The following is a 144,179-nucleotide window of genomic DNA, read 5'->3' as shown; positions in this document are numbered from 1 at the left end:
TGGCACTAGAAGTTTTCCATCAATTATAGCATCTGCTGTGTACTCAACACCACAGATATCAGTTTAAGTCATCAAAATCCACTGGTAATGCTGTTATGCTACTCTCCAAATAGAGAAGTATGGTACCTTTGGTGTCTTTTCAAACCAATGTGTGCAAATTCACTTATATACCTGCATAAGTTTCCGACGAGTAGGAAAAAGGTAATACTTTGGAAAAGGAAGCAAGAGGCCTGCATGCCTGAAAAGAACAATTATTTCTACATTAACAGCAATTGTCTGTAAGGAACAGTCAGTAAAGAAAGGCCACATTTCTCAGAAGGATACCTCCATAGAGCACAAATATGGGTGGATGATAGCCAGACCAATAAACAAATGTGACACTAATGGGTAGCTGCTGCCCTGCTGGCATAGGTAAGGAGGAATAGCAAGTATGTTCATTCACTTGCAAACGTATGACTACAATTGGGATGCAAATAGACTGTAACAAAACTAACAAAAAAATCAATTAAAGATTCAATTATAGTCTACAAATTTGTATCTTTCAGAAACTTTTAACCCTTTCTGAATTTTTGGTGTTTGCATAGACAGACTGAGGATTCCAAGATGGAAAGTTGTATTAGAAGACACTTAAAATTGTAATCTAACAAAAGGACGTGTACTTTTCATTCTTTTTGTTCCCATCGCTTCACTGAGATGCACAGTTAATTTTTTGAGGCCTACAAGCAAGAAACACACATGTGCACTGCACCACAGGAACCTACGTTTCTCTAAAGCAGAGCAAGAGAAGAAAGTCCCTCAGCTCACGTGCTCTTCTCTGTGAAAAGAGACTGACTACATTACACACTGAAGGAAGCCAGAGAATGATCAGAATGATGTAACAAAGGTATATGAACTCTCCTAAAGAGGAGGGCACGTGTGGGTCAGAATTGCTGGAGAGTGAAATATTCATGGAAACTGTGTAAGAAGCTGCCGGGTAGTGGGAGACTGACTCTGGCAAGGAAAAGTAAATTAGAAGAGTGTAATTGGCACCGGTAAAGTAGCTGTGCTTGAAAGTATGGTTAGTCAGACCAGCTCCTGGGGCAAGTTCATGTGAATAATTCGACCCTTTCGGCTTATTAAGAAGCAAAATGCAAGGCAGAGAACAACTGAGATGTTGAATAAGACTGCTCATTACTGCCAGAAGTTAAAGCAGGGTGAGGAGCTGGAATGTATTCCAGAGGAGTGACAAAAAAAAAAAGGAAAGAGAATGAGAGCCGATGTGCTAGGCTCTTGCCTCCCTCATAGTGCAAAATACATATATTCACACAAACAGAAAGAAATGTGGAAGTGGAACAGACTGGGATGGTCTGAGATGATTCTCTGCTCTCAGCTGGGCAAGAGTTGCTGACAGTAATTGCTGTATGTTAAGAGGGCCTTGATGCAGTCACATATGGCAGATGGCCAAAGGGCATGAAAGTTGCTACCCTAGTAGCTAAGCATTATATCATCTTTGATATACTACTTCTTATTGATTTGGATCCACAAAACTTGACTGCTGGAGCCAGAGCCTCAAATCCATACACAGAAGTTAGGAAATGAGTTTCCACCCTTTTTCCCAGTCAAATCAAGTCCACTCTTTAGTGGGATGAAGGTTCGTGTTGCTTCTTGTTCTTGCTTTTTTGTTTTCTGGTTTCCCTGCCCTAGAAATCTTCTTTGCTGCATGCTGGTCCAGACTGAAGTATCCTTTTTTTTCATATGTTCTTTACTGCCAGTGTCCTGCTAGTCAGGTATGTGAATACTGCTAGAGTAGAAGGGCTATTTACACTGGACAGCTTGTCCAAAACAGAGACTTGAATAAATTTGCACATGTCCTACTCTGCTACCCTAGCAGCTGAATTGCAGAAACCACTTATCTAGAAATGTCCTAAACATTTGAGAAGCCGACCTAACTCCGGCAAAACTTATACTGACTTTAGTGCACCACCTTGTACAAAGATACAATTCATATTTAAATCAGGGTTTTTTTAAGAGTATATCTCTGGAATTCTAATATTTTTAAAAGGTCTTTTTTTTAAACCTGGTAGCCAGAACAGTTGAAATATTGCTACAGAAGAAAAATGAAACATTATTTAAATAAAGTCATGAAATGCCATTGTCATAAAAACATTATCCAGTGAGTGAATCTTTCTGTATTAATGCATATTGGATTTTTTAATAGCTATGTCATGACATATGCTCTACCCTCTGCTTGGAAGGAAACAACCCTGCTGTGTACAATTATTTCTTTATTTAAGGAAGACTCCTAGTAATAAAATCATCTGGATAACATTTCACAAAGAAGTAACTGTTTCTATAGTCAATTTTCTGTCCCGATTGTAGAAACTGAATTTGTTAAGTAAGTGCTCAGAAAAGTGACAGGGGAAAAATTAAAGGCACACAGTATGCAGGCAAGACAAAAAGAAAGGGCTAAGATATTTTTACTTCAAGCTAAGTCTGTCAGATTCTAAGGGTTCCATTACCAAACTGTCCTGACTAGACACAACATTTCTCAGCATGGCAAACATGGGAGATTTGGGTTTTTAATAATATTCACACTAAACCACAACAGACCTTGGGAAAACTTTCTCCAATCCCACCCACCCTGGGCTATAGCAGCAGAAGCTTTTGTCAGAATTAAGCAACCCTTTGGGACATGTAAGAGTAGCGTCTTTATGTGTGAAGAGTAGCCACTGTATTTATCATGGATGGTGAATTAATCCCTTTCCCACAGTCACCATCTATAATAATGTTACTTTAGAAGGATTCCTTTAGTTTCCTGTTGCTTTCAACCAGCATCGTTTGTGTTTGTTAGTGACAGAGGCTGTACAACATGCAAAATCCTGCAGAAAGAAAAGGAGTCCTTGAAGGTCCTTGGTTTTCATCTCTTTCAGATTCCCTTGGCAGGCCTGGCTGATAGTTTTCTTTCCATTTCCCTGTGCAAGAAAGTGTGGTGGCTTGACTTTGTGATCCATGGTTCACAGATATTGCCAGCCGCAAGCAGTGCTGTACTAATGTGCTGGGACAACTTCCTCATCCAGTGGGGAGGATGTTTCTTCCTGCCTTTGTGGGGGGTGCCTTGGAGATTTTTGGACTAAAAGACCAGATCAGGAAGGAATAAGTGACAAGGGAACTTCAGAGCAATTCAGAGAGCACAGCCTCACACACAGAAGAGTGAGTTAACTTGCCATAGAGAGAAATCTGCCTGTTGCAGCTGTGGCAGACACTTCTCCTTGCAAGCAGGCATACTTACTTCTCCTCCCTGATAGGAACATCCTGTCCTACCAGGGTCACCCTTAATAAAGCTGATTATCAGCATCGCTTCTTGCAGAGTAAGGTTAGTTTTGACATCATCAAAGCTGAAAGGTTTGTTTTCTGCAGCAATAGCATGGCCTATTTGTTATACATTATGCTACAGACTGTTCTCAGGTACATCTGTACCACCGTTTTTGCATCCCTTTCTGTCACTCAAAGGTCTAAAATACCAAGAGAAGAGAAAATTATACCAAGCTTTCACAATACTGCAGGCCATTGTTCTGAACGACGTGCAATTTAAGAGCACTGGACAGTCATCCAGACTGTTTTGAATGGAGAATACTCCTTCCCTACTGATCAAAGAAATATCCTGTTTAGTTTTGGTTTTACCCTGTAGTGTAATTGTAGAAACAATTCTTCTTTCTCAGTAGGTGAAAAGCAATTCTAGTCCTGCAGAAGTAGTTTATCAGCATTCATATGATCAGAAATACCTGGTGAAAGCAACACAGAGGAGAAAGATTTTCAGGAAGAGTCCTTTTAGCATAGAAGAAAAGAGAGATTATTCTATGTGACCAGCAGGCAAGGCTTTGCATCACCAAGTTACCAACATAATGTTGGCAGCTTTTCTGCACAGGGGTGGTAGAATTGATGTAATAATACCTACCAACATTATTGAAATAAACTGTTTTTTATGGCGGGCAACTCTATGTGGGTGGCTTTACTGTAGCTCTTTCTTTTATACATATCTATAATGGCAAATTGTCATGAAAGATTTTTAGATGAAGCTGTATTTATTTTTGTTTAGGCCTGTCATTAAGCATCTGCTGCCCTAATTGCACTAAGGTATAATTCCCCAGTATAAAATGAGACTTTTCCTGTGCACAGCTTGTAATTTTTACTGCCTTTTATAACTCCGGCACTGACTTAATGTCTATCTTTTTGATAATTCCAATCAGAAATTAACAATCTCATAGTTAATAAATAACCCCCTTTTTTTTCTTTTCCTTTTTTTGCCCCTTTTTTTTAAAAGTAGAACCCTTTCCAGTTTCTTTGGTCCATCAGGCTGCTTATCTGGGATTTGTTTTACTGGTGTCCGTTGCTAAGAGAAGAGACAGCCTTGAAATGACAGGTAAAGACACAAAAACAAGACTAACATGCAGAATACTCAGGAATATCGAGACACATTTGACACTGGCAGCCACTAACAAGACTGTCAAATGCCTGTCAAATTTCAGACGTTTCTGTTGTGAGGCTTGGTAATACCTATGAGCACTGCCAACAGAATGTTAAAAATAAGCCCAGGAACACACCCTTTCTGGGTCAAAATCTGTGAAGCTGAGTACACAGTAATTATAGTGCACTAAATGAGTTACAGCTTGAGCTAATCACACCCCACTGGACTAAAAAGCTGTAATTACACAGGGAGATAATGCGAGCTTGGCAGGATCTCCTATGGCAGCCTATGGCTTTGAGGGAATCTTCCAGTCCATTGTGCTGGTCATTGCAAACTTGGGCTCATCTGGCTCATTTTGCAGTTCAACAGGCAAACCCAAGTTTATGCTCAACAAAGAACTAAACTTAATGGTGTTTACTTAGCAAAGATGATATAAAGTTCAGTTCAATTCAAAATACAGTGTTTAAAATGAAGGATAGTTATCAAATGAACCAAAATGATACTGATTTTATGACAGCATAATGCTGTTTGAAGGGAGCTAGTATAATCTATTGATGCAACTATACAAAGAATTGGGCCCTTTGTATTTTCCTAGTGTTCCATATGTTCCTCTTATGGTGAGGCAGGAGCCTGGATGAGTTATCAGATTTAGGGCTTCAAATTTAATTCTTAATTTCCTGGTTTTCTGAAAGCTTGAGTTTTTCTTGATCTTTCTGTCAGGGTACAAAATACTGTTTAGGCAACTTGAACTATCAATTGCTGACAATTATTTCATTGTTGATTAATTCTTAATAAAGGGATGATTTTGGCTTATTTGCCATGGTCCATTTGCATCCCCTGAGGTGGAGCCAGATGGATCTGTGCTGGCTACTGATCATCATGAGGGATAAATGGAGTTGCTGAATATACAAGGAAACCAGGAACTGTAAGCACCACTCCCATTCTCCAGATTTAAGTCATTATCCTGGCTTTTTTGTCAGGAGGGTGGTTTGGGACTGAGAGACTAGTATCAGCTGGTGAGCTCACATCATTTAGCCACATGAGACAACCCGTAGAGAGAATCATGTTCAAAACCTTGTGCCAAGAGCTGAATTACTCTCCAGAACCAGCAAATTTTCTTGTCGGCACCTAGGCGCAAGAGGAAAGGGGCTTGTATGTGATTTTTATCAGCTGTTCAAAAGCAACTTTGGAGTTGAAAAGTCTGCCTTAGGCACAGAGAAGTCAACTCTCTGGAAGCACTTCTACAGGTCCTCTGCCCCTGTGTGATCACTGTCTGCCATGTTCCTGGTGAACTGTATATCAGAATGGAAAGGATTCCTCAGCTGTAAATAGTCTTGATAACTATGGAGGTTTTAATGATGCCTATTTGGAAATGTGTGCTCACAAACTCACATTCTCAGCAGAAATGTTTGGTTAGGAGTTTGATTCATTTTATTAAGGTCTTCCTTGTCTATATGTATGAAGGCAAGAGAGCCAAGCAGAAAGACCTGAGAATAAAAAGCACCATATAAACACACTATTTACATTTTGCATATTGTATTTATGTATTTATGAACCTTGTGTTTTTATTTTAAAATGAAGGCACTGCATATATGTAAATATTAAACTCTTTCCAAGGCTTATAAAGATACTTTTTTTTTGTGCTGTGAAGAGGATTGCAAATCTATGCTTTTCGTAAAGCTTTCTATTTTATTTTTTTCACATCTCCATTAAAAATATCTGGCTTCATTTTCACAGAATCAAAGAATGGTAGGGGCTGGAAGGGACCTCAACAGATCTTCTAGTCCAACTCCCTGCTAAAGCAGGTCCACCTAGATCAGGTGACACAGGAATGTGCCCAGGTGTGTTTTAAAATCCTCCAGAGAAGGAGACTCCACATCCTCCCTGGGCAGCCTGTGCCAGTGCTCCATCATCCTCACAGGAAAGTATATCCTTGTGTTTAAGTGCAATTTTTTGTGTTTCAGCTTATGTCCATTACCCCTTGTCCTGTCCCTGGACACTACAGAAAGAAGCATCTCCCTATCCTTATGATATCCATCCTTTAAGTACTTACAAGTGTTGATAAGGTCTCCCCTCCGTCTTCTCTTCTCTAGGCTAAACAGCCCCAGGTCTCATAGCCTTTTCTCATAAGGAAGATGCTCCAGTCCCCTGGTGATCTCTGTGGCCCTGTGCTGGACTCTCTCCAATGGTTCCCTGTCTCTCTTGAACTGGGGAGCCCAGAACTGGACACAGGACTCCAGATGAAGCCTCACCAGGGCAGAGTGGAGGGGAGGACAATCTCCCTCAAATTTTTATATTCTTAATTTTGTTAGCAAAAATGTCAGTGTGGGAACTGTGGTGGCTCTGCATTATGCCTGCATCTGTCTTCCTCAGGAGCAGACTCTGCCATTAACCTAAACTATAATAGCTACCAAGAGCCTCAATGCACGACGCTGACTATTGCTGGGACAGGCAACGCAGGATCAGGCTGCTCCACTCACTGCAATGCTGGGCCTTCATTGGTTTTGTGGAGACCATGGGATGTAACATGATATTCAAAGTTCTTCACTCTAGCATAAAAAGTCAGTTAGGCTACAGCCACTCAGAGGCTTTAAAAAGCTTGACTCTGAAGCTGGGTATGTGGGTAGTCAGGCACTAGAATAGGCTGTCTTGAGAGTTACAAACTCTCTGTCCTTGGAGATGTTCAAAACTTGATGGGACTCTGAGCAATCTGCTTTTTAGCCATACCTTCTGTGAGCAGGCAACTGAACTAGGTGACTCCCAGAACTCTTTTCTAGCTTGAATCATTCTATGATTTTATGATCTTGGCAGAAAGTCCTGCTTTACTGGGTCATCTAAAACATATATAGCGATTTTGATTATTTGTAAAGAGCTAATAAAAAATGCTTTTATTGCCTTATTTGTTGGAAATACATTTGGTTTCTTGTAACTGTAACCCAACAACCTATCTATTTCATCTGGCCCCACTTACAGAGGTGCCTGAGAAACAGTATTTGTATAGATTAATTTAAGCCCTGTGTTGCAAGTCACTGCAGGCTGGCGCTAGCTTTTCCAATTTTCTCTTTACTGGGGTGGGAAAGTGTTTATGTCCTAGTCTATCTGACACAAACAAGCAAAACAGCAAATGAGTTTCTGAAGAAATTCTTGGCAGTTTAACAACAGTAGTCAGACTAGAAAGGCTTTAGAGCATATAGTGAAAAGTATTTGGAGTCCAAGACCATTATGGGAATCAATGACACTGCTTTGAAAATATGTCGGGTTTTTGGACTTGCATATTTTTATGTCAGTTTGTCCTGGTTTTGTCTGGGTAGTAGCTGGTACAGGGCTGTGTTTTGGACTTCGTATGAGAATAATGTTGACAATACACTGATTTGGTAGCTGCTAATGACAATTTATCTTGAGTTATAGACTTTTTCAGTTTCCCTTGCTCTGCCAGCAAGGATGTGCACAAGAAGTTGGGAGGGAGCATGGCCAGGACAGCTGACTCAAACTAATCAAAGGGCTGTTCCATACTGCAGAGCATCATGCCCACTACATGAACTGGGGGGAGTTGGCAAGAAGAGACCAATGGCTACCTAGGCTCAGTCAGCAGGTGCTGAGCAATTGCATTGGGAAGAACTTGTCTTCTCTCAGGTTTTATTTCTCTCTCGTTTTGTTCTGGAATTTTTAAAATTACAATTATTATTATATTTCATTATTGTTGTTTTTATTTTAATTTAGTTTAGTTTAGTTGTTACACTATTCTTACCTCAGTCCATGAGTTTGGGGTTTTTTTGCCTATTCCCTTCCCCGTCTCACTGCAGGCGGGGAGTGAGTGAGCAGCTGTATGGTGCTTAGTTGCTGTCTGGGCTTAAACCATGACACAGTTTCAGTAAATATTTTCCAGATCCCTTAAATATGTGAAAGAGGAAGGTGTTTGGGGCACATTACTTCAGTGGAGTGATGTCTAGGATAACGTGGGCCATCTTTCATTGTCTACTGAGGAATATCTCAAAGCAAGACCTCAGTTAAGTATACAGAATTCATGAGCTATGTCTGCATTGTTTACAGGATTGCACTTTATTAATAAACACAATTCTGTATTTCATGGTTACTGACAATCAACATAATTACCATAACCTGGGTACATGATTGCTTCTGAGTTATAATGAAACATTTTATAGCAAAAAAATGTACTCCAAGACTTGAGATAATAGCTTTAATGGAACATTACTCTCCTCCCCATCCCCCTCAATCTCCAGTAAGCGCTTTTAAGGCAATTCACCTCAAATGTGCAATTTAGATCATAATCAGCGAAGCAGAGGACTTAAAGGCTATAATTGGTGCAGATACTACCTTTAATATACCCAAGTGTCTCTGGTTGATCCTTACTTCAGTAGCAAAAGCATTCTAAAAATACAGATAAGCCTGTGTGCGTGGTTTTGTGTATATGTGCACAAACTTATATATGTATTTATGTATACAATCATACAAAGCTTATATGTGCAATAACATGACCAAAACATGCTCTGATGCGATTGCTCAAATTGGATATGCAAGAAGAAAAAGGGAAGGAGCCTAAAGGAAAAAAAAGTGCACAATGCATAGTTTAGATGTTGTAAACAAGGTAGAGGCATCATCATGCCATTTGCCTGGAGTTTAATGTCTCTGGTTTCTTAGCAGAAACTCAGCAGCTGTGCTCCACTCAGCTGATTCCAAGTCAGCACATCATGCTCTCCTGTGCTTTGTAGATTCAAGGAAGACATCTGAAGAAATATTTGAGGGATTCCCTAGGGGAATTCTGGCTGAAAGCAAGTGGTAAAAAGACGATGCTCTACCAAAGGAGAAAATGAAGGAAAAATCTGGAAGGAAGGCACAGCACTACATGGAACAAAATCGCTGAATCCTGGCACAGAATAAAGACAAGGTTGTGTTTAGCAGCTCTGATAGATGGTACTTGCTAACTGGTGCCAGATACAAATACCTAACATCTGTGTATTCCAGTTCAGTAGAGAACAGGAAAATAAACAGGCTGGAAAGTGTTAGCTCTGAGGGTAAAACATGTAGCTGTCTCATTAGCTTAGTAGCCAGTCAACACTCAAGAAGCTTCTGAGTGAGCAAATGGAACATTCATGGAGAAGCAAAGGCCCGCCAGCAAAGTGCTGGGCTGGGTAGTCGGGATTGTGGTGGCACAGAGGTTTATGACCTGAGAATTCTGTGAAAGAAACAAATGATGAAGGAAAGGGAAAGAGAGGGAAAGGAAAGAAAAGGGGAGAGGGAAAGGAAAGAGGAAGGAAGGTCCATAGGATTGTATTGGCAGTCTCAGTCCCCTCTATTGGAGCGAACAAGGCAACAGAAGCCACCATGGAAGTCTGTCCTGGTTTAGGCCCATCAGGGAACAAAGACCACGATTAGCCTCAAGTACCGAAGAGGCTGAGAATTGCTCAAGGCCAGGGAGGGCTTAATTGCCGCTTAAGGTTCAGGACAAAACAGACCAGGCCACTCGGTTTGGGGAAGAAAACAGAAAATAATTTAATGCAACATCAACTAAAACATACCCCCAAAAAACCCAGAACATAACCAAAACGCAACAACAGAGTAATACATCAATGAAGAGTCCAACCAGCCTTTTTAAGAACACCTTCTTGCCACACCTCCCTTCTTCCCGGGCTCAGAGCCCTGATCCCGGGGTTTTTACCTTGTCCCCCCCTGAACGGTTCGGAGGGGCAGGCAGTGGAGGTCTCAGTCAGTCTGCTCCCAATAGCTTCTGCCGTCTGTCCCTCCAAAGGACGGGTGAACTCCACACCAGTCCTCCCTGCAAGTCCGTGGGGTAACTCACACACACAGCAGCCCTGCACGGGCTGCTCCGACGCGCATTTACTCCAAAGGCTGCAGCTCCTCTCTGCCTCTCGTGTGGGGCTGCTCTGCGGCGTGCAGGCTCTCCAACACGGCCTGGGCCACAGCCGTCTCCCCACACAGTCCCTCGCCCGTCCGGGCTCACTCACATGGAGCTGCTGGTAACTCTCAGTCCTGCCAGGGGTCTCCATAGATTGCAGGGGCACAGCTTGCATTCTCGCCACGGCTTGCAGAAGGGTCTCTGGTCTACTGCTCCTCCTTCCTTCCTCCTTCTCTGGCTGAAGGGTCCGCGTGGTCGCCTCCATCTTGTATCACTCTTCCACCTCCTGACTCGCATTCCAATTCCCGTCCCTAAATAGTGATGGCAGAGGCGCCAGATTGGCCCAGCCGGGCCGGAGGTGGGTGTGAACCCAGGAGCCGGGGGAGAGTCCGCAAACTCTTTACCGGGTCTTCACTGCAACCCGCTCCCCCTGTTACTAAGCCAAAAGCTGCTCCTTGCTAAACCAGAACAAAGTCTAAATGAATGGATCTCCCAGTTGATAAGGAAAAAGTATTTGAAGTGAGATACAGCTTCTCCATTCTGATTAAGCACCTTTTGAGAGGAAAACTAAAGGAACAATGACATCAAGTCCTGTATGTGAAGAAAAGTAGAGACTTGGATACTTTTAAGGTAATTCTCACCATCTGAGCATCCAGTTCAGACTCAGGGAGTCACCTTCACATCAGCAGTGACTTTACTGCTCAGACCTAAGTCCCTTCACAGAAGGCAGCTCCAGTGAAGGGAGTGCCCCAGTTGACTTCTGGACACCCCCCAATCCATTTGGACAGCGTTGTCCCTGCAGTCAGACCCTAGGCCTCCCAAAGCAGACAGCAGAGTCTCAGGTGCCAGATTCTGCTAAAAATACAATTTGAGTGGCCTAGCAGTAGAAGCAGCTCAAGCTGGGTACTTCCAAAAAGAGATCCCAAAAAAAGAAATCCCTGGGCAATTGTACCCTTACATAAGGGTTACGTACTCTTGATTCAGTGGTGATTTCAGATCTGGGACCTTCCAATGCCTTATTGATTACTTATCTATCTCCAGACAGAACACTAACTGTTCTTCTCCAGTTACAGCTTCTCCTGAGGGCTGTAGCTTCCTTATCTTCTGGTGGATGCTAGCTCTGGAGGCCTCCTTTTGCTTAACTAGGTCAAAGTTCAGGACATCTAGGTTCAAGTTCACAACTAGCAGCTAATCTATGACTGGTAGCTAATCTAGCTACTCATGCTGAGTAAGCAATGCTAAACAAACAGCATACCAAAATGCACAACATTATGCTGTAACCCCTACATCCTAATGTTAAATTATTGACTCTGAGCAATTCATTCTATTTAAAACTTACTCAAGCTAAGCAAATAGTATTTCTTAACTGCTGCTCTGCAGCAGGAGGTGCCGGTTTGTTATGATCCCAGTAAGAAATGCACTCAGACTCTGATAAGTACTGTTTAAAATGCTATTTGTTAGCATCTGTGTTATGGAGAGAGAGAGGGTAGTATAGATAATCTTATGTCCTTTCAGATGCTAGTAACACTGAATTGTGCAGCTTCAGGCACAATTCTATCGACGTAGGAGTTACAGAAAAGAAAAACTCCCTTTTCATCATTTCTACTACCAAATAGAAAAGATATTCACAGGAGAACTTATTGCTGCAGTCTTAGATAAAGGCAAGGGCATGCAGGTGGTGTAATGCTTGGAGCTGCCTGTCTCCATTACCATCAACCACCTAAGTTTACCCTGGGGCCAAAGGATCTGTGCCACAGAGCACAGGTCAGAAGGCCATCCTGCAGTGCAGTACGCCTGCTGGGGTTAACTGCTCAAATCGCTTGCACCTCAGTGTTCAGTGGTCTTCTGGTCATGAACACAGCTCCTGCTCACTGCATCTGATTTTGGTATCTCAATAGCTAGGTTTAGCATTTCTGTTACTGTTAATTCAGCAACTTTTATGAGCAAATCAGATAAAAGGTAACCACAAATTAATGCATTTGCATGTTAAACAGAGCAGGTATTTTCCTAAGTCTAACTTATAGTTCACTTGGCAGAATGATGTACTCAATATGTGTGGAGGAAGAACTTTAACTGAACCATAAAGGTTAGAGAGGTTAAACCTCTGAAACGTGGTTGCTGGCAGGTTTGGATGCTTCCCTCTGGAGACCCTTTAATAAAAAGCCTCGTATATTGGTCTACTAGTAAGTGCAGTACAGTCATAAATATGCCAAGTGAAATGCAAGCTAATTAGAGAGCACTTACTCTAGTCCTCTAGAGTGTATTAAGAAGGAGAGTTTCACTTTCAGGCTACAACTTAACTCCTTTCATATTCAGCCCCATTCTTTCCCTGTTGTATTGCTAAGATTTTCTTCTTCCCTCAGCAAGAAGGCAGTACATTTAGCAGGCTTTTCCATGTTGATTTCTTTTTGTGGTCCCTCTGAGTAGACTTCATTGTTTAGGGGGAGTCAGTCACAAAAGTCCTTGAGGAAGGGTGGCATTGGCTTCTTTGCCCATCCCATCAATTATCTCTTGCTCCCCTTTCCCTAAGCAAACATGCATGTGTCCTTGAAAGTCAGAACCCATGGAAGTGTGATACCTCCAACTGCGGCTCTGGGATGTTTTAGGTTCACGATTGAAATTAATTATCTGCTGGTGCTATATACTGCTCCCCAGTGGGATACTGCAGCTCTGACTCCCCTGTGGCAGTCTTAAGACTACCCCGTAAATTTACTTGGTGGGTTTGATGAAACAAACAGTCTAAAGAGACTAAGTACCTTTACTGAATGACAAGCGAGTTACTTGGAGATAGGATGGTGAAATTGTTCAAAACTGAACAAGCAGAGGAAGTTAAATCAAATTACATCTTGATATTCTTCGACATTTTCCTCAACTTATAGTAAAACCAACCACTTTACAGCATTATCCTTGCCTGTGATTCAGTTACTGGAGTGATACTTCACCTTTGGTTGTGACTGTTGCTTGAGCTATTCCTTACAAGTGAAGATACGGGCTGGAATTTCACTGAAAAAAATGGATTGTTTTGTACACTGATCCTTTTTTTATTTACCTATACTTATGATCAATGACCTCATCTCTCTTGGCCTTGTTTGAACACTACCAGTTAGGGAAGCAGAAGCCTAGAGTCAGGCTGGACTGTTTGAGTCTTAAACTTTAATATTTTCAAATTATGGGAACTGGAAAGAGATTCTGGTGTTTTTAGCTACTGTTGAAGGTTATCTGGCTAGAATTTGAATGCAACTGGAGCTAGAGTTGTTGGAGGTGAGATGTTGCCAGTAAGAGAGGAGAATAGCCTTTGAACTGTATGGTCTTTGGACTAGGATTTGGGAGATCACTGGGATAGGCTACTTGGATGGATTTGAGTCTCAGACTGACAGTGTGTGATGGCCTAAGTGAAGACAGTGGTTAAGTTTATTATTTCAGTTTTACATGTTGAAGGCTAAAAGGTGTGGCTGCACATAGAAATTGACAGTAAACTAAGTCTGTACTGCCTTCATTTCACTGGGCTTATGTACAGCCCTGCCTTGGTTGGCTGGGGTTGGTTTTGATACTTGACATTAGAAAACTTCTGGGTAGAGTTGGCGTACTTATGTCTTAAAATATAGGTTACAAAGAGCTCTAGTAGGAAGTTTCCCTGCCTCAAAATGGCCACTTAGGTGACAAGGGAAGGGATGAGGCCTTGGGGGAGGCATAGGAATGATATTGTAGTCACTACATTGATCATATGACTAGGCCAGGATTTGGGAACTGATGGACAAATCACCTACTCTTTTTCTAGGCTTCTGGGAATGTTGCTGCTCTTGAGTCTGACCTTGAGCAGGAAAGTAGGGGACAAATGTGGGAAAGCAAGGTCATGAATATGTCACAAAATTTGAGCCCCTTATTCTGGGTAGCCTCTATTCTAGGGGATATTTGGCAATTGCATGCCAGGAATGGGCAGAGAGAAAGGTCTGTGAATAGGCCACAATTAGAACTAGGTCAGGATGACAATCTGACAAACTTCTCAGGTTGGTGGCTGTCATATGTTGCTCACATTCCCCAGGCTAAACTGATTTGCCAGATTGGGGTTTATTTGAGGGTTAAGTTTCTCCTTCATGTCATCTTGGCAGAAGCTGAGCAGCTTTTGCTTTCCTGCAGGGCACAGTGCCGGGTCCATCTGCTAGACATTCTCCAGGGATGTTTCATCTAATGGCAGTGCATCTTGTCTGTTCTCTTTAAAGTGATGCCATGGTGTAATTTTTGAGTCTTTTTTACTAATGGTCTTGCAATTGATATGTGGTCTCAGAGACTGCTTTACGGTATGAGATCTAGGTGAGGGATACTCTGAAGATCCATCTGAGCCTAATGACAATGCCGTCACAGTGTGACTGCAGGAAACTGAATTCAAAAACCCATAAGCTCCTTTCCAGTCCCACTTTCAGCCTCACTCCTTGTGAGCTCAGAGAGATTTCGAGTCCTCCTTTCTGTCTCATTTCCCTGTTCATCTGCTGCTCTTCAATTTTCTCGTCTTTTGATATATGCTTCTGTAGCTGTTTAGGAGACAACCTAATGGTCTAAACAGAACATTTAAAAAAATAATATGGTTAATGATACTGTATGATCCTTTGAAACTGTACTATTCTAATAATTCTCACCCATATCTTTCAATTCATGCATTATCTTTGGAGTTAATATTTCCACAAAGTGCTGGAGTTGGAGATGAATGCTTCATATATCTTGAAAGCTGTGATTATGTTTTCAAATGAAACATGGCATTGTTTCAAACATAAATCACTTGAAGGCAGCAGTCATTTAAATTGGGTCAGAATCAGTGAATCAATGCAAGCAGAGAGGATGTTAGAGAAAGTAATGTGATTTTTATCTTCAAAATCTCATGAACCACTGAGCCTAGAAAACAAACTGATGTACATCTTCGCAAGGCTGGACTGGATGATTAGCCTTCTAGTGGCATGCAGTATTGATTTCTGTTATGGGTGATCCTGAGTCATCACTAGTCAATGGCTTTTCAAATCAGACAAACACACTGGCCTTTTTCTGGACAGAACACGATGTTTTCTGCATCTCAACCTCTTACTTGTCATGAACCTCTTAACTGGGTATCATCTGGCCCTGGTGAAATAAGGACTAGCCAGCAGGGATGATCAGAACTTTAAATAAATAGTTTTTGTTTTCCTAGTGTGAGAGAGTAAGAAATACAAACACAGATAGAAAAGAGGAATTGTCTGCATGAGACTCTATTTTCAAAGTCTTACATGGGGAGTGTAAAGCTGCTCTTAAATATGCACTTCTCAGGCAATGGCACTAATGGCACACTATGCACACAGTCTTCAGTTTTAATAGCAGCTGTTTGGGTAAAAAGGAGGTTCTGTTGCCTGATTTTCTAGTTCAGTATGCATTGTTTTTGGAAATAGCCTTTCTATGTAAATTCTTTTCCATTTCTGAGTGCCTGGCCTTTGTGAACACTAGAAACAGGCTAAAGCCTTGATGCTATTCTTGACATTTTCATAGTCATTTAAGCTATAAGTCAAATACTGCTTAATCACAATGAAAGAAAAGATTATGAGTAGTATTCTGCTTCAGATGAATGAGACCCCATGGCTTCCTTGTTCCCTTGTCACAGTCTGTAGGCTGTATACTGTGCGAGAAGATTTAGTACAACTTAAAAACTAAAAAGCAATGCTTTTATGCTTAACACTTAACAAAAAAAACCCCTGTTTTAAGACACGATGAGTAAGAAATGTCCCTATTCTTTCGCCAGCCATCCTTCTTTTTCTTCTTTAGTACCCTCCTTTCTTCATCTTTTACTTCCTGTTTTAATGGTTTCTTTGTCATTTTTGCTCTTTTCTTCAGAGCTTTACTGACTCATATTCTTTCTTTTCTACTCAAGAATCTTTTTCTGGTTTCTCACGGGCTCTCCACCCCCTGTAGTCCTCTCCTTCATTTTGCACCTTAAGCCTGTTCCCCTTTTTCTCAACCTTGTTATTTAAACTGCTGCCAACTTAAGACAAAGCTACTGGTAAAAGGTAGGACTTGGCTTTGCTCATCTTCACTTCAGATGAGCTCTTCAAGGAACAAACAATTTGGGAAGTCATTGGGCTTCAGTAATCTGTACTATGCCCTTGGAGCCAGTGTTGAGGTTCGTTAATGTCTAATGCAATAAGCACAAACACAGAGTGATCATGTGTCTCTGGAGCAAAAGAGACGAGAAGATTTTAATCTCAGAGCACTGACTGATGGAAATCTTAAGTAATTACATTGCTATTCATGGACTCAAAGTGTTTATGTCAGTGCTTACAAAGATACCCACTGTCCCTTTCTCTTAAAACATGACCCCTGTGAATACTGGACCTGAGGTTTTGCACCAGCAGAACTTCATGCATCTCAGTGGAGATAGGCCAAGTTTAATGATACAGATGAGACCAGGAGTAGTGAACCTAAGCCATATATTTTCTCTGAGTGCTGTCCGAAGTCTTCAGTTGTATTTTAGGAGTCTCTACATTTCCATTCGAATTAAATTATTTATGTTGACAGAACCTGCTTTGGCATTATTGTGCTTTAAAACCTGGAAACTCCTCCAAGGTATAGTGCAGAAAAAAGAAAACCCATTATTGTCCTTGAAGGGAACACTGCAAGGCTGCCAGTTCTGTTCTTTCAAGCACACTGATAGTTTTGTGTCCTATTGTGTCACTTCATGGCTGCTGAACATATTTTAAAACATCTCAATTACTTTCTGTTTTACATACATTTTTAGCAGATCTATAATCTCATGCCTCATATCCTCAGAGTGTTCTCAGTACTCTGACATTGCTAAACAATTATCAGGAGGATGTATTTTCCCTCTGACGGGTTCTAAGCTTTTCTTCCAGGGGATAGATTTTATTGCAGATTTTATGTCAGGACAGCAGAGGCTCATTGTTTCTTCTTAATTGTTCCCACTAGAAGTCAAAAATATAAATACAGAAAGAAGAGCTGGAGTGATAATCCAGGCAAGAGAGAGTAGGTTTTTATGTTCAACATCCTCATAAAAACCAGTTCATGTTCCTGCTGACCTCCTTCTTGTTGATTCATGGCAGATAAACAGAACACCTATCTCTTTCTATTTCTGTTATGACGTGTTAGAGAGGCCGGGCTCAGCTCTTACACAGCCTCTTCACTACAGAATAATCCTTTTGCATTTTGGCTGTTGTTTCTGCCCATGTGTATTGCCTTGTCCTCTTCACATACTGAAAAATTTCACTCACCATAAGTGATCTAAACCCTCCAAAAAGATCACAAATGAAAAACTATGTTAATGCCATCTCCAGAATGTGGTACTTCAGATCTGTCTGTTGTGCTCTGCATTTTCCACAGCAAAACAACACATGTTCCGAGCTTTCAGATGACAGTGTCAAATTCACTAATTAGCTTTCTAATTAATATTAAGTCTAACCTTCCATTCCAGCCTTCACTTTCTATTCTTCTTAAGATTATATTTGAAAATGAAGATCATGAAAATATACTGCGAAAAAATAGCCATTCCTGCAGTCATGGCATTAGTGGTGTTCTTAGGAGCATTGTGTGTGATGGATTTAATTCACATAGTGGGCACTTTCAAGTAGATATTTTAAGGAATATGTGTATTAATGAATTAAACAGCCAGCATAAGAAGGAATCAGGCTAGGTTTCTCAGCTTCAGTATTTAGGAGATGCCCTACCAGCTGGGTGCTGTGAAGCAGACAACTTGCCAAGACTACAGACTGTTGGCATACTTTAGGATCAAAGGAGGAGAGGGAGAATCTGGAAGACAGCAACGGTTTGAGAATTTAAATGGCAAGACTCTCACAATAGACTTTCTTAACATAATTCCAATGGGTCCTTACTCAAGTATGTAAAAGAATAGCATTAGGTTTTTCATTAAAAGGCTAATCACTGCAATGATTTTCCTGATTTTGGTAAAAAATAATTCTTGGGTTTATGTCTGCAAAAATTTCACAATTAGAGGCCATTGCTACCAAGTTTATTTCACTTATTGATTCCGTGACTCTGAATGCCTTCTGCCCTGTGCATCTGACCACTTGAAATACCCTTACAAGAAAAATGCACATAAATTATTAGAATCATAGAATGGTAGGGGTTGGAAGGGACCTTTAGAGATCATCTAGTCCAATCCCCCTGCAGAAGCAGGTCCACCTAGATCAGGTTGCATAGGAACATGTCTTGAAGACCTCCAAGGAAGGAGACTCCACAACTCCTCTGGGCAGCCTGTGCCACTGCTCCCTCACCCTCACAGTGAAATAGTTTTTTCTTATATTTAAGTGGAACTTTTTGTGTTCCACTTTTATCCCATTACCCCTTGTCCTGTTGCTAGCTACTACAGAAAAAAGGGATGTCCCAAAATCCTGACACCCACTCTTTAGATACTTATAAATGTTAATAAGATCTCCTCTCTGTCTTCTCTTCTCCAGACTAAACAGCCCCAGTTCCCACAGCCTTTCCTTGTATGAAAGATGTTCTATACCCTTGATCATCTTTGTGGCCCTGCACTGGACTCTCTCCACCACTTCCCTGTCCATTTTGAGCTGAGGAGCCCAGAACTGGACACAGGACTCCACATGAGGCGTCACCAGGGCAGAGTAGAGGGGGAGAAGAACCTCCCTTGACTTGCTGGCCACATTCTTCTTGATGCATCCCAGGCTGCCATTGGCCTTCTTGGCCACGAGGGCACATTGCTGGCTCATATTTAGCTTATTATCAATCAGGACTCCCAGGTCTCTCTCTGCAGAACTGCTCTTCAGCATTCAAGCCAGCATCCTTTTGTACAACTGTCTAATCTTCAGAAGCACCCACATTATTTTGAAGCCAAGGCAATATTTAAAGACAGCACTCAGAGGAGTGAGTGTGGAGTGAGCTCCCTCCTGAGGGGAGTGCCAGGGGCAGCAGCCTCTCTTGGAGTTACTCACAAACTCTCCCAGTCTGATGTCTGGATGGTGCAATACCTTTCTTGGGCAGGATGTAGGGTCTTTCCCAAGAGCCAGTGAAACTGGATTTATCTGCTCTGGGTGCATGGGAGAAGTTAGCCAAGTGCCTCCACTAACCAGCATTAATCTCCCCAGTAAAACATTGAGAGGCTTCATTCTTGCCAGATAACGAATTTGAAAAGGAGATAAATATTCATGGTTAATAGTAAAATATTTTACGTTTCAAATTCCCTAGGGCTTTTCCCACCCAATTTCTTGCAAGAGCCGGTAACTACCTGCTTCCCAATTCTGACAGCTGCTTGTGTATAGGAAAACCTGTCTCTTGGTATGATTGAAGCTTGCAACCATAGGTTTGAAGTGCTCAAGCCTGATGAGAGCTAGCCTTCAGGCTCAGATGACTACAGGTACATTGTGGGTCTTCCTTTCTGCATTGCTTCTTTCAAAGATCAACACCATTGCAGCTGTCTCCACTCCCTATATTTTTCATTTCTGCTCTGCCTTCTCTGTGGTTGTACCCAGAGTTTAGGACAGGAACTGAACATTTGCCAAGGGCAAATTATGAACACCGAGTGAGTTTCCAACCAAACAGCATGGTGTTTATACAACATAGCTTGTGATGAGTTGTGCTTCTGTGTGGCAACTGCATTTAAGTATCTGAAGACTCTTCATTTTCTTCTTTATACTGAGGATCTGTTTTGATTTGTTATCTCTTTCTTGTAAAACCAATATTGCAAAAATCCTTGGAGCTTGGTTCAGACGCCATCCATGACCGTGTGCGCAACTGGATCTGTGTGATCTTGACCCTGTGCTGTGTTTGCATGAAACAGCTCTGCTAATCGTGGAGATGAGAGCCTCAGGATATTATCCAGTTTCTGTCTACCAATGTAACGCTTGGTTACTCCTTCTGCCACTCAGTTGAAAGAGGGGCTCCATGCTGCACCAGAAGGATGCCCAAATTCAGGCCAGCCTGTGATGGGGTTCCCTGCACTCTGCTCCAACCCACAAAGCACTGCCTCTGCCTTCTTGACACAATAACCTACAGAGAGGCTTTTAGGTGGTTTTGTTGGGTTTAATTGTTGTTTTTTTTTTCTTTTCTTTTAATATAGTGTGAGAGGCAGAACTAAGCTTGTGATAACTAATAATTATCTGTAAGGAGCTGGCTGGTAGCTGTCACAGCAGCTAGGAAAGGCAAGGGTGACATTGCAGACCCTATTCCTCTGCATGGACTGGGAGCTATGCCTGTATGCAAGATATTCAGGCTGAAATCCCCTTGGTCTTATTAAATTGAGCCCAAAGTCTGGGCTTTTCAGTATATTTTGAAGATGATGTAGTGACCTCCAGCTTCCCTGTATGTATAATACATTGGAACAGGTTGTTCACAGAGTTTGCAGATGCCTCACTTCATGAAGTGTTCAAACACGTTGGATGGTGCTTTAAGCAACCTGATCTAGTGGAAAGTGTTGGACTAGATGATCTTTGAAGGTCCCTTCCAATCTAAATCATTCCATGATTCCTGGTCATTTAGATTCCATGTATCTGGTTTTTGGTCTGCTTCAGTAGACCACCTTAAACAGGAACAGTAGGATAATATTTGACATAAAACTTGTGAGGAAAAAGGAATCATGAACAGAGGATTTAATAGATCTGTTCAGTAAATTGGGGCCCTAAGGGCACCACTGGCCATGAGTGTTCTTGCCCACTCTCTGGGGCTCTCCACCCTGCCCACTACACGTCAGCCCCCTAGGGTCATCAGCCCTTGTACCAGAGATGCCACAGCAGTGCCAGTCTCCAGCTCTCCACAGCTCTGCCCTGCCAATGCTGTCTCCAGGTTGATGCCCGATGCTGGGTGGCCCCTTCCATGGCCCACTAGATGCTCAGGCAGCAGCAGCTCTGTTCCTTCACCTGGAGCTGTGGGAGCTGTGGAAGATGTGGGGCACAGTGCTAGGAAGAATCACCAAGTTAAAAACTGAGAGCACTAGACATGGCCGTCAGCAAAAATGAAATGATTCATAAGAAACTAAGCATATGGCTTCTAGGTCTGTATTATGTTCCATTTTACCTTTATGGAATTACTCCCTCTCCCTCTGAGACTGGCAGCGACTGGGTTAGTGTTACACAGGGGAGCTCTACACAACAGCCAGAATATTCTCAGCTGCAATACGCCAACCTGTGACTTCGCATTTGAAATTGATTATTTTTGCTGTCAGCCCCCTCCTGCTCTATTAAAATTCAATTTTATGGTGCAGTATTCCCTATGGACATGTTTTGTCATTTGTTTCCAAGACATGCTGAAAGCATGTATGTGCTCCAAGCAAATGCTGAAAAACTAAGAGAAACGGCATATCAATTAGAAGCAGTGGGCTTTAGTATAATAAACTGCTTACCTTTTTTGTTATCATATAATATGTGACCATTTGTAACAGTTTTAAAGCCCAGCTATATACTCATCTATTAAACACCATTCTGTGTGCCAAACTTTTCATTTCCACTCTACTAAAGTCCAAGTGAGCCCTTTTTTTTCCTGGTTTTTTTTGGGGGTGGGGAGGGGGACTGATAAAAATCATCAGCAGTACACGAAGCCCAAGGTGATCAAGGTCCTGATCCTGCAAGTTCCCAAGCGTTGCCACTTCCCATTACATCAAGATGTGCAGTTAGAGTGCTGTGAAATCTCTCAAGTGATGGCACTTTTGAGAAGAGCGTCTGAATCTTAAACTCAACTCAAGAGAAGTCTGTCTCATCAAGCTGGAGGAATCATCAATGCTATTTTGACTGTGTTACCTAAGCATATGAAGGGAGATAACACAGTCATTGCATTGAAAATATCTTAGCATCTAGTGACTTTTCTTTCTGAAAAGAATTGGGGAAGAGAGTTAGATCCTCCACCTGTATCTGGAATTATCTACATTGCCCGCATTTTGTGATGTTTCTGATCAGACATGGGGTTTGATTTTTGCCTGCAAGCTCAGAAAGGCAGACTTAGAACAGTGTATTTGTAGATTTCCATTCTCTCCTAACCCAGATCTTTGCATGGCAGATTAAAGCTGCGTAACGGGCTGTCAGCTTTAATGTAACAGATCAGTTCTCCTGCATTTGTTTTAAAAATGGTGCCACTGGTTCATTCTACAGCTCCTAGACTTGATTATGCTGGCTATATACCCCCCATACATTTTGATATCTCTAATGATTCCCAAGCACACCACCTAAACATGCAACTTTTTGAATCCCAGTTTTCATTTTTAAAAGAATTAAAATTTCATTACACAGCATGATGTTTAACATTTTGTACTGAATATCAGTGACACATGTTTGAGTCCGTAGTTTGGATTAGCCATTTTCATCCAAGTCTCCTGAAAGTTTGCTACATTATACTTAATTTATTATATTAAAGCCAAATTGAGGGGATTATTGCTTCATTTTGTCGCTTCAGTACTCTGGCTGTCATGGTGGACATTCTTTGGCAGGGGGGTTGGACTAGATGATCTCTAAAGGTCCCCTCCAACCCTACCATTCTATAATTCTATGATTTGAGTCTAATAATCCAACCTTAACACCACGTCCCTTGTTTCCCCAACTGTATCAATGAGTCAGTAAAACAAATTACTGCTTCCAACATATCCTGCCTAGTGAAGGGCAGATATCTGCTGGTGCTACCACCCGCCTGTTGAAGCACAGCCTAGTTGATATCAGCGCCTATGCATATTGTACTTGTCTGTGTGCTGCAGTTATTAATTCATCATAAATTCAGCAAAAGGCTCATAAGATGATAATTCATGCAACATTTCTGTTACAGTTTTGAAAGTTTATCATGAGTGGCACTGGCTTATTTTGTCTGTCCTTACTGCTCTCTACAACTACCTGAAGGGAGGTTGTGGTGAGGTGGGGGCTGATCTCTTCTTTCAACTAACAAGTGACAGGACAAGAGGAAACAGCCTCAAGTGATTTCCCAGATAAGGTTTAGATTAGATATTAGGAAAACATTTTTCACCGAAAGGGTTGTCAAGCATTGGAAGAGCCTGCCCAGAGAAACGGTGGAGTCACCATCCCTGGAGGTATTTAAAAGATATGGAGATGTGGGGCTTCAGGACATGGCTGAGTGGTGAACGTGGCACTGCTGAGTCAGCAGCTGGATTTGATGATCTCCAAGATCTTTTCCAACTGAAACAATTCAGTGATTCTTTGAATCACTGAATTAATTGAAATAATATAATTGATTAATTATAATTGAAATAATTGAAATAATATAATAACTCTGAAATACCTGCATGGCATGATTCAAGTACTTCAAACAGCCAGAGAGGTTTGTTAAGGACTGTATCCCATGCAAGGGACTCTGTGTTGGAGCAGGGAAAGAATGTGAGGAGTTGTCCTCCTCTGAGAAGACAGAAGCGACAGAGCCCATCTGTGAGAGAGTGACCATATCCCCCATTCCCTGGTCCTCTGAGCCTTTGAGAAGGAAGGAAGTAGAGATATCTGGAGCAGTGAGCTGGGCCTGGGAAGAAAGGAGGGATGGAGGAGGGAGATCTTAAAGTGCTGGTTGCATTTTTCTCATCATCCTCTTCTGTACTTGTTTCGAGTAGGTAGAAGAAAAGTAGAACTTTCCCTACTTTCCTCTCTAAGTTGAGTAGTAGAGTTTGTTTTGCCCAGAACCGTAATTGGCAGCAAGCCCTCCCGGCCCTTGTCTCAATCCACTATATCCTTGGTTATCTTTTTTTCCCTCTCATCTTGCTGGGGCCTCTGCCATCCTAAGGACTGGGGCAGGGGTGGGGGGATGGGGAGCAGTGAGTAAAAGAGTGTTGTGGTGCTTCATTGCTGGCTGGGCAAAACCATGACATTAATGAAAACAAAAAGTGAGGAGAAAAGGAAGTCTATAAAGTCAAATTCTATCATCAGTTTCAAGCTTGTTCATCTTCCCTTATGACTATGGAGCTGTTGTACAGGGTTATATCACAGCAGTTCTAGGCTTCCCCAAAGAATGAGCAAAGGCAGATGTGTCAGTAGAACAAACTGGCACATGTGGCATGTTCCTGGATATGCTAATGAAAGAGCTCTGGGGGGAAACTCAAAGGAGACTAACAGCCTCAGGTCAGTCAAAAAATATTTTAGTAAATCTATCAGACATATCCAGTCTAACATTAAGTAATAGCAACTTGGACTATAATGAGCAAAGAAAGAAGAGATGGTGCCTTGACATTGAAGATAGTGGCAAAGTCATCCACGAGTATGATACAGAATCAAGATCAGATACTCCAAACATGATGAGTGGGAAATAGAAGCACATCGTCTTAAAGGGAAAAAAGTGGGCTTAAAAAGTCAAGTTAGATAAAACCCACTCATTTCCTGTACTTTTAACTCTATGAATAGGTGTCGAATTTGTCAGCATGTGGAATTGCATCAGCAAAGGCAATCACCTGGAGAAAGAATATGATTGCTCTATGACATTCAAGGACTATACATATTTGCTGCTTATTTTGGCAGAAAAGAAATACACAATGACAAAACCAGTAAAAATTTAAGAGCAAGGGTGCTATGCTTAACAGCAGCCTGCATTTAGTGCTTCGTCTCTCTGACTGTTCAAATACTGAACAATAATTCCATTAACAAACAATATGAAAATAACAAAATGTGACTGAAAGAGGCTGTCCAGAAAGAATCGCAGAATCACACAGAATCACAGAATGGTAGGGGTTGGAAGAGACCTTTAGAGATCATCTAGTTCAACCCCCCTGCAGAAGCAGGTTCACCTAGATCAGGTCGCATAGGAACATGTCTGTCCAGGCAGGTCTTGAAGACCTCCAAAGAAGGAGACTTCACAACCCCTCTGGGCAGCCTGTGCCACTGCTCCCTCACCCTCACAGTAAAATAGGTTTTTCTTATATTTAAGTGGAGCTTTTTGTGTTCCAGCTTCACCCTATAAGCCCTTATCCTGTCTAGCTACAATAGAAAAAAGGGATATCCCAACCTCCTGACACCCACCCTTCAGATATTTATAAATACTAATAAGATCTCCCCTCAGTCTCCTCTTCTCTAGACTAAACAGCCTCACAGTCTGAAGTCCTTACTATTTTGAAATCACATTAATTAAGTCATTTAGGATTCCACAAGTATATTCTATTTATTTATCTTTAATACATTGTCTAGCATCTTGTAGTTTGTGGCTGTTCTCTATATATGCTTGTTTCATAATCATTATATTTTAATGACTTCATGAGGAAAACTCCCTACATTTAATCTAGTATAGAGATTTGAGGTCCAGCTAATCTGTGGCAAAAGGCTTGCTTTAAATGAAATGTGACATCTTTTGTCACTGCAAGGGCATTTTCACCTTCTAGTGGCCAAACTGAGAGTTTGTTCACCCTGGAAAAGTGGAGGGGAATAGCACAGATGTATTATTTTTCTGTTGTCTCCTGCCAAACACCATCATTGGGCCTTTTTTAAGAGTAGCAGCAGCCTCCTGGAGTGTTTCCAAGGGAGCAAGAGTCTGTGTAGTGAAAGAGCAGACTCCCTTAGGCAGATTCATTCTGTTCCATACTAACAGTCCTGCAAAACACTTAGCATCTGCAGAACAGAGGACAATATTGCAGCTTGCTGTTCCAACAGAAGCAGTTGGACCCCAATAGATTTACTCAGGAGGCATGGGGAAGAAGGTGGCTTTCCCTATTAGTACCTTTGTCCATGCTGTGTACCCTCCAGGGTACCATGGCTGAGAGAGCACCGAGACGCTGTTTCAGTTGAGATTTTTCCAACTATTTTTTCTCTGTTCTAGGAGGATTGCTGATACTGTATGGTATCTAAAACTGCCTGCTGTGATATACAGTGGTATTTGAGAAATTATTGGCAGGGTATAGTTACTGTGTCTGCGTTTTCTCTCATCACAGCTGTGTAAATCAAGAGGACTAGTACTTGCTATAAAACTGGTGTGAGAGCACTGTCAGGGTCTCTGACGTGATCCACAGAAACAAACTGCCTAACGTAGCCACTATATGACTATTCCTCTTCACTGGCTGTGCAGAGGAGCCTGATTGTGCTTGGAAGCGAGGCAAATCACATCACCTGCTGCTCTCTTGTACCAACAGTGCTGACTGACACAACAGCAGCGGCACATTACACAGTCAGGCAGTTGAGTTGCTGTTGTCCCCATCCTGACAGATACTGCCTTTCCCCAGTAACAACATCCCATCCCCTCATTAATCCTCTCCTGAATCTCCATGGCTTCCAGCCTAGGATGCTGAAGACTCACAATACCTTGGAAGAGAGGGATGAAGCCTCCAGTGGTTCAGGATCTGACCCACAGCAAGATCTGACCGCTCCACCTCCCAAACAGTAAGCCCTCTCAAGAGAGTGATGCATTTGCTTTGAAAGTGTTTTCAGATGGATTACATTTTTAAAGACAAATTCCATGGAGGTGCTTGGGCAGAACGATGCAAAATAAACTGTCTCCAATTTCCCACCAATTGCAGTTTTCACTGAGGAGAAATGACTTGAACTGTCCTTATACAAACTGGTTCTAGTTTGACTTTAGGCATCATCCCCTGTTCACCACAGGAGGAGAGCTGTTTGTCATTAAATATTTTTTTTCTAAGTTGTTAAACTACATTTTGGAGCCTTTCTTAGTCATAAGAAGGTATGAAAAGGTTCTTCCCCCCTCCTCTTCTCTGCCCTGGTGAGGCTTCATCTGGAGTGCTGTGACCAGTTCTGGACTTCCCAGCTCAAGAGGGACAGGGAACTTCTGGAGAGAGTCCAGCCCTGGGCCACCAAGATGACCAGGAGAATGGAACATCTTCCTTATGAGGAAAGGCTGCGGGAACTGAGGCTGTTTAGTCTGGAAGAGATTGAGGGGGGAATCTCATTTATATTTACAAATATCTAAATGGTGGATGTGAGGAGGCTGGGGCATCACTGTTCTCTGTTGTATCCAGTGACAAGACACAAGCTAATGAAAAAAAAAAAAGCTGGAACACAAAAAGTTTGGCTTAAACATAAGCAAAAACTGTTTCACTGTTCAGGTGAGGGAGCCCTGGCACAGGCTGCCCCGGGACGTTGTGGTCTCTCCTCTGGAGGTTTTCAAGAGCCACCTCGATGTGTTCCTGTGTGACCTGATCTAGGTGAACCTGCTTCTGCATGGGAGGTTGGACTGGATGATCTCTAAAAGTCCTTTCCAACCCCTACCATTCTGTGATTCTGTGAAAAGAAACCCAGTAACAGAGACGTAATTCTGTCTCAGCTACAGGCATAGGCATTAGAGACACCTCTCTTCAAAAAGAAAAATGGTCACACCAACATTGTTTTTTCTCCACAGTTTCATTCACATTGGATGGGAAAAGGGTCATAACACCTCTCCCTGTTACTGAAAAGGGCTCGCTAGTTTCACTTGATTTTTCCATCTGGTTGTTTCCTATTACACTGAGAAAAGACCTAGTGAGTTAAGAGTTTCTAAAAATGCTGAGGGCCTACAGTATGGAATTAAAATTAAATTATTGAAGCAAGTTTCACTGTCACTTTGAGGTTTGCCTTCCAATAGCCAAACCAGAAACAGGAGACACTGATGGAAGTGCAGCATATCAGGTGTGCTGTCACAGCTTTGGGAGTGAGCTTCAACCAGGCAGATGTTAGGACAATGAAAAGATGCTAGCCCACACAGAGAAGAAAATCTGCCCAGCCTGTACAGAGGCGTACATTTCTGAGTCCAATGAATGCATAAACAGTCAGGAATACAGTAAATACAGCAGTTTGCCCTGCAGAAACATGTCACAGAAATGATTTCTAGAGACAGGAGCAGGAACAGACTGGAGAGGAGGCCAATTGAGGGCTTTCAGTCACCCAAACTCATCCAAACTGTGTGTGAACTGGGTGCTCTCCACTCAGGATTGGATGCAGAGAGAATGTAGAGACTTGCACAAACCCAAGCAGAATGACAGGTTTTATACGTTTGTTTCAGTACACATCATCAGAGAGATACAGGTCTTGTCCCACACAGGAAACACAGGGCTCAAGCAGTACATTCAGGAGAAAACACAGTGTAGATGGTAATAAAGATAACCACCCACAGCTCCTCTCAGAACAAGAATACCATATGGGATCTCCAGTTCTTTTTGCCCCTGACATTGAAGCTAGTTTTATTTTGGGTGACTGTGCAAGGGCAAATTTCAGAGAGGGCCAAGTATGGTGGGAAATCCATCTCATGATCTACTAATTAGATTAGGATTAATGAAAAATAGGTATGAAAAGTGAAAGACAAACACAGCTCCTCCAAAGATATTTATTCCTGCAGGGTATTTTTGTCTTAGCACCTGTTTTTGTACTAAGACATGCCAATATTTTCACCTTAAGTTTTGGCCTGCCTTGAGTGCAAATACTTAGCCTTAATTGCAAGGCTTTAATATTTTACCTTTGCAACCTTTTAATTGTGAAATTAAGTCTTGTTTAATCACATTTGTAGTTGTTTGCAATGGTTACACAGTAATACAAGACCACTACTGAGACATGTATGTTAAACGTTTTTTGTTTCTCTGTCACATTTCACAGTTCAGTGGAAAACAGGAGCTAAAATAGCTACACAGTCATCCCTAGTACTGAACCATGTGTTTGGATGTGTATTCTATAAATATGACTCCTCTCTGCCTAAGGGCTGGGTTTTTTTCCTAATAGTTTGTTAGAAAAAGTAACATTTGTGCTGCAGAATAAACATAAACCTTTGTGCTATTTGCTTAAGCTGTGTTTTTGCTTACCTGAAAACTAACGGGTGTCCAGAACCTCATGCCCTTTTTCACAGTGGCTAATCTAAAGCAAAACTAAGGGAAGGAAATCTGTGTGTCTGTGGTATTGGTGAAATTGTGTTTTCCTTTTTTTTAGACTGGAATCTAAAATCATTTTCCAGTGCATGCAATGTTTAGCCAATAATATAGATGTGTCTCTGTTGCATTGCAACAGACCACTGCATAAGACCTCTTTGGTCAACATGGAAAACACTTCACACGTCAGCTATTGACAACCCAGCACAACCAGGCAGAAGAGCATTTTCTGCCATCGATCAACAGTAATTCCTGGCATTTACAAGGCATCTTTAATCTGAAAGCCTTAAATAGCTCTGCCATGATACTAAATTCTCAGAGTTTAGGTGACATAGTATTTGATTTACAATGAGAAAAGCAAATCACAGAGGAGGAAGGCAATTGCTCAAGGTCAGATAGTGAATTCTTGTCAGAGTCCAGAAAAACATCTAACCTCAGAGGCTTTTAGTTTAGTGGAAAATAGGTGTCACCTTTGTTATGGAAGCACAGTGTTAAGTTTGTATCCGCCATTTGCTTACTCTGCCCGGATGTTAACCTGTCTGTAATGACAACATAAGACAGTGAAGAACCACGTTTCCAAGCAATCGAGTTACAGATTAGGAGGGGAAGAGGAATACTTCAAATGTGGGGAAATTTTTGAACTTCTGAGTCACTGGTAGCTTTTGAATGAAGAGCTGTAATGCAGACAGATTAGCACATTCCCGTATTCTGGTTCTGCTGTTACTAGGGGGTGAAAGGAAGGCTGGGTTCTGAAGAAGGGTATAATAGGCTGCACATGAACTACACAGACGGGGCCTCAAGTCTAATGGCAAAATTTCTCTGTGCAGACATCTCCGAGAACAGAAGCAGTTTCAAAATGTGTAGACTTGTGAAGAACAAGAGTATAAATACCCTCAGATGTCAAAGTATGCATCTAAAATCCAGTTCAGGGCCAAGGGTGAAGCAGATCTTCTTTAGACTTGCAAGGAAAAATCATTGGTAGCAAAAAACCTACAAAGATGTTGTGGTTTATCATACTTTTATTACAAATATGACAGAAAAACTCTTGTGGTTGATAGGATTTCTATTTCTGGGGTTTGCAGGAGGTTGAAATTCTCTTTTTCAGGCAAATCAGATGGCAAATTATATCTAAGTATATGTAATAATACACACATTTAAAAAAAGATCCTCTCTTGTATACCCCGTGTCTTGTTCTGCTCTTTTAGCATTTCAGTACTTTACAGTTTCAAGTCTCTGCTTTTAGACCTGCTTCACACCCCCAGTTTCTAAATCTTACGTCATTCTTCTTCTTGACAATTTTAAGTATATTTATACTGCTAAAAGATATTTATGGTTTAACATTTTAATAATGCTGTAGTCAGATTTCATTACTGCTTCTCTGTTACATTTTGTATGAGATAGAAAACTGTAATGAAGAGAATATGATTGTGGGGTTTTAGGCTTATGAGCTTAATGTACTATGATATGACAAAATATATTATCTAAAGGTCCCTTTCTCATAAAGGCAAATGAGAGCACCAGAGATAAGAGAACATAAAGCAGCAGCCAAACCAGCGATAACATTCTATAACTGCAGAAACATTTTGTAATAAAAACGTAATTTATATAAAAAGAGTTTGAAATAAAAGACCTTTACGATTCCTAATCTTGGCTGCATGCATGTTACACAGCTTGTAAGAACAGAAACGACAAACTGAACAGAATCAAACCTATCTTCCTGCACGATGGAATTTAACTCCTGAACCTGTTGCAGTTAGCTCTGCCACCTGGACAGCGTGGGTGACAGGGTGTGAGAAATCACCGGTTTGCTTGGGTGCAAACAGTTGGAAGGAACTGCTTCCAGATATCCTAAAAACCGTTATGGGGTTTCAAACGTTCTTGCAGCTGAGGGTGCAAACCTTATCAAAACTCGACTGCTTCCCATATGCTCTCTTTACTACCTAGTAAGCATGAAGATAATTTCCAAAGAGAACTGGACAAACATTACTTAGTCTGGAATCACATAAATATTAAATGTACAGGGGAGCTCTCCTTTTGCTCTCATTCCAAATTAAAACGAACTTAATTAAGTTGAATTATGTCCTAAAACTTAAATTATACTAAAAATTCATGTCAGGACATTTCCAAGAGGTAATGTGATTTTCCAAAGTTTCCAGCAAAACCCATGCGTTTCCCTCGTTTGGCAGCTGGCTGCCTAAGCGCGGCCGTGCTGGGCGCTGACAAGTCCGCAAGTCCCCGCCTGACGGGGCCGGGGCCGTGCCGGGCCGGGCTCCCGGGCACACGCGAGCACTGTCCGGCCGTGCGAAGGCCAGCCGACAAACGCACCGAGTAACAAAGCTCTCTCCCTCTCAGACCCGGCACACCAGCCCTAAGGGAGCGGAGGGCGGCGGCCGCCGGCCCCGCCCCGCCGCGCCAGCCAGCCCCAGCCACCTGCGGGCCTCTGCTTTGAAATCCGCCAGCGGACCCATCCTCAGGCTGTTGCTTGCCCCCTTGGGCTCGTTAGTGGACGCAGGTCCCCCGTACAGCCGCCGGGGAAGCCGTCGGGGCCCGGCTCCTGCCGCCCGCCGTTCCCCCCAGCGGGGCCGGAGCCTCCCGGCGGGCGGGGCGCGAGGAGGAGGGGGGGGGGGGTGCTCGGCGCGCCGGGGGCTCGCGCATTACCCGGCATGCAGCGGGCGGCGGGCTCGCACCAAGATGGCGGCGCCGCTGGAAGAGTACGAGAAAGAAGCGGGCTGCGTCCCCATCCTGCACCCGGAGGTGAGCGCGCCCCGCGGGCAGCGGCGGCGGCGTGCCGGGTGTGGGCGAGGCCGGGGCGGCGGCCCGTCGCGGGACGGGGAGGCCCGCCGCGTGCGAGGCGGGCGGGTGCGGTGCGCGGAGGGCGAGAGGTGCGCCGCCGCCCCCCGCCGCCGGCCTGGGTGTGCGCGGCGGCGGGCCGGGGTGGGCAGGGCCGGGCCGGGCCGCGGCAGGGCGGTGGCCGAGGCGGGGAGGAGGATGCGGGTGCCGGCGGCCGGGCGGAGGGCAGGGTCTGCCCCGAGCCCTCTGGTGGCGTCCTTCCCGGTGGCGCGGGCCGGAGGCGAGGCAGCGGTGGCGTCCGCCTGACCCCCGGCCCGCTGCGACCCCGCCGCGCCGCCCCCGGAGTGCCGCGGCATCGGCGCCCCTCGGCAGAGGCAGCAGTAGCTCGGTGCCCAGCTGGGCTTGGCATCCATCCCCACCACCCCAGGGGGACTGCGGCCCTGCAGCCCGGAGGGAAGCGGCTCGGAGAAGGAGAAATAAATATTTCCCTCTGCTTTTTGCTGGCGCTGGTCTGCGGGTCGGGCCTGGTCCGATGCAGCCCAGCGCTCTCTGGGTGGCATGGGTTTTGATTTGAAAGCAAAGGATCTGTTTTTTCCCCAACGTGTGGGCCAACCGGTGGGAGGAATGTTTAGAGGTAACACGTAGAGGTCGTTTCATGTCATATTTTTGTTTTTATTTCGTGCCGCCCACTGTTGTCAGCGGCATACATGCAGTCTGGAGGACTAGTGTGATTGTTTTGAAACGTATCTTAAACAGTTTAGAAAATCTTTTACATCTGAACTTGTCACCTGATACATTAAGAATTGCAAGAACTGATTTTTCAGCCTATGAGAAGGATTAGTGCATATGCCAGGCTCTAGTTTTTTGCCGAACAGATGGCACTCATTTTCCTAAAACAACATCTTAAAGATACTTTTAGTTTTCTTAAAGACTGAAGAGTTTCTATAGGTATCTTATGTGTATCTTACCTGTCCTTCCCTACGGTACTCACTTACGGCTGTAAAATAGGACCCCCTTCTTGAAGACCAAGTAGTGAAGCAATACACCTCAAATCAGTGTCTTGATTAATTTTTAAAGTAGCATGTGAAGATTGATGCATGTGTTTTGTTAGGCTGAGGAAGTACCCTCATTTGCATTGTCTGATGTTTTGTCAGGAATGAAGAGTTTTCAGTAGCAATCCAGACTGTTGGGTGTTGATGTTCATTCAAATACAATGTCCTTAACTGTGGAAACTTTTGATGAGCAGTCTAAAACTATAAAATGGAGTAGAAGGCACATTAGAAAACTGTTTTGTTTTAAAAACTGAAGATTAGTATGTCTTCAAGTAATTACTATGTAGTAAGCAAAAATTTCTCAATGTAAATTGATGATTTTCACTAGTTAAGCAGTCTGGTAGAATTTTGTGCTGTTCTTTTGGTGTATAAAGTTGAGCATCTATAAAAGAGATGGGGGAAGAAGATATATATTTTGTACTGTAACGCCAACCTGAATCTTTCAATGTGCAATCAATATCACTTGCCTAACTAGTCGTGAGGCTTTTTAATTTGATTTTTCTGAAAGTGCTGAGTTATCTGACTAATTCTTTGTTCACATGAGTTGCAGTGGGTGTTCCTTTAGTCCTTAAAATCCCTTTGTGCAGAAACACATTGAAAGAGAAAGGTATTTTAATGTTGGTGGTGAGACTGGTTGTTAAGAGAGCATTTCTGGAAGGTCTGTTAAAAGCTTGAGGATTCTGTACCATAACAGAGCTGTATTGTCAGAGATGTGTCCACTGAACAATGTGGTGCATGTGTATTCCGTTGTTTTTGAAGGTCAGGGGCCTTAATCCTCAGTGATTTCCATTTTTTAAAGAAAATAGCACCATGTCCTTATGTAAGTAGTGACGTTGGAGCATATAATCAGTTCTTACATTTGTATACGTATAAAACTGATGCTTTTTATAGGACTGTCAAAATCTTTCCCAGTTTCTTATTTTTTTCATGCTACTGTTATCTGTGTCATGCATCTTTTTCGGATACTTTTTCTGTGAGTCTTTTCAAGTGAGAGTTCTGCTTCTTACTCTCTTTTTGTTTTGACTATTTTGGATTGCTTTCAAAGGTTTTTAGGAGTCTTCTTTGGAAGGGAAGTGGGGTTTTTTTGTGTGGGCACTGGCTTTGCACTTTGACTATAACATGAGATGTTAGGAACATAGTATTGATGTTGTATGTAAGATGTTCTTGGCAATAGTGGGAAAAATTACTTCAGTACTGGAGTGCTGGTAGATCTGTTTGTTTGTGAAAGGCTTAGCTTAAAGTGATTCAATTAATTTTGGTAAGAAGCAGAGAACCACAGAAAACATGAAAACGTTAGGAAACTAACAGTGAGACTGTTTTTGGCGGGTTTTGTGTGGGATCTTGCTGACTGAATACGTGGGACTGCTTCTGTCCTTGTGTGAAAGCAGGCCAGACTTACGTAATACTCATGTTTCAAAGGGTATTTATTCATTCTTCTCATCACAGGTTCAGCTTGGTATGACAGCATAGACCCCACTGTGTTCTACCAACATTACTCTAAGACTAGTAGTGGAACAGCAAAGCATGTAACTATCATTATAGTGGCGAAGTACAACAATTGCACATGTATTACTCATAGAACGATTTTATGTGATAAATGGATGGAGAGCTATTGGCTAACTCAAAAGTAGCTGTGAGAGAATTATTCTTGGATGTCTTTGTTTCTGAAAGTCTTAGAGGAGTTCATCTACCAGATTTGAGACTTTTTTTATAAATTATTTGGAAGTAATAACAAAATTGCCACAAGAAAACTTGCAGGTGAACAAGATTGATGAGTGCTAAGCAAGGAGGACAGAACAACTGTCCAAACCATCTAGAATTCATGTGAAGTTATGCTAGTGAAACGAAGTTCACCTTATTGTAGCCATTTTTAAAGTAATGCATTGAAGGTAAGGTACATAGACATGGGACTGTATCTGGGAATTTATTGATTGGTAGGATATAAATATAAACGAGCAGCTCAGCAGAAGCTCCCAGTATAATGCTTTGATTGAAAAAGATATAATCCTTGATTTATTGATTTATTTTTTTAAACTTTGTTTACTGATGAGGAGCAGGAAGATAATTTTTGGCTGAGTGTGTGGTAATGCTAATGTTTTTGTTTTAAAAGTCATTGTTAAACAATGAGGAGTGTGGAAAAAGAGTTAATAATGCTTTATGGTGAAAAACATGGGAAAAAACTCTATTCACATTTTCAGAAATAGTGAGAAGAACTTTCTTTTTCCCCCATGAGTACTTTCTTACTGAGGTGCAGTGATTTCTTTGGTTTATACTTAAGATCCAGTGTCTGGACAGGGAAGTTGAATGGGATCAAATAGAAGGCACAAGTGGTAAATGGAGAGGCTGAGTAATCATTGTAACGAAGGAAGGGAGACAGTGGTGGATTAATCAGTTCTCAATTTGTTCAGCTTGATTTTGGATGTCTTTTTAGAGGACAAATGCAAGCTTTTGATTTCTGCAGGTGGATGACTGATGTTTCAAACCTGTGAGTACAGGAGCATGGACTGTGTTGGGGTGACTGAGTCTGTGAATGATGTACCACCTCTTTCATATAGGTGAATTCTTCATCAGGATGGTGAAGTTCATGGATAAACTAAGAAAGAAAGTCCTCTGAGTATAGGTCTTAGGGTGGTTGGGGTGTTGGCTGCCCTACTGTGTGATATGGTAGCTTGATTTGAAGAGATGCAGAGCACTCAGTGATGGCACAGTTACACTGGCCTGTGTAGTCTGTGCTAGTTTCCTTATTCTCTCAGTGTTCAGGTGTCTGGTGACAGTTACAATGGCAAGCTCTGCTTTCACTTATTCAGTGTAGTGTGGGAGTGCTACTCAGTTTGTATTTGTTGTCCTTCAGCTAAATGGTTTTAGTAGTCCTTCTGGCTTTAAATTACTTGAATCTGCTAAACCAGAACAATAGCTCTGTAGTAGGTGATGACAGGCTTGGATGTTTTATTTCAAAATCCAAGAACGGGGGGGGGTAGGAATCTTTAGTAAATTATTTTGTTTATATTTCTTTTTTTGGTTTGGAAAATATTCTTGATTTGTGGCCAGAATATGGCCTGAACTGCCAAAGGTATTCAGGGCTGCATGTCTTCCTAAATGGTAAGAACTAATACTGGGGAGGGAGAATCTGTTTTGTTACTGCTGGGTGGTGCATGCAGCGGTGTTGGTAGGTTGTGTGGGATGTTTTGAGAGAAATTGAAGTTGTTGGTTATTACAGATCTTCTTTGGCATTTGAAAAGACTTGGCTGTGAGGGTTGGTTGGTGGATTTTGGGTTTTTTTGTCTCACACTGAAGTCAGAAAAATCTTTCTCCAAAGTTGGAAGGAAATTTTAAGAGTTACGGGCTGTGGTAGGAATTATCCTAGCTGGAAGCCTTTGCTTTTATCTTTGTATCTCATCCTGTCATTCAATTTTTAACTACCTAGGAACCAAGAAGCACAGTATCTTCTTGTGCATTCCTTGTTGGCAGTGTGAAGAAAATAGATAAACTTAGTGTAGTTGGCTTTATTTCCGATTTCTTTGGTTTATAGTATCAGTGAAAGACCTGATTTTTCAAGTCTGACTGTTCCCTGTGGGAGTCTGTTGATATTGTTTGGATTGTCCTGGGATGCAAACTGTTCTTAACTGCCTTATAAAGGTACATGACTTACTGTGTGGTTTAGTCAGGACCAGTCCAGGGACTAAGCTTACATTTGTGAGCTCATTCAAATATTGGTTATTGTTCTTTATTTTGCTTAAAAAAGAAGACAGAACCAAGAGGTCTTAGATAAATTAATGTGCTTAATGTTGAAAGTTGAGTCTTGCTGTGTGTATCATGGTTAGCTTCACAGTTTGAGGCCAGAGGGGTCTGCAGAACTAAGCCAACTTGTTCCCATAGGTGTTGAGGGTTTTTTCTAAGAATTAATTCTTTTTTTAGTCAGCATACTTTTTTTTAAAAAAAGGCAAAATCCTACATTGACAGATAATATTGTATAGCTGGGCAAGCTGCCCCAAAACTTAATCTGTTTAAGACTTAGATTAAATCTGTTTCTAGTCTCAATTTGTTTTTGCTCATTACATCTTGAGAGATGCATACCAAATATAGGTCTGTCTACATACATTTAAGATGCCAATGATTATCAGATTCCTACGCTGGAGTTATGGTCTGCAATCCTACCAACTCTTTTACATCTCCTAAGACATGCTTTTTTCTTCTCTCTTTTTTTCCTGGCATTGCTCTGAGTGCAGTAGCTGTTGGAGTAGTGAACCTGAACAGACCACTGTTCTAATAGTCATACCAGGGCCGATTGCTCTAATAAAGTAAAATTGCACTTTCTTTGTTGGTGTTCTGTTTTTTCAGGCAATTGTACTGGTCTTGTTATAAACTGCATCACACTGGAAGCTTTAGTCCAGGTGGTTATCCATCTTCAAGTGTCTTTGGTGCTTTCTGGAGAGTGTCCTAGATGAGTCTTCATTTTAGATGTTTAAAAAGCTTTGTCTTGGCTTCATCCAGTCTTCTCCAAGTAATGTAAGCTATATTGTATCAGAAAGATGGTATTATTATTTTCCCCTTTCTTCCCTCACTGTAAAACTTCCCTCTAACTGTTGTTTACCATGATACAGGGTGAGGCCAAAATACAAGCTCTGCAGGATGCTTAATGTCTTCTCAGTAGTGTTTTGATATTGACACTCGGCTGAGATTTTAAAACTGTGAGCTACTGAGAAGAGTAAGATTCTTTTTTGGTGGCCAGCATTGTACTTAACTATGATAGTACAGTCACAAAATCATAGAATGGTGGGGTTGGAAGGGACCTTTAGAGATCATCTAGTCCAACCCCCGAAATGAATCAAAAGAATAAAGCTTGTACATATCTTGTTTTCAATACATACAAGATAGATCACAGTAACTTTATTTATATTTTCCTAATCAAAAATCAGGCAATACTCAATCGAACTCTTTGCATATTGCCTGTGTTTTACCATTATTACTTCTTTATCAGGTGGTTTATTTTTCTGTGAAGCTATAGTACATGGCATTACTAGTCTTTGCTTTTTTGTTAATATTATATCAAACGTAGAAAAGCCATTAATAAAGTGGTAACCATTTGTAATCCATGTTATCTTTTATCCAGATCACTGGAGTTTACTCAAGCTTAATGAAAAACAATATTTACATCTTTTGGGCTTTATGATTGACCTAAAGAACCTGTACTTTAAAGAAGTTTATTAGTATTTCTTGTTGTATTAGAAAGCACTGTATCAGGGCAGCAGAATGTGATGTCATTTTCTGGCTCTTTCCTCAACTGTTTTTGTTTTTCTGCACTTACTGAGCATTTGCAAATTTTGTGGTTTTTAACTTTTTTTTTCTATTGACAGTTCTATTATTGTTGTAGTCTTGACAGCTTTTGTCCATTTCTTGTGTTTTTAGAATGCTGTTTGCCCTTCTAGGGATAAGGATATCTCGTATCCTTTTGCTTGCCTTTCAAATTTTCCATATTTTTCTAATTTATCATACTCATTGTCTGTGTTTCTCTTGCTATCTTTACAAGATTTATTTTTTTTACAGTTATTCTCACTTTCCTTGTGAACTATTCAGGTTTTTGCCACTCTGGACTTTTTCTCAGTGATACTGTTGTGGCTTCTCAATAATCTAGTAAAACCTTATCAATAGCTGAAATGTATTTTTAAGTTTTTCTTCTAATTTGGGCAGTAATAGATTTTTAACTTTCTAGGACAGATCCTCTCACAGCATCAATAAGTACCTGGTTTGAACTAAACTTGTGTTGACTCGGTTTGCCTTTACTTGTTTAGCACAGACTTTATTTCTCTCACATTTCACAGAACTTTAGTCTTTGAATAACATTTGTTGCACTGTGTTATACTTCTTTGCTTAGGACAGTAATGAGACATTATAAATGTGGAAAATAGTTAAATTTTAACTTTGCAGTATACAATTTATGGAATTAGAGAAAAAGGCTTGTTGTTTCCTTGAAAATGAGATAATTACTGTCATTGATATTGACATGCGTTGATGGGAGCAATCTCAGTAATTGATATTTCAGCATAAACACTCTTCCACTTCTTTTCTAAGACCGTATGAGATAAAGATATGATGTTTATAGCATCATTGTAGTTGGGAGAAGCACTAGGGTCTTGTGCAGTTTTGTAATCTAGCGATTTCTTCCAATGCTTGTAGAATGTTCTGAAGTCTTTAGTAGTATTTCCTTGATTGCCCTGTAGGGGAGGAGGTGCCAAACATTGAGGGAATAATAGGAATGCTATATTCAGAGCCTGGTAAGCTGCTCAAGACCAGGGAAGATGACAGAACTACAGAATTGTAGGGGTTGGAAGGGACCTCTAGAAATCATCTGGTCCAACCCTCTGCTAAAGCAGGTCCACCTAGATCAACTTGCACAAGAATGCATCCAGATAGGTTTTAAAAGTCTCCAGAGAAAGAGACACCACAACCTCTCTGGACAGCCTGTTCCAGTGCTCCCTCATCCTCACAGGAAAGAAAATTCTCCTGATAGTGTAGTGGAACTTTCTGTTTTCCAGCTTGTACCTGTTACTCCTTTGCCCTTAAAATGTGTGCTATAGAAAAAGACTCATGTCATCCTTTTGATGCCCATTCTTTAGGTATTTATAAGTGTTGATGAGGTCCCACTCAGTGTTTTCCAAGCTAAAAAAACGCAGGTCTCGCAACCTTTCCTCCTGAGACATTCCCATCCCATAATCATCTTGGTGGTCCTCCACTGGACTTTCTCTAGATCTCCCTGTCTCTCTTGGGCTGGGGAGCCCAGAACTGGACACAGGACTCCAGATGAGGTCTCACTAAGGCAAAGTAGAGGGAGAGGAGAACCTCCCTTGACCTGCTGGCCACACTCTCTTGATGCATCCCAGAATATCATTGACCTTCTTGGCCACAAGGACACATTGCTGGTTTATGTTTAGTTTGTTATCAACAAGGACTCCCAGATACATCTCTGCAAAGCTACTCTCCAGCAGGTCAACTCTCAGCTTGTTCTTGTGCACAGAGTTATTCCTCCACAGGTGCAGGACTCTCTGTCTAGCTGTGTTGAACCTTATTAAGTTCTCTGCCCAGCTCTCAAGTCGATCAAGATCCCGCTGAATGGCAGCACAGCCTTCTGGTGAATCAACCAGTCCTCCCAGTTTGGTGTCATCAGCGAACTTGCTGAGGGTATACTCTGTCCTCTCATCCAGTTCATTGATGAAGATGTTCAATAAGACTTGTCCTTGAGTTCTGTGGAACTCCACTGGCTTCAAGCCTCCAACTTGACTCATCACTCTGGGTTCTGTCATTGACCCAACGCTGTATTCACCTCACTGTCCACCCATCCCTCCTACACTTCCTGAGCTACTTTTGGAGGATGTTATGGGAGACAGTGTCAAAAAGCCTTGCTGAAGTCAAGGTATAAGACATCCGCTGCTCTCCCCTCTTCTAGCCAGACAGTAAGTGCCATCATGGAAGGCTATCAGACTGGTCAAACAAGATTTCCCTATGGTGAACCCATGTTGACTCCCCTTGATAACCATCCTTTCCTTCATGTGCTTAGAGATGACATCCAGGATGAGCTGTTCCATCACCTTTCCAGGGATGGAGGTGAGGCTGAATGTCCTGTAGTTTGCCAGATCCTGCTCCTTGCACTTTTTGAAGACTGGAGTGACATAGATCTTTTTCCAGTCCCCAGACACCTCACCTGTGCTCTGCAGTCACTCAGAAATCATGGGGAGCAGCATAGCAATCACATCAGCCAGCTCCCTCAGCATTTGTGGGTGCATCCCATCAGAAGTTATGGATTTGTAGGTGTCCAGCTTGCCTAGTAGATCCCTAACACAATTCTCCTCAACCAAGGGAAGGTCTTCCTTTCTCCATACTTGTTATCCTGCATGGACTGGGCTTCCCAAGGGCTGATATTAGCACTATCAAATGAAGCAAATAAGGCGTTCAGTAGCTCTGCTTTCTCTGTATCCTCTGTCAGCAGGGCAGAGAGAAAGAGGGAGTGCAGTAGCAAGTGAGAGAATGTTAGCTTGCTTTGAAAATACTTGTATTGCTGGCTTTGAAGGATGTGATTTTTGCATCCAAGTTTAAGCTAACTGGAAGCCACTGTGAAGCCAAACCACAGTCCGTCATCCTTCCTGGTGTTAGCTCTTGCAGTTGTGTGACTAGGGTGTGAAATAGGTACTTGTTGCATTGTCAGTCTGTGACCTGCTCTGACTAAACAGTTACTGTAATATTGTTAGAACAAGTAAGAGGTAATGGAGAATGTGCAGCTAGGACTCCGAGCATGACCATCCCTTGTGGTGGCAGGGGTGTTTTAGCTTGACTTAAGCCAATTATGAAACCTACCTTTAAACACTTCCAGCTGCACACATCTGCCAGTGGTGCTTGTCATCCCAGGACAAGCCAACTCAGGGAAGTAAATTCATGGAAAATTCATCCCATTAAAAAAAGCTGTGAATAACTTTCTGCTAGTTCACTGAACCTATCCTTGTGGGATCAAGTGCACTAACAGAAGGTAGAAGGTGGGTTGGTGTGACCAGTTTGGAAGGTTAGAATTAGGTTAGACCATTCTTAACTGTCAGACTACAGACTTACTAAACTCTCTCTCATACGCTGCAGAAAATTTACTATCAGCACGACTTCATGCTTCAGCTTTCATGCACTTCCTTATTGTGGTAGATGAATCAGGCTATGTTTATTTTAAATGGGAATAAAAGTTTGCTGCTTTGGCTATAGCTTTTGAGCTCTGTTTGCTGATTCAAAGTTGTGATGGGAATGGTGAATTGAAGCTTTTCCTGAGGTCTAAGCACAATTTGTTCTAACTTTCTTTTTTTTTCTGTATGTGCCAAGGAGAAAAGAGGGTCCATAACTAGACTGACTGCTCATTCTGTCATATGCATTTACCAGAGCTCTGGTTGTGGATTAAATTTTTTCCACTTCAGAGATGTGTTAGCTGTAAACTTAATCAGCGTGCTTCACGTTTTCAGTGTGGCATTGACAAATACTTGCTGAATAAAGCAGAACCTTCAGCATACTCAAGAAGTTTGTGGTGATACCAGGTTTGAAAATTGATTGGAGAATCTTGATCTTTGAAAGAGGATTTTCAGAACATCTTTTTCTGGGAATTCTAAAAAGAATTGGTTTTGTTCTGCAAGTAGCTGAGGATCTGTGTTGAGCTAGCTATGTACTTAGTGCATTTTGAAGTTTAACTGTCTAAAAGAGTGAAGTGCATAATTGGTCTTAAGTTAATCTCATAATGAGTGACTACTAACGCTACTTCTTGGGAATATTTTGATTTTATGTTGAGTGGTTTGCACACTCATATGCTCAGAGGCTGAGACCTGTTTAAGTCACTTAAAAAAAATACAGTTTTACTTCTATTGAAATCTTGATATTTTGACTGAGAAGAAAGATGAAAAAGATGTATGTTCACATTAATGTGAGTTGCTGACTAAAGCAGAACTCCAAAGTAAGCTTTAAATAGTACTTAAAGTTTTTAATTGTAATTTTTTTTAAACCTTAACAAATGCTAGTAAATGCAGCTGTTCTAGGTAACAGTGGTGATGTTATGTGTTCAAATACGGGGTCTTCCAAAAAGCTCTCTTGTGAAGCAATTACTTGCTAAAGCACACCACTGCTTGACTTAGGAGCATCTTTAAGTAAATGACTAACAAGCAGTCAATTATTTATGAACACTTACTTTGAAGAAACAAAATGTACCCATTACCAGTTGTGCCTTAAATCGCATAATCTCTGACCTCTGTGTGGAGTGGTTGGATTAAAGGCTCTAGTTGAGCATCTCTAACTGGTTATGTAAAAAATCAGATCTGCATTGGAGTGTATGCAGGATCATTCTGTGTGAATGCTGACTATTGCTTGTGGGTGGAACTCTGTGTCAGCAAAGGGACTATTTTACCACGTTTGAGATGAGGCTTTTCTCAGTCTATTTCACTGCTTTTTAAAGGAAACATTGTCAAACTGTGTCTTGCTTAAAAAAAAAATATCAGGGTATTGAGTACAGATTTTAATTTCCCTGTTGTGAATGTGTTCTATAATGAGCTTCTCCAGGGATTTTCATAAATGATGTGCCAAGAAACTGTGCAAATGGGTCAAAAATTTAGAAGGGAATCCAAACAGACTTCAAGGAATGCTGTCAAATGTGAAAAGTAATGGAAAACAGTGACAGAATTGACATGGAATGGAAGGGAGTTTTTTTGATCCTACTAATTTTGTTTAATTTCATGCTGTAACAGGGGTCCAAGTGAGGCAAGTCTGACGTGTACTTACAAGCCAAACACAGAACTGGTTTATTTGGTGTGTAATATCACCAGTTAAGACTAAAACCAAAACAAACAAGGGGAATCACACACTTCTTTCATCAAGAATGTAATCTGATTTCGATTTAGAAATTTTCTAGCACATTATTAGCTAAACTGAAGGTGTGTATGCATCATCTCAGTTCAATCTAACAGCTCATTGATGCTGAAGGCTTTGGTACCCCAAACTGATGAACCCATACAGCCCTACAGAATTCTTTTTGTTCTTTACTTCTGGCTAGGACTTTATGTGAATATGAGAAGGATCAGACAGCTCCTGCTTGTTGACAGTCAACAGTAGTCAAATTAGCTGTTAATGGTTCTATTCTGAATCTACTGTTGTTTCTAGAGAAGAAAAAGCTACTTTCCTTATGCCTGTAAGGCAATAAATGTGATTGTCTCTGAAATTTAAGACATGATCACTTCAGCTTCTGTTTCTGTGTCTTTTTGTGCTGCAGAGTCAGGTGAAGGGGTAGTAGCAGGAAAGTTGTCATACAGAAAGATGTATTTCAATAGAAGAGCAACTTCTATTAAAAATGTTAAAATAGATACCAACAGTGTCTTTCTGAGGGATGCAGTGAATTAATTTGCTTGTACTTACTTTGTGAGCATTTTTCTATTAATGCTAGTGCATGAGTGGCTAGTATTTACGTCTACATAAACTAATGTGGGTGTTAATATGCAAATTACTATAAATAAACTTGTACAGATTCTCACACTTTTTTAGAAGTAGGAGGAAAGCTGGGAAAGCTTACTAAAAACCACTACATTATAACTAATGAAGAACAGAGAAATTGAACACACAACTACAAGGGAAGGATTTTTTTTAAATATTAACCTTCAGTAGTCCCTGTTTCAATACAACATATACGAGGGTTATTTTGTTGTTTAGCTTCCCTGAAATAGCTGCAGCCACTTCCAATTTTACCATGATTGTTTTGACTGCAGCCAGATAGAGAATTCACGTCATCAATAAAGAAATATATAGTTTCTTTTGTTTTCATTAAGAAACTGAAGCAAGAATATGCAATGTTTTATAGAAAGTAATGCTTTCATTTCTAGACTTTAGTATCAGAACTTAATAGTATTTCTTCGAAGTATCAATTACCTTGGTCACCATTCAGAATTTGAATGTCCGGTGTTGATCCTGGTACCTCCTTGCAGCAATATTGCATAACATTAAAGTAAAAGCAGTCCTAGCCATCTGTTAATGCCTACTAGAGCCATAAGTAGCAGCTGTAAGCAGCACTATTTTCCTCCCATCCTTCTGTCCAAGCAGACATATTGACTTGTTCATATCTTTCTGCTGTATATAATTGTGCGTTATGAAATTCACTGTAATCAGAACAATTCAGTCTCAGTCATCTTATTCTGTCATGTGTAACTTGTTAATTCTTTTTGTACGAATGCTATTCTCAGAATTATTCTTAACCTTAATTTATTTTGGCTTTTTTATTGAGAAAGATTACAGGATTTGAGTATTTAGAGGAAATGAGCATAACCTGCACATGTGGTTATGAGGATGACTGGTTGGGAATAGTGGTATTGTTAGGGATCATTCCTGGGAGCTGTACTAACTTTTTTTTTTTCTCCTCTCCCCAGCACTCCTCCTCTGGAGTTATTTTTCATATTTTGTGTTGGCAACTGTTTCCACATCTTAGGAGTTCTGTTTTCTAGAGGAGATTCCCTTTTTTTCTTCTGCTGTGTTGCTGCTTTTTTTTCTCTTTTCCAAAACGCATTTTTTTGGCTTTTTAGCCTTATTCTCGCTCTTCCAAGTTTCTTCATACCCTACATGACTTATACATCTGTGCAAGCAATCTGCACATTTTGTGACTAATGAGTAATGACGAACTAGTCACAGATGCTTATGGGATGCATTAGGTTACTGTCTAAGGAGAGTCACTCAAGTGGGAAGCTCAGCTTGGAGTGACTTTTGGTAGTAGTTGTGGAAACTGGATTTGTTTTAAATAAATAAGTAAAATTGTGTTTCTTGCAACATCCTAAGCCAACCAGCTTTACCACTAGAAAAAGCATTGTTTCCTTCATCCTTTCAACCTGACTTCCTTGAATATTTAAAAAATGGAGTATGTTGTTTCATGATTACTTATTCCAATTAACAATTGACAGCTATCAAAATATTTCTGCTCCCTTCTCTTTACTTTCCCTCTACCAGTGGCTCTGGAGCATGTCTTTTCTCAGGAGAAACAGCTTCAGCTTGCTGTTGGAGTAAAAAAAAAAAAAAAAAAAAAAAAATCCTGTTTTTTTTGTTTGGTTTTTTTTCCCCTTCTAAGGAATTGAGTGGGCTCACTCCAACCACAGCTCCAAGTAGCAAAGCTGGCTTGAGTTACGTAGCAGGAACACGAAGCCAAGAGCAGTGGGGGAGAGTGGGCAGAGAAGTGACCTTTTTTTTAGCAGTGGTAGACAGCTAATTTGGCTCAAGTCATCCTGTTTTGAGGAGCCATCTCCATATGTGACATCAGTGCTTGACATTTTGTGTTTTCAACCTGCTTAATGTAAATCAGTGAAATAAGGCCTCTCCTTTACTACCTTCTATTGAGTTTTCCTGGCTTTAAGTTGAGGAGCAGTCACTGTCAGTAGAGATCAAAATATATTAAAAAAAAATTGGATTTAAGTTTATCTTTTTTTTTTTAAATAGCAGTTAGTGGTGTTTAGCAGTCACTTATCGCTGTAAAATTATGTTTTCTTGGAATAAATATTTTCATCATAAAAGGAAAAATATTTTAACACTTACAGATATTGTTGAAACCATTTGTGAATGTGGTATATATTCTAGGCTCAAAATGTTATGTTGTTACTTCATTATCAATCTGACATGTTTTTAAAAAATCATACTAATTTCAAGAATTTTTACTCTTTCTCTAAGACTTGTGTGAGGATGTGTGAATTTAAAGGAGATTAAGCCTTTTCCTATTCTAGATGAGAATTTAGAAGCCAAATTATTACTTTGTTCATCTTTTTAAATGCTCGTTGCTGTTCTGTTAATAATGATGGGCAAATCCAGATCAGTACAGGGTTTTTAATGAAGCCTTACATTTGGTAGTGATGTGTTAGGGAGAGATGGTGTTTAATATCCACAATTTTTAAAGTAGTCTTCTAAATTGCTGTAGTAACTTTTCAAAATATGAAACTCGCCAAAGAAGGAGGTGGAAAGGTTAAGAGTTTTCTAATTCTTAAGCTTTTGCATAGTTTGTTCTAAGCTGGATCTTCTACATAGCTCATTATGGGTGAATACGCAGAAGCATATATAGGCTTATGAGGAGTTTTGATAACTATACAAGTTCTATTAATTGACCAAGTTGAAATCCTTTCATGTGTAGGCTTAGCTTTTTCACTTTTAAGTATTGCCTTGTTTCGGTGCTGTGTCCTTCTCTGAAATGTAATAGTTTAAATATACCTGTGCAGTGCTTAGCAGGGAGTAATTACTTACCATAATGGCATTTAAAGGTCTTGTCTACTTTTAGGTTATGTATGCAACATTGTAGTGTACTCAAATGAAGTGGTCACCTTCCTGTTTTTTTTCCAGTTCCGACTTTCCAAGTAATTGCAGAGGCACGTGGCAGAATTTGACCACTGATGGGTTAAACTTATGTTTGCTCTTATCATTTGAGTTGTAGAATCATTATAGTTGGAGAAGACTTTTAAGATCGAGTCCAACCACTAACCTAACACTGCCAGGCCAATCACTAAACTAAACCAGATCCCTCAGCACCTTATCTGAGTCTTTTGAATATCTCCAGGGATGGTGCCTCTACCACTTTCCTAGGCAGGCTGTTCCAATGCTTAATAATCCTCTGGGTGAAAAAGTTATTCTGAAAGACCAATCTAAACCTCTCCTGGTGCAACTTAAACCTAGTTCCTCATGTCCTATCATTCATTACTACAGAGACGTGATCAATCTCCACCTCAGCTCCTATTCAGGTAGTTGTGGGGAGTGATCATATCACAGAATGTTGTGAGTTGGAAGAGACCTATAAAGGTCATTTAGTATCTCCTCTCAGATTCCTTGTCTCCAGGCAAAACATTCCCAGTCCCCTCAGCTGCTCCTCATAAGATTTATTCTCTAGACCCTTCACCAGCCTCCTTCTTGTAGTGAGGGGCCCAAAACTGAACACAGTATTCAAGCTGAGGCCTCACCAGTGATGAGTACAAGGGGACAATCACTTCTTTGGCCCTGCTGATCACATTGTTTCTGATATAAGCCAGGATGCCATTGGCCTTCTTGGCCACCTGGGCACACTGCTGGCTCATATTCAGCCAGCTATTGATTAACACCCCCAGGTCTTTTTCTGCTGAGCAGCTTTCCAGTCACTCTGCCCCAAGTCTGTAGAATTTCATGAGGTTGTTGTGGCCCAACTGCAGGACCTGGCACTGGGCCTTGTTGAATCTCATCCAGTTGGCCCCATCCTATCACCCCAGCTTGTCCAGGTACCTGTGAAGAGCAACAGATGTTTTAGAAAACTTACTTGTCTGTATTGTGGTGTTAAGAGTCACGATTTTCACTTACAGACCTTTTACTCTTCTTTTTATTTTTTAAAAAAAAGGACATTTTTTTTTTTTTTCCCCCATTAGTGTAGATATAGTCTTTTAGTACTATGCCCTAGCCCTGGACAGGATTTTCAGAACCTTGACAAAAATTCTTGAGGAATTCTGTGTTCCTACCTGATGCCTCTCATACTTTGCCTTGTCAGACAAATATGGTGTTTAGCAGCATTGTTTGCAGTGACTTGATCCAAATCACCTACCACCAGGTGAATCAACTATTATCATTATTCAAAAAATCCGGTTCTCTTCAATCTTGAGTCTTGGCAGCTTTTTGACTTACAAACCCAAAAGTTAGTCCACTGGTCACAGTCATAAACTAGGCACTCACAATGCTAGGTAAGAGTTAAGGCCTGTAGAATGGCACTAATAGTAGCCAGCATACTACTGCAAGCCAGCCTGTGACTGTCAAATTGTATAGGTAACATAAAGTGATAAATTTTAACTCTAAGCTTGGGAGTCTGTGTCTGGGCTAGAAATTTTGTTGGGTGAGGATTCAGATTTGAAATGCTTTCCTGGAATGTGTCTTGAGTGAGCAGTATTTGTCTTAACTTCCAAAATGAGCAATATTTATGACTTCTTTTCAGGTAGGTCTCAACTCATCCTTTTTTTCCCACCATTCACACTGTTTAGGAGACTGTTGTGTGATGTTGGAGGCTGTGATGTTCATATATCTTTTAGGATTTTAGGGATTGTTTGAAGTGTTCTTAAATGTAAAATACAAGCTCAGTGCTCTTATTAGACTGGAAAATATAGGGTTCAATTTAAGTTTATAATTGCTGTGAGTCTTTCTGTTAAACAAACGGATTCTAACTGCGAAAGTATGTACTGGCAGCTAAGTCCTTAGTAAAAAGAGTAGAAAAGCTGTAGGAAGGGCTAAAGAATATTATCTCTCACTTTTTTGATTTCATATGGTTATATATGTGGTAGATAATACTTAAGATTTTCCCATAAACCTTTTTATGATAGCATTAGTATCATAAGGCTGTGATTTCATGGTTGTTTCAGGCTGACATAAACTTGCACTGCTTGTAAATGGGCTACTCTTGACTGGCTAGTGCCAGCTCAAGGGAACAGAAGCCTTGTTTGTGTGTTTGATGTGATCAGAAAAATGCAGCTTAAAAGAAATAGCATTCCCTGGTAAATTAACATCTGTCTGAGAAATAACAGGTTTCTCAGTTTGTGTTTAATAATTGTTAGATGATGAGGGCTTTTTTTTTCTTTCCAGCAGCTGTGGAAGGCTAAGAAAGATATTGAAATACTATTGCCTAATCAAGGTGCTCCAGGACACTGGGATTCTTTTGTTATGGCCTGTCTATACTTCAGCTTTTCAGGGTTTGAGCATTACAATTGGATATCTAAAATCCTGCTGCAGTTGTCTGGTACAGTAATAGGTGAACAGAGATGGTATAAATTCTACTTCTAATGTGACCGACAAGAGAAAGTTCATTGGACTAAGTAAAGAATTTAGCCTTCTTTTATACTTTACATTTTAAAAAAATGTCCTCTAGCATGTTTTTCAGCATCTGTAATTCAGATAAAACTCTGGCTTACCTGTTAGCTGGGGAAAATACAAAGGGTTTGGTTAAGATCTTGCCTTCTTCGAATACAAAGTGAAGTTGTGTTTCTGGATAGAAGAGAATTGGTTGTGTGCAATGTGGATGACAGCAGATGCACCATTACACTGTTAGATTGTGCCTCTGGTAGAGATGGCAACAGGGCAAACTTCCTTCTGGCCTGGCAATGCTTAATTGGAATTTTTCTTCATTTCTTTGGGTTTTTGTTCTGTTTGAAATACTAACATTATATGTAACAAACATACTTGACTGAAATTGCTTGAGCTTGAAATCAATACCGAGAGTTGGGGAATTTACAACTAGACTGCCCTCTTGACCATTTACTCCAAGATTACAACTGGTATAAAAGTTTAGACTTTTGCTTAAGTAACACTTTATATTGTGGAAATAGGTGTTAAAAATGTGGTGTTCAGACTTAGGTATTTTTTTTAACCTCTCTGGAAGAGGTTAATGCTTGTAATCTTAGAGTAGAAATACCTTTAAAATATCTGTAATGAGAAAAATTGTAATGACTGCTTACTGGTATCCAGTTATGCGAAGGCATTGTATTAATACAGCTGAGATATGTTAACTTCTGATTAAGGGAATCGGGGCAGTTGACCTGTCTGCATGCAAGCTCAGTTTTAAACTCCCATTGCAATCAATAAAGAATTGGTTAATATTGTTACAGGAAGCTAGTAAACACTTGTCACTGTTTCTGTTCAGCTACAACTGGACACAGCAAGAAGTTACAAAAGGCACTTTTTTTCGCAATAAAAAGCAACAAGTATTGAAAAGCTGAGATAACATGAGAAATGGGGAGACCTGCCCATCTTGGCAATAGCAAATCTCCCTAGCCCTAATGTCTTAGTCACTTCAGCTGGTGAGGCAACAGATGCCTCTTGGGAGAGAAGGTGATAGGGATTTGTGACTGCGAATCTTTGTTAAGGTTAGATGTATTATGTTGTGGTTGTCTTGAGTCAGTATATAGAATCATAGAATGGTAGGGATTCAAAGCGACCTTTAGAGATCATCTAGTCCGATGCCCCTGCTAAACAAAGTCCACCTAGATCAGGTCGCATAGGAACTTGTACAGGCGGGTCTTGAAGACCTCCAAGAAGGAGACTCCACAACCCCTCTGGGCAGCCTGTTCCACTGCTCCCTCACCCTCACAGTGAAATAGCTTTTTCTTATATTTGAATGGAACTTTTTGTGTTCCAGCTTCACCCTATAACCCCTTGTCCTGTTGCTAGCTATTATAGAAAGAAGGAATGTCCCAACCTGCTGATACCCACCATTTACATATATATCTTTAAAAAAAAAAGCAGTATAATAATGAAAAAGTTGATAAATCATTTACATAACAAAGTAGAAGATGGAATGTTAAACATATTTTAGAAGTGTGAAGGTATAAGTATATAAGTTAAAGGTATAAGAAGGTATAAGTTAAAAAAAACTGTGGAACTATAAGTTGAGGAAAACTGATTCTAGGTGAATAGCACACTTTAATAAAAACTGAAATGTCTTTTTAGAACTTTGAGGGAGCTTGCTTCTTCTTTGCTTCACTGTTGCAGTTCTCATGCCTTTTTTTATGTCCTAATGATAAATTGCATGGTTGATATAGCTAGAGTATTTATAACAAATGGAAAATTGTCTAGAAGCTGTATAAAATACATTGTTCAATTTCAACTTGCTGAGCTGACTTTAGCATGCATGCAGTTTGTGAATAGAAATGGTATATTGCTGCTGCTCTAGCCATCTGTCAATACAGTCTTTTTAATATAAATTCCACCAAGGGAAGCATTAAGGGTTGAAGTTTTACCTTTAAACGAAATAATTAAGTTTATAGGGAGCCGTATCTGGTGAAGAACTTGTCACAGTAATGCCACTTATTTCTGAGACCCATAGGGTAAACATACATAGATCACTTCTGAAGCTGGGACTGCAGTTGAAGACTCAAAATATCAGTAGTTGTTGGTATTAACAATTCACAGTTGTTTTGTTGTTTTTTCTAGAAGGTATTTGACTATGCGATGTGAGGTAAAACATTTATTTGTAGTAGCAGAGTGAGACTGTTGGTTTATGGCCAATAGTGCTTTTTTTTTTTTTAGCTATACTGTATTATATTTATAAAAACAAAACAAAACAAACCCCACCACTAACAAAGAAATAGTGTTACTTTTTGTTATATTTTTATATGCATATCCCAGTGTAGGATTTGGCTGAACATGACTATTACAAGGAGTGTTTTTTGGAAAGTGTTCCAAATCTGTACTAGAGAATACAGTGGCTTGCTTTGCAAAAGGTAGAAATGTGGCCAATGAGCTTACCACCCTCAGACTTCAGTAGTTTTGTAGTGCATTGGACTGGGTACAGGTTTTAGTTCTGCTTATAGAAGTACTTTTTTTTCCAGAGAAGCTCTAGTAATGCCGATTTTACTGTTCTAATAGCAAGCTTGTCTTTTTTCTTTTTTTAGGAAATCAAACCTCAAAGCCATTACAACCATGGATACAGTGAATCTCTTGGACGGAAAAGCCACATTGATGATTACAGCACTTGGGACATTGTCAAAGCTACACAGTAAGCTTTTTTTTTTGAGTGTTAGATTTGGCAGTGTCTGTATGTAAAAAAACACTAAAAAGGATTTATTTGCATAAAGTGGAGTGAACTATATTTATGTGGACAGTAGTAGAAGATTTCAGATGAGAAATACAAAATTATTACTAAGACATTTATGACTGTTGTATGAAGATATGTAGGAGGAGTTATGGCAAGTCATAAACATAGGTGGTTGCTGGACAGATGGCTGGAAGAGAACATGTGGTTTTCTTCCTATTGGTATTGATGTTTTCCTGTAGATGATGATTAACATGTAAGTGGGCAAGACTGATACACAAATATGATGGCTTCCTTGATTTGTTGACACAATGTATAGGTAAGGAGTGTGTGTCTGTAAATTACTTCGTTGTTTGTGATTCTGCAGTTTCAGTGCTGCTGTGAAGCAGTTTACTGCTGAGAAAGAATTGTAGGAGTAAATTGTGTGCAAACTTAATTGCATTCTTAGTAGAGATGAATTATACAGATTTCTCTTCTACATAGTCCTGTAGCCCATAGTAACTCTCAGGGGTTTCTGAAGAACTGTCATGACACTGCTTTGTGGCTTGCTGTTATTTGTAATTCAGAAATCACCACTACTGTCACTTTTCTTCAATGAGCTGAGATGATGGAGAGTTTAAGGTTTTTTTACTTTATTAATTGGAATGCTTAAAATATGATGTATCTTGCTGAATTATTTGCCTTTTTCTTTTTACAAGAAAATTTTGCTTTCCTTTTTCTTTGTAAAAGGCTTCTCCAGCTGAAAGCTACTTTGTAGCCCTGTGTGACATAGGCCCTATTTACATTTAGTAATTATGTCCTTTCCTTCACTTCTAGTTTTGAGTTGAGCGGAGGACTTCCTGAAATAGGTGGTGACTGACTGCCATTGTTACTCTAAGTACTTGAACAATAATGCTACAACCTGTAATCATCATGTTAGTATACTTTCAGTAATTAAAGTATGTACAGCATCAAACTAGCTGCTTCTTAAAAGCATAGAAGTACAGCAGCGGAAGTGGTTTTTGCCCTTTAGTCCTTAAATTCAGACTGATCTATACTTTCAGCTCAGTTAGAATTCTTTCTTGGTCTCCTCAAACAAGAATAAGCAGTTCTGTGATGTATCTCTAATGTTCTTCCCCAGTCATGGTCAGATGCAATTTACAGGGAGGTTGTCATCTCATGGAAGAGGGCTGTAGTTTAATATCCTAGCCCTAATGGTTAATGTCACAGGGAAGGGGAACTGTCAGCATGGGCGTATGATCAAGTTGTGGTATCCAGACAGCACTTCCCTCGCTAGAGGGAGAGCTCACTTGTGTTTTAAGTATTTACTAGGATTTGAAGGATGTGTTATATAAAACATCTGTCTTGAGATTTTTTTTTTTCCCTTTAAGTCAGAAAATAAATTAACCAAGTATCATAAGGCTTGCACTAAAATAAATAATGCTGCTAATATATTACTTTAGTGTTGTTAAAAAGACAATTCCTATTAAAATGACAGTTACTCACTTTTGTAGAAATATGACCTCTTATATATATGAAAAAAGGTGATTTTTGTCTACAAAAATCAATATTCACTCAGATTAAAATATCTGCTGACTTTATTTAGTTTTTAGTTCGGTGCTAGTATAAGTAAGATGCCATAAAAAGCTTTGTAAGAAAGAAGAGGTTATCTGTCTCTCAGAACGCCCCTCCCCAAGCACTTCAGCAGGTTCAAGCAAAACATAGCAAGATAGACTGAAAATAATTCTTCCTCTGTTTGAGTGGGTTTCTTTTCCCAAGTCCAGACATGTGGCATTCAGCATGGGACTGACAGCACAGTTGTTTGACCTTTTTTTTTTTTTTTTTTTTTGGAGAATGCTTCAGAACTTTCTGAAGAGAATATAACAGGTTTTTTTTAATGTGATATAGTCAAATGGTAGCTGGGTGCTGAAGTTCTGTTTGACTCAAGAATGATGCAATAGCTAATTACAATCATGAAGTTGTGTATCATCTTCTGCTTAAAAAAATAAGAAACCAAACTGTTCTGTCAACCAAAATGATTTGGAGTTTCATGTAAGACCACTTAAATTGTAGGCTTCCTGACAGATGGAAGATGCTTTTTGCTGCAGCTTGGAATTGTTTACTATTAAGTTTGATATTTGAAGCAGGAAGTAGTTAGTCACATCATATAAGTAGCTAGTCAGTCATTTAATTTTTTTCCTGATCACTGTTGTTCTTACAGTATTCAATGTGCTGCATTATTAAATGTTTCTCCTGTGAAAGTAACTAGTTAATTATTGTTGCAACAATAATATGAAAATGGGAAACATAATTCCTTAAACTTGAAAGATGATGAAAAAGGGAAGAAAACATTTAAAGCTTGTCTGTACTTCATATAGGTTGTTTGAATGTAGAAATCTAGTTTGAGATATTGAGTTTATTGGTACTGGATTACAGGTAAATAAAATAATGCATTTGCTGTTTTGCAGGGGTTTTTTCTGTATGGGAGACTTAAGAGCTTGCAAGCTCTGCACATTTTTCCAGAAGTTTTTGTTTCTTGTTTCATATCTTATTGAACTGTTTGTGTGCTTTATCTCAGTCTGGAGATTAGACACTTATTAAATTACTGTGCTTATACTCTATGAGCTGCAAATCTAATAACCTCTTACAATCTAATTAAGACTTTGTATGGAAAAGAGCAGTTCAGCTGATATTCTCACTACCAGAAGTTTGTAACTGTGTTTTTTTCCCTATTAGGTTCCTGGTAAGCTCTCACACCGATGTGGAGGCCTAGATGTGCTTTGTACCATGCACAGTGTCTCTCTGTTTTGCAGAAATTTCTGCTGGAATAAAAATAGTGTTTATTTTAATATTTATATAAAGGGCACTTTTTACTGTCTTAATTATAAAGATGCCCAAGGACATCTATGTAGCATTAAAAATCGTAATGTCTGAGTCCTTCATCTTGCAAGTGTTACAATAATATGTGTGTAATCTCTTGGCATCCTGTGTTCTGTTACAGCAAAATTGTTTGGTTCATATGAAGTTTCTACTGTGTTTCTGAAAGCAGAAACAGGCCATTCATATGTCTTTGAAAATTTTTCCAAAGCAGTAGTAAAAAAATCATGCTTTCTTGCCTTTGATATTGTAAGGGAGGAACTTTACATGCTAATACTTCATAAGTACTTTACTTATAACTGCATAGAAAGGAAAAAAAGTCAAACTTATCTGCTGGCCTCTACAAAATCAGAGTGGACTGTGCACTGTTTTTCTTCCTCTCTGATATCATTCAGTGCTCTCACTGCAGTTACAAGGGAATGCAGTATAAGGAAAAGTTGTAAATGGTTTAAAAGTGAAATTTAATGGAGTCATGTTGGCAATGCTTGTTTCTATCTGTTCTGGCACACGCAGCCCTGTGTCATAACTTTGAATATGATGTCTTGGGAAGGGTACTGTATTAACATCATAACTTAAAGGCAAAAACTTTGTCTTAAGTATCTTAAGCCATGGATGAGTAGCTCTTTTCACAGGTAAAATAGCATGTGGTAGATTGTGATTGGGAGAATAAAATCTGACACATTAATCTTTGCATCATGATTTTCGGTTGTATTGAGAATGAATAGATACTTTCTGTTCATAGTGAAGTTGAGCAAACTGCACCTGAGCTAAAGTTATGTTACTGTTCACAGAACCACAGAATCTCAAGGGCTGGAAGGGATGTGGAAAGATCATCTAGTCCAACCACCCTGCCAGAGCAGGACTGCCTAGAGTAGGTCACACAGGAACTCTTCCAGGTGCATTTTGAATGTCTTCAGAGAAGGAGACTCCACAAACCATCTGGGCAGCCTGTTCCAGTTCTCTATCACCCTCACAGTGAAGAAATTTTTCCTTGTGTTTCTTTGGAACCTCTTGGATTCCAGCTTATACCCATTGCCCTTTGTCTTATCATTGGACATCATTGAGAAGAGCCTGGCTTCATCCTCCTGAAACCTGCCCTTTATGTATTTGTAAACATTAATGAGGTCACCCACCCCTCAATCTCCTCCAAGTTAAAGACCCCTAGCTCCCTCAGCCTTTCATCATAAGGTAGATGCTCCACTCCGTTCATCATCTTTGTGGCGCTGCAGTGAGCTCCCTCCAGCAGCTCCCTGTCCTTCTTGAACTGAGGGGCCCAGAACTGGACACAATATTCCAGATGAGGTCTCAGGAGGGCAAAGTAGAAGGGTAGGAGAACCTCTCTTCACCTGCTCATCACAGCCAGGATGCCATTGGCCTTCTTGGTCCCGAGGACACATTGGTGGCTCATGGTCATCCTGCTGTCCACCAGGACACCCAGGTCCCTTTCCCCTACACTACTCTCTGAGTTCATCCCCCAACCTGTACTGGTACGTGGGGTTATTTTTTACCAGATGCAAGACTCTACACTTGCCCTTGTTGAATTTCATTAGATTTCTCCCCCACTCCAACTCTCCAGCCTGTCCAGTTCTTGTTGAATGGCAGCACAGCCTTCTGGTATGTCACCCACTCTCCCCCGTTTAGTATCATAATCAAACTTGCTGTGCCCTCTGTTCCCTCAAGGATATTGAGTATGTTGAAGAGTGCTGGTCAACAGTGCCAATCACAGTACTGTTATGAACATGGGTATTAAACATTAATATTTGTAACAAGTGCATTCATGACTTTCTTGAAGTCCTGGTTCCTTGTGCTAAGGTGTTAGAATTATTGTAAGATTAACTTTTTTGTTATTTTATTCAGTGAGATCATTCAAAATGAAGTCATGTGCATTGTGAAATGTGCTGAATCTTGCTCAGGAAAAGAATTGTTGGATGTATTTGAGAATAGAATCTCATCATAGAATGGTAGGATTGGAAAGTACCTTTAGAGATCCTCTAGTCCAACCCCGCTGCAGAAGCAGGTCAACCTAGATCAGGTTGCATAGGAACATGCCCCTCACTACTTCTCATCATTCATAGGGTAACCGATAAGAAAAAAATAGGATATGTATGAAATAATTCAAGTTGGTGAGTGTTGGCCAAAGGGTAGTTACTCCTGGATATTTTTTTTTCCTTTAGCCGTTCCCAGAAAAAGATGGACAGAGTGTGACACAGCTGCACATTCTTTATGCCTGCTCATTTTTGCCCATGGAGTTTATGTTGCCGAAAGTGCAATGTATCTGAAGTTCACATGGAAGGGTGAAATTTTCTTTAACATCACTAGTAATATAGCTACAACTGTCTAGGTGGTTTGAGGCTTTGGAACATGTGCAAGAGCTGAATTTCTCTTGTCTCTCAATGTTACTGTGAACAGTTGATTAAACAGCTCTTCAGTTATCTCTTTGCTGTTGAAAACAAAATTGTCTATTTAACCCAGGACCCATGAGAATGTGTGGAAGACTTCATTGGTATTTAACTACCATAATTCATGGGAATGAGACTTAAAAAGATAAAAAGGTCATTTTTCTACTAATTACATTGCCAGTTAAAGCAGCTTTGGAGTTACAGTGGTAGCAAGAGAAGGGAACGAGCTTCTGGCTTGGCTACTGTTTGTTGGCATGGTGATGTGCTCACCGAAGAGAGATTCCTTCCTAGTATTGTGGCCAGATTTTATGTTAATCGGTGCAGCACAGCTGGCAGTGTCTAGTTCCAAGAGTCACTGTGTTTGCAGACAAAAGATTAAAAAATGGATTACATATTTTAACTGTAAAAGGCGTCTAGGATACTATTTTTTTCAGGTATTAAATTCAGGATAGTTTTAACCTGTGATGACAAGCAACGTTACAGATTAGTTACTGAAATGGCTTTGAGATTGTGACAGTGGAATACACTGACACAATGGTATTTTTCCCTAGAAGAGCTGGTCCCATGTCTTTCAGAGCAAGGCAAGCTTAATAGTATGCTTCAGTTATATTCTGTGTTGATGTTTACAACATCAGCTTTTGGAATTCATGTAGATGCTGACTTACTGGGTTAATACAAGCCCCCTGAGGATTTTAATATTTTGCTCCATTTTTATTTCTTGAAGGGCATAGATCCCCTTGTAACAACATTCTAAGCAAGATTATGCTGTGTCTGACACAGGTGACTTTTTCATTTTGTAATCTAACAGTACCTCATGAATATTTGGAGAGGCAGTGTGAAGTCAGCTGCAGCAAATTGATGGAAGACTGTAGGTAGTATGTGAGATAAAAATGCTGCATTTTTAGGATAGAGCTCAAGAAACCATTCCTACTTAAGATGTGATGTTTTATTTAATTGTAGAGAGCCTGTTCTTTCCAGGAGGAGGAACAAATTGTTATACACTCTTAACCTTTTTTTGCCAGGTGGATTTTGTCTGTCTCAATCCTTAAGTCTTCTTGTGACAACTTAATAAATGAGTAAAGTTATTAAATTATACCTTGTGTGTTACATCTTCTGTAATCAATTATGATTGAGATCAAAATACAGAAATAAATTGCTAGAAACAGACAAGCGAATGGTGACTTCAATGAGAAAATGCTATATACTGCATTCTCTGTAGTTTTTGAAAAGCATTTTGTTTTCCTGGGAAGGCTTTTCTTATGTATTACAGAGCTTCATGATTTGTTTTGTGGCCAAGTGGTAGGAAGTTCCTGTGCTTTGCCGTTGGCTTTCCCACTGAGGGGAGGAGGGCAAGTCTGTATTGCAAAACTTGGAGGAGGAATCCAGTCCTACTACTCCGCGTTGAATCTGAACTCATGCAGTAGTCTTTGTCCAGGGCCTCACAACAATATATAGGTGATGTCTAGAGGATGATATTTGTAAACATCAGCAACCTATCAGGGCTTCTGCAGGGGAATTTGCAACAGCATTCTGCCTCAGCAGGCTGCAGAGTTGATTCACATGCTTGTGACAACTTCGTCTCTCTTGAACTAAGTTCTTGAGAAAGCAGTGTCATGTTTATAGACCTATTAGGCAAACTGGACACCCCAAAATCCATGGGTCTTGATAGGATGCACCCATGAGTGCTGAGGGAGCTGGCTGATGTGATTGCTCAGCTGTTCTCCATTTTTGAGTGACTGTGAAGCACAAGTGAGGTGCCTGAGGACTGGAGGAAGGCTAATGTCACTCTAGCCTTCAAAAAGGGTGAGAAGGAGGATCTGACCAACTACAGGCCAGTCAGCCTCATCTACATCCCTGGAAAGGTGATGGAACAGCTCATCCTGGATATCACTTCTAAGCACCTGAAAGATGGTTATAAAGGGGAGTCAACATGGATTCACCAAGGGGAAGTTCTGTTTGGCCAATTCGATGGCTTTCCATGATGGCACTGACTGTCTGGCTAGACGGAGAGCAGTGAATGCCATCTACTTAGACTTCCAGCAAGGCTTTTGACACTGTCTCCCAAAACATCCTCCTAAGATGGCTCAGAAAGTGCAGGTTGGCAGAACTGGCTGAATGACAGAGGCCTGAGGGTGTGGTGATCGATGGCCCAGAATCCAATTGGAGGTCTGAGGCCAGTGGAGTTCCACAGGGGTCAGTTTTGGGGCCAGTCTTGTTCAACATTTTCATTGACAATGCTGATAAGGGGCAGAGCATACCTTCAGCAAGTTCACTGATGACACAACTAGGAGGACTGGCTGATTCGCCAGAAGGTAGTGCTGCCATTCAGTGAGATCTTGACTGACTTGAGAATTGCCATGAGGTTCAACAGGGACAAGTGCAGAGTCCTGCATCTGGGAAAGAACAACCCCACACACCAGTACAGGCTGGGGATTGACCTGCTGAAGAGCAGCTCTGCAGAGAGAGAGCTGAGTGTCCTGATTGACAATAAACTGAACATGAGCCAGCAATGTGCCCTCGTGGCCAAGAAGGTCAATGGCATCCTGGAATGCATCAAGAAGAGTGTGGCCAGCAGGTCAAGGGAGGTTCTCCTCCCTCTCTACTCTTCCCTAGTGAGGCCTCCTTTGGAGTCCTGTGTCCAGTTCTGGGCTCCTCAGCTCAAGAGGGTCAGAGAATGTCTGGAGCGAGTCCAGTGCAGATCCATCAAGATGATCATGGGACTGGAGCATCTTCCTTATGAGGAAAGGCTGTGGGAACTGGGGCTGTTAAGCCTAGAGTAGATTAGAGGAGGACCTCAGTAACACTTTAAAGTACTTAAAGGGCAGGTGTTAGAAGGATGGGGTGACACTCTTCTGTTGTATCTAGTGACAGGACAAGGAATGATGGACAAAAGCTGCAACAGAAGAAGTTCCACTGAAACATAAGGAAACTCTGAGGGTAAGGGAGTGTCATGGTTTGACATGACAGCCTTTTCTGGTATGGGGGAAGGGGCTGCAAAGATGGCTCCTGCAAGAAGTTGCTCACAACTCTCCCCAGCTCAGAAAAGGCTCACTTCTGGGGCTGAGCCAATTAGACGCCTCTACAATCACTTTTTAAGAAGAAGCCGGAAGGGGAGGTGTCTTCCTCCATCTTCTTTCTTTCTTCTGCCCCTTCTTTTTTTCTTCTGGCTGGTGGTGGTGCAAGGAGTAGGAACAATGAGAGAGACAACCATGCGGACTCCAAGGTCAGTGATGAAAGAGAGGAGGAGGTGTGCTGTAGCAGAGACTCCCCTGCATTCTGTGGAGAGAACTGGTGAAGCTGAGATTTATTTTCATTTCTTTAAAGACCCCGAGCCAGGGACAGTGATTTTGGCCGGAGGAGGCCTTGTCCCGAAGGAGGGGCTCTTTATCACTATGGCCGGAGCAGGCCCTGTCCCGAGGAAGGGACCTTGCAAGTGCAGAAACTGCAACCGCGGTGAAGAATCCACGTCAGAGATATTCACCAAGGACTGTGTCCCGTGGAAGGGACCCTGTATCGGCAGAAGCCGCAGCTGCTGGGAACAACCCACACCAGAGAAGTTTGTTAAGGACTGTGTTCCGGGGGAGGAACCCCGTGTTGGAGCAGGGGAAGAATGCCAGGAGTCATCCTCATCTGAGAAGACAGAAGCGGCAAAGCCCATCTGTGAGAGACTGACCACATCCCCCACTCCCTGCCCCCCTGAGCCATTGGAGGGGGGAGGAGGTAGAGATATGGGGAGCAGTGAGCTGGGCCCGGGAAGAAAGGAGGGATGGGGGAGGGAGATCTTAAAGTGCTGGTTGTAATTTTCTCATCATCCTACTCCCTTTTTGCTTTTATTCTGTTCTGTTTCTTGTAGAATAAACTTTTCCTACTTTCCTCTCTAAGTCGAGTACTAGAGTCTGTTTTGCCCAGAACCATAATTGGCAGTGAGCCCTCCCTGCCCTTGTCTCAATCCACAACAATCTTGCTTATCTTTTTACTCCCATTTCACTGGGTCCTCCGCCATCTTAACGAGGGTGGGGGTGAATGAGGGCATCGAGCGAGAAACTGTCGTGGTGCTGTTGTGCTAGCTGGGCCAAACCACGACAGGGAGCCCTGTCACAGGCTGTGCAGGGAGACTGTGGAGTATCTTCCTCTGGAGGTTTTTAAAATCCACCTGGATGGGTTCCTGTGTGATGTGCTCTATATGGACCTGCTTTAGCAGAGGGTTGAGCTTGGATGCTCTTTAGAGGCCCTTCCAGCCTCTGCCATTCTTCGATTCTGTGATTATCTGTAAGCCTAGAGATTTCCTTTATTAAAATAAACCCACCAAAAAAACCTTTCCAAAGAACATACGCTCACCTGCCCCACCACCCTAAAGACTATGACAGTGCTGCTTAGTTACACCTGTCTTGCTAGCATGTTATATCAAAAACTTGAATAGGCATCAGAGGTTAATTTGAAGGAGGTTAGTTTTGTGTCATGCAGTTAACTTGATGAGATGCTCATCTAAATCATTCATATGGTTTATTAGCTATCCCATAGTCATGTGGTTTAACCTTGGTAAATAGCTGAGCTCCATACAGCTGCTTGTTCACTCTTTGCCTGTGGGATGAGGAAATCGGTCAGAAGGGTGAAAGTGAGAACTCATGGGTTAAGATAAGGACAATTCAATAAGGAAGAGCTGCACATGCAAGCAAAGCAAACAATTCTTTCACTGCATCTGATTGTCAGGCATGTGTTCAGCTATCTCCAGAACCACAGGGCTTCTTCATACCCAACAGTTTCTTGGGAAGACAAACACAATACCTCTAAATGTTCTCCTTTCTTCTCCTTCCCCCAGTTTTTGTTGTTGAGCACACTGTCATGTGAAATGGAATATCCCTTTGGTCAGTTGGGTTCAGCTATCCTGGCCTCGTCTCCTCCCAATTTCTTGTGCACCCCCTGCCGGCTCGCTGGTGGGGTGAGGAGCAGAAAAGACCTTGACTCTGTGTGAGCACAGCTCAGCAGTAGCTAGAATGCTGTTGTGTTATTAACAATCTGTTGTTCTCAAATCCAATGCATTGCTTCAAAGGAGAGCCTGTGGTGAAAATTAACTTGATCTCAGCCAAAACTAATACATGTAAAGCAAATCCTAATCCATTGTATGAAGGGTTTATATTGATTGCATCTTACACTTTATATAAGTTAGCATTATTGTGTTCTTGTGGTCTTAGTATCTTTCCAGTAACTTAGGGTATTTTATTAATATAATCCCACTTATTGTGTAGCGCTACTTATTTAAGCGGGATGGCAGTCAGCTGAACTTGGCTTTAGGGTGTGTAGTTTTAAACTGGTGATTGTTAAACCTAGTAGTAGGGCTGCAGGTCAATTAGTTCTTACATTATGGTTTCAGTAAGTTGTTTAAATGAAGGCAGCAGTCTTGCCTACACTAGGAAGGGTTGTAACAACAACTGACTGGAGTTGAACAGCTTGTCAACAAAAGTGTGGTTTGGTATATAAATCACTTTCTAGGTTACCTCTCGATATGATATGCTAGTGTGATATTGTACTGCAGTAAGTTTGCTGTCCTGTTTTCAGAAGTCCTCCTTTCTCCTATCTCTTCCATTGTCTTTTCTTGCTCCTTGTTCTTGGCTAACATGTCTTTTGTAGTCCTAACTTTCAGTGGTCCTTTCAGCTGAAGGTGGAGCAGAGTGGCAGGAAAATCAGGAATAGTATGTTTCAAGCTATTTAAATAAGCACTCATCAGGCCATGCTCCTGATCTAGGCTAGGACTGGAGGGATAGTGTACTTTAAGATTGGCCAGACTTTGAACCTTGTAGGTTTTCCTGGAAGTTATGTGAGTCTGATTGTATGTATCTTGTCTAGCTGGTTGCATGCTTTTAAGTCTTCGTAAACCAAACCTCTTTTGTCCCTCACAACTGATGAAGAAGGAAGCTTTGTTATCAAAATGATATGTGACTGCTGCTTTGTTACTCAGCCTGAGGGACCAGATTTTATAGGCTTGTTGCCAGTTGGTATGTGCTGCACACAGTAGTCTTTGTTCTGATCTTTAGTAGTATCTGGAAAGAAGATAGATATGACAGCAATTTTTATTATTTTTTCATAATTTCTAGTGCAACTTTCCAAAGAAATTGAAAACACCAAGTAAACTACTATGATAAGTACTTCTTTTTTAATAGTGTCCAAACATTTTATGTGCTTCAAACCCATGAGGCATGGAAAGGGTTCATTTGAAGCTTCACTATAGGTGTACTATCTAGATTGAGGATCCATTCAAATACATAAAAGAAAAAATAGAAATGGTAACTACTCCAAAAAACAAATCTCTACATCAGTTAGGCAAGCTGATCAGCCACATCAAGAAGAGTGTGTCCATCAGGTCAAGGGAGGTTCTTCTCCCCCTCGACTGCCCTGGTAAAGCCTCATCTGGAGTACTGTGACCATTTCTGGACTCTCAAGCTCAAGAGGGACAGGGAACTTCTGGGGAGAGTCCAGCACAGGGCCACCAAGATGATCAGGGGACTAGAGCATGTTCCTTATGAGGAAAGGCTGTGGGAACTGGGGTATTTACTCTAAAAGAGGAGACTGAGGAGGGATCTCATTAATATTTACGAATATCTAAATGGTGGATGTCAGGAGATTGGGGCATCACTTTTTTTCTGTTGTATCCAGTGATAGGACCCAGACTAATGAAAAAAAAAGCTGGAACACAAACAGTTCAATTTAAACATAAGAAAAAACTATTTTACTGTTCAGGTGAGGGAGACCTGGCACAGGCTGCCCAGGGAGGGTGTGGAGTCTCTTTTTCTGGAGATTTTCAAGAGCCACCTGGATGCATTCCTGTGTGACCTGATCTAGGTGGATCTTCTGCATGGGAGTTGGACTAGATAATCTCTAAAGGTCTCTTCCAACCCCTACCGTTCTGTGATTCTATGATCAAGTGAAGCAAAAGGGCCTTAACTTGTCTAAGGCTGTCTCTTCTGCAGAAAGTCAGACATAGAAGCAGCATAAGTAAAACATCTAAAATTCTCACTTAGAGAGGCTGTTAAAATTCTGCTGTAGCAGCAGTTGGATGTCACAAGGCATTCATCTTGATGTCAAAGTGTGCCCACACATCGGTTTCCTGCTTGAGAACTCCCTATGGATTATAGAGATGTTGAAATGAAATCTTTACTTGCCTTTCTGCATTGCTGTTAGTAATATTAAAAATAGATGGTAAACCAATGTAGAGCACCAAGACAAATGTTATTTACTACTGTAGTTAGTCCCGTATTAGATGTCTAAGTGATGTTTCCACTGTTTAGTACTGGGAAGGGGGGGGAGATCTCATTAATATTTACGAATATCTAAATGGTGGGTGTCAGGAGGTTGGAGCATCACTTTTTTCTGTTGTATCCAGTGACTGGACAAGGGGTAACGGGATGAAGCTGAAACACAAATGGTTCAATTTAAACATAATAAAAAGATATTTCATTGTGAGGGTGAGGAAGCCCTGGCACAGGCTGCCCAGGGAGATTGTGGAGTCTCCTTCCCTGGAGGTTTTCAAAACCTGCCTGGACGCATTCAGATGCAACTTGATCTAGGTGGACCTTGTTTAGCAGGGGGGTTAGACTAGATAATCCCCAAAAGTCCCTTGAACCCCTACCATTCTATGATTCTATCATTCTTGATTTGTTTTCACTGCCAAAATGTATGAACTTTTTTTTTTTCAAATGAAAGAAGCTGACATTTGATAGTCATTTAGTTAGTCATGAGTTAGTTCATTTTATATTAAAATTAAGAGTTTTGAAGTGTTATAAAAAAGAAAATGGTACTAACTTATATGAAGAAAATTGCTATTTGTTTTCTGATAAGAAAAATAGGAAGTGTTTGAGCGCTTGTTACTGTTTGTAATTTATCTGCTTGTCACCTGCTGAATTTTAGGAAGATATTGTCAAATTAGTTGACTAAGCTCTTCCATCAAGAGATGGAAAGAAGAGGAAACAGAGGTGCGAGAAACAAGTATAGTGAAGTTCCTGGGAATATAAGAGTTACCTTTATACTTGGTATGCTACTGCTGGATGATTGTTCTTCCTTTGCTGTATAGTTTTCTGTGGAGACAAGTTTTCTTTAAAATCTTGATCAATATAAATCATGTAGTGGAAGCTTGTTGTTGCAACAGATCTGTGATAATACAGAAACAGAAAGTGAAGCAGCTTCTTCATTTCTCTTCTGTTGAAGCTTTTGTATTGTGGCTATAAGTACAATGTTTTCAGAATACATTTTTATTTAAGGTAACAGCTTTGCAAAATCTGTTTTCTTCAAGGTACGGAATATATGAACGATGTAGAGAGTTGGTGGAAGCAGGTTATGATGTACGACAACCAGACAAAGAAAATGTAACGCTTCTCCACTGGGCTGCAATCAACAACAGAATAGATCTGGTGAAGTATGTATTACACTTTAAATTCAACGTAAACTAATCATGTTCATGAAATGTTGATTTCCTTTTTTAAGGTGTTAAATAAAATCTATTAAAATGTCAGTTTTTGGTCTTGAAATCTGGGGGAGGGGAGAGAAGTTAGAAGACCTACTTTGCCTTTTGGCGGCAATGTCTCCTTCTTTGGAGGCCTTTTCCTTTAAAAACAATCCAAACCCAAGCCAACCAAACAAAAAACTTCAAAAATGATGAGATGAGGTTTTAAATTTCTAATTCTTCTTCTTTTGAGTTAAATTTCTGAAAGAAGTACTTCAATGTGAAAACATTTCATGCTCTATTTTAGCTTTTGGTTTCTTTTCCTTCCAAGTATGCTGCTAACACTATAATAGCAATTATGTTGGAGGTAGAGCTGATTGAAACTCAAAATGTTAGATTCAGATAGATAAAAAGTCTATGCTTAAATTTCTACCTGAATTTCTATTTAGTTCCTTGTTATATGTTAGGGGGGGGTCTCTCCACCTGCGTTCGCGTGCTGGAGTATTGTTCTGAGAATTTTATTTCAACATGACTTTGTGGTACCTACCATATGTCTTTCAAGTTCTTTTACCATAAGCCCTGACATCTGAATGCTCTTAAATCTAATGTGTCTAATTTTTCTTTTTTCCTCAGCAATATGTCAATGCTCTTGTTCCTTCTTAGTGCATCTCTACCATTGTGACGTGTTGCATTACATTTTTTTCTTGCTGTTTACTAGAGTGCAGGTGACTAATGGATATGATTGTATCTAAAATTCATTCCTCCTCATGCAGTTCTTATGTTCTAAGTTCCTTTGTCTTTAGAGGGTCTGGATTTTTTTAGTTTATATCACCCAGCATTCTGTGTTCTCTCTCTCTCTCTCTCTCTCTCCCCCTCTCTCTCTCTCTCTCTCCCCCTCTCTCTCTCTCTTTTGAGATGCTGGTTTATTCTGTTTCCTTAGAATGAAGTTATTCTGTGTTTTTCTTTTGGTTTGATTGTATCACATCTTTCTCCAAGTTTCTGCTGTTTGAGCCCATTGTGTGGGATGGATAATTTCACAGAATCTTAAGGACTGGAAGGAATGTCAAGAGATCATCTTGTCCAAACTAAATAAAATAAATAAATCCAAATAAATATGTTGTCTGGTGAGCTTAGTGTCACAGAGGCTAAGTGTAAGTGGTCTGCTCTTGTGATATCAGGTCTCATTGTCTTCCTTACCGGATATTGACTGTATAAAGTCTTCTCAGTGAAGTAGCCTAGCAGCTTGTCTATGGAGGCTACAGGCTTAAAATTAGACTTCTCTTATTTTTAGTATTTCCTCATCCTGTCTGTTACGAGACTTGAGATTCAGCATAGATAACAATTAAACCCATTAGATATGGAAAACTTGGATTTTCCTTCCCTGTAGGATCAGGGATTTGTGTCAGGCATCCACAGCATAGTTCTTTTCCGTCATGACACTGATATGTTGCTTTCACTTCAACTCAGTTTAGTAAAAATGCAAAGATTTACTTTGTATCTCTATGTTGTCTACTGCCTGCATTTCCTCATTCCCTGTGTAAAGCTTTCTTCAGACAAGGATTTCTCTTCTACTTTTCTTCCCTCTAGCAACAGTGACTGTGTGCTCTTTGATTCCACGAGCACTGAATAGAAGCTGGGGCAGTTCTCAAATGCCTGGCAAAGACTTAGTGACCCAAATGAGGAGATCTGTGGAAGTATTTCCTTCTTAAGGTGATCTCTAACCATATCTGTTTGTTTTGAATAGAAGTAGGTTGCTCAAATAGGACTTGCACAGTTGGCATCTTCTAGTGTGGAAGCTTAAATGACTCACTGAGAGTCAAATCACTCAGTGATGCTTCTTTCTCCAGGGACATTCACACCAAGCATAAAATTCCTCTGCAAGATCTACCTAGTCAAAAAGATTAATTTCTCAGTCTGACTTTGCAGGAAAAACTCACCATTTATGTGTACTGAAACTAAAATGCAGTGATAAATTTCAGCATAGTATGAGAACACTCTTAAGGAAACATAAAATGTTACTTCAGTGTGCCATCTGGTAGGAGATTGACGCCTTGGCTTTTCCCAGTTGTCAAACTGCAAGCTCTTCCTTCTAAATAAAACATACTAACCAGTAAGCAGTGCTGCTCCTCAGCAGAATCTGAACATATTCTGTGTTTCTGCGGGGACTAGTGTTTGAAGGAAGACAATCTGTTTCGTGTTCACCTCCCCAGGAATGGCTGTCACAGCAGTGAGATGGATCCAAGCTTTGACTGTGAGTTTTTCTGTGCTGTCTTTTATCTAGACGGGATTTCCTTGGGAACTCTTTCCCAAAGAGGACTAAAGAGCTTCTCCATGTCTTTTTCAAATTTGTTCTTTGGTAGCTGATACTTTGCATCACAGTAACAAAATTACATTGTCTTTTCACCTTATATATGCTTTGGTTTTTTCACCTACGCAAGACCAAGACTTTCACAGCACCTTTGTTCTCATTGAGAAATACAAAAGCTTAACTTCAGCAGAGAGATGTTCCAATTTTGTTTCTTTGGTGTTGGAGACCAGCAGAGTGGACTGTCCTGCGTCGATCAGAGCAGATCTTGTTGGTCATACAAACCAGAGTTTGTGTAACTTTGTCAAGTCTGCCAAGTACTTCATTGTATCTGATGGCTCTAAAGCAACTGTATAACAAGACTTTTCCTTTAGATATTTTTAGTATGGACATACATACCTAATACATTTTTTTCAGTTTCTGTTCCTAAGGGTAACTTTTGGGGCTGTTTTTGAAGTTTCACTTTCTGAATCAATAAGAACTATTAAAAATAAAAGTTAGTTACTTGGAGTAATGTTTTTCAAATTGTGCAACTATTTGTTGCCCTTCTTCTTGCCATGTCTTGAAACATGTAGAGGAAATTGAGGTGCCAGAAACTCAATGATGATAATTTGATGGATGGTTTGTGTGGGCAGGAAAGCAACATTCATTTATACCTGACAAGTATTTTGGAAGTGAAAAGTCACCTCTGTAGGCACAGGTACTTAAACTGTGCAAGCACTTAAGAATCTGTACCTAGATAATTCTTTTCCAAGTTTTGTTGGTAATACCTTTTTTTTCCCCATTGGCGTATACAGTAGTGAATGAAGATCTAGAAACCTTCTCGGAAGGCCTGATTTTTAAAAACATATTTCTTTATAAGGTGTGAATTTTCATTTACAAAGAAAAATGCGGTCAATTTAGCATCTCATGTAAAACAGCAAGGAAAGCAATTCACAGAAACAGTACAAAGGACCGTGAATTTTAATTGCTGCAGTTAAATATGGATAACTTGTTCTCACAGGTAGCTTGTCTTTTGGTAAATGTTCTTGAGGGAGAAGTCATTTTTAGCCCATCAATTAGAGGTATTTTTTAAATGCTCAGATTTCTTTCTGCTTTGATTAATAATGATTGAGAAGTATGTAAAATTCTTAGTACTTTGCTAAACGTTAACTTAAACGTGAGCTCTTAAAACAGTGACTTCAGCAGGACCATTGCAGTGATGGTACATGCTGCAAGTTGATTGTATATAATTTTGCCACTTAGCCAAAATTTGCTAAATATGCTAATATTCTAGCAGCACATTCTTTAACTGTTAATTCAGAATAAGTATTAATGCAGTAACCCCTAAATATTTTATGAGAATGCTTTTTATTAACTACTTATGTGATAACACTATTTGTACTAATATGTAAAGCATATATTCTGTTTTATCTTAGAAACAAACTAGGAATAGCAACATGTTTAAAACACAACAGGAAGCATCCCTGCTTCCCCAACCCTCATTAAAAAGGTAAAACTTTCAATGCGTATGCAATAACCTGGAAAAAGGAAGTTTCTGTAAAGGCAGGGGAAAGGTTCTGGTGGTCTGGTTTGTAACTGCCTGTTTTGCGTAGCATCAAACATGCTTACTGTGTGTCCTTTACATTTAACCAAGACAAACAATAACGTTTACTATTTCTGTTACTGCAGATACTATATATCAAAAGGTGCTATTGTTGATCAGCTGGGAGGAGATTTAAATTCTACCCCACTTCACTGGGCAACAAGGTGGGAAAAGTCTTCTGGAATTTTCTTTTCCTGTGTTTTTGCTTAACTTGGAGTCTAATAGTGATTGATCCATGAAATTACTGTATTTTGCTGTGTTAATAGCACAAAAGCTTGATTAAATATCTTGGTGTTGATAGCTGTAATCTCTTGTTCTGTGAAGCATTGTCTGAAGATGCTTCTGACAGTTTGCGATGGTCTTCTTGCTCATGTCAGAAACTGTGTACTGGCAGTTAGTCACTATGTCCGCAAGAAGGAAATGCCTATGCTCATTATGCCAAAAAGATGCTTAAGCTCTTACTGTAGTATGGTGGAAGTGTAGGCTTTTGGTTTCCACCTTTTTTTTTTCCTATTATTCTTTCACTACCTGTTTTGATAGTAGGAAGATAAACCAAATGCCTCACAAAAAGACTATACAGACAGTTTGACATCCCTTAAAATAACAAGTTTTATATGTGGATTGGAAAAAGTCGCAGTAGACTAGATTTATAAATTAATAACTTGGGAGATTTTTGTTGATGTGGCTTTTTGCTATGTGGCACATTTAACTGGATTGTGTTTGATGAATTCATTGGATGCTAAGAATTTGCTCATATGAATGAATTTACTTTAGAGTCAGTTCATGACAATTGTTTTTTTTCAATACAAGCCAAAATGCAGAAGCTTGGGTGGTGTGATTAACTGCTAAACATATTAGTTGTATTCAAAGATACAAATTTTAATAGTTTTTCTATATATAGTTATTCAGTTGTTTGTTTTTTGTGTTTTGTTACATTTAGACAGGGACACTTATCCATGGTTGTACAGCTGATGAAATATGGGGCAGATCCGTCGCTAATTGATGGAGAAGGATGTAGCTGTATTCATTTGGCTGCCCAGTTTGGACATACTTCAATTGTTGCTTACCTGATAGCAAAGGGACAGGTAAATTTTAAGTAATAATCTTATTTACATATTTTCCACTCAAAATGAGAGTAGAAAAATAATTGAAACCTATATTATAATTGAGGAAATGCAAAAAAAAAATTCCTGATTAAGCATAAAAATAAATCCATGGTTTTTGTTGTAGGCTACAGTATTGATGTGTGACCTGCTAGCTTTCTACTCACAGTGATCTGAGTATTTTGGCTTTAATTCATACCTATCTAGTGTAGTATATAGAAATTCTAGCAACTATTCTTTTACCATTTTTTATTTTTAATTAATTTGATTTTTAAACGTTAACTGTTAAAGTGACAATGATAACAAATATGTTAGAAATTGTAATGGAATCATCAGATTATACACTAATCACAAAGAGTTGTTGTAAGTTCTCTCTTTTTTTACACCTCAACTCTTTATTTATTGCTATTATTAATTGCATGTGTGTGTAAATTAAAAAAACAACACAAAACCTTCTTGCTAGTCTCTTCTATTACTCCTAGATGTGTTTATATATAGCATATGGATACCTTTCTCTTTGTCCCCCATCCTTCATTTTGTATGCTCAAAAACATTTGCCATTTTGCCTACCTTATCATTTGTAGATTTACTTGCCCACAGATGTGTGCCTGAAGTACGAATTTTATTTACTTTGTGAATCATATAGAAAAGTTAAAACCTTCCTCTCATTTTACAGTCTTTCTAATGCTGTTCACAGTTCTGTATTCTTCTTATTCTTTCAAATAACAAGTCAAATATGATCCAATGACTCAGGTAGAATATGACTATAAAATCTGTCAGTTTGGTCTGTGTAAGACAAATGCTAAATTTGCTGCAGAAAATTACTTGTGTCTGTACATGTAAAAAAACCCCAACAAACTATTTCTCCAAGTTCTATTCAATTTGTATCTGAGAACAGTTGCATAAAACACTATTTAGTGTATGATAGAGTAAGCACAAGGAGACACTGTTCATATATAATTGCTATTTTGAAAGAGATAAAGATTGGGAACAAATGCCTTTTCATCAGGAACAAGTTTTGTATTTTGTTAACAAAATATGGATAATTGTATGTGGGTTTTCTGTTACCAGAAAAATTTGCAGATGTTATACAAGTGTGAACAAGTGTAATGTTAATGAAGTATAAATGCCCTTGAAAATGTTCTACTGTGATTATGACATCTTCATGTAAATGTTTGTTTGTCCTGGTATTTATATACAGGCTTGTCCTATTTATCTGAGCATATGATCCTTCAGAAGAAAGTCCATGTCTGTACATGTGAACATACAAAATTTGCTTTAAAATTTAAAACGTAACAATCTTGGAAACAGTTCTACTTATTAATAGCTTTTTAAAAGGATGATTCGTCTTAAATCCCCCAAATATTATCAAGTGTGATTTTTATATCCTTTCCATACTGTAGGTTGGCATTAATTTTAATATTAACTTTTGGAAGCAGTTTAAAGAAGTTCTTTAAAATGGTATGTTGATCTGTATATTTAAAATATAGTAATATCAACAGCATTAACAATACCTGAACTCATAGTTGTCTAGCTATGCTACATATGCCTACAGAAACTACATGGTTTCTGCAGAAGCTACAGGTAATACGTGATTCTACTTTTTATTCTCCTTTAATAAGTACATATGAGGTCATTAAACCCTTTTCTAAAAATTTTCTTCATTTTCTTCGTGATGCCCTGATTTGGGTTTGGAAACAAACTGCTTTTGCGGATGTACCTTTTATACCACTTTTTACAATTTTGTTTTGCCTTTTCTCTGTACAGAGATCAAGTTCTCTTACAGTCAAATAATAGCCTTGCCTTTGTTCTGGTCCTAATTGTAGTACCCATGTGGTAAATGGCAACTAAAAAAAGGTCAAAGAAAGGTCAAGGTAGGCTGCTGTGCTTTGTTAGTTCTGATCCTGATGCCTTCACGAACCCGCATGATCAGAGGAGAGTCAGTTTTCTTAACTCTGTAGCGAACTGACAGGTGAATGAAGAAATTGCTCATACTTCCTGTTTATCCCTTTTTGAGACAGAGCTGTAATCCAGCTTCAGTGTTGCTGCTTCTAGTTCTTCCTGGGTGGTAGCAGACAATGGTAAAATTTCCAATGGGAGGGTCAAGTCCTGTCCTCTGGTTAGAGTGTAGGGTACAGGAAGAAGTCTTGGTCAGGTGTCCTCTGGCCTTGGCTGGAAGTGAAGCCACTTTCATGTGAGCAAGTAGTACTCAACCAAGAGGCAGCAGTGGCTGATAGCTGTTTCTTTTTTGTTTATTCATGACTTTTACTGATTTTTGAAAGACTAATACCTGGCATCATTAACTCATGCTGTTGTGTCTATAGATTGCCTGGGTCAAAATCAAGCATGGGGCAAGTACGTGATATAAATAGCATTGGATAACAAGTAACAAAATCTGTAGCACCATTCAATTTTAGGGGAGATCCTAATTTTTTAAAAAATACAAGGAGAAAAAATAAGAAAAGCTTGAAGGCGCTTAAAAGTGTTCAAAGTTGATACTTGTACTACTTGACTGCTTAACATTGTACATATGTTACTTAAAATGCCAAAGGCATATCGAGGCCTAGCATATGCAAATGTGTTACTCCAGAATAAGATATAGATACAGCATGTCAGCTGGTTGACTAATGTGTTCTCATCCTTTGACATGTGTGAGATAACTTACCTCAGTGTCATGATTTAGGTTTAGCTGGCAACAAAACAGCACGCCGTCTTTTGCTCACTGCCCCCCATCCACCCCCACACTTGTTAGGATGGTGGAGGCCCCAGTGAGATGGGAGGGAAGAAGATAACCGAGGGCCTTCTGGATTGAGACAAGGACAGGGAGGGCTCACTGCTAATTACAGTTCTGGGCAAAACAGACTCCAGTACTCAACTTAGAGGGCAAAGCAGGAAAGTTTATTCTACTACCTACAAGAAATAGAACAGAACAGAAAACACGGGATGCAGGAGGTGTCTCTGCTACAGCACACCTCTTCCTTACTGCCCTCGCTGACCTTGGAGTCACATGGTCACTTCTCTCTCCTCCAACTCCTTCCACCACCACCAGCCAGAAAAGAAGGAAGAACTGGAAGAACAGGAAGCACCCTCCTCTTCCATCTTCTTAATAAGTGATCATGGAGGCATCTAATTGGCTCAGCCCCAGAAGTGGGTTTGACTCAGAGATAGGGAGAGTTTCAAGCAACTTCTTACAGGAGCCATCTTTACAGCCCCTTCCCATTACCAGAAACAGCTCCACATAAACACATGACACTCCATCACAGATGATGAGTGACTGTGAAGTTGCTAGTAGGGTAAAATCATGTAAAGAAATATACTAGAGCTGAAATTATAGTTAAACTATTTAGCCCTCATAATTTAGCCATCACTTATTCATCAAGTACATTTTTTTTTTATCCTTAGAGTTGTAGTTTTATGTATTAACTTCTGTTCTGAGCTATAGACTGCCTTCATCTGAGCCATGGCCTAGGAGTAGTTGGCATCTAGGCTGGGATATGCTAGTGTGGTACCAGCAGCCTTAGTTACTTTGGTCCGGCAGTCCCTCAGCAATGTTCCTAAACACTGTTACCTCTCTTGGCACAGAAGATTTTCCTCTCCACTGGGTTCAGGCTAGTGTAAGACACTGAGCCAAGTGTTTATTTCCTAGACCCAAAGCAGAGCACACTAATTACATAACTCTAAATCCAATTGTGTTTCTGCCTCCTGATTGTTAAAATTGGCTATACTTTTGATAGACTAGAGTGTTCAGAACAGAACTTCTGTTGTTTGAAAGAGCCAGGTAGGTTCAGTTCTGTGTGGTGGCTTGATGAGCCACCTGTCATTGAGTTTGTTTCACAAGGATGCAACAAAATCTCTGCATCTAGTGAACAGCTAGCACATCTTTCCTACATTAGGAGATGTTTTCAGCCTTACATCTCCCTTTGTGATAAATCTTTACTATGTGCTTTTAAATACATCATCTCTTTAAAAGCCTGTTTCCTTTTCCTTTGGCAATAGTCCATATGAAAGAGATCTTTTCTTTATGAAGAATAGGATTCTGAACAAGGTCATGATGGGTGTTTCTGTGAAGATCTGTGTTTTGTGAAATAACCAGTAATGATTCTAAAGGGGATCACTTTCCTAGTCTCTTTCTGTGCAATTTAATGCACATCTCAGTGCAATCTCTTGACCCTTTCTGTGCTTTTGAAAAGGCTGTATTTTATCACAGTACTGGTTTGACCACTGCTTTTTGAATGTCCCGGTAAGTCTAAATGCTTCTCTGATCTCCAGCTGCTATTCAGAATCCTCCATCATCGGGTATATTGCTTTAAGAAAGTAGTGTTAAGCAGCAGGACAGTTGCTACAGCTCTTTTCCACGCAGGAAACTCTTTCTCTCTTATATTTTTATCTCTCTTAAGGCTTTGTGTGGAAGCTTGTGTTAGTGTCCTAGGATTAAGACTCGTTATCTTTGCATATGCGAAGTTGTTCTCTTCTAGAACCAGAGTTATTATGTTTCAGAAACAAGTGAAAAATTTGCCGATTTGCCCAATCTATTATCAGATTGACCTGTCACTGAGACTTAAACAGGAAATGAATGCTACAATGCCTGCTGGTACACACCAGAACAGCAGTCTTCTAGTATGTATCTACTGCTGAAGGCTTAATTTGCTTCGGTCAGCCCTTTAGTGAAAAGCAGCAGCAGAGGTTTCTTTCTGAAATGTGGTGTTTGTTGTGTGGTTGTCGTTATAATCTAGCAAAATAACAGGCATTTTAATGACAGGTTTGTTAGGTCATGCATCTGCTATCCACAGCAATGTCATCTTTGTAACATCCATACAACAGCATTCAAGTCGATCTTTGTTTCTTCTTTATTACAGTTCCTTTGAAACGGGATCTGCATCAGCCCGCATTGTAGCTTAATATGAGTGATAGCTGTACCCTGCCTAGGTGATTTATGTGCAGGGAGTAGTCTGGAACTCAAAAGGGGTTTTTTTCCTTTTAGTTGAGTGTCACCTAGTGTGCAAAGTGTAGTTTTGTTTTGTCAGATAGAATCACTGAAGGCATTGTTTTACTTATGTCCAAGAAATCAAGTCCTTGCTGTCACGAAGAATTACTTTTCTATATGAAGTCTAAAGGTTAGAGAGTGATTGTTCTCAATACACTAATGTGTGCCATCTTCAAAATTAAGTTTTTCACATAGTATGACCTGTGAATCAAAGTCAAGCTTCTCAAGAATAAATGACCTTGAGGTTAGTCTGCAGTTGTAATTTCCTCACTATCTCAGCAACAGTACCAACAGTTGTGTCCTCAGAAGGAGCTAATTATACAAATACTGTGGACAAACAGACTTGGATCCCAGCCTCAATGCCTGTAACTCTCTTCTGAACAAATACAGAAAAGTAATAGTCCTCTTTCCTCTCCATCAACTACTTTAAAAATTTCTGATTAAGCAACAGAGTGAAAACTCAGAAATGTAAAGTTATCTGCAGGCTATTGATTATTTAAAAGCAATTATTTCGAAGAACTAAATTGGATTTTCTGGAAAACTTCTGCATGGGTCAGACTAGAAGCACCGTGAGTGAGGATCTCAGGGTGCTGGGCATTTGGCAGACTACTGGAGTAGGGTGATAGAAAGCAACATCATCCACTTTCTGGATTTCTGTCAGTAAAAGACTTTATTTAAGTATTTTCAACCTAATTTCCCTATTAAGGACTGAGGGGAGTACCATAGGAAATGCTGATATAGCTCTATTGCCCCTAAGAAAAACTGTTCATGTCTTGCATTAAGTTAGCTTAGAGTAATTTTCTTAGTAGTGGTCTGTGGAACTTGCCCAAATGTACTTGAGAGTTTAATCTGCCTCAATGTATTTAGGAATTGCCAACTTCCATGTTAGTGAGGCAGAGATTTATAACAGGAGAAAGTGCTGTAAGTATTAGATCCTTTCTGATGTAGCTAAGAGAATTGTGTGAATGGTGCTGTTTTGTCCTTCTGTGGTTACGTTCAGTTAAAAGTAATGTTTGTTTTATTTTTAGCCATTAGTTTAGTTGCCACTCGATTATAGATCAGTTTTACTTCAGGGTAGGTTATTTTCATTAATGACTTTTGTTGAAACTTAAACATTTTCTATTAGCTTGATACCCAGATTTGGAAAAACCTTTGGAACTGAGTGAACTAAGGAAAATTGTTTTACAAGTGGAAAAATAGATGCAGCTAACATTCAGTAGGATGTAGGATTCAGGCCGTGGTATTTGTTTTAATTTATTAAGTATTGGTGCATTATTTTGGTTTTCTCCTTTTGAGTGCAATATTTTCTGTTGAATATAAATAGTAAGATAAAAATGACTAATACAACATGACTGTTTCCAAAATAAATTGGTATGGTTCTGTTTTTGCAATGGAGGTGTTAATGTCTGCTTTCATTGTTTAAATACTGTTTTATTATGTAGGAGAGCCTGCCAATTTTTCTCCAATTAAGTTGTTTAGTCTTAAAATACTGCTGCTTATTGCAGACCTTGTATCTACAGAATCCTGAGCATGCTTACTTACCTCACCAACCTTTTTTTTTTCCACTTTTCTTTTCTTAGGATGTAGATATGATGGACCAAAATGGAATGACACCTTTAATGTGGGCAGCTTACAGAACACATAGGTAATATCTCACTGCAGTTTTGACTTGATGATAACTCAGGGGCGTATATATAGTAGGGACTGGTTTTGATTTTTTTTATTGTTTGTTTAGCTAGTCTACATTCCACCCCTTTGCCTTTCTTCATTTATTGTTGTTGTGAGTTGACCTCAGTAGGCAGCTCAGCCCCGTGCAGCCATTTGCTCAGATTGACCCAGCAGGATGGGGAGGAAAATCAGAAGGGGTAAAAGTGACAAAGCATGTGGCTTGAGATAGACTATTTAATAGATAAAGCAAAAGCTGCACACCTAACCAAGCAAAGCAGAATAAGGAATTAATTCTTTACTTCTCATCGCAAGGCAGGTGTTCAACCATTTCCAGAACAGCGGTGCTCCATCACCTGTAACAGTTACTAGAGAAGGCAGACACCACAATTCCAAAAAGCCCCACTTCCTCCTTCTTTCCTTTTGCTCTTATTGATGAGCATGATATTATATGGTCTAGAATTTCCTTTTGGTCAGCTGGCGGTAATCTGTCCTGGCTGTGTCCTCTACCCAGCTTGTTGCCCACCCCTAGGCTACTCACAGGTGGGACAGTGAGAGAAACAAAAAATGCCTTGGGTCTGTGTAAGCACTGCTCAGCAGTAGCTAGAACAGGGTGTGTTATCGACACTGTTTTGGTCACAAATCCAAGAGGTGGCACCACAACAGGTACTATGAAGAAAATTAACTCCATCTTGGCCAAAATCAGTACAATGAATTAGAGAGGATGTTATTTAGAAGTATGCATCAATATAAACTTTTAGTTTACAAAGTAATTCTTCCTCTGGAGATGATTGGAAAAAGCTCATGTAAAATAACACTTCTCCAAAGGGCAAATTTGTCTGCATTGGGAACTTCTGAGGAGGAATCTATCTCCATTGATCGCTGAGAGGAACATAGGCTGGATTTTATGAATGCTTTACCATTATCATCAACAATATCATCCTATGTTATTTTCACCTTTTGGAATCTGAAGTTGAAATATAACTGATTTTGAACTTTGGTTGTTATCTACCAATTATATAATTTTGTGTATGCTTTTACAAATCTGTTAGTACTGTTAGAGTTTGGTAAACGTGAAACCGGAATTGTATTAGAAATGTATTTCCTGGCATCCCAGGACAAGCTGTCTTGCTGATCTCCTTTAAAAGTCAATAGAATTGTGGTTGCTCTTTGCTATGAAGGGGATTTGAGCCATTCATAATCATCAGCAAAAAAATCCACTTTACTATTACATAGTGTACCTGATCAATGTACTTTATAGAAACAGAACTCAGTAACAATAACTTGTTATATATTTGAGTTCACCTTCTGTATAGCTAACAAGAATTTTCTTTTCTAGTGTGGATCCGACCCGATTGCTACTTACATTTAATGTTTCTGTTAATCTTGGCGACAAATACCACAAAAACACAGCACTGCACTGGGCTGTGCTAGCAGGAAATACTACGGTTATTAGTCTACTGTTGGAAGCTGGAGCTAATGTTGATGCTCAAAATATAAAGGTAAACACTTGGCCTCTTTTTATTGTAAGGGATTTGAGGCAGAAATAAGAAGTCTGTGATATATCTCATGAGTATTTTTGTGGATACGGTGGGATTGTGAAGGTGGAGCAAAAGCCATGCCACTGATGTCTGAAAATGGGCTCTTTTTTGCATCAGAACTTTAAGTTACCTGATAACTCTACCAGAACCTCTCAATGATGAAGCTAGATTTAGCACTAACAGAGCCCATCCCTAGTGTAGGTTAGACCAACCAAACAGCTGGTAAAGTTTATGCCACGGAATTGGAGTCCATAGGAGCGTGTCCAGCAGTGGAAGACGATCCTATTAAACGTGGATTTGTCCATTGCCTCTAGACTACTGTGTATATCAGATCAGAAGCACTTCACCACCCAAGCTGTGTCTTCTGTGATGTCAGAAGAATTCACCTTAGGAAAAGAATACTCAATTTTTCTTCAAAGATTTGTGTTTTTCATTTAATGAATGTTGCAGATGGAGTGGTTACACTGGAAAACACATCTGTAAATCCACATTTATAAAGTATTTAGTACTTAATTAAATTTAGTTGACTTTTCATCATTTTCCCTGCTAATTAAGATGACCAGAGCCTATTTCTCTTGGCCACAAGCGATAGAAATATCTTAAAATATTTAATAATATGTTAATATTATATAATATGTTAAAATATGTACAAATATGTAGATATACACATATCCTTTTTAAGGATACAGTCAAATTTTCTTAGTAGCTTTCTAGATTCTACATCCAGTTTAGAATATCAGAAATGCTGATGATCATGAATGAAAACTCATTAGAAGACTCACATGGATTTTCACGTGTTTAAAACAAATCAACTAGCCTCTTGCATGTGCTGATGTGAATATATCATAATTACTCCTGGTCTGTAAGGTCAGTTGTGTGGATGAATTGTGCTTCTAGTAGCATTTCTTGTAAACTGTTGAACAGCTTTTTTCCCTGTGCCACCTAATGATAAAAAATAAGGTATTGTGGGGAAAAAAATAAAACCAGCATGCCATACCTTGCTCCCTTTGGCAGACTGATTAGTGCGATGAGAGTTTTAAAATCATCACCTTACTTACATTTCTGGACTCTTAATCTGTAATAAAAATGCATGTTTGGCCAAATGATGAATTATTTGCTAGGCTGAAGCAGTTCATAGTCTCTCCTTCTTTATTGACAGACAGCAGCAGTCCATGAAAATAGATTGTTGAACCTGCTGGATCATGATAGCTTTCCAATCATACCAGAAGACATGTACCTGGTTTCATTCACTACTGCCTGCCTTCTGTAGTGGACTTTTGGTTTTTGCATGCCTTCTCAGGTTTCTAGGATCTTCAGAGGATCAAAATCATCCTAGCAGTGGCAGTTATGCCAACTTGTCAGTGGCTTTATAATAGATGCTGATCTGGGTGAAGGAAACATAGAGGAATCATTAGAATTTAGTTGATTTTTATAGGTATCCAGAAACTCAGTTTTGTGCTTCTCCTTTGAATGTTGAGCAGGAAAAGTTTTCCTTGAGACAAGACATGGTTGTTAAGTGTCTGGCTCATGTTTCCCCAGAAATAAAAGGAATCCTGAAAGACTCCTTTCTGATGCAGTCACTTCCAGCTTTCTGCAGCACCATCTGGTGCAGTCCTTTCCTCAGATAGCCCATGGGATTGACAAAGAATGGTGGAAAGACAGCTAAGGTTGAAGAAGTACATTGGCTGAAAGCCATTCATCTTTTTCAAGTTATGAGGTGGCTGAAATACTAGGTGTGAGCTTTGACCTTGTTGTTATCAGCTCTCGACAGTCTGTGTTAGGCTAACTAGCCTAGGTTTGGAACAACTTGAAACCAGTCACTTCACCTCATTAAGGTGCTCTTTTACTTGGCATGACAGTTTGAAAAGCATACCAATTATAGCACTCTTACCCTACAATTGCGCTTGATACAAGCATTGGGTTTGCCCTCTTTGTGTAATTTAACCTCTTTATATTATGCTGTACAAGAAAATGCTGCTTTGCTTTTGGTAGTAAGGTACCTTCTTTTTCCTTTTTGACAACTGGATTACAGTTGGAAATGGAAGCTGCTCTTCAGTAGTCAGAGTGGGTTTTTTGTTTGATTCATTTTTTGTTAGGAAATTATCTTCCCATGCCTGTAGATGGATTGGGCAGATGAGGGCAGGATTTCACAGGGAGTCAGTTTATCACTGTGAGTTGGGGAAAACCTGTTTGTTTTATTTAAATATAGGCTTGTTTATTACTAGAGTGATAGAAATATTAAAAAACATTGATGATTTAACAAAGATTTATTTTTTAAAAAATCTGTTAATGATGCATTGAGTGGACTTTAGGTGTAGTTTCTTGATTGGACAGTAGTAGATTACACAGTAGTTCTGCAGGGTTCATGTGGAAGTCTACATGTAAAGTCCTGTGTGGTAACAACTCTTCAGATTATTTGTTCTATCCAAACATTTTAAATACATACTATTGAAGCCTTATTTCTTGCTGACAAACTAAGTATATTATTAGATTAAGTTCCAAGATTATGTTTTCTTTTGCTTTCTGAGCAAGTCAGATGTGCACCACCTCTGTAAATACAAAAACAATATTAAAATGGCCAGATGATGGGAAGCGTAGTCAAAGACTTCTTTAAAGCTCCCTCAATCTTTTTATCTAGGCAGTTCCTAGGTGTCTCATGGCCCTCTAGTGGAAGGGATGCTCAGCTGGACCCCAAGACAACTTCAGGATTTACTTGGGAGATCAACTCCCAGAGGGGATTGCTTGTCTGTCCACAGGTAATCTTTACAGTCTGGATATATAAGGTGATATTAAAACAGTATCATCTCTGGAGTTTTCCAGATGTTACCAGTTCAAGGTGCTATTAAGTTGAAGCAGGCACCGTAGTTTGATTTCAGGTATTTCTGTTGAGGATGGAGTTCACTTAATCTGTTTCTTAAACATCTGGCTAAATAACTTTGAAGCCAAGTTAAAAGGATATCCTTTTTAAACTGTTTTTGCTAGATAAACTTCTCACACTGAAGGAGTGCAGGATCCTGTTATGTAGCAAAAATCTTCACCTCATAATCTATAGTCTATGCTATTTACTCTCCATTTAGAGATTTGGAGCAAGATTTCAAAGGCAAAAATAACAGTTATGTACTCAATTCCCATTGTCTTTCTATGGGATATAGGTAGCTAACTGTACTTTTTAATCTTTGAAATCTTCTGTCTATAGTAATTCTTGCCCTTTCTGGGTAATTTCAGTTTCTGGTACCTGTCTCACTTTTTTTTTAGGAGGGGGCCGAGCGATGGAGGATTCAACCATTTTTCAAGCCTCCATGAATGGTTTGTTTAGGAGGGGAGTTAACTCCAGTAGAAGAGAGGAGGAGTGAAATGCAAAACTGAAGCTGGAGGTACCTGCAGTTGGTTGTCTCTTGCCTCCTCTATAATTTTAGAACCAGTCAATAACTTTAATTTAGCTCTCTTCCTAAATGTTTAAAAAGCAATTGAATCAATTTGGTAGGCACCTTTGGCCCCTGTATCTCTCTCTGTGTCTTTCTTTTGCTATGTCTGTCAGTCTTCTCTGAAAGCAGGGAAAGAGAAAGCATGGACCATTGCTGGCTTAGCACCCAAAGTATGTGAAGCACAAGCTAAGCATAAAAGCTCGGAGTTTTGGAATAAGTTGGACATAAACAATTAGTTTATTCTACCCCATTTTCTTCTTAGGACTTCAGTAACTGAGATGAATGTGAGAACATTAAGCTTGTGGAAAAAAAATCCGTAGAGAAACATTCCATTATATTAGTAACTTCACTCTGCCAGAAAAGCAGAGAATTAACTGAGATGTCAGGCTTTTGACTGGGAAAGTTTCCATGATCCAGTGGATCGGAAGTTCTTACTCTCTGCTTGATTTCTGCTGCCTGTCAATAGCTGAAGAGGAAGCACAGTCTTTCATTTATGGACTAGTAGACTGTGTGTAGAACAGTGAAACAGACGTGTTATACCAAAGGCAAGAGTTACTGCTATGTCAGGGCATACATGTTGTCAAGATGCAATATTCTACATGTCCATGCATGTATAGTTATGGGAGCGTGAGAAAGACCAAAAGGAATGAATGATGTTTGGTGTCAAGTGAGCAAAAAGTATGCCTGAATGGAGCTTAAACTGATTTAAAATGTATTATTTTTACCTGCCAATCTTCTGTTCCAAAAGTGCTCTGAATGCGTTTTATTTTTAAACTGGATGTTTTCCACTTCTGTACTCCTGGCAGGGAGAATCACCACTTGATCTAGCAAAACAGAGGAAAAACGTTTGGATGATCAATCACCTACAGGAAGCAAGACAGGCAAAGGGATATGACAGTCCGTCTTTTCTGAGAAAATTAAAAGCTGATAAGGTAAGCAGTGTAACACTTGGGTAGATTGCTACTCCTGCTGCTGTTTGTTTGGGAGTGTGTGTGTTTAAGGTAAGCAGTTCAGTACTGTAGTTCCCCCACATTTCAATTTTAGGAAACATCTTTTTCTTCAGACAAAAGTAATTGCAAAAGCAAAAAAAGACCACCTTTCCTTAAAGCAGGTGGAAGGTAAACATTAAGCCTCCACACAGTTACCTTTAGTTTTTGTGCTTAGTGATAGGAAAGTACCAAGTGCTGGTATTGCTGGGGATAGCCAAGACCTTCGCAAAGCTGATTGACTCTCAAGGATCTAAGGAAAGAAGCATTTTCGTGCTCTTACCTCCTCTCTAATTATGTAGCATTATTTTGTGTTGAATGAAAGCTGTAGTCAATGTATATGATATACAGTGTAATGGACTATATGAATCTAATGTGGAGATCTTTTTCTTCCCAGGTAACTGGTTAATACTGTAGACAGGAGGGTACAAAAAAAATGAGGATATAAAGGGTAACGTGTTGCTCTTGTATGAAAAACTGTCTACCAGCCTATAGTTTAAGAACTTCTATAAAGTTCATAGTTCTTACCATGCAGAATATTGTGCTGGATATTAAATATTGCTCTCACTGATTCATTATAACATTCCCATTTAAAAATACATTGCATCATGATGATTAAAGCACTGGCTACAAGCTACAAGTGATTATTGTACCATATGTACATGCGTATTGTGACTATGCTTTAAAGATCCAGAAGGAGTTTCTTCACCAGGAGTTGTACCCACATAGTATAAGACAAAAAAAGCTCTTATCTGCCTTCATAGACACTTCAGTGTGACTTTATCTATTACTTACGTAACTTCAGTCCAAAATTGACTGAGATTACTGTGTACTGTGTAGTGTTTTATACACTTCGACAGATCTTAAAAATAAACTACTGCCACCCTTATTCTAGATTAACAGTAAAGTCTCTACAAGACGGTTCTTCTAAAACAAGTAAATAAAATTGTTGGTTCGCTATAAAGTTTGAGGATTTTTTTTGTCCATGCATTTCTGATGTGTGAATATAGGAAGTGACAAAAATTTATGAAGACTTCTCCCAGTGTCAGGCTTCATGAAAATTTATTTTCGTTATGACTGTCCCATTTGTTGTAGAATATACAACGTGCTCCTAAAAATAGAATTGCTTATTGATGTTTGTTTCTATATAGGAATTCCGTCAGAAGGTGATGCTGGGAACTCCCTTCCTAGTAATTTGGCTGGTTGGGTTTATAGCAGACCTAGACATTGATTCTTGGCTCATTAAAGGGCTGATGTATGGTGGAGTTTGGGCTATGGTGCAATTTCTTTCAAAGTAAGTGTTTTACTAGGATGCTCTCTGTTTAGTGTGCACAAAATAAATGTTTTGTTGTCATCTTTTATTTTTTATTGCAATTTTTAAAATTATTATTTCTGGGAAAGATCTGATGCAACTTCAGCTCTTGTAATGCTGTTATCTTGCAAGTAACTGTGGAATTAACATTGGGTCAATATCACTGAGGTAACAGAAGCCAACAGCAGAACAGAAATTCAGTCATTCTCCAGAGGAGGGTGCTGCATGTCTGCCTACAAAGAGTTATCAACATGACTTCGGAAGAAAACAGTCAAAGGAAAAATGGGTAGGAAGTAATAGAAAAAATACACATGCAAGTTTGCTATTAAAACCCAATTTTAAAGAACTTGAATACCCAAAGGAATCTGAAGAAATTTATCAAGAGAAATGCAGTCAGAGTCAGGTTTTGCAGCTTCTGTTGTGGGAAGGGGTGACTAAAGAAAAACGCTGTACTCTAATAATATTTTTCATTTGTTAGTTGATCATAAATATTTTTAGTTATGTTTGTGATTAATTATCTGTAAAGGCACGTGCATATGCCTGCCCAGACATGCAGGCATGCTCCAACAAATTTTCAGGATCTACAGACTATTTCATATATGCATTACTTTTTATTGTCATGTGTGGCATATATAAAAAAACTTACTATATTTTCATATGTAGGAGCTTTCTGCTTTTCTGGCATTGAATGTCATAGAATCATAGAATGGTGGGGGTTGGAAGGTATCTTTAGAGATCTAGTCCAGTTGTCTTGCAGAAGCAGGTCCACCTAGATCAGGTCACATAGGAATGTGTCCCCACTTACTTCTCCTTCATTTCCATATATGGCAGAAAAGAAAATTTATCTGTTCTTTAAACCAAGTTCATGGTTAACTTAGTACATTAGCAACAGGGGTGAAGGGTCAGCAGGTTTTTGGTGACCTGTTTAGCCTCTTTGTCATCTCTGAGGCTGTGCCATCTGCTGGCTTCCTCCCACAAGTAGTTTACTCAACAGTGCAAATCCTCAACCACACCTCCTGCAGAGATCTCTTCAAGTTTCGCAAGATCTGTGTTTTGTCAAGTTGTGTATTTTTAACCTACCTGACACACATTCAGGATTAACATTCTTAATTTCTCTTATCCTTTCCTTAATGTGTATTGTAAATACTTGTTGAAGTGTTTTTTACAAAACCCAGGTTTGAATGAAGCTTTTGCTATTATTCTAGCAATACTTCCTTTCCTTGTTGAATTTTAGCTAATTTGCTTAGCTGTGCTTTCCTCCTTACTCCTTTCACACACATAAAAATGCATAGAAATCACTGAAAGAAAGATTACTGCTGAGTAACTACCACGTGTGTCCAAATTTATATTCATTGACCATCATAGTTGCTCTTCCTTATAGGATTTTCTCATGAGAGCTGAGAGCCTTCCATTAGAGAAAAGATAGTTACTGAAAAGGTATACAGACATTTGTCAATGGTACTTGTGAGGGCACTACTAGGTTAAAAAGCAAAATGCATCAATGTGAGGATGTTTAGGTAGGTGATGAAAGAAGTTATATTTCAAGTTAAAGTGTGACTTTTTATATATTTATCAATTTTTTCTTGAATATGAAGCAACCTGGTCACTTGCCTGGTTTGTGTCAATTATGTTCCACTTCATTCAGAACAGTCTTTAAAATGGAAAAGTACAAGAAGCTGAAAATAATTCTGATGGATTAAACTCTTTTTAAATTAAAGTAGCAGCATTCTGTCTTAGAACTTGGCAAGTTCTTGGGAAAATAATTAATCTAGGGTTTTTTCTGACTTTCTATTGGCAACTGTAACAGTAGCAAAATGCTCAATCTGAAATATTTCAGATCTGTAGGCTGATAACACCAAAGTCCCTTAAGGTTTTTTTCTTACTTGAGTAATTTTAACATGCAGTTTTCATTGTATGGATTTCCAAAGTATCTTTAGCACTGACATCTCATAAGTAAATGTAGTTTGCAACCACCATCCGTGTAGGCTGAGAATCTCACAAGTTTCTAGATGCTTTTACAGTGTACTTTTAGCATGAATATTTACTCTGTCTACCTTTCTGGTCCAGATCTTGACATTCACTTCAGAAGTAAATGTCTAAATTTTCATTAAATAACTTTCAGTCGTGACCCTTCATCTGAACATGTTGAAAATGTGATTCCTCGTGAGGAAAATATTTTTATGGTGTATTTTGCAGTATCCCATATAGTACATATATTTAACAAGAAATGTTTTTCAGAAGCAGTAGTTTAGGTTTTATGTTTTCTAGGTCGAAAAATATAATGTGATCTTGTTCCTACTTTACAGGTCATTCTTTGATCACTCCATGCACAGTGCACTGCCTCTTGGAATATACTTGGCAACAAAATTCTGGATGTATGTGACGTGGTTCTTCTGGTTTTGGAATGATATCCTTTCTTGTGTACAGTAATAATACTTTTTCACATTAGCAGTATAAGGTAATATCTGGATATATCTTACATATAAGAGTAAGTAAATGATGAAGATTTTAAAGAGACTATCTCCTTTAAACATTTGTTTCTGTATTGATGATAATTATTGCTTTAAAAATGTACGTGCTACTGCTTTGCTTCGGTCAGTGAAAATTTGCCTCAAAATTGGGCTACAGTAGAGTGAGAAATTTCCTGAGCTTTACCAGTTTTTTAAGTGTCAAAAGTGTAAGCCAATCTATAAAATACGCTGTGGCTGGGAGGTGACGTGGTATAATTGACTGCATTTTTAGACACCGCTTTTCTGAAAAGCAGTAGGGAATATACTATATATCAAATTTAGTGGAATTAGCTCTTTAGTTAGTTCTTCCTAAAGATTTTGCAAATTCCCTTTCATAAAAACTTTAGGTATGTTTGTGTCAAGAGCATTAGATGATAGAGATTCAGCATATGCCCATCTTTTCATGGTTTTGACCATCTGCCTAGTTAAGAAACACAGGGCTAGAAATTGCTGGTCCTACTACCGCTCTCCGTCTGGTCTGTAATCTATGTTTTTACTCAATTAAATTTACTAGTAACTGCAGAATGAGGAAAGTAACTACAAAATGAATACAAGAAACATTTTAAAAAGAAGTTGAAAAGGGAGGTGCGCTTTTCCAGTTTTTATGGAATGGATTAAAACTGTCTAAGTCATGTCTCTGGAGTGAATTTGCTTTCCTGTTCTTTTTTTTAAATATAACTCTGACTTTTGGCAAATAGGAAAATATGTTTTTCTGAGGCAGTTACAATCACCGTACCATCTCACTTCACAAGTTCTCTGTGCCTGGTAGGTTTTCTTCAGAAACTCACGTTTTCTAATTCACATATTTTGGTTTGCAAATGTTGAACTACTGTGAAATCCTTTCTTGTCCTAACATAACATCATCTTTAACCAAATCTAAGAATGTGTACAGCTTTAAATCAAAGTACTTGACCATATTAAAATGGTCAACAAAAGAGCCCACACAACTTGATGATGGCTTCTATCTTGATGTAGAAAGCTTTAAGGCTGGCAAATTTACCAGCTGAGATTTTTATCCTGAAGCTCATATTTTCTTCATATATGTACCAACTTGATTAGATTTCTATTTGTTAGCTGTTCTGATGAATATGACTTGAAGTTTGGGCGATTTTTTTGGTCACAGAATAATGTTCATTGACCAGTAGAATATTAATATTAAAATCTGACTTCAAAATGGCAATAAAAATACTGTTTCTGTAATTTAAGGCAAGTGCCTCAAAACCTTTGCAACAGTCTTTTTGTACAGAAGTAGTAGTTTAAAACCTTCAGTTACTAATTGCTTTCATTAGGACTGACACAGTTCTCTCACAAGCAGTTTTAGAAACTTGATGCTTGAGGCCATCTTCCTTTAATTGGTGATTTTTAATTGGAAGTCTTGGTAATAAGATTCCAAATTCATTATTCTTCCTCTGGAAAATTGCCCTGTAGCTTTATTGGAAAAAAAGAAATCGCATGCCTGCTCTATTTTTATAGCATAAGGCACAGCATTGTGGTTGAAAAAAGACTTCTTCTATTTTTACAGCTTTGTGTGATTACTTAAAGCAGACCCGAGTACTAGTTTATGTTCTGTAATGTTCAAGTGATAAAACCTGTCCAGGTAGTTTTCACAAAATCTAACCATCTCTTGCACAGGAAAAATATTTCTAATATTAAACAACTATCCCTAATTAACTTACTGGAACTTTATATTATAAATAGTATGAAAGTATTAATTGCTGCAAGTGTTACTTTAATACTCAGGTTGGTAAGGATTTTCTTGTCAGTATGTTGAAGATGTCTCAAAGATTATCTGGTCTTCTGATTTTAATCCTAATGAGACAGAAAAGGGCAGTAAAAGCAAAAAGAACATAAAGAACAAACAATGAAAGATTAACAGTGCATTTTCCTTAATTTTGGGGTGGTCACATGAAAAATAACTTTATAAATTCTAAAGCTGAATGATCTGTATTCTAAGACATCGATCTTGAAAGTAAATTCTTTTTAGATCGGTCTAGTGTACTGAATTTTGTAAATGTTTCCATTCTGCTGGATTTTTCTCAGCAGCTGCTGAGTCTGGTATATTTGTTAAAATAGAAATGCATTTGTTGCTGGAAATGAGGAAGTTATGATGTGTGTATTTATGGATATAGGAGTCAATGGTCCTGTTCTTCTCTGCCTCTGCTTTTCTGCGTCCTTTTAACTGTATTTTGCCTATAACAAAGGATAATATGTCTTGCTCTGTTAATGTATCTAATCTACTGTTTGCAGAGCAAGGGGAAATACCCTCAAATATCCTACATACTAACTCACTGTATTTTAATTTAGATTTGTTTTTAAAGGAAGGTTTTAAAAATAGACTTTTAATAATGTGAGACTAGAATTTCTCATTCTTTTTCATTGGCATTTATAGGTGGAACATTCTCTTGTGTCCTGTAAAAGTTCAAGGCACATATACTGAGTTCATATCTCAGTTGTTACTTCCAGCTGAACAAATACTGCCTGTTATGTCAGAAAATTCTTATGCTACTCTGTTTTTCTAAGATGTCAGGGTTTTCTTGAACCCACATATTCACAGTAATTTTTTTTTTCACCCTACCACATTTGGTGCAAATGGGAGTGTGCAGTTTTCATTAATTAAACTGCTTTGGTATAGCATACTTCTAGCCATGCTAAGATAATATGATGACAGGGGACAATTTATAGTTTAAAAAATAACTTACTATTGGCTAATACTGTATTAATTATCTTATTTCAAATATGCTTCATGTATTAATGGAGTTTCGGTGAAAGAAGACAAACACCGCACACTTTTTCAATTAGGAATCATTTAAAAAACTGGATGGAAAAGAGTTTGTGATGATTTTTATATGTTCACAAACCTTGTACAATACTGTTGGTTTTTTAAAAACTGTAACAAGCCAGTAGGCACAGATAAGTAGCAAAAACCCCATTTGTATTAGCAAAATTAGTTTCAGGAAAACAGCAAAAAGCCTTGCATACAGAAAGAAAGAAGCCAGCAGGCACAATTTTAGAGGAACCAAAGGCCCAAAAAATCCAAACCTCAGACTCAGCTATCCAGAACATATGTTCCTGTGTCTAGGTACTTTTTCTAAAGTAATAAATAATGAAATTGTAGAGTGGGTTTGATGGCAATGATTTTTTTTTTCCTTTTGCAAGCAAAGGTAATTTTTTTAACCTTGTATGGAAGATGTCAGTAAAGAGCTTTTGCAGAGCTTCTAACTTTCTGCTTCAAAATCTGGTTGGTTTTCATCGCTTCTCCTCAGTTTTGCTTAAAACTTAAATGAATTTTCGAAGATTTTAATGAAAAATACTACTGATTTTGTCTTTCTCCATTTACATAAGTTACTGCACATCTATATTTAACTACTTGCTCATGTAGTCTCCCGCCATCTCCCATCCTCAGCACAGAAGTACCACCATTTACCCTGTCAGTATTTCACTCCTGACACCACTGTGATAAAAGGAAAGACAAAACTTAGACTCTGTGGGGAGTCTCTTATGCTCTCTCTGTATTTGATGGAGTAAAATGCAGAAAGGGTAAGTTCAGAAAAATTCTGCATACTGAATTTCTACTCTTGTGGCTTGGATCCATGGACACCTTCTTTATCACACAGGTTGTCCAAATTTTAGTAAAAAAAAAACCCAAAAATTCCAAAACTTTGTGGTTAGCAAAACCCGTTTACTGGATAGAAAATAAATTCTCTTCCACCTATCTTCATTGACAGTTGAGACATGATTTATAGTAATTTAAGAACAGGTAATTTTTTTTAATTGTACCTTTATTGTTTGTGATATATGTCCAAATAAGGTATTTTTAATGAAAAAACAGTTGATATAGTTCACTGCTGTGGCAAAACCTGCAGTGATACTTATAGTATTCTAGAGAAAATAAAATCTTTCTGTAGCTGTACAAATAAGTGGAACCAGCTGATTCTTGGCAGCAGGTAATTCTAGCAGAAAAAAATAGGAAGAAATTAGATTGAATAAATATAAAGGTCAGAGCTTTTTATCTGCAATATATCAAATAGAGCTGCAAGTGTTTTTAGTATAGCTGGTGGGGTTTTTTCCCCCCTATTATAAGCTTGCTGGAAACCGCTTATTAGAGGAAAAATTAATTAGCCTTTAGTGAGTTAATACTAACATTCTACTATGTAAGGTACAAGAGGAAAATTTTAACTTAGCTTGACAATATTTTTAATGAGACATTCACAACCAATTCCATCCCCCAAGAGAAAGGAAATAAAATTTATTCAGGATGGGCTTCACATGGAGAGTGAGACTTTGTTAGCATTTCAGAAGTCAAAAGAGAGACTTTACTTGTATTTATTCATATTTCAGAAGTCTTCCATATCACATGAGCAGTGTAGAAGGATTTGAAATACTTCCTGTTATTCTATAGAAATTTTTTTTCATTAAATATTTGCTTGAGTCTATACCAGGTAGGTTTGTTTATCAATGATTTCTCTAATTTTTTCTTAATATTGCTTAATGGCTTCAATAAACATTTTTGCCAATAGTCAAATAAAATAGAATATTCTTGTAAGTATATAGTAGAATGTATCTGATCATCAATTCTAAGTTTAAAGGGCAATTTTTTTTTCAAATAGTTCAAAGAATGTTGGGTTTTGTTCTCTTTAAAATATCATGTACCAATTCAGTACGGATTGCCACACAGTGCATGTTTTTCATTTTTTAGATGCAGGGTTTTGTAGTGCAGATACATGTAGTAAACTTTAATTACAGTAAAAGTTCTAATGATTATTGAAGTAGAGAGAAATATTTTAAGTTACTCATGATATAGTGTAGTTTGTGGATGAAGTGATTTGTGCCTTAGTAATGAGTGTCCTTTTTGCCTGGATAATGCTGTAGAGGCTTCTGCCACCACAGCTTTGTCAAATACTGCATCACCTTGCCGTTATGACTGACAGCTGACAGGTGTTTTTAGTCCAGTTGGTCAAGTCTTTTCTAGGTTTATCAGATCAAATAACTTTCTACCTTTTGTGGAAGAGGCATATCTGAAGGTTTTTCAACATCATTGCTAAGAAATGTTTTAATTCTGTGAAGAAATGTAAAGTGTTGTAAGACTGAACGTGTTACATGGCAAGTCATTCAACACAGGAATGTATTTTAAAGCTAATGGTTATTTTCTGTCTTTATATGGTAATTGATTTTAGAAACACTTCCAGAGAACACTAAATCCTATGGGTTTGTAAGTATTAGATGTATTAGTATGTTAAAAATAAATGTCATGGATGTAAAATGTGGATGTTCCCTTATCATAGGACCAGGTTTCAGATAGTACCTTTATTGGAGATAAGTGGTGTTGAGACATGATTGCCACGCAACAGTGGTCATTGCAGCACAATTCCTTCTATGGCTAGAAACGGTCCTTTCTGTGATCTAACAGGCATGTCAAGCCACTGAAGACATAGGCAGTCAAATGTCTGGTTTATAAATAGAGCTCTGAAATGTTTATTGTGAAAACAGGAAATACTTTTAAGAAGATAAATTTAATGGAATTTAATTTATTTAAAGGAGAAAATAATTACTAAAAACTGAACTATCATTATTCATTCTTTAGACAATCGAGTGTTTTAGAAATGCCTCACAGAGAACAGCATTTTAAAAAGTACGTTTTCAAGTTTGACCAGTAGAAAATACTGAGTACCAAGCTAGTTCTTACAACAGACTGAATGTTGTTAATTCAGCAGACAGTGACTCAAGGGCCTTCATATAAATTAAATTTACTTAAATTTTATTTCAGAATTATCGCTGAATGTTTTCAAGAGAAAAAAAATGATTTTAAACTTCAGATTCCTTGACTTTAAACACATCTCAATTTTTTCTTTATACATCTTCCATTCCTCGCTAATAGTGTTGCTCTTTTCTACAATTTTGGAAAATCCTGGAAATCTGATCCAGGAATCATCAAAGCCACAGAAGAACAAAAGAAAAAGGTAAAGCTATGAGATACATGAAACTTGTTTTTCAGCAGCCTTCCACCAGTTAAGCAGAATAGTTTCCTGTTCAGTAAGTGAAATTTCAATAAGTTATTGTATAACAAAAGGTCTGAAATGTTAAAAAGTCTTGCCTTCCAGGTTTCTTTTTCTACAGTTGGAGTATATGTTCAAGTCTTATTGGTCCAAGGTCCATTTCAGTTGTTTTGAGTAACAAAATAAAATTGCAACTTAAATTTTCAAGATTCAAAGTTTTCAAAATGTTTGGGTAAAAATGAAAATGTGAAATTTCAGAATTTTGCCTTACTGAAATAAAGAATCCATTATGGGAAAAGTGATAGTTAATTTAGTTAACTATAGATAGTTAGTCTATGAAAGCATTTCATACTTTTAAGCACTTCTAATTTTCCTTACCTCTGTGTCTGAAGGTATTAGACTGCCAAACACATTGAAGCTAAAACAGTAAAAACCCCTGGCAATTTGGGGTGGGTTTTTGTTTTGGTGTAAATATTATAGAAAATATGGGTGATCTAATGATACTATTAGCACCATTGGTAGCATTGATAATTTATTTCATTAACTGCATTGTTCTCAGCAGCCAAACTAAGCATTTAATATGCCAAATTATACAAGCAACGGAATTGTTTTTGTTTTTTCATTTTGGTTAAGTTTCACATCCCAGCAAAAATGAGTTTTGAGCTTCTGCTTCACAGCCATATTTTAAAGCATGTATGGATTGATATCAGACCCCTTAGAGTTACAGCCTTAGTACAGATGAAAATATAATAGCCTTTAAAATGATGTTTGCAATAGCTTAAATGATTTTTGTATTCTCCAAAATGTTATAACTGTGTTGTTAGTCAATGTGCAGATTTACTCTGCAAATTCCTCTTCCGTTATTGCAAATTTACCAAAGTAAATTCCAAACTAAATTCTCTTCCTTCAACTAGACTGAATTAAATAGAAGAGTCAGCAACCGTGTTTTGGTTTGGATTCAGCAAATGGCAGAAATTTGCAATTCCATTTGATCTACTTGCTTAAGTCGTTGTGTGGTTACAAAAGCCTTGCTGAACTGGATAGGAATTGTAATGTAATATGCATCTTCAGGCAGATGCATATGGATATGAATGTTTTGGATTTCTTACATTGCAGCTAACCAACTTGTAAAATGATCTAGTATCAGGAGTATAAACCACAGTCAGGCATGTGTCTTACCTTTCTGCAGTGTAGTCCTTTATAACATTGTCATAATGTTTCCAGATGTGTAATGTTGAGTTAGAATGGAATAAACAACTAAAAAATACTTTGAATTCCAGATGACCAAGTTAAGTATGTTTGGAAAAGTGTAGTAAGCAACAATTTCAGATGTTTATCCTTCCGATACATGTCACTTCTTTTGTGTTACAAAATAACCAAGTCACTCTTAAAATAAGTTAATAAATAGTAACATTTTCCAGTAATTCAAAAGCATAGAAAATAAACCCAAAGTTCACAAAGACCAGTAATATAGGTCTAACTTCATTGCTTCTGAGTCTCTCTTATAAGCTCTGAAGAGAATTATATTTGAAAGTGATTTATCTGCTCTTGTTCAGTTCTGTTCTCCTGAGCTTTGGGATCTTGCTTGCAGACAGTACTGAACTCCAGTGTTGACTATCGCACCACATACATTAGTCTGTAGTGTATACTTCTGCTGAAATCACAGGAACTGTTTATGAGGTTGTCCTAAATATATGAAATTGCCCAAAGTATCAAAAGCCACACCAGCGGCATGGAAATCATGGTAGATGTGTTTCATTGGGTTTTTTGCTTTATCTTCCTCTGATTTATTTACAAAAGTTGCTCTTGTGACGAGAGGCCCTTTAATTTCAAGTCCTATAGTGGGAATGTTAGCGGGGTGAGAGATGGCAGACAGCAATAGCAAATGGAAATACAAATGAGGAGAAAAAGATAGTCCAACTTTCAGAGCTTAGACCTGTTAGAAGAATGAAAAGACTGTTCCTCATTTACCTGAAATCAGCAGGGAGAGCATGAAGACACTGAATGACCTCTGAACTGTTGACCATAGCTTATACTGATTACTCTGAGGAAAAGTTTCCATAATTTTTTTCCCAACCAGTTATTAGCTGTAGTATCTTGGAGGAATATGGCCTTAGTCAAGATACTTAATACCTTAGTGATCATCATCTAATTAAGGCAGTTATGTATGTATTGCTATGATGGCATGCTTTGACTGTTACCTTCTTCAGTGTATTCACTTGACCCGTAAGTATAGCATTCTCTGTAACAGGAGGTTTGGTTTGCAGTATTTCTTTCCTTGAAACTTCAACACCTGAAGAAAGCAGTGAACATAGGTTTAAAGGTTTTGATGGGACACCTTGGGAAAGAAAGTCTGGCTTTTAGACTGACTGATCCTGCTATCTAGTTCTAGTTGTGTTTCTGTTTGGAAATTCAGCTGTATTAATTTTAATAGATTACAACTAATCACTGTATGGATGTATCAAAATTAATATAAACTTGTGTTTCTCTAATTAAACCTAGACAAACTAGGAATAAGTATAAGCTAGAACATACAAGTTATAATTAAATGTGCATATAAGATTAATGAAGTAGGTTTAAAATCAATTTCAGATTAATTTAACTTGTTTCTGTGTGTGTAGGAAGTACATGAAATGAATAGAGTTTACAACCCTGGGTCTGAAAAACACTTTTTACAGTGATTGTCAACATTTGTTAATATGCCAAATTCTAATATCTTTTTTTTTTTTCTCTCTCTCTTCAGACAATAGTAGAACTTGCAGAGACAGGAAGTCTGGACCTCAGTATATTCTGCAGTACCTGCTTGGTAGTGTATTTTCTAATCAATTGCACCACTGACTTCTTTTTTTTTAGTTGGGGTTTTTTTTTAGTGCTAGACCAATATTAGATGTACGTCTGTTGAACACATTTTTTACCTTAATAGTGCAATTTCAAGAGGAAGATGTATTTGTAGTATCTAAGCAGTATTTTCAATAAATAATATATCTGTACACAAACAGATCTCCAACAATAAGAGGAAAAAGAAAGTGATCACTGAAGAAATAACTTGAATCATAGAATGGTAGGGTTGGAAGGGACCTTTAGAGATTATCAAGTCCAACCCTCAACTTGCTAGTGGTGAAATCCAAGTGTCCAATATAGGATAGGATAGGATAGGATAGGATAGGATAGGATAGGATAGGATAGGATAGGAGGGTTGGAAGGGACCTTTAGAGATCATCTAGTCCAACCCCCCCTGCAGAAGCAGATTCACCTAGATCAGGTCACACAGGAACATGTCCCGGTGAGTCTTGAAGACCTCCAAGGAAGGAGACTCCACAACCCCTCAGGGCAGCCTGTTCCACTTCTCCCTCACCCTCACAGTGAAATAGTTTTTTCTTATGTTTAAGTGGAACTTGTGTTCCAGCTTCACCCCAAATCTACGAAGTTGGTTGCTTACTCACTTAACAAGTTATGAAAATCTGTAATTTACATAAAAATCATATGGTACTTCTAGTAAAATACTTTTTTTTTCAAAAATCAAACGTATTTCACAATTTGTCAGTAATCAAGGGTGGTGGGGCAGGAGTTGAATCTTAATTTTTGGAAAGGCAAATTATGAGCAAATACTTTTCTCGGGCTAGTTAATACTTAGTTTCACCACCAAAAATGTGAAAAGAAATGACTGCTTAAGGAAAAAAAAGTAACCATAGGAAATGTAATGCATTCCATTTTTTGAAAGTTAGATAGTAAATTATCAAGATTATCAATGTTACACATAATGCTTATGTAGAACATGATGATATTAATCTTCTCAAAATTGAATGTGAAAAATTATGTACGGTTGTGGTACCTTAAAAATTCTGTGTGTACGTATCTCAGAAATATCAGTTCTTTATTTATTACCATTTTATGTTTCTTTCAAAACAGATCCTTTAAAAAAAATTGGGAGTAATTTAACATCTTAAGTTCTACTGAGTTCTACTTGTTGAATCGTATTTCTGTCTTTAGTAAATAAGCTGGAAGAACTGATGCTAGAGCTCAGTCATTAATGATACTTGCAGTACCATAGAACCCAAGCTCATTTCGTATGTTCATTGTTAAAAAGCTGGAATGAAACTGTTTGCTATGCAAAGCTCAATAGCTAGAGGTAATAGGAGAACTTGTATGGAAAAAAAATCCTTTCTATAACAGAGATAGTATGAAAAATCATTTCAATGCAGTTGTATAGGTGTTTGTGTTAAATAGTGTCTAGATTAAGCTTAATAGCTAAGATAGCTTTAAAAATTAGCATCAAGTTTTAAATTCTTTAAGGGGTTGACAACAGCAAGATCCACTTACATTTAAATTGAGGGATTTCTTTTTTTCTCGTTAAAATATGTCAGGGCTTTGTTTTTTTCTTTTCTAAACCAATGTTAATAACCGTTGCAGATACGGAAGCCTGTGAGGTCCAAACACTGTGGGGTATGCAATCGATGTATAGCCAAGTTCGATCACCACTGCCCGTGGGTGGGTAACTGTGTAGGTGAGTAGTTTACAAAAATATGATGATGTCTGAACAGAGAAAGAACAGAAAAGCTTCTGAAATTAACCCTGAGTGTTGTGCAAAGTTTTGCCTCTTTTTGTTTCACAGGGGAACTGACTTGGCTTCTGCCAAAGTCTGAGAAAAACTGTTGAGGACATTTGTTAGAAGGAAAAATATTTTCCATGTTGAGCTTATTTTTTTTCCTATATTCAGTTCAGCATTATATTCTTATTTGTATTGTCTGTGATAACATACCCATCCTCAAAAATGTTCTGTCTCTTGATTCAGTTTCCCATGTGTATATTTTTATTAAGATAAATGCTAGTAATTAAAAGATCTAAAGCTTAAATACTTTTTAATGTCTGCAGAAAAAGCATGTACTGATTCCACAACTCAATATTATCCATTACATAAGACAAAGATGTTCATCATCACCAATAATTTTCAGTAATTTAATGGAAAAGTGTATGTATCCAAAAATCCAGTGAAATAGCAGAGACAGAATGAATTTGTATTGAGGTATTCTCTTCTTTGTGACCCCACAGGCAGTCATTTATTCTCCCTGGTGGTGCTGAGAGGAAGGGATCTAGAACAGGAATAAAGTCTCTTAAGTGTTGCCTACTACCTGTTATACTTTCAGAAGCTCATTTGAAAGCTATTATTATGCAGGGAGCACTTAAGTCTTCTTAGCTAGGAAATGAGTTTCACTGGATTGGGTTTTTTTAGGACACACGCAGAGGTAAGTTTAATCCTGGGGAGAAATTAGAACTTAGATTCATTGACGAATGATAGCCAAGAAATGGTAGATTGTAGACCTTCCAAATGTATATAGTAATGGATAATCATGGTGGTTTGGTCTTATGATCAAGATTAAAATAGTCAGTGATGGCATTTTAATTGTAGTAGAACATCAATTAAAGTGCCATTGAGATGGACTTGTATCACTCTCTTCTAGTTTGTATTTCCTGCTGATCTTGCTACCTGAGCCACTTTTGATTTATGTTATAGATGTCTTACAATGAAGAGCAAAGATGTTTTTAATTAAAACAGGCAAGGTGGGCATAGGCTTAGATTTTGGCAAGTGTTTAGTGACTGTTTTGCAAGAATGCTGAAGAATACTTAGCAATGGGACAGAAAGATTCCAGTATTGTAATCAGTAACTGGAAAAGGCTAAGAAACATGTCAAGGATGAAGGATCTTAGTTTTGTGTGTAATAAGAGAAGATGAGTAATGGGATCAAGTTTGGTGGAATAAATGGTTTTCTTAAAAAACAGTGATATGGAAAGGCAGAATCCTCTTACTAGTATTCTTGTACAGATAGAGATAACTGGAGGTAAAATTAACGGTTAGTAATCTTGAAAGTATGCTGGAGAAAAAGCATTAAGGATCACGTTCTGGGAATAGCCCTGAACCAAAGGGAGTGATGGTCTAAATGACCTTATATGGCTTCTCTGTCTCTCTCTGAGTAGTACATGGTGACTCTGAGCATAGGATTACAAAAGAGAATCCATTCTTAAAACAGCGGTCATGATGTTTGCCAAAAAGGGAACATGAATCATGCCTTTCTGGAAAGGTGGAATTCTGAAATGTCTTGCGTAGCCTCCCCTTGAATGTGTTAGAAGGATAAGAATTTTACTAAAGATAGGACTGAGAAATATGTTAAGAGTGTGTCCAGACACTAAAATAAATCCTTTGGGGATAAAACTTGGCACATAGAGAGATTGAGAGAGAATGTTTTTGCCATTCTGAAGAGGCTGACAAAAAGTGCAGACTGTTTGAAAGACAAATAAATTGGCAGTTGAGGCAGATTATTTTTATAGTACCCAAAACAATTAAGTTAAAATTACAGTGAACAAGTCTCTAAATGTGATTTTACTTACTGTTTTAACGGCACATCAAAACAGCTTTACCTTTTTTACAGTTAGTTGTTTGAAAATGAAAAGTAACAGATTGAATTAAACCTGTAGTTACATTTCAAACACAAACTGCAAACCTGCAGCGGAAATTTTGTTTTCAAGTAATAGCACGGAAGTGGCAGTCAAATTTGAAACATTTATGTCCCGTGGCTTATGCCGATGTTGTACTGAATTATTGTTCTGATAGCAGTGACTCAAGAGGTAGGTCTTGTGTATATGAGAAACTGTTTTATGGTTTAGAATAATGATCACTTCCTCTCCCAGTAAAGATTCTTCTCCAAGGAGCTAAAAGTAGGAGAACTTAAGAAATGAGCAAACAAATTATGCAGTATAACTCCATCAGTAAAAAGTCAGTTGTCTTTATTAAATGGTATTGCTTATATATAATGTAAGCACAACCATATAAAAGAAACTAGCAACAATTTTGACAGTATTGTTTTAACTGTGGAAGATAGTTCCTGCCAGACCAGGGTGAAACTGTAGAGAATAACGCTGTGTTTTACTCAGTCTGATTTAAGACACAGAAGAAAGGCAGTTTCTCCACTTTCTTGTCTTTTATTTTCAACTGTGACCATGATTGTACCTGTCTCATAGTTTTAACTGCTACACATATGTGTTTACTAAATACAGGTGGAGTAAACAGAGTTTGGTTTAGTATCATTGAAAGTGCATCACACTAGATGGGCCTCTAGGTCACCGCTTCACCTCCATTTTTAGAGAGGGGGAGTTAATGTCTGTTATGAAACTTTTAACAGATCTGAAATTTACAATGTAAATCAAAGTGATACCTCAGGGACATTACTGACACTGTTTTTCATATGCTCTTGAAGACAATGTTACAACATACTTCATGGCTGAAGGAACTTGTTTGATTTTCAAGGAAAGGTCTTGTGTTTAGTCTAGCTTGTTGTATGTGTATTTTTCCTTATCTCTTATTCAAATACTGTTTCAGTTCACTTGCTAGAAGCACTTGATTATTTTCTGCCTCCAGAGGATGCTCTTGTTTTAGCAGGCAAAACATTTGACATAATGAAGAAGTAAACACTGTGCTGGTAGATGATGACAGCCAAGTCTTTTGTAGCCCATTATCATCTCTGTGGGTTTAGTTTACAGCCTGGAGCTGTTGGAAGGTCACAGCACTGGACATATTTTACAAACAGAAGGAAGGCTGAGTACTTCAGAATTATGATGTACTCACATAAGTACATCTCTTTAAATCTGTTAATGTTAAAAATATATCAGTCTTTTAGTACCTGATTCTTCATGCATTTAAAATCTGTCTTGAACAAAATGGCTTTTATCCCGTTCATTATTTTTACCAGGTTTTTAAGCCTCATCTGTTCAGTTAAATGTATTTGTTTTACAGGTTTTATTAGCTATTTTATTTTTAGCTAGCTTCATCAAGCAGGTTTAAACCTAAGTTGTGGCTTAGCTTGTTTTCAAGGGAGGTTATATATTTATTCATATTTGTATTTCTTTTAAGAAAGTAAACTTGGCAGTCTGAGAAAATTTTTTTAATGGCATTTTAAAAATATGTACTGATGGGTAATTCCTGGCTGTTCAGGGCTCGGCCACAGCTTTCACCAATATTGCCCATTGGTAATTGTATTAGCTAAGGAAAGAGGTTACACATGATATGTATTTGTGTGAATTGCACCTGTAGTGACAGAAAGTGAAGAAAATGAAACATTGTTGTCTGAGAAGTTAAAAAAAAAAGAATCATAAGTAACCAGCTACTTTCACTGTCTTCAAGTTATATTGGCTTAATATTGGAGAGTAATATTCCTGTATACAATAATAATCAGTACTTCTAAGCAAGCAATTAAACTTTCTCCTGTTTTCTGAAAGTGTGGTCATTTGATCCCTTTTGTTGTGCAAATCCAGGAGCAGGGAACCATCGCTATTTTATGGGATACCTGTTCTTCCTGCTTTTCATGATCTGCTGGATGATTTATGGATGTATCTCTTGTGAGTAAATGTGGTTTCTTTGGCTCTTTTTAAACAGCTCGTGCATGCTTTGTTTGTCTCCTGGTATGGATTTTTGTAGAGTTCTGCCTTGTCAAGAGTTTGGGAATTTTTGTTATTGTGGAATTGAACTGCAAATTAATATTTGATGATAGTGGATATTTTAAGTTAGACAATGATGTTTATCTTGTCCTAGATTTTTTTTTCTTCATCTCTCTGAAGTATGTGCATAGGTAGTGTACTCAAGGAGCTGGGAAAGGAAGACAGAGCGAATAACACTATAACACTGTTTTCTTATTTAATTTAATACATTCTGTTGTGCTTGTTATGTTAATGTACAGTAAATTTATCTAAAATCTTCTGCATGGTTTTTGACTGTTTATTTTTTTCTCTAGACTGGGGTTTCCACTGTGAGACAAGTTATGCAAAGGATGGATTTTGGACCTATATTACACAGATTGCTACCTGTTCTCCATGGATGTTTTGGATGTTTCTAAACAGTGTTTTCCACTTCATGTGGGTGGCTGTATTACTCATGTGTCAGATGTATCAGGTATGGAAGAGCACTTCAGTTGTACTGCTGAACCTTGGGAGGGACATAAGTATATAAAATAGTTCTGTCATTTAAGTTTTCATTTTCCTTATGCAAGACTAAGTATTTAGTCTCTTAGCCATGCTAGACAAGGCAGGCATCTGTTGTCCCTGAGTGTTGGACATCTCTCATTTCTCACTCACCTAGCCCTTTTTTGTTAGCAAGAGGTTAAAATACCTACCTCCTACTTTCCATTCTCAGAATGCCAAAAAGCAAAACATACCAGAGAAAGGCAATGAAGACTAAGATCTGTGAGTTGAACTCTGCATAACACGTAATGTCATTGGCTGAAAGAGGGTGGTAACTTCAAAAGGGATAAAATAATGTCTTACACTGCTTCATTGTGATTTGAGGTCACTGTACTGTAACCTGACCAAACCCAAGTTTATTCTTTTTAAGGAAAGACAATTCATACTGAAAGCCTTTAAGTATAACTTAAGTCTTTCAGTATGACTTCTCCTTCAGAGGCCTTTCCTGCCCAAGACAAATAAGCAGAACTACATATATTTCAAGTGTCTGAAATACAAAGCAGCCTAAACCACTAGACTTCTAGCAGAAAAGCATGCAACTTTCCAGAGAGCCTTCCATCAGACTTATATCGTGATCCATTAAGTTCTCCATTGAGGATCCCTGTCATTGCAGTCTGTGTACAGATCAATCTTTGAGTTATGCCACTTGGAAAAATACACCTCATGGTATTTTCTGTCATTACTGTCATTAAGCAAAACAATTCTGACTAATAATCCTGAAGAAATGAAAAATGAACACACAGACCTATTACTAAATGTCCTAAAAGCTTTATGTGCTGAAAACTTAGGGTTGTTCTTGGCAAATCCCACTGGAGTTTGCCATAACAATGAAATTGATAGACACTCTGTAACTCACTTCTTTTTTATTTGCAACTGCACAGCCCTTACTCTTGCTGCTTGTTTTTTTTCATCTCTATTATAAATTTTGGGCTCATCCTTCTTATTGCTTTTATATATAGTTCTTGTCAAAGCACTACCTACTGTTTTAGAAAGATAATTTAACTTCCCTTACTTCCTGCTTCAAAAGTTGGCCATTAAGAGCCCATTTGTATTCATAGATGTGGAATTTTGCTGGGTTTCATGGGGGTGAAGAAAAGCCTTGAGACACTGAGTACATCCAAATGAGGCAAGACAGCCCAAATTTCTTGCTTTTGTAACATGCAGCAGACTTGACTTTATATTTCACTAGAAATGACTAGATTTTATCTTCCTGTAGTATAAGGCTGCTAAGGGAGTTCTCACATTTTTGTTTCCAATTACATCGTAGTTAGAGTAAACTCCATTTTTATGTAAGATACCCTTTTAGGCTAACATAGATGGAAAGCTGTTACAGAAAATTGTAACCTCATGGACAAGTGGTTGTGGAAAAAGGTAAAACCACAAGCAACAAGAAAAAAAACCCACCACCTTTTCTGGTCATCTTTTTTTGTCTCGTGGACAGAAAAGTTACTGCAACCAATTTATAAGCAGGGGAAAATGTATTACTGGAGCTATGACCAGAATGTCAGGAGGAAAAGGAAGTTGTTCAGAAGCTGTGTAAAGTAGCTTCTGAATCTAATATTTACAGTACACTTCAGCTGACAACATAGTAAAGGCATCTCTTTCTTACAAACTAAGAAGTCACGGTCTATTCAGTGATCATGATTTATTTCAGATCACTTTCAAAATGAAACCTTTTGCATAATCTGGTGCAGCTATTACACGAAGTTTTATGACTTGATAATTTCCCCACACAAAAATTCCTTCCTCAAAAGAAAGAATATAGAAAGTAAATGTGGCCCTCCTTTTTCAATCTGACTCGTGCAAGGCTTGTTGGCATGTTTTTACATGGGTGGAACTGATTACTCCTTTTTCCTGTCTTCAGATATCTTGCTTGGGCATCACAACAAATGAAAGAATGAATGCAAGAAGATACAAGCACTTTAAAGTTACAACCACATCTATTGAAAGCCCATTCAAGTAAGTTTTACGTTGTCTCAGGATGTCCCAGGAACTGAAGTGAGTGTTGCATGGGTGAGACATGGGCTTGTGGTGGGTGTCAGTATGTAACAGAGTGAGAATCTGGTTTCTGTACTGATGAAGATGCTGAAGGGGAAGGGGATGAAATAGCACTGAAAGGGAGCTCAGGGGATGAAATGACACTGAGATGAGGATATGGCAGCATGGAGCAGTTTGTGGAGCCAAAACAGGAAGTAAATGAAGGCATGAAGCTGGTATATTGGTGTGTTAAGGGCACGTTACAAAAGGAGAAGTGAAAGAACAAAGAGTGTCTTATCCTGCAGCATATGCTGTGTCTCCTGTGGGAGCTGCTGCTCTTTCATGTGACACCTGGGGGAATAGGAGACAGGAGTTATTGCTGCAGCTTGACTTTTCTGCTAGAAGAGCAATCTGTGTGATCATTTTTTAAATACCTCTCTGTACAAAACTTCTGGTGAACAGTGGCCAAGCATCTCTGTGTGGTTGCAGTCTTGCTACAGATTAGAGTTGTAACAGAAATCGATCATTATTTTGCCTGAAGATCACAGGGTGGTGCACGGAATAAGAAAAAAACTACTGGTTTTATCTCCAAATGAATGTCACATTCGCAAACTATTTTCACTGAAATAGCTGCTATTATTAAAATGACTACTGAAAATAACACCAGATGTCTAAACTGTCAGATGAAGCATTGACATCAAGCAGTTGTCATCTCCTTGTTGCTTAGACTTGCTCTTGCATATATCATAACATGAACTTCTCTTCCAGAAAACCGTGATCTATTCAGCCCATGTGTAATTAAGTTAAAAGAAACCCCAAAACATTGGAATTTCGATGTCGATATCTTAAATATTTGACAATAGATTGTTTCAGCAGCAGAAAGCACTTCAGTGGTTCATTTAATTTAGTCAAGGCTTTATTAATTTTGGGTTGTCTAGGGACTTAACTCATCTTAGACCTTCAGCTGCTGAACTAGTACATATGAAAGAAATAGATGTTAATAAAAATGGCAGTTATTCTAGGAGGACATTCACTTCATGCTGTTTTGTCTGGCATCCATCCATCCAATGCAACTTTCCCGTTAGAATCACCATGCTATGCTACGTGAGGGTGCACTGCCGAAACATACAACATGTCTCCACACAGTTTTGGTAGAAAGTGGAAGAAATTGTGTGTCTTGGTTGTGTCCAAAGACCAAACATTTGTCAGTCTGATGATGACTGCTTATTTCCGAATTGGCTCATCAGCAAGCACTAAGATAATTCTTAACTGAATTGTTTTTCTAGAGGTAGGAACTACAAGGGTAAAGGACTGATTTTGTAGGTAGACAAAAGATGTTGTACTTGGTTAGATGAGCTGTGATACTGCTTGCTAACACGTGTTTTTGCTTTGTTTCTAGCCACGGATGTATAAGGAACATTATAGACTTCTTTGAATTTAGATGCTGTGGTCTTTTTCGGCCTGTTATCGTGGACTGGACGAGGCAGTATACAATAGAATATGACCAGACTTCAGGATCAGGCTACCAGCTAGTGTAGCACCACCTTCATCCTGTGAGCATATCATGTCTGAGTGGTGCCTGAAAAATGTTCTCTCTCTCTCTCTCGAATCCGCATCCCTTGAAGAGTAGCATGCTATGTGTAGGGCTGATGATGAATCATAAGGTACCTTCTCTTCATCAGAATTTTCTTAACAAAAGTGAAAACGGACAGAATAAACTGCCAAACCTGATAAGGAAGAGGAGGAAGATCGAAAAGGGATTTTAACAGTTCTTAACATGAGAATTATTCGTGACGGCATATTCACAGTATTTGTTGTTGGGTTTTTCTTTATTTAAGGTCTTTCACAATGGAGCATGAGATTATTGAAGTATTGACATAAGTAGTTACGTTGTGCTGAGCAGAAAAATTTCTTTCCCAACATGAATAATTCCACTGAAACGAGGATTTAGAATATACAATAAATTTCATGACGCGGAGTTCACTGATCGCTATGTCGTAGTTCCTGTAATGTGGTTTTTTAAATACGGATTTTCCTGTAGTGTTATGTGCATTGAAGGTGTGGTTTTCAGTACCGTTACGAACATCATGTGGTGGGAATCCCCTGTAACGTGTTAAGTTTTTAGCAGTAGGGCACGTCAGCTAATGTTCAGAATAAAAATACGTTGCCCACATTTTTGGTGATTCTTTTGCCATCAGTTAGTGGTACAGCTAAATATTTGTGATAACCCTGTTCTGAGACGATCTAGGCTGAAACAAACAATTGCACAAATAAGGAAAGATCTTCTGTCAAAGTTAAAAGTCCTGCTAAAGTGCATGATACACCTGTAAAACTAGAGTACAGTATAAAATGTTCAGACAAAAAGAGGTTTATGTTCAAAGTAAACGTATACGCAACTTACAGACTAGCAATGCTTCAATATTAGGTTGTTCCTCGTACAGTACGGTACAGTAGAGTGTAATTGGAGACACGTTGGAAGAGAAATTGCATGGGGAAAACCACAGATGTGAACACTGAAATCTGAATTATAAAAAGACAAGACAGTTTTGAATTGAATGCAACTGCAGAAGAGACCAAAGTTGCCTGAAACGCTTGTTTTGTTTGGATGTGAAATAACAGAAACTGAGCTTCTCTGACAAAGAAAACCCGAGTCCCCGTAGTAGCACACACACGCAGAAAATGTCACGCGGCGTCCTGAAGAAGGTGGCATATTGGCACGTGGAAATCACCCTTAATTTCTTTGTTTTTATGTTCTCATGCTACAGATATGTTTGGAAGGTAAGGAATGATCTGAAATTGCATTCCAAGGGGGCTTTTCTCGAATGCGATGCACTGATTTTTGTTAACGGTGTTTTCATATACTCTTAGTGAATTGTTCACTGCTTCCTTAACTATTGTTTACAGAGAGACTGAGAATCAGGTTAGTTCTCTTCTAAGTGCTGTAGCAACCCAGTGGTTCAAGAAACCTGTGAGGGGAGTTTTGGGGAGAGACCTGAAAGCAGATGTCTGAGACCAGTGTAAAGAATGTGTATCTGTATATAAATAATTTATCAAATAGTTTTCTCTCTGTGAATGTGTGTTTAGTGTATTTAAAGCTGCTCATTTTCATTTTACTCAACCAAAAAAGTGTAGGAAGATATCTAATGAGCTTTTAGTGATGTTCAATATTGCTGTTAATAGGCATTATGCCCTGCAAATTCACTGCATGTTTGATGCTTGGCAAAATTAGCGTTTTCTGTAATACGCAGATTACAGGTAATAAAGCAACCTAGTGGTATTCCCAGCCCTTGCCTTAGTGAGAGGAGCAGTGAAACTGTAAATAGTTGATGTTCAGTATTTGCAAGTAAACATTTTTTTCCTGTAGTTGTTCATTGATCTCAAGACACAATGCTTAGTTTGCAAGTACCAGATATCAGGATTTACAGAAGTTCAGCATTAGAGTACTTGAATGTTTAATACTGGAAAACTCAACATCGTCTTGGACGCAGTTTTGATGGGAGGGGTTTGGGTGTAAGGGTGGCAAGAAGCTTTTGCTGGTTTTGTCAGACAAAATTTGTGCTCCTAACAAAGATACGTTCATTTTCAGTGAAAGCAGTTGACATCAGTTGTTCGTAATTTTTTCTGTTCAGAAAGAAAAAGCATGAAGACTTCACAATGATGTTTATTTTAATCACCAGGAATGTTCTGCATATTCATTCTTTTGGGGGTTTTGTGGGGTTTTTTTCACATTTCTGTTGGAGGTCAGTCAACATGAAGAACTTTGATCCATTTTATTAAATACCACCCAGCACCAGAAGAGCGGTTCAGTACACAATACGAGTTTTGGTTTTAGTTGCCCAGTAGCTTAAACTGCCATGAATTGTGTCATGCAGTCCTTGTCAAAAATGTTTGGAAAACGAGAGGTGATCTCTGGGTAGTGTTCAGGGAGTTCTGCGCCATTTACTTGTGAGTAGCTCTCTGGTGGCAGTTTTGTTGAGACCCTCAGAATCTGAGCGATAGTAGGTAGTTGTGAGAATTAGCTTGCATTTATGGATTTGGGATGTACGAAGTTTCCAGTGCAAAATGTAACTTGTCTTGAGTAACACTGAATTGTTTGATATGAAATCATGAAATCAAGCAGGGGGGAGCCAACTATGCAGCACTTTTCTGTCAAGTTATCAAACTTACAATTCACTTGTTGAACCAAAACTGCATTTGCATTGCTTCTGAAACTTAACAGAGCTGATCCAGACCAACAGCAGCAGATCAGACCAACTTAATCTGGCATAGGTAGAATAAATGGGAATTTTGTCTTGGCCCTAAACATGTGCTGTTTCTTTGCAGGTTTCTGTATTCTTTGATGTCCACCAGGTGTTTTTTTTTTTTTCAATTAATGTGTAAAACAGCATCACTACATTTTAAGCTATGGAATTTTTTTGTATATTCTTTATTTATAACTGTGCCAAGTATTATTTTAATACTGTCAAGATCTTGATGTATTACATGGTGAACAAAAAAAATCTGTAAAATGTTTAATAAATTAGCTCTCCTTACATAAATTAAATCTGTTAAATTTTGTAAGTTATTAATCAAATAAATATTGACTCTTAGATGCAGTGTTTGTCTTGACTTGGGATGTGATTTACACAGTGTTGTTTCTGTCCAGTTTCAGGAGCTGTGCCACAAGAAAGTAGCTGCTGTTAGTCTTTATGGAACATTTACAGGTGTGTTTAAAGGTAGCACACGCCCAATTCTGTGCTGCTGTGAAATCCTGTGAACTACTCCTCTGGATTTTGGTAAGGTAGACTTTTGTATTAGCAGTTAGAGTCACCGTTCACTAATTAGATACGTCTTTCTTTTTGAGCTAAGCATCCTGGCAAGGTGATGTTCCTTAAGTGATAATTCCTTCCAGGGAACATTTCAGGTGGCCAGATGTGCATATTGAATGACATTTGAGGTATTCTAAGGATAAGCAAGACATCCACCTAGGGCTAGGAGGTGCTAGGAGGTATGACCAAGATGTGTGCTTTGACACTTACGGGAGACAGAATACCTTGACTCTTCTGATCCATGCTAAAGGTTAGATTTGTAGTAGAAATAAGGTAACCATCCAAGTTGGAAATGAATCAGGATATTTATAACTAGCAGTAGGTGTTAAAATACAAGGCTAGGACTCTGGAGCATACCTAATGGAGACAAAAATGTGTGTTTTCTGCCGGGTGTGGGCTAAATATTGACTTTAAGAATTGTTGGTGCTGTTCTCCCTTTCCCCAGGGAGTGGTTCTGGTGAGGCTGGGCCCAAACGCCTATGCTGACCACCCTTTGGCTTGTCTGGTAAAGATCAGAGAAAATACTTTCTGCTTTTAAAAAGACATTCTGTGCTGAAGATCTCCATCAGAGATTTGCAGTTGCTGCTCTTGGGAGGTATGGGTGGGCTCCCGATGACTTGAAAGATGGTTACTGGGTTTGTTTTATTTGGGAAGAAGCCTGCCCACTGCACCCTCATTATGGCTTGATTAGAGATCACTCCCTTGCACCTCCCATGAGCTGCCTTTAAGTGAAATCAGTGTTTTTTGCTGTGAAAGCAAATGTCTGCTTGTGAACGCCTGCATTTGGCTTTCACCCACCTCAGGCTACTGAATGGCGATCAGTAAGAAGTATGCCCCTACTGATTCCAGGCTGACGTTATTTGCAGTATCTTACAAACTTAGTGCTGTATCTTGTAAACTTAGTGCCATATTCACATTGCCTCCAGTCCTACATACTACTTAAGATCTCCAGGTCGTGAAGTCAGAGCACTTTTGAGAACCAGTCTCTCCTGGAATTAAGGCTTTGAACTGACAACTCAAACCATTACACCAGCCTGGGATGAGCTTTTATTCATCAGTGCTTTGCTGCAGCTGAGAAGTTGACAGTAACCAAGTGAAAGCATAGGGCACTCACTTCTTTTGACAGGTGTATTGTCTTTATGGTTACAAGTTTGGTGGGTTTTTTCCTTTCATTTATTTGTTTCTCTGTCATTAAAGAAGTTGTCAGGATGTAGAGCAGTATGGAACTGAGAGTTAACACTGTGACTCCCTCCAGGAAATGAAAAGCAAGCCCTTGATTTTTAGGGATGTAAATTGCTTCCAATCACTTCTGCAGTTAATTTTTTCCTAAGAATTTAAAGCTCTTTTTTGAACAATGTGTTAGATGCCCATTTTTGTCAGCCAACCCTGCTAATGTGGTGGGTTTATATCCACTGCAGTAGTTGATCAACTAATGGGGAGCAGCTTCATCTGCTCAGTAGTGTGTCAAGAGCATTGTTTTCATTTCTGTCTGTCAAAGAGTGCCATTCAGCATTTTAAAATGCCTTTCCTGAGAAGAAGCATTTCCATCAGGTAACAAGGCTGAGGAAAGGGGATATTAATGGCATTGTCTTCATGTCCTCAGCTGCTGGGACCTGGATACTGCTTCTAAGTTAGTGCTGTCCATGCTCAAGTTGGAGGGGATCCACCCTTCCTGCACAACAGTCAAGTTGGCAAAGGAGAAAAGTAGTTTTGGGGTTTGTTTTGTTCAGGAGAAAAGCATTAGGGTATCAGGATGAGTAGCAGGACTAAACGTTTTTGCCCAGGTTTCCCAGACGGTGCTGGCTGCCTTGCTGCCACCTGCAATGTGTGCTGCTTCTGCCTCACTGTTGGTTGTCTTTTGCAGTTGTAATCTTTCCCTATCAGTGAACTGTACAAGCTCTTGGCTCACATTTGGAGCCAGTAGTCTGTTCTTCTTCATATCCACATTGTTGCTTTGTAACCAGCACAAAATGCTCTTTGTGTATTATTTTGGCTAGTATGTCTTTTTGTACTTAGGCTTTTGGCTTGCAGTGCTCCTGCCTTAGACTGTGCTGACACACTTGTGTACTATTTTATTGCAGCATTCCCAGTCATGAACGTGTCTCCATAAATTTGCTCCATGAAAGCTTTTTTTTCCTCCCCAAAGTATCATCCTGCTTTCCAAACCAGACAGGTTTTCAAATCTCAACTTTTCTCTATACTAACTTCTGTTGGGGCACCATGTGAGTTGAAACTGAACCTCCCCCTCCACTCCAAAACACTGCCAGGATGGAGCTCGTGCCTCCCCACAGATGTGGTTGACCTCTAGTGAAGCCCTGGCTGTGCAATAGCATGTCCTTCCTTGGGAGGGATGGAAGGTTACTCCTGGCTCCACTGCTACCTGCAGGAGCTCAGGCACCTGTCTGTCATACACAATTTGTGCTTTCCAGAGGTGTCGATACCCAGATCTCATGTGCCTCCTGTATGCAACAGCTTTGTGAAAGTAGCCCAGCAGAGGACCCTGAGCACACCTGTAAAAGTCTGCTTCATGGGCTGGAGAAAATGAGGAGTGGGTATTGAAAAAAAAACCAAATAATAAAAATTGCAAGTCTGTTCATACTCAATTCTGGTTAGTTGCAAAAAAATCAGGCAAGTTGCCTTAAAATGGGTGATTTTTGTGTAATCATTTTAGGCTGAAGTACCTCCTTCTCACATGAGAGCCCTGTGGTGGGCTGATCCTGTGTCTCCTGTTGCAGAAGTGCCTTCCATTTGCTTCACAACGAGTGCAATTGCAGGTGCTATTAACTTAGGTCTTGCAGGCTTCTGTTGGGAGAGGCTCCAGCCCCTAAAAGACGCCAAGCTCTGCTGTGAGCCTTCCACTCAAGATCTGCCTAAGGCAAAAGCAGTTGTCTCATCGTAGACCTGTATTAGCAGTAGTTCCTACAGAGTTATGCTGGCAGTCAAGGCCCCTGACGATCATGACTTTTACCCAGCTGCTGCTTTTGCACAGAGTAGATCTACACTGCATTTGATGTATTTAATCACTATTACTCATTGCCCATCAGCTTGAGCTCAAGGTCACATTTTCTACCAGAATGTTTAAAGCAGGATTTTAGTCTGCCCTGTTGTTGTGCTGCAGCCTCAGGACAGGCTGAAACCCTTCACCACTTTCAGGGAACTAAGGGGCCTAGTCCTACTGAGAAATTATCAAATGCTGCTCTTAAGCCAGAGTTTGACCTGACAGCCCAGAGCTTGGTCAACAGTTGAGTAAGGATGGTATTCATCTGCAGGTGCCTTGGCAGAGTGCTCCTGCTGCATAGTAAGTCCTGTGGCATAACACCTCAGTACCACAGCAGGTGCAATCCCACAAAATACGACAGTGAAAAAGGCTTGTTCTCTCATCAGAGATGTGTCAGAGACAGGCAGCCATTTACGCACACAGCGACCTCTATGACTTTCAGAGCTGTGCCACTACACAGAGCAGTAGATCAAGATTTACAGCTTCTGCAGTGAAGAACATGCATGTAAGGGTGTGATACTGGCGGGACTGTCAGTCAGTCATCCCTGAAAGGCCGTGACGAGCGCTATATATGTCCAGGTTTCAGGCACTCTGGCCTTTCCCTGACGATCTGCACCAAGCCTAAAGCATTACATCTCCACCCCTGCAGTACCCCAACAACACTCCCCTTAATTCCCTTTTATTGCTGATAAAGCATGTAACATGTAGCTTTAGGATATATCAACAAGCAAAGCTTTATTGAATTGATACTCAGAAGTGTTACAGTGTGATACACAAAGCGAGGAAAACAGTGCTGCTTTTCTTTTTCTTTAAAAAAACTGTCTGGTGAAGGTATGCCCGAGCACTACAGTAACTAGTATCTGCTTCACAGTAGTTAGTAATGTTTAGGAAACTCTGTAGCAGGATCTCAGCAGAGCCATGAGGGCTTTTGAGCCGTACCCCTCACTGGGCATGAACGAGGGCGCCTGCTCCCTGGCCGTACCCAAATCCCTTGGGGCCAAAGTTCTTTGCGTAACAACCTGCAAGAGAAGAGGAACATGCAGCAGCTGAGGCCTCTGGCTCCTTAATTAAGAGCAGCACAGTCTAGGCTAAGCCCCTTTTGGCCACTTCCCCTTAGTCACCAGAGCATCCCTGTTGGAAACAGCATTTAAAACATTTTGTTAAGCTGCATAACTGCTGGGACTGCACTCGATAGTTGTGGCTGTTCAGCCCGTGTAGCTCCCAGCCTACTCTGGCTCTGTGGCTGGCTGTTGAGGCATACACTGTCATCAGACCACTGTGTGGATCAGTCTTACATCCATGATACCACGCAAGAAGGCAGGGTAGGGTGCCTGATAGCTTCTTTCCTTACTCTGATCTGCTCTCTGACCCAGCAGAGGACACAGCTGCTGCATGTCTCAGTATGCAGTGATTTGCTTGGCGCAGACATAAGCTACATCAGCAGCTTCAGCAAGACTGACTTCATTTCTCAGCTCTGTCCCTGTGACTTATAGAGCACTTCTCTCTTGACAAGAGCCTGACACTTTCTTTCTTATACCAGGAATAAATTCAGCACTTGTCCTTATAACTCCTTACCTTGAACTGTATACAAATTATCTTTGTTTCTTTCCTCACCTTTACAATAGATTTCTCCCTCTTTCTCGGTTAGGGTTGTAGACTCTAGGCTTTTTCCACACTTGGCACAGCGGAAGCAGTTTTTGTGCCATGGCTAGGGGGTGAAAAAAAAGGGAAAAAATAGATAGTTTAAGTACACACAATGCCTGAGTTGGTAAAGAAAATGCATTAACTGGAGCTGCCTTCATTGCTATTTATAGATGGCTGGTGGAATAAAAACCAGTGCAGGTGCACCAGTAGCAGAAGAGGGTGTTTGCATTTCTGCAAGTGGCCCAAAGCCCCGAATTCCACACAGCATCTTGCTCAGGGTGGCATTTTGAAAGCTTTGAGCTTGCTCTCAGCAAGCAGCTCAGGGCAGATCTTGGCTCTCTGTAGCGAGTCAGCTGGCAGACTGACAGAGTTTTACAGGGTATTTCCAGAGAACATCCCCTTTCTGCTGAAACATTGAGCCCCCCTCATAAAGCTTTACACCACATGACTGCTCCCTGCTTGGGGGGAGAGCGCTCCTGCAGTCTGCTTCGAGGCCCTGAGCACGAGGTGATGTTGAAGGCTCACCTCTGAAAGCCAGGGCGAGCACGCATTGCTCTGCCTTTCATACCTTGCTCGCTTCCCCACTGGCAGAGCATGTGCAGCAGGGCGCAGGCAGCTCCTTACCTTGCCAGCTCCTATTACTTTCTCTGCCGCGTAAACGGAGTCGCCACACCGAGAGCATTTCTCTGCCCCTCCAAACTTCTGGGCGAACTTGGAAGTGTTTGTGTTTGTCGTGGGTCGGTGAGGAGAGGGCGTGCTGGAAGAAATGGGACTTTTGTTAACTCTTTTGCTAAATGACCTCCTATCTTAACAAGGCTAACAGAGCAGCTGCCAACACACGGTATGGAATATGGTACTTTCGCAAGACTTGAGAAGTCACTTACCAGCAAGGCTAGCCAAATACACTTGGTAGGGGAAAAAAAACCCCACCAAAACACAAGAAAAAGGCCATGCTTCAAAAAATGAAGCTACTGTAAAAGCTAGTTTGCTGAGGAGCCTTCACCTTTACACTTCCCTGGAAGTGCTGAATTCTATACCAAGACATGGAGTTATCAGATAGTAAGCTACAAATAATTCTGCACTGATCATAATCTGGAACCTGAACTGATCACTGTGCCTCAGCACACATCATATAAACGTCCAGCAGTAATTTGGGAACTTGCATGAAGCAAGTTGAGAGGCATACCTCAGCTTCTTTCCACATGCTTGGCTTTACAGCAAGAACTTAATCAGACAAGGAACGTTTACTGTTTAATAGGCCTTTTGGGTTTGGCTGTAATTAGGCACAAACAGTTATTCATTTGCCATTTAGAAATTCATTCTTCTTGTAGCTCCAGATGCTCAGCTCTCTGAACCCATCCCTGCCGCAACCTGTTGACTGTTTGGCTGCGAGAACTGAGGCTGTTTAGTTTAGAGAAGAGGAGACTGAGGGAGGATCTTATTAATAAGTATATAAATGGTGGATGTCAGGAGGTTGGGACATCCCTTTTTTCTGTGGTATCTGGCAATGCGACAAGGGGTAATGGGATGAAGCTGGAACACAAAAACTTCCATTTAAACATAAGGAAAAACTGTTTTACTATGAGGGTGAAGGAGCAGTGGCACAGGCTGCCCAGAGGGGTTACAGAGTCTCCTTCCTTGGAGGTCTTCAAGACCCACCTGGACATGTTCCTGTACGAGCTGATCTAAGTGAACCTGCTTCTGCGGGGGGGGTGGACTAGATGATCTCTAAAGGTCCCTTCCAGCCCCTCCCATTCTATGATTTGCATTTGCAGCTTACTTAAGAGAGCAACTCGAGACCCACAGTCACCTCTGGGGGCTTGTGCAGATCCATAACCCCGTCCCCTCATGCTCACACATAGTGCCAGCGCATCTTTACCTACACTAACTCCGGCCCCGACAGTGCCTACTCACAGGTCACCAGGGGAAGCTCTGCACTGCATCCAGTCACACTGTGGTACTCGGCAGCACTTCTACTGCAGATAATGGGAACTAAACAAAATCCAGCCTGAAAGACTCCTCCGAGAACAGTCATGCAGGACAAGGACCCCCGCCCTGCTCCAAGCTGGGTTGCCTCACCTCTCAGGCTTGATGCCCAGTCTCTCTCCCCTGTCCATGTTGAGCGTGCCAGCCCCCTGGCCGTAGCCGTACCCTTTCGGGCCATACTTTTTTCCGTAGCAGGACTTGCAGTAAACCTCCGCATCGTGAATTGCCACAGTCGTGCTGTCCAAGTTTTTCCGGCAGACCACTGGAGGGAAAAAAAGAAAACCCCAGTGAAACCACCTTAAGGGAGTGTTTCCATCAGCACATGCAGTAAGCCAAAAATCAAGTGAGAAGTGATGCTGTGGGTTTCCTTGTCTACAGTTCTTCCTATTAGGCTGTGGGACCACCAGAGATTAGAGGGAGGAGGTTGCCATTGGAATTAGGAAGTAATGCTCAGCTCTGTAAAGGGCTCTTTTCCCTCTCGCCTCTTCACGGCCCTGACATTTAAAGCCTGGAAACTTGCTGTGGTTTGATGAATGAGGCGGCTCAGAAACCCAGATAGTGCAGTCAGCAGTTTCCCTTGACACATGCCATACAGCACCAAGCAAAAGTCTATAGCTGCAGAGGAGCCCCTGTCCTACCCTTCTGGCCAGGGTAGGGCTGGGAAAAAACACCTTCCAGGTCTCCCCCTGCCTCAGTCCTGGCTGGAGGCAGAGGGAGGACTGTTTCACACCATGCTCCTCTGGCATTCCTGCATTGTCCTTCAGCACAATGCAAGCACTCTTCTCAAGGTTACAGTAGAAGGTGGAACTATTTCCTTCTTAACCCTTCTTTTGTATCCCAGCTGGCCCCTGCAACAGCATTGTGCCCGTGAGAAGGAATCTGGGGAGAAGGGGGAAAAAAAGTCTCATGAAGTTTTTGTTTGAAAAGAGTTTTAAAGTCTTCAAAATACAGGGTGACCTTTGCTTATGGCATTCATTAGCTCCAAGGTTCTCTTTTATGACACAAATATCCAAAAAGTAAATCTACTAACGCATGTTCCTTAAATCTACAGACTTTAACCCCAACAGAGCTGTGTGCTGAGGAAAAGCAAATACTCAGACACACTAGAGCCATTGTTTGAATGTAAGTTCCAGGTTTCTTTTAATAGAAACTCCCATAAAAGGCTGAAAATGAGGCAGCCGAGACATCTAATCTTTTTGTGTGTGTGAGACTGCTGTAGAGCTGAGGAAAAGGAGCGTAGGTGCGCCGAGGCTCACATGTACACTGCAGACTAACAACAAAATAGTTTGAGGGGGCTAGTTGTAACAGTTGCTTTTACAAAGAGGGCTAAATTCCAGCTCTGCCTACAGTTATTAAACACCAGCAAGTGAGACAAAATGAAACCTCATGTTTTTGTAATAAGGTGAAATTCTGACTCAGACAGACAGGCTGTCTGTTTGCAAAGTAGGAGCCTCCAATTCACAGCGACCCTTTGTTCCCTTCATCTAAGCAGAGGCCTTTTCAGCAGAGAAGGGGATTTTCAATGCCTCACTGGGCTTGTTGGTTGGACTGGAAAATAATGCTTTGGACTCCTTTCATCTGAAATAAACCACAGGTCCCAGTGCCAAGAAAGTCTGGGCTTTTGGCCGTGCTAAAGCATCCTGAGCTCGGCTGTGCTCAGGCACGCTGCTGTCCCAGGCCATGGGGATTCCAGGGCAAGGGGGCTGATCGCTGCTCCTTCAGCTGCAGCCCACCCCAGGGCCACCAGCAGAAGTCCAGCTGAGCTCAGATCAGTGCAAACAGGACTCTGCCACAGGGCTTTCTGCTCCACGTGAAAGAGATCCTAAAGATCCCTTAGACTCCTGAGAAGAAGGCAAACGGAGGATGAAAGCATGATGCGCTCTGCTTTGGGAGGTGCATCCCTCCCCTCTCAGGCTTGGACATGCAGGATAATCTCTCTCCAGGAGACAAGCTCTCCCTTTGGCACTGCCAGGCTCAGGAAGTGGCGGGGGATCAGGAGTCCAGCCTGACTATCCAGCGATGGACAAAAGCAGTTCTGGCCACTGACATCCCCTGTGCCTCATGGGTGCCACCTGAGCCTGGGACATCTCCCGTGGGCCAGCACCTTGCTATGGGGAGGGAGAAGTTTTGCAGGGGAAGGGGAAGAGAATACTTACTGCAGAGGAAGCAGCAGCGGTGGAAGCTCCTGCCATCGCACTGCACCTCCTCGGCGTGGTAGACGGTGCGGCCGCAGGCTCCGCACTTGTTGCCGCCGCCCCAGTTCGGCATGGTGGCTCTGCAAGCCCTGCCCAGCCAGAGGGGAGAAGGGCACAGCTTTGTTAGCCACGGTGTCCCCCACCACCCTACCCCAGCTCCAGGACACCTGAGCTTTCGGAAGGAATCCTCTGAACCAGGCCTGCAAAGTTTGTGTATCAGAGCACAAGCCTGCCATTTTGCCAACTGGTTAAAATCCTGACCTGCCACCACATGAGAAGTTTCTGTGATCAGATCAGCTTCTCGGCCCTTCAGATCCCAGACCAGGCTTAAAGGCTTAGGCAGGCTCTCTATGGCTATTTGTCAAAGCAGATGGACTGGCAAGAGGAACAGAGGCGGCTGCTGCTGCTGAACAGCAAGAAAAACAGAGGCACAGTCTTCACGAGACGTGTCCTCCCATCCCTGCCCGGGGTTTTGACAGTTACATAAATTGGACATGCACAAACTACAGTTTCACGCACAAGGGCTTTACTGTACCTTGAGCAAACGCCCCCCGAGATGGATATAATTTCAGTTTCTATGCTTCATTAACACCGGGCCTCTCGTCTGATGGAAGCGAACCAATTGTGCCAACAACGGCACTTTGTTTTACTGCAGGGCCTATCATTTGGGATGCAGTACAAGCCAAAGTTCAGCTCACTGGAGAACCACTTACTAGGGCTGTAGGGACATTCTGAACTCCTTTGAGACCATACTTGTGCTTCAGAGAAGGTTAAGGGAGATTATTTCCTGGGGACTCCACCACTATTACATGAACTCTGCCTTTACCAGACAGGTGTATGAACCAAACCCAACTGCTCAAGGAACCACAGGTGCTTTAAAATAAAGTAAAATTCCCTCTCATGCATTACTTACAATGGGCACTCAGAGAGCTAGTAAGGAAGAACAGGCACCATGACCCACCACATCAAATTACAGCCTTGGGTACAGCTTCCAGATAAGCCAGAAACAGCAAGTGGTCCATCTCTGGCTGAGTCTCCCCCTCCCCAGCTCCTCTGTGCTCTGCCATCACCACCAGCAGTTCCCACCCAGATGGACAAGGAGCTGCTCCTCCCAAGGACTGTCCTGGGTTAAAGCCCCCAAGCAGAGCACTGCTCATCACCTTCAGCTTTCCCAGGGCTCTCCTGCTCCCGTCACTGCTGACACACGCTAACACAGCAGTGCCTGGTAAAGGCCCATCTCCCAGTCACTGCTGAGCTGCCCTTGGCTTGTACCAGCTGGCTACAGTTTGCCCCACCTCGCAGCTAGCACCAGAAGACTATCCCTCCTAAGCTCAGCAGCCAATGGCAGTCAGAGAGAGGGTTATCCAGTCAGTCTGGCTAACCTAACACAGCTGATCAGGCCTCACCATCTCCCTGCTGCTTACGGACCCTTGTTTCAGACAGGGTTTGCTTTTAGGTGAGGACTGTGGGTTCACCCAGAGAGCGCCTTCTGCCACCCTGCCCCTCACAGCAGCACCCGTATGGGCCAGCTATCAGGAAGGGAGAGAAGGAAAGGAAGGAAGGAGTTTTCCAGGAGCTTATGACTTCTCCTGGCACAGCTCACCTTCAGTTACCCTTAGAAACTCTCCTAGGTCGGCCAGCCAGGGTGAAGAGCCATGTGATAGCATCCCTACACAACACCGACAGCCTGCTGCTCATCCTTCTGAGCCAGCAGCAGAGGACTATCAGCTTCCAGTTGTCCCCCAGCCATCAGAGAGGAACTGGAAGAGCCACCATGACACAAGGATCCAGAGAAGAACATTTTGCTTCAAGATCCCCCTTCCCTAAGGGTCTCTCACTGACAGGTGGGAGATACCCTGGTGCAGATTGTGGGGCCTGGTGGGCTCCTGGCTGCTCAAGCTTCCCAGGCACAGGCAGAGCGGACCCACAGGTTGCATCGCTGAGCAGCAGCTTTGGCCAAGCCTGAATTAAGTGACCTGTCTTGCTAGCCCTGCTAAAACAAGCCTGCCGCCCAAGCAGCCCAGCCAGCAGCTCAGCAGCTTTAGGGATGCAAGGGAGGCTGAGGGGTTCCCAAGTAAGATATGCTTGTTGCCAAGTAGATGCCACAAGACCTTGTCTGAAACAAGCAGCCAGCCACTCATGGCATGTGGGAAAATAAGATTAGTTTATTAACCTAAATTGGGGCATCTTAGGTACATTCCTAAGCAAAGGCTTAGCAAACTTCCTAAGGTGGCTGAGCAGTGCCATTAGCACGCTGACACTAATTACTGAGATATGCCTTTGTTTAATACTTCCACGGGATTAGCACCATTACTGCTCCATGGTTTAGCACTAATACCCTGACTGAGCTCATAAAATTAGTTTTATGACATTTCCCACTTTGCCTTTGTCATTCTTGGCACAACTGTAGAGTCTAAAAATTAAGATTCCATTTCTTTTATTCAAGTGCTTGGCTGTGCTACCGCACAGCAGCTGACATCAATCATGGCAGAGAGCGTCCTTAGTTAAAGGGAATATAGGCTGCACAGAGCTTTGGGAAAGGAATGCATGGATTGGGGGGGAAGAAAAAAAAAGGAAAAAAAGGATAAGAGATTCCTTTTCACTGTGTGTGCTTTCCAAAACGTAAATGGTATTTGGTACAAGAACTACTTCTGTCTTTTCCTCTCACCATCCTCATGCTCGTGTTCTTTTCTGCATTTACATGAGTCTAAATTATTTTAAACTTTTTGTTAGCACACAATTATTTCGTTTCCATGCATGCTAGAGCTGTGGACCTGGATCAGGTTTCCAGCTTTGCTCCAGAATTCCCGTGGAGTATTGGGCAACGTGGGGTGCAGCTCCAACCCTTCTTCCCAAGGCAGGCAAAGTATTGCACGATCTGGCAACCATTAGCTAACTCAAATCTTCTGATAAGGCCTTTAGGATTCATTAAACAAGAAGCAAAAAGAAATTGATGTCAGTAATTCAGGGTGACCTTAGTCTCTTCCACAGAAGATGCTTCCATTTATCCTCCCCATGATGTTGCTGTGATGGCTTGCGTGGGAAGAACAACAAACAGTAATCCTTCAGCGACCCAACAGCAAGGGCTACCTCAAGGCAGCGGTGACCAGAAGGTACCCAAGGAAAAAAAAGAGTTGAGGACTGGAAGAAGCTCTGCATGGAGCACAGTGTAGGAGCCTGTGCTGCTGCCTGCGAGTACCTGACTCTCAGCACCACCCTGGAGCTTGATGCTGCCCAGCTCTCCTTCGAGAGCTCCACAGGCAGCAGATTCAGTCCTGCACAAAACCTTCCCTGCTCTCACAAGACTTTTTGGCTCATTCAGGCAGGCCTTCAGGGAACTCAGGAGCAGCAATTAAACATCCAGATGATCTTGCTACCAGTACCAAGAATTTTGACGTTCAGCTGCAGGTTTATTGGTAGCTACTGCCCTCTGGTAAGAAACCCCTGACTTCTGCTGAGCTTGTACCCAGTCAAGAGGTGAGCTTGTTACTCGGGTAACATTCTCCAAAACGCCACTGACAACTCGCGGCAACCGCAAAGTCCTCTTCGACCCATTTGTTAACAGCAGGTTGGCTCCGAAACCGGCCCCAAGACGGGCGACACCGAGGAACCTCGGGCTGTCCGGTTACCGCGGGTGGCTTTTCCAGCGGCAGCCTGGGGAAGCCCAGCGCAGCCCCCGGGCCGCCGCCGCTCCTCCAGGAGCAGCCCGGGTACCGCTCGCCCCGGCCCAGGCGGCCGTGCCCAGCGCCGGCGCAGCCCCTGCAGAGGCGCCCGGTCTCCCGCGGGACCCCCGCAGCCCTCAAGCCGGGCCGGGCTCTGCGGACGCAGCTTCGGGCGGCGGCAGCGGCCACCGTGCCCCGTCCCGCACCGCGCGGCCGAGCACGGGGGCTCTGCCGGCACCCAGCCCGGCCCGGCCCTTCCTTTCCTTCCCCGGCCCGCACCTGCCCGCTGCCCGGCCCGCCCGGCACTCACCGCGAACGCTGACTCGTCTCGTCTCGTCAACTGAGCGCAGCGCGGCTCCGCAGCTGGTTAAAGAGCCGGGGCGGAGCCATGGCGGGCCCGGCCCAGCCCCGCCGGCCCCGCTTCGCCCCGGTGCTCGCCCCCCGCTCCTGGGCTTGTCCCGCTCCGTCCGTGCCACGGCAGCGCGACCCGAGTGCGAGGGCGTGAGGGGTGGGAGCCCGCCGCAGCCACCCCGAGAGTGTCCCCAGCGCAGTCCCAGGCAGCGCTCCAGCCTGTGCTGTCACGCGTTTTTAGGATTTCTCTGTAAATCCTAAACTTCTCTGCCCACATGGGGTCGGCGCCGGCACCGCGATGGCGTTTCGCCAGGAGCACGGGCGAGGGTGTGCAGGGCTCTCCAACGGGTTTCTCTGGGCATGAGGAAGCGGGCTGGGGTGGGAGCTGGTGCACATGAGGGTCTGCAGGCGCCCCGGGGCAGCAGTCAGCACCCCAGCTCCTGCACAAACATTACCCCAGCGTGGACAAATTAGGAGGGACTTTAATAGCTTTTGCAAAAGCAATTTGGCCTGTCCACACCAGCCAGTCCCTGTGGTAGAAAACAGCTCAGTGCTTGAGCTGTTTTTTAAAGGCAGAACCTATCTCCACAGCATAGTCATGCACTGGCTGGATTGGTTCAGGATTATTGCCAGGGATCCCTGTGTTTAGAGGGAGATGCAGGCTCATCTCCTCCTCTTTATTAATATCAAATCAGCTACTCATCTGTACGAGGTTGCTCTGTTCCGGTGCAGGGACAACTTCTCCACACACAGCAGAAGCGGAGCCCAGTGAACAGGGTGGAGGCAGCTCCTGAAACACTCAGTGTGGAGCAAATGGCTGCCTGCAGGCCCCGTGAAATATGCCTTTGTGGGATTGTTGGTGCAGGCAGCTGGGTGACGTTAGCAAAATCTTGTCACCAGAAGCCAATGTTCACAATGGAGATAGTGAAGGAAGAATCCTCTGGGACATTCCCCGGTAGAGTCTCTAAACTTGTGGAAGGACACACCCTCTTTTTATCCTAACATCCCAGCCACCTGAGACCCTCCTCTTTTCCCCATTGGCTGATTTACTCCTAGGGTACAGACTTCCCAATCAGCCTATTACCTGTTTGCTCTAACATACACACACATACTCCTCCTCCCCCATCATACATTGTATGTCTCATGTCCAACCCTTTGCCACAGAAGTTAATATGTATAAACCTATTAAGCATGCATATTAAACTCAACTTCAAGAACAGGTAGAGGTCAAAAGAATCAACTCTGTTGATGTTTGTCACACCTGGCCCCAGTTGGTGAATAGGTCTTCAAACCAGTCTGCCACACTGTATTGTTTTGCAAATTTCTGCCACTTCTCGGATTTCTGGCTCTGCAAAGCCCAAATAAGGCCTGCTAAACCACCTCAGCTGAGGCCTGCTAAACTACCTTATTCACCTTTTTATTTGTAAACACACCCTTATCCATTTTCCTATCAGTGGCCACGTACACCCTGCACTGCCCAGCGGATAGTACACGGGGCCAAACTGCCTGTACTGCCTGATTCAAAATGACTTCCACCTTGCGTGCCAGCGAGAAAGATCAGCTGTCTTCTGCCTTTAAAATGTACTTCCAGTGTGCTGCGGGCTGCATGCAGGCAGCCACAACTTGCTGAGATTCTTTTTCCTTCACATTTATGATTTTCTTTTGTAATTTGCAATGGATTGTGCTTGAGCAGATTGTGTGCAAATTACTCAAGTCTCGGAGCCCTGCTCCCTAAGCAATGCCATCAGTGGCTTCTGTGGACTGAGGTGGTGTTTGCTGTGAACAAGACCAAGAGTCTGACCTCAGGCATCGTTGCAAACATTTTAGTCTAGGCTTTGAGGGAAGGGAGCACAGCGAGAAGCAGAAGTATTAGCAACTGTTATTTTCATGGCTTGGAGGTTGCACGAAGGGAGAGGATCTCTCCAAGTAAGACAAATCGGAGGCGTATGAGTCAGAGCAGGCTGACTCCATTTATCGTGTGAGGCACTTGTCTTCTCTTGCCCAACCTGTCCCACTCCCATCCCTGCTGGAGCTACGTGTGATGATGCTAAGTTATTTACCGTGTCTCCTGCAAAGCTATTCGATTTTCCTTTTTGATAACATTTCCTTCAGACTACAAAAAATAAACAGCAGCGATTCCAAAGGGAAGAGAGCAGCACTGCAGTTCCAGCGAGGTCTGACCATAAAGAAAGGAAGCTCTCACTGTAGCCAAGGGGCCATGCCGATATGAAATAAAACACTCTGCAGTGGACAGGTGCTACTAAGTCACCAAGAGCACAGTCTGACACCCAAAAGTTAGTTTTCTCCTGTCTAATATTTAGTCAGTCTGTCAGAAGCAGAGTAACTGTGAGGGACAGACATAAACGTGTTGCTAAGTCCCTTACTATTGGAACACTATTAAGGAATATATAACTGCAACATTCAGGAATAATACCTTGTGATGAAAGAAAACAATAACAAGAATGGGAACTTTCGCCACGTACTTTATTTCTCCTGGTAAGGACTGTTTCTATCAATACATTTTACAAACATCAGGATGCCTATATTTAGTTATGATCTATAAATGCCTAGGTATTTTCTATATAAACATACATATTCTGTCTCCTCAGCAGATCTCTGTCTCTGCCTCTGTCTTTCCTGAGGGCATAGTTCTGAATTTTTTAAAGATAAAGCTTGCATCTGACCCTGCCACATTCCTCCTTGCTGTCCTGCACTCCTTCACCCTATTACCCTAAGCATCCCTCCCACTTCCTGAGCAGCCCCACTGTTACACCCTCCTTGTCATCCCTCTGTCATGACCCCATCCCTCCCCGTGTTCCTGCCCACCATAAACTCCTCTTTCAGACTTGCACAAAATCTCAGCTGTTGCCCCTTCTCACTGTCCTGGGGAGGAGCTCCCACCTAACCACCACCACGCCAGGTCTGTGTGGGCAACTGGGCTCCTGAAGCCTCCTGTCTTTTTGTGTGACTTCTACCATTTTGAGCTCAGCATCTTATAGTTAGGACCATTTCTTTTTGAGAAACAACGTTTGAGCGTATTAACAGCTCCCATCCACCCTTTTCCCTCTTGATTCCACCTCTCAGTGGGCGGGGAGGCCTTCCTCTGTTTTCCTCTGCTTCCTTCTCCATGGGAAAGCCCACAGGCTCTGCACAAAACCAGTTCTCCCTTTGCTTCTAAAAATTGACCTGAAGCACGTTTCTCACCTCAGAACAAAATTCCCAAGGTTTTAGCTATGCTGTAACTTTATGTCAAAGTTCTTTTCCGTGTTTCAGGGAGCTGAGTAAATCATCAGCTTGTCTGACCTAGTTACTTCTCTAAAGATTGGTCACACATCAGTGTCCTCAGGCCCTTTACATCCACTAAATACTTTCCACTCACCTGGGATTATCTTATCCTTGTTTGATCTTGTAAGCACAGCCCCACACTTCTTCTTATGACAGAGTCAATCTGTTCAATCTCATGGTAACCCTTGCTGTTGTTTTATTTTGTTTCATTCCAGAATTTACTTTGCAGGAGGGTTACTCATATTCTGACATCATTTTAGTCAGACCTAGTTTTATCCAACTACAACTACTACTGATAGAGCTCCCTTAATTATATATTTGAAAGAGCATAATTTAGGTAATTTTCTTATTACAAAAGATGGTTTAAAACTGACACTAGACCTTATTGTTTACCAACCCTTGAGGTCAGCCCCCTCTCAGTGGTTCCCATGGTTCCTTGATTAATTTCTCACTGGGCAGTCCCTAACTTTACTCCTAGTAAAAGGGATCTTCAAGCAACCTGTATGCAATATCAGCTAGAGAAAAATTAATCCGTGCCCACTTACCCAGGTTCACCCTCTCCTAGAAGGCAATACTTGTTCAGATAACTTCCTTATCTAAACATTCATGCACCTTGAGAGTGCTATGCATTTATCCTAGCACAAATATAGCAATGATAAGTTAGTGAAGTTTGCACAAATAAATGGAAACACAGCAGACGATTCAGGAGTTTACCAGAGCTGTGATTGTTTTTTTTGCAATTAGCTCTTTAAATCCAAAGTACAGATCTCAGAGACACTGAATGTGAGAAGGCTGTGCTTTCCAGGCCCACCAGTTTCTTAATGATTGGTCAGATTTACAAATTATTTTACTTCTGGGAAGTTTTAATTCTAGGACAGAATTAATTACAAAGTCCTCGTTTGCCTAAGGATTGTGAGGAAAAGCTCTTTGGGTGCTCAATAAACAACATGAACTAGCATAGTTTTATGAAACCTGTTAAGTATTTTCATCTTTGTTAACCTACATCTTTATAACAGTGATGCTTCTCAATGGGGAAGACAATAGCCAGATTTGTGACTTTATTCAAACTCTGTCCAGCTCTTTCTTTTTACCGAGCATTCATATTTTAATGCTGTACCTCATGGTATTCGATGCCTATGATACAGAGACTGATACTGCTATCAAGATTTTAAAAATGAGAAATAGATAAATAAATTCTAAACTTTTTAATTTGAAGATTTTGCTTTGTTCTAAGTCGTGAGACCAACAGAGATGTGCGAGCAAAGATCTTCAAAGGTATTAGGCTTTTACAGCATCCCAGATGTTTCCCATACTGAGAAACTCTTGGTTTCACCTTAAGCACTAAAACAGCTCATATTATTCACAACAAGTGTTGGAGAAGGGGATTGAGCATCACCTGGATGCATCACAGCTTAGGTTGGCTCTACCACGTATCCAGGTACAATGTGTAGTGGTATGAAGTCAGTAAATCACAGAGATGAGTTCTGCACAGGGCAGCATGGTTGTGCAGATGTGCCAGGAGAGCACCACGCTTTGCCACGCTCCATCCTTCATCCCTGAGGAGAGCCGTGGTCTCGTGCTTGGGGGTCTGGGCTGCTGGGGAGATGGCATTGCTCGCTATGTGGCATGCTGAGCAATGACTCCTCACTGCTGACGTGACCATACCCAAGGGCCTGCAGGCAGCCAGGGCTGTCTCCCACTGCATAGGGGGGGCTGTGGCTCAAGACCCTGCTGCAGCCCAAGGATTTTAATCGTCTCTCTGTGTGGCCAAGGCTGATGCTACAGGGAACAAGTTGTTTGAGAGGCGTAGACGTGCAGGTCCTCTCATGCCTGGCATATCCCAAATGTGCCTCAGCAGGGCAGAGGGTTAGAGGGTCTCACTTCGCTGTGGGCTTTGCTGTAGCGACTCAGAGAAGAAATGGAGGCAGCTGTGGAGCTGCCCACTGTTGGAAATATAGATGCTAGTGGGATTTTAAGGAGACTGAGCAGTGGGTTTTGGCTCAGAGGCGCTCAGACCCAGCAAAGCCTTCTGGACCCAGTGTGTTCCTGGTCCCCCACAGAGATGGATCTGAGATCCTGCAGAGGAGCCTCCCATTCATTCCCAGGGCCTCGTCAGCAATGCTTCAGCCTGATGTGATGTTTATCTAAACTCCTTATAGATGAAACACACACAATGTACATCTGATCCGAAATACATTGTGAGGTAAAGCACAGCATTAGGCAGCTGGTTTTGCTGTTTCAGGTGACAACACTGTGAAAACCCAGGAACACATTGAAGTTACTGTATCCCAGTTCTAGGGTTTTGAATGGAGGTTTCTGAAAAGCCTAGCAAAACATGAGCTCTATTTCAGACACCAGCTCAGCAGAATACTAATACCTGGACTAGTAACCATGTCACTTCCCTGGAAGGAGGCATAATTTAGGCTGAAAGTATTGATTTCTTTAATACAACTTGATTTATTTACCAGGCAATCACAAGGCAAGATTATCCCTTGCGTGGTGCCATGGAAAAAATCTACAGACAAGAGCTTCTGTAATCTCAGCCATGTACAAGCTCTGTCACTGACTGACAGGATTTCATTAACTCAGGGCAGGATTTGAGGACTCACACATCCAATACTACTGTTACTGATTTTTGAGAAAGGCAGGGAAATGTGCTTAATATTAGATAGAAGGTGCAGAAGGGATAGCAAGGTGAAATGTTTTGATTGCTGTTTTCAGAAGGTTTCCCAGCTCCATCAGATTGCTGAGGGAGTTGCTGGGAAGATGTTACCCAGATAGCAGATGTCGGCTTCATTAAATCCATTATGTCAAAAAGCACTGGTTGGGCTGAAAAAAAGAGCCCATGTGGGGGTTTTTTGCCCCATCATCCCTTTTCCCAGTAATGATTGGAACCCTAAACCCTTCTCCACCACCTCAGCACCGCTGCATGTAGCTTCTTGACCTGATAAGAAGAGGAAGCTCAAAGGTGAGTCATGCCAGGGCAGGATGGTGATCATGCTGTTCCCTGCCTGCCTGCCAAGGAGCTCTGCTTCAGGATCTGTTACATCACCTCATCATAGCCCTGGGCAGTCTTGGGCCAGGGGCCCCTGCTAGCTGTTGTGAGAAAGAAGAGGGTGGGTGGCTTCCAAGTTGCATTGTGTTGCCATTGCATGAAGTTTCCTGCATTCTTACATCAAAGGAGAAGCATTTCAGACTCCAGCTAGAGGGTGGTCAGCAAGAAACCCAGTAACGTGTCAATGCCTGCTGGAAACCACTGCTACAAAACATGTCTTTGGTGTCCCTCCCCCTGGCAGCACAACATGCAATGACGTCTCACCTTTCCCAGGCTAGGAACATCAGATCTAGCGAGAGGGAGTGGAAGTTTTGGCAGGAAACCTACCCAGCCTCAAGGGGAATAAGCTAGTAAGTGTGGTTGGGCTGTAGCTTCTAGCATGTCTCCTTTAAGCCAGTGGTGTTTTAATTACCCCCAACGTCTGCAGAGGGGCTCAGTGGAATTGCACATTGTTCTGGTTATCAAAAAAAAAAAGTGAACAAAAAAATGCCCTGAGCAAAAAATGAGCACTGGATGCCTGCTTTGCAATAATACCAATGACAAACCTGTGTCATTGGGGAGTGTATGAACATCCTATGAAGTCCCTTTTTTTTCCATCAGTAGGAAGGAGGACAGATATAACTCACCTGATGTTGAGTCTCCTGGCGAGAGAAAGGCAGCACTCCCTGTAAACATGATAATGCTTCATTTAGAGCCCATTAAAGGGAACTTGGTGGCACCGGGCACCACCTCAGTGGTGCTTCTGAGACGGGATTTGGATGTGGTACCAGCAACCAGAGACAGCCATAAGCTACAGCCCACTTCTGTTTCCTTTGCATGGAAACTAAGCATCTGCAGAAGTCTCCACCCAAAAAGTAAAAGTGTTCTTGCTGCAGATGGCCTGCCAAGAGAGATCTGTGGCTGGGAGCTCTTCCCAGCTTGGAGAGCTCCTAGTTTGGTGTGTAGCAGTGGTCAGTCTGATCCCCTGCCATGTACAGTCAGCAACACTGTATTTGTGTTGTGACTTTGGTGGATGCCAGGCACAGGTGAGGCAGCATTAGCTCCTGCCACCAAAATGAGCTTCTGTTAGCTCTGGATGGGCCTGTTCCTGTCTCTGATGTGCTCCCAGTGTGCAGGATCCAGGGCAACATCTCTGTGATACAACAGTAACACCTCATATCTGCATTTTCCTATGTGTTTTAGGAAGAACTGAAACTGAACTTCTCACCTCAGTGTCATCTGAGGAGGCAAGAATACCTCATGAGTTCATAGAATCATAGAATGGTAGGGGTTGGAAGGGACCTTTGGACCATCTGGTCCAACCCCCCTGCAGAAGCAGGTTCACCTAGATCAGGTTGCATAGGAACATGTCCAGGCGGGTCTTGAAGACCTCCAAGGAAGGAGCCTCCACAACCCCTCTGAGCAGCCTGTTCCACTGCTCCATCACCAAACAGTGAAATAGTTTTTTTCTTATATTTAAGTGGAACTTTTTGTGTTCCAGCTTCATCCCATTACCCCTTGTCCTGTTGCTAGCTACTATAGAAAAAAGGGATGTCCCAACCTCCTGACACCCACCATTTAGATATTTGTAAATGTTAATAAGATCTCCCCTCAGTCTCCTCTTCTCCAGATTAAACAGCCCCAGTTCCTGCAGCCTTTCCTCATACAAAAGATGTTCCAGTCCCCTGATCATCTTGGTGGCCCTGCGCTGGACTCTCTCCAGCACTTCCCTGTCCCTCTTAGTTAAATCACCTAAAGCTGATTGTGGACTAATACAGTTAACATCACTGGTTGGAGTATGTTAATTACCTCTATCACAAAATAATTATTTGAACCAATAAAACCAGGTAATAACAGTACCATGGCAATGCTGATTATATGCAGGGGTTTCAGCAAGGAGAGAATGTCAAGGCTGAGTGCTTGGAGATGTCTCTGTGGTTATATTAACATCAATGCCATCATTATGCACAGTGAGCACCTAAAGTGAGTTGTCCAGCAAAATATCCTCACCTGGAATGCTGCCTTCCACCATCAGCAGACATATCCACCAGCCAACACTGGCACCAGTGCTCCCCTGATCCCTTGGCCCTGCTACTTTTTCCTGCTCTCATCCCTTTCCATGTTCTGTTCTTCTTGTTGGCCACAGAAATAATCAAGGAGCAAGATGGTCCGCAGTTAAAACTAACTGCAAGAATAATTTCTAGTGGCAGTGCTGGCTTTGGTAGATCATATAACTCCGTCATCAGTAACAAATCATTGTAAGGCACTCTGCTTTTCTGTGGTTTGTTTGGATAGCAGTTTCTGACCTCTTTCCACACACAGTGAGTGAAAGCAAGCTGTGCTTAAGAGGAACCCATTGGCTGGCCATTGTATGTCACAGTTTTGGCAGTGATCCCTTTTTCTTGGCACAAATACAGAAGCACTAGGAGACTACAGGGTGTCAGAACCTCTTCTGTGTGCTGCTGATTGATAGTCAGTTTCCAATGCTTGGCTTATTCATTATGTTTAATGCTGCCTTGAAATGATGACGGCCATGGTCACGTAACCCATGCTCTGTGAAGGCGCACACACCATCCGGCTGAGATAGAGCAGCACCTGTGAAATACAGATCTCCTCTGCTGAGAAATACAGGGCTAACGCAGCAGTGCAAGACATGGAAGGGTTTCTACAGATATTTTATCACTTGGAAAGCAGAGCTAGCTTTAACAAAAATGAAATTCCAGAGTCAGGAAAAAGCCCAAACAGGTTACAATATTTTCCTTAACTGGATTACAAATGTCATCTTGTGACATTTAAAAATACACTTAAAATGTATTTGAATCAATATTTAAATGAATACATTAAAAATCAATTATTCTTTTATCTTTGTTGTGCTGTCAGTTTGGTTTTTACACTTCATTAAGTAAGGCAGTGAAACAAGGCTGTTGTTCTTCTTACCGATTCCACTCCATGTTCTGAGCCTTTCCTTTCCTTTCCTTTCCTTTCCTTTCCTTTCCTTTCCTTTCCTTTCCTTTCCTTTCCTTTCCTTTCCTTTCCTTTCCTTTCCTTTCCTTTCCTTTCCTTTCCTTTCCTTTCCTTTCCTTTCCTTTCCTTCCCTTCCCTTCCCTTCCCTTCCCTTCCCTTCCCTTCCCTTCCCTTCCCTTCCCTTCCCTTCCCTTCCCTTCCCTTCCCTTCCCTTCCCTTCCCTTCCCTTCCCTTCCCTTCCCTTTCTCTCTCTTCTCTGTGCCATGAAAAGAGAAAGCACGTATGGACATAAAAAACACAGCCTGCTTAACTGAAAAGTGAAAATGGGAGGAAGCATATGAGCAGAACTTGAAGGGAAGGTGCTTGAGACTTATTGTCTAAAAAGCATGGATTAATCAAAGGGTTTTTAAAATGGCTCTAGAGATTGTTTTGTAGGCATAAATGGGGAGACCATGACAGGCAGAAGAGAAAGCACGAAGGTCAGAGTGAGAAAAACAAAGAAAGTAAAAAGGGTCAGTGTGTCAAGGGGGTTGGTGGAAATATGAGTGGTAATGAGAGGAACTGGAATAGAGAGACGTAGGAAGACAATATGCAATGCCCCAGTGGAAAAGGTCTCTGAATGAGGACAAAGAACCAACATTTAATGTTGTTTGAGACATAAAGACTGAACAAGAGGCACAGAGGCTTTAGTAGTAGGTTGAAAAAAAGAGATTATTTTAAAATCCACAAGTCCATTAACTCCAAACTGGCTTACAAGATGCAGAAATACGTGTATTTTCTGTATTCCTTGCAAATCATGGTGCTTCTTGTACAGTAAGATTTAGCTTTGGGTTTTTTTGTCCAAAGTTTTTTTCCCATAGTGGCCCAGATGTTCGGAAGCTTTTATAAACAGTATTTTAATTGAAATTTTAGTATTTAATGGTGATTTTTCCTTACCATGAAAAGGCTCATTCCCTTAACTCAAAATATTATGTACTTTTTTTTCAGAGTCTGAATTTCCAGTCAGAAATTTATACAGCCTTACATATATGTATGTATACTTGTCCATGTCTATGTATATGTAAGTTACACACTGTCATAGTGCCATCTGTGTCATTTCTGACCCTTTTTTACACACGTTATAATTTGCTCTGTGTTATTTGTTCTGCACGTTTGGGCTCAGTGCAAGTGCACACCATGAGTTCAGAGTAAATCACCTCCAAACTGTCTGCCCTGCGTTGAAGCCCTGTGGATTGGTGTGTTGTACTCTGTGGTTCCACACTACACCTTGTGTGCAGGTAATGGCCTTGGAGTGGGAGGAACAGCACAAGGGCCTTTTGGCCTTTCTCTCTCCCAGGGGCCAGCGTGCGTTGTGCCAGAGTAGCAGTAGCCACTAGCTGCCTCATTGGCAGGGGTCTGATGATGTTATGGGGCTGCAAAGCCCTCCTACCAGTAGGTGAGCCCTTCTTCTAGCCCAGGCTGGGTCAAATCAAGAACCCACTAATGACAACTGAAAGAAGCCCATGGATTTCAGTAAGGTCTGGACAGGCTTTTGCTCTTTTTCCTTGACCATCTTCCCCCACCTGTAAAGTGAGGATAACAGCAGCCAATGTTGGGATAGCTGAGTGAGGGCGATAAGATTTAACACCAAGAACCGTGTTGCCATCACAGCTGGCTGCAACTATAATCTTCTGACCAATTAAAGGTCAATGCACCAGTCTGAAGCCAACATGATAGGCAATACTGTTGTGGTCATTTAGCAAGTGGCCTTCTCTTTTTTTCCTTCATCAAACATGATTTCAGTCTTTTTCCTGCAGTGAGCCACAGCATCAGTGTTTCCAACAGTATGACTCAGGCCAAACTCTGCAGAAGCATCAGTACAGCACGAGTGCAACAAGCACTGAAACATTTCAGCAGGTGTTGCAGTGTTAAAAAGCCTTCATGTTAATTTTACTTTCCAAAATCTAACCTTTGTGCTTGCTTTACAACGAAACCAAAAAGGTTTTGTTTCCAGCTTGTGGTTGTTTGGTGTGAATTAAGCCTTTTAAAATGCTCCTTGGCATTCTCCCCAAACCAGCTTTTAATAATTACATGGGCCTGAAATTCACAGCTAGAATTTGTTTTGATTTATTTACATGTGATTGTTGTCACGCAATCAGATACTGTTTTCAATTCAGTGTTATATTCCCAGCAAAAAGGTTAACTGAAATCAAAAGTAACGAGCTCTTCTAAGAAGCAGTCATTTTATGCAAAAGATGTGGATTTTTTTGGTTTTCTCAGTTGCAAAAGATGTAAGGTAAAATAAAACTGCTTTGCAGGTTAGCACAGTTTTTACTGTTTCATACTTTCGATGGTCCTCTCTAAAAATTAGGGAAGAGAAGGGAATGGGGTGTTGCCATAGCCTGCGGTGCATTTGCAGTCTGGTGCCAAAACCAATAGGGAAATCAGCTGAGAGATGAATATTTAACCATTGGGCGAGACAGTTGCTGATAATTACAGGTTCAGGATAATGAATGCTGGTAATTTCCACCAGCCCATGGCTGTCTTGCCTTCAGGGAGGATTTGCCAAATTCAGGGCACACAGCAGAAGACCTCTCTCTCACAAATTGCCTCCTTTCTCACGGCACTTGGCTTGCTCTTATTTCAGCAAAAAGGTTCTCAAAATGCTTCAGGTGTGCTCAGGACTGCAGCTTTTGTTTGGAGGGACAACAGACAGGCTGGATAGACGCCAAATCAGTTTTTGGTCATGCAGATTAGACATCAAATCCCACTAACTGTAGGTACCTGGACACATTGGAGGCTTGGAGGTGTCGGAAATTTCTACTATGTCCTTTCAACCCACTGGTTCATAGTCAGGCAATAAGTGCAAGGCTGATGGGGCACTCGGCCAGACATTTTCTAGCTTGTTTGTCCACATTTCATGCCCTGTGCTGGTAGTTGAGTTCAGCAAATTCTGTGCCAGCTCAGTGAGGCCTTCATCACGGAGGATGGAGACCTTGCGATTGCATGTGGATGTGTGTGTGGGGTCAGCATGTCATTAGGGCCTTGTTGTTTGAAATGGACTTCTGTAAGTGGGGAAATGATAGGTTGCCTGGCCCAGCAAGTGGAGACCATTGACAGTTTGGCTGCTATCAAGGCACTGCTCTTGTAGCTCCAGACTTGTACAACCAAAGTCTTCCTCAAAGAAGGAAAGTCAGTGATGCTTGGAACTGTATATTTTAACTACTGTAACTTCATAGGATATGCAAATCTGTGTAAATGTAACTCTTTCCTGGTGTTTTCTACATAATCACCTCAGTAACGTGTACGGAAGTAGTTTGTAGGGGTTACTCGCTTGCTTATACAAACACTTCCTGATACTCGTTTTGCTTTCATAGCCTTTTCATTCCTCCTGCTCTCGCCATATGGAAAACACAGGACATAGTGTGTTGCCTAATCCTTTATTTTCTCCTCTGCCTGGCAGTCTTTTCTCTGCCTCCACCCCAAAGCCTTTGTCTGGCTGATTCCACTCCTCCTCGCAGCCCACAGGTTGGTATGGAACGTACACACGCACACACACATATAGATACATATATGTGAACGTATTATTTTTACACAGGCTGGGAGGACAGCGTGGCTTACATAATCTCACATCTATTGCCCTGACCTTTTTGAATAACTCATGAGAGGTTTCAGTGTTATTTTAGTTTGTCTTAGCAGCACGTTTGCAGTTGAATTTATCTAGCGTTTTATAGTTCGATTCTTTTCTCCCCAGCTCAACTATACTTCAGGGAAGAAGTGTTGCGAATATAAATAAACATGAAAGAAAATGATTGTTCAATATACCGCTCTAGTGTTAGAATTTCACCCTGTTAGAAATCATTTCATGTATAGATGAGGAACAGACATTTGATTTACTACTGTCTGAGTGAATTAGTCATATATGGTAAATTTCTGTGAAGGGATCATATTTGACCAAAAGTGTCTGTTATTGTTGGCATTAAGTGATATGCTTTCCAGAACTGCTAGCCTACTCGTGGCACTGGACCAATTTGTTATTTTGAGAGTAGATAAAAGTCTTTGTTTAGCCTTCTGGCACTCAGTGTAGCTCTTAAAAATGGTATTCTTTGTTTTGCTTTAGGTTTTCTGTTGCTCTTAAATCTGCTCCGCTCGATGGGGTTTTGTCACAGGAGGCAAAGGCCTGAGTATGAAGTGTACTCTTTCTTGGATGTCTTCCCAGAAGGCTTAATTTCAGGTGTGTGGGAGGGGGACACGTGCAGATAACGCACAATATTGTACTTGTACATTGCAGTGTCAGCGCTCCTCCATTTGTCTAAGACCAGCAGCTGTCACTGCTGCTGATGTCAGATAGGGTTTTTATATTATACCATGGCACCTGGAGAAGGTGAATCATATTTTTTTCCACGTGTAAATGTTTACCTCATTGTGTGCAACACAGAGTCAAATCCAGTAGAAGATTTGGACAGTTAAAGGCAAAGCATGTTCATACCTGACTGCAAAGCTTCCTCCATTCCTGATTTTAAGGTTGCTGGACCTGCGTGTTTATGCAGATCCAGAGCTATGCCACTTCTGCCGTGGATGTCACCTCAGGGTGTGGAGGATGCCCAAGGCCGGCCAGGATCCTAAGCAGTGTTCCTGCCCCACAGTCATGACTGTTCTTAGTACACAGGCAGGATTGTTCTCACAGAAATGTCATTGCCAGCTTCCCTGAAGGCAACTTGTGGTGCTATTGTGCACAGCGACCTTGCAATTAGAGCAGTCAACAAGAGTCTGGGAAACCCAGATTTAGTTCTCTTTCCAGGGGGGGAGGATGCCAGCAGTCCCTCAGGACCATGGCTCTTGCCAGGCTTCAAGCTGCTACGCGAGAGTGGGGCTATGAGCTGTGTGTGAGGAAGAGGAGAAAAGTCTATGTTGTTCAGATGAGGGGTTATTCATCCTGTTCTTCTTTATGCCCAGGGCTGCTTTAGTTGATCACTCAAGGACTGCTCCCTGACAGAGAACCCTAGCAGTTAGCCAGGCTCACAGGGAGACCAGTGATTCACCATCAGAGATATCCAGCCCTGGGGCAGCACAAACATACAGCTCCTCCCTGTTCCTCCATCTGCTCTAGTCCATGAACCTGCTGTGCAGGGCCAGGAGTGCCCTAAACTGGCCCATTGCCTTGGGTACCTGTCATGGTTTGACACGGAGCCGTTTCTGGTAAGGGGGAAGGGCTGTAAAGATGGCTCCTGTAAGAAATTGCTCAAAACTCTCCCCAGCTCTGAGCCAGACCCACTTCTGGGGCTGAGCCAATTAGACGCCTCCATGGTCACTTTTTAAGAAGCCAGAAGAGGAGGCTTCTTCCTGTTTTTTCCTTCTTCTGCCCCTTCTTCTTTCCCGACTGGTGGTGATGCAAGGAGTGGGAAGAGAGAGAGAAGCAACCATGCAGACTCCAAGGTCAGTGAGAGGAGGAGGTGTGCTAGAGCAGAGACTCCCCTGCATTCTATGGAGAGGACTGGTGAAGCTGAGGTTTGTTTGCATTTTGTTAAAGACCCCGCATCAGAAGTAGTGACTCATTTTGATAATGACCCCAATCAGGGGCAGTGACTCACTCGTTAAAGACCCTGCATCAGGAGCAGTGATTCACTTTGCTAAAGACCTTGCAATCAGGGGCAGTGATTTTTGTTAAAGGCCCCAAGCCAGGGGCAGTGACTATGGCCAGAGGAGTCTGTGTCCCATGTGACGGACCCAATATTCACAGAAGCTGTAACTGTGGGGAAGAACCCACGCCAAAGAAGCTCATTAAACTTATGCCCAGAAGAGGCTATGTCCCATGGGAGGGACCCTGTATCTGCAGAAACTGCAACCGCGGTGAAGAATCCACACCAGAGATATTGACCAAGGACTGTGTCCCGTGTGAGGGAACCTGTATCGGCAGAAGCCGCAGCTGTTGGGAACAACCCACACCAGAGAAGTTCGTTAAGGACAGTGTCCTGGGGGAGGAACCCTGTGTTGGAGCAGGGGAAAAATGCCAGTAGTCCTCCTCATCTGAGCAGAGAGAAGAGGCAGAGCCCATCTGTGAGAGACTGACCACATCCCCCATTCCCTGCCCCCCTGAGCCGTTGAGGGGGGAGGAGGTAGAGATTTCGGGAGCAGTGAGCTGGGCCTGGGAAGAAAGGAGGGATGGGGGAGGGAGATCTGAAAGTGCTGGTTGTAATTTTCTCATCATCCTACTCCCTTTTTGCTTTTTGTTCTGTTCTGTTTCTTGTAGGTAGTAGAATAAACTTTCCTACTTTCCTCTCTAAGTCGAGTACTGGAGTCTGTTTTGCCCAGAACCGTAACTGGCAGCGAGCCCTCCCTGCCCTTGTTTCGATACACAACAACCTTGCTTATCTTTTTACTCCCATTTCGCTGGAGCCTCTGCCATCCTAATGAGGTGGGCATCATGCGAGAGACTGTCATGGTGCTGCTGTGCTGGCTAGGCAAAACCATGACAGTACCACTAGAGAAGTGAGACTTTTGCCTTAGGAGTCCTGAGCAAGGGCTCTGACCAGTTACCGTCTTAGTTGTTAACAGTCCATTTCTTCCAGCTGTGGTTTGAAAGAAAAGCAGCACCCTGTTCCATCTTCAACAGCAGTGTGTTGGGTGCAAAGGAAGGGAGGTCCCAGAGGCCAATCCCTAGCTGCACTCCCAAGGGGCCAGGCTGAAGGCTGCCTTTTGACTCCTGGTTTCTACCTCTCTGTAGTAATCCACTGCTGAGCAGGATTCTGCCTGGTCTATGTTTACTAAGGTACACTGTGCTGCCTCTCTGTACTCTCTTGCCATGGCATGTTATCTAGACAGTTCAGCAGAGATGGTAGAACATTTATATGTTTAAGGCTTGTAAAATATCTTGCACTCCTCAGCCTTTTGAACTGAAGCACCTCCATACTTTCTCAAAGCACTTTTTAAAACAGCCATCAACAAAAATGTCTCCTGAAACCCACTTTTTCAGGAGATGGCTCCTTATTCATCTTGAGTACCAAGCTGTACTGCAAAAGGCCTAACTCAGCAAACACAAACCCACAAATTTACCTTAAGTCTCAAGGGACCCTCGCTGAGTACAATTTTGGCTTGCATTTAGCATGTGTTTAAAGAGTCTGAACACAGAGACCTGATGCTGGAAATATTTATGACAGTTTGACAGCATTTGTTTGGAAATGTCACTCCAGCAGCACATGGGTCCTACTCCAGCCCTCAGGCGAGCTGCAAGTGGGTGTTGCTGGTGCCTTGTGCTGCAGATGCTCCCATAACAAAAGCTCAAATTATTTTTAGAGGCATGACAAAGAGAGAGAGCTCTGAGTTTCTGCTGTGGATGAAAATATGTTTCAGCAAAAAGGAAATTTTTATCCAACATGTACCCAGTCTGTACAATTTAGATGGCTAAACATCAGCTTGCAATCTTGCTTAAAATGTAGAGCTATACAATATAGTCCTTCATGAGTAGTTGCTTGAGGCTTAGGCATCTGGATCTCCTGAAAACTCAGCTGAAGGGGCTGACCTGGATATTGTCGTGTCACAAGTACTTGCAGTGCCCTTTCCTCTCTGTTCTCTTAAGGCCCAGGCTTCTGACTGCCCTCCCTGGTCCCTTTCCTGAGAAAGAGGACATGCTCCACTGTCTTCATATATAACTCGTTGATCCTGGAGTCAAGGCTTTGAAATTTCAGAGATGCCATTTGGTTGGTTTGTAATTGAAGTGGACAGGAGGAGGAATGTTGGATGGGAAGAGGGATGCAAAGAGCAACTAGCTCATGGGAGCAGGCTGGTGAGCAGCACATCAATGAAGGCTTGAAAGGCACATGCATATACTATTCCTGGTCAGTTATTGAAGTCCTCATGCTACCATTTGCTCAAACAGGCTGTTAATGTCAGAGGGTTTGTCTGTATGCTATGAAGTACGTATAGAATGAGAGCATCTGTATTTGATGTCTCATAGTGAGGGAAGGAGCTGTAAAGCTTTACAAAAGAATGTTTTAGAAAACTGTTTGAAGGACAAAAGAAGGGTAAGGATTTCAAAACTTACCTGGATGAGTTCCTGTGTAACCTGGTGATCCTAGGTGATCCTGTGTACCTAGGTGATCCTGCTCTAGCAGGGTGGGTTGGACTAGGTCATTTTTCAAGGTCCCTTCCAGTCCTTGAGATTCTGTGATTCTGTGACAGAAAGGTAGGTCTCTTGCTCTATAGCTAGAATGGATTTTAACACAGAAGAATGTTGAGGCTACCAAAAGCCTCAGCTTCTTTTTGATTCAATGTTTTAGATAGCTCATTGCTTTGCTTGTTTTCAGCTGAGTGGCTGTAGTGGCTTTTTTCCACGGTCATCGTTGGACCATCAGTTTTACTCAGTTCTTCAGCATTTTCAAAGGGCCCAATTAAGGCCATTTCCTTGAACTTCATCATTAGGGACAGCGCTCAGTTTGTGCACTCCAGTTCTGTGCCAAATCTAGTGCAGCCATCCCATGTTTAGGGGCTTGTGTGCAGCTTCCTTTTGTGGAACTAGGATTTATCCTGCTTGGACAAGAAAAGTTTTCTATCTGACTTGAATTTCCCCAGGCCTAGAGCGATACCCAAGAGGAAACTCAAACCTATGTTTCTGAAACAGATCTTCACAAACATCTGCCATAAAGAGGACTTTGAATTACTAGGAGCAGGGGCAAATGGTGTCCCACCGGGACTACTGTAGTATGTGGAAACATTTTGTAATGCATAGGATTTGGGTCTTCATTTGCAGTTCAGTCAAAAGAAAGGTGTCAAAATATTGACCTTTCCAAACTGTATGCAGCATGTGTTAGAGCTGGCTGTTGGATTTTCACTTGAGTCTGCATCAGGATTGCTAATACAAGTACTAATACAAATATTACTGAAAGGTTCGTTTTTCTCCTTTAATGTGGCTGCTAATGCTCTGCAGTTTTCAGTTTCATTTCTTTTTCCTGAATATTACTTAGAAAAAAATGCACAGTAGATGTGTTGCCTTTTTGGTTCTTTCTATAGATTTATTGTGGTGTGGTTAGTGATGTTTATTGAACAAAGCTGCAGCCTGGGTCAAAGTTATGCCAAACTGCAGATGTGCGTTCTTTATACCTTTTAAGAGGAAAGTAATGTTGAAGGAATATAGCTGTTGTCCTACAGTACCTGGCAATGATGCATTCTCCTACTCAAAGGTTTCCTAACTTCTTATTTTTGTGGGGAAATTGAATACATTACGTTTTCCAGATTGGATGAGAGGCGTATGGACATTTTCATCTCTGCTCTGGCTATAAACAGGAAGTTAGGATTAAAGAGCAGAACCGATGCTTCATCTTTGCTTTGTTTCTTAATGAATTATGCAAGTTATTTTCTCCCATCCTGGGTTCTGGCAGACCTGAAATGCAGGAATGATGGAAGTTGTAATAGCTGTTTTTCGTAACATATTCCTTCTTTCTCTTTTGCTTTCTCCAGCACACCTATTTGTTTCAAATATATCCATCCATTTCTCCATGTATTTGTAGCTAGATTTAGTTGCAAATACCGAAAAAATCTCTGTTTCCACGTAATAGCATAGGTAGGAATGAAAATTCAAACTGCCCCAAGTTATACTGTACAAACAGTAACTACACTTCTGCTACAGCAAATCAGTTTATTGACACTTTTTTAAACAAATAAATGATCCATCCTTTTATGTTTTTTCTCAGAGTAGGCTCTTGGAAAAAGGTCTCAATACATTCATTTTTAATTCAGTAGTCCTCTGGGTTCAGTTCTGAGTTATGCAGAAGTAGGATCCTGCTTGTATCTGTGCTACCCATTTCAGCAAGTCACCTCAGCCTAAAGCACTGGGGGTTATCTCACATTAAGATGTTGATACAGGCCAGGAGCACACATACCTTCCCCATGTTCTGTGTACAAACACCATATGGCAAATAAACCCTGGTCTGAGTGTTCCTATCAGATGCAATCCTTGACAGAATTGGTTTTGGATGAGGTGATGAACTTGGGCTTCCCTTTGCAGGCATGAAACAAGCTTTTGCCTTTGCAAACTTGAAGAAGCAGCTCATTTGCCAGTAGATTTCCACATTGAATAAATGAATGCAGGAGGGAGGGGAAAGTTAGTACAAGAGCAGACGTAGGTAAGGGGTTTATAGCCCAGAAGGAGCAATGAAAGTTTTAGGACGTGGACATTTTTCCCCACTGCAGTGTTATGAGCCTCATATATTGTGGAAGGGGAGATGATTACACCGTAGCTGTGTTACTCTAATGTTATAAAATGGATAGGATGGTATCTTTCAAGGAGACTATCAAATGATTCAGTAGCACGGATAGCTAACTGTGGATTTCTCTGCATAACTAGACCAAGCCGTAATAACAGCTTGGGAATAATGATGCTATATTTTTCCATTAGAGAAAGTTTTCTTTCTGGAACCTTGACAGATTTTTAAAGTAACGTAGACTTTTGTTACCACTGAAGCCCACATCTTTATTACAAAGCCAAACTGTTCTCCTCAAAACCGCATTATGCATGTTGTAACAGTACTCTCCCACAGATGATGAACACTTAGAGCATATTTTTTCCATGTGAATCATCCATTCACTTAAAAATAAATTCCCTTATTAAACAAAATGCAACCATGTGACGAGTATTGTAGGTTTGTGTTCCATCCTTCCTTTTCATTAAACTATTAACATTTTATTGCTGTTTCAAATGATTTTCTGATGATTGCATCATTTTTCCTTTTTACCCTCCTCCCCTATTTTCTTTTAAATATAATATAAAGCAGCTTCCATTCTCACTTTGTTGCAAGCACACCTAAGTAAATTAAATTACCTGGAACTGATCTTGCAGTGGGATGAATGCAAATAAATATGTAGTGCTCCCTGAAACCAGTGGTCACATAGCTAGCTGCACATGAAGTTGCCCGTCCACATTTCCTTGCTGGATGAAGCCTTTAAAAAGAAACAAAGCCATTATTACAATCCCTGACACTGATCACTGAAAACAACAGAGTATCCACGTTTTTTTATACTTCCCTTCAAAACTGGAAGGTTATGAGACAGCATGAAAAGCTTAAGTTGTTGTAAAGCTGATGCTCTGGGTGAGCATCTATCACCAGATGCTATATCTTGTCACTGGTGATACAGCCTTTCATGGGTATTATCTGTCCATTTCACAGCCCCGGCAGACAAAAGGTAAACAAGATCCCAAGTTCCAGGAGTGATTAGTTTTGATAATTGTTCTGCTGCTTGCTTTGTGCAATTTACTTCTATAAATACATACTAGGGGAATAATTTGTCTAGTGTGCCATGGCACAGTAATTTCCTATATAATTTCATCCAATTGCTGCAGGAACTCATTTGAGCAATTGTTAATTAATCATTAAGAATCATTAACTTCAGATAGCAACGATTGCTAATCAAGTTTTCCATGCTGCATTTTTAATTTCTGAAGGTTCATCATTAATCAGATTAGTAACATCTTTTATTATTTGAGGAAAAGAAACAGTATGCCTCGCATCCATTCAAAGGGACTGTTACTAGCATCTTTGCCTTTAAGGTCATTGCATGCCTTCATTCTGGCTTTTTTGCTGCATAAATTACTTGAAAATATTTTGCAGTTTAAATTAACAATGCTCTCCCATTGTTTGTACTGCTGACAATTATGTTGTTAGGAACAATCATGAAAATAGTGACACCAACTATTTCTCTCATGGTTAATCTTCTTTGCCTCGTACCTCATGGCTTCAGAAAAAGACTCATGAGGTATTTTTAAAGCCCTTTTTCTCAGTGATATAGCTAAGAATAATCTATTTTTTTGTTAGTGGACCTTTATGGCCCATCAGCACTATGTTTATAGATGATGTAGATGTTGCTGCATCAAGACTCTGTGTAGCTCTGCAACAGAGGAACATTGAATTCTAATTTTCTCTCACACTACAGTGGCTGTGCAGTATCCCCTTGGAAAGAAGAGGGTGGCACAGCCCATGGATGACACGCAGATGGAAATATTCCCTTAGGACGAAAGGCTAGCCAGATGTCTTTGCTCTTTTTCCTCCATGCTGTTATCTGCCGTCCTTGATAGCAAAAGTGGTGGGAAGGAAGTAGCAAGGCTGGAGTGGAGCTGCAGCTGGGGTCCACCAATGACAGGATGAGGGGCAATGGGTATATGCTGGAACATAAAAGGTTCCAAAGAAATACAAGGAAGAATTTCTTCCCTGTTCAGGTGAGGGAGCACTGGAACAGGCTGCTCAGATGGGTTGTTGAATCTCCTTCTCTGGGGACATTCAAAACCCACCTGGACAAGTTCCTGTGTGACCTGCTCTAGGTGATCTTGCTCTAGCAGGGGGGTTGGACTAGATGATGTTTCGAGGTCCCTTCCAACCCTTGAGATTCTGTGATTCTGTGGCCTTCACCATCTGTAGCTTGGCCAGGCTGCACCAGCCACTCCCCATACTTCCAGTCCCATGAGGGCCTATGGGTGACTATGTGGGAGAAACCAGACTTGGGAAGTCCAGGATTTCCCCTTTCTGAGGCAGAATGGAGAGGCATCCCAGAAACTGTTATGTTTACAGTAGGATGTTTGCAAGCACTGGAAGGATGAGGCTGACATGCTCCTCGGTCAGCTCCCTGGCCTCAGGCAAGCAACTCCCTTGTGTGTGCTTTCACTGCCACCAGAAGAAAAAAAAAACAAGAAAAAAAAGGGGGAGGGGGTAATAATTAACTCACAGGGCTGTAAAATGCTTGAACGAGAAAAGAGCAGCATACTCGAACAGCACCTCTGCCCTTGGGAGCTGCAGGCCTCAGCCATGCAGGGGCTGTGCTTATCAGGGTGTGACCCCACAGCCTCTGAATGGAGAGATTAGCCACTGTTATCGCTGCATTTCCCGAGATAAACTGCACAGTCACCTCGCTGGGAGCCACAAAGATTAAGGTTGGCAAGTCAAGTCCCTTGGGGAAATTGTTATTGGATGGTGCTAACTTTATATCGCTGCTGCCCTGCGCACAAATACTCACTGTTACATTTATTATTAAAACGTGTTTCCCATAGAGCTGCAGATTGCAAGGCCATGAATAGTATTGGTCTGAAATCAGGGTGATCTTATTTCAAGGAATTCCAGAGGAATGAACAATAATTTGCCACTAATTGCAAAGAAGCTTTGATAAAAACTCTGAACAGATTCCCAGCAGCGCATATTTTCCAGAGCCTGCCTGGTAATTTCCAATAAAACCCAAGAACAATATGACCATTAACTCTT

General features: G+C 40.8%; 2 protein-coding genes across 3 annotated transcripts; one reads left to right on the top strand and one right to left on the bottom strand.

Annotated features, from left to right (window-relative positions):
* The first annotated feature begins 31,739 nt into the window (after nt 1–31,739).
* Nucleotides 31,740–108,553, top strand: ZDHHC17 (zinc finger DHHC-type palmitoyltransferase 17). Of its 2 annotated transcripts, XR_009820650.1 has the most exons (18): nt 31,740–31,818; nt 51,815–51,918; nt 65,494–65,616; nt 69,620–69,697; nt 70,474–70,618; nt 77,201–77,265; nt 78,625–78,787; nt 83,058–83,183; nt 84,389–84,531; nt 86,856–86,958; nt 92,894–93,016; nt 95,796–95,858; nt 97,463–97,556; nt 101,357–101,440; nt 101,833–101,990; nt 103,923–104,017; nt 105,435–106,813; nt 108,359–108,551. XR_009820650.1 is itself a non-coding variant. In XM_062016102.1 (17 exons), exons 1-17 carry the CDS (start codon nt 31,756–31,758, stop codon nt 105,571–105,573), a joined length of 1,869 nt encoding a protein of 622 aa, XP_061872086.1. In that variant the 5' UTR covers nt 31,740–31,755; the 3' UTR covers nt 105,574–108,553. The 2 variants fall into 2 exon arrangements, 1 of the variants encoding a protein (XP_061872086.1); XM_062016102.1 differs by having other exon boundaries at nt 105,435–108,553.
* A 3,997-nt stretch (nt 108,554–112,550) lies between these two features.
* CSRP2 (cysteine and glycine rich protein 2) lies at nt 112,551–121,704 on the bottom strand. Its single transcript, XM_061994710.1, has 6 exons — nt 121,639–121,704; nt 117,628–117,755; nt 115,565–115,733; nt 114,110–114,242; nt 113,456–113,549; nt 112,551–112,860 (listed from the first exon to the last, which is right to left on the bottom strand). The coding sequence occupies exons 2-6, from the start codon at nt 117,737–117,739 to the stop codon at nt 112,784–112,786; spliced, it is 585 nt and encodes a 194-aa protein (XP_061850694.1). The 5' UTR covers nt 117,740–117,755; nt 121,639–121,704; the 3' UTR covers nt 112,551–112,783.
* Nucleotides 121,705–144,179: the final 22,475 nt, after the last annotated feature.

This window comes from Colius striatus, chromosome 1, assembly GCF_028858725.1.
Source record: "Colius striatus isolate bColStr4 chromosome 1, bColStr4.1.hap1, whole genome shotgun sequence".
NCBI classification, from domain to species: Eukaryota; Metazoa; Chordata; class Aves; order Coliiformes; family Coliidae; genus Colius; species Colius striatus.
Note: the sequence above shows the minus strand (reverse complement) of the source record. Positions and strands in the feature narration are given on the sequence as shown.

Excerpts from the sequence above, each read along its gene's own strand:
- CSRP2 (XM_061994710.1), bottom strand. The coding sequence starts at position 117,739 with ATGCCGAACTGGGGCGGCGGCAACAAGTGCGGAGCCTGCGGCCGCACC. Across the intron at positions 114,243-115,564 it reads CTGGGCATCAAGCCTGAGAG|CACGCCCTCTCCTCACCGAC; the intron begins GTGAGGCAACCC and ends CATTTCTTCCAG. Across the intron at positions 112,861-113,455 it reads GGGAGAAATCTATTGTAAAG|GTTGTTACGCAAAGAACTTT; the intron begins GTGAGGAAAGAA and ends CTTCTCTTGCAG.
- ZDHHC17 (XM_062016102.1), top strand. The coding sequence starts at position 31,756 with ATGGCGGCGCCGCTGGAAGAGTACGAGAAAGAAGCGGGCTGCGTCCCC. Across the intron at positions 70,619-77,200 it reads ACCTGATAGCAAAGGGACAG|GATGTAGATATGATGGACCA; the intron begins GTAAATTTTAAG and ends TTCTTTTCTTAG. Across the intron at positions 101,991-103,922 it reads TCATGTGTCAGATGTATCAG|ATATCTTGCTTGGGCATCAC; the intron begins GTATGGAAGAGC and ends TCCTGTCTTCAG.